The sequence below is a fragment of the Oncorhynchus mykiss genome, chromosome 29 (genome assembly GCF_057628025.1).
Source record: "Oncorhynchus mykiss isolate SJ-2025 chromosome 29, ASM5762802v1, whole genome shotgun sequence".
NCBI lineage: Eukaryota > Metazoa > Chordata > Actinopteri > Salmoniformes > Salmonidae > Oncorhynchus > Oncorhynchus mykiss.
Window position 1 is genome coordinate 15,204,243 of NC_143050.1, and position 121,896 is coordinate 15,326,138.

The 121,896-nt window shown below is 46.1% G+C and overlaps 1 protein-coding gene and 1 non-coding gene across 2 annotated transcripts; one reads left to right on the forward strand and one right to left on the reverse strand.

Annotated features, from left to right (window-relative positions):
• Nucleotides 1-38,759: 38,759 nt before the first annotated feature.
• LOC118945341 (uncharacterized) lies at nucleotides 38,760-74,303 on the forward strand. The gene is made up of 8 exons (XR_016493134.1): nucleotides 38,760-38,894; nucleotides 38,984-39,144; nucleotides 39,205-39,414; nucleotides 62,621-62,694; nucleotides 69,651-70,284; nucleotides 70,476-70,673; nucleotides 70,707-70,824; nucleotides 71,168-74,303. It is a non-coding gene; the product is annotated as an uncharacterized LOC118945341 (transcript).
• A 10,098-nt stretch (nucleotides 74,304-84,401) lies between these two features.
• LOC110510101 (GDNF family receptor alpha-4) lies at nucleotides 84,402-121,537 on the reverse strand. Its single transcript, XM_021591432.3, has 8 exons — nucleotides 120,926-121,537; nucleotides 111,763-112,026; nucleotides 111,568-111,660; nucleotides 110,993-111,344; nucleotides 102,286-102,395; nucleotides 101,845-101,979; nucleotides 90,765-90,922; nucleotides 84,402-85,537 (listed from the first exon to the last, which is right to left on the reverse strand). Exons 1-8 carry the CDS (start codon nucleotides 120,975-120,977, stop codon nucleotides 85,343-85,345), a joined length of 1,359 nt encoding a protein of 452 aa, XP_021447107.2. The 5' UTR covers nucleotides 120,978-121,537; the 3' UTR covers nucleotides 84,402-85,342.
• Nucleotides 121,538-121,896: the final 359 nt, after the last annotated feature.

Below are 121,896 nucleotides of genomic sequence, written 5' to 3' on the forward strand. Positions count from 1 at the left end.
GAGGGAAAGATGGGTAAATGATAGAATTCTGGGAGACCTTCTGACGAGACAAATGAGGCCATGATGCTCCTGAGGAGACAAATGAGGCCATGATGCTCCTGATGAGACAAATGAAGCCATGATGCTCCTGACGAGACAAATGAGGCCATGATGCTCCTGACCAGACAAATGAAGCCATGATGCTCCTGAGGAGACAAATGAGGCCATGATGCTCCTGATGAGACAAATTAAGCCATGATGCTCCTGACGAGACAAATGAAGCCATGATGCTCCTGACGAGACAAATGAAGCCATGATGCTCCTGACCAGACACATGAAGCCATGATGCTCCTGACGTGACAAATGAGGCCATGATGCTCCTGACGAGACAAATGAAGCCATGATGCTCCTGACAAGACAAATAAATAGGGTGGAATATGTTAAAATGCTGCAGTATGTGGCTCTAGTTTGCAGCCCAAGCTACAGGAAAGAGTCCGTCCTTGATTAAATAAATAAATATAAGGATCCATTTTTCATCCTTACATATCCTTTAGCATGACCACAGGCATGTATTATTTTCTCTCTGTGCCCCCCTCCCTTGTCTCCTCCTTCTCCTGTCTTTTCCCAGGATCCCTCCCTTCTCTCTCAGTGGAGTGAATTAGTAAAAAGAGTACGCTAATAAAAGTGTCCAGGGGAAGCTGGCTGATTAAATTAGTGTAGATAGGACCGTCCGTCCCCTGGCTAATCTGGAACGCTATCTGCCGGCCAATGCATTAGGACCATTAACTGTAGCGCACTGGAGTGTGTGCTGGGCTGCTACTTGCCTGCCTCCCTGTCCCATCTCCAAATCTGTCCCAACCCCCTCCCCACCAGGACCAGCTGATTTGATCCATTGCTGTCAGTCAGCCTCATATCCTCCTAATTGCTGTAGATAGGAGCTTGCTGCTGCTTGTAAAAAATAAACCTGTAGCCCCCTCCATTCATTTTAGCACGACGATATAGGGACCATACTTAGAAGGCTAGAAACAGAGCCCAGCAACAGTCTCTCTGCTTGCTTGCACCTGTACTGCAACAACATGACTCCACTAAATTGAACGGAACCAGAATGCATACATCTAGGTTATCAGGTTAAATTCAAGTGTTGAGATGATAAATCGTGACCTGAGATGACAAATCATGACTTGAGATGACAAATCATGACTTGAGATGACAAATCTTATAAGTGGAGGGAACAGCTTGTTGTAGTTAAAGGTTGTGTCATGTCTTTACTTTCATTAACTGAAGACTGATAGTTTTTATCAAAGATTCTCTGTAATTAGTTACTATGCGATCAACTGATTAATCACGTAACTAATTAACTATGAAATCGGGGCACCAAGGAAAAACATTCCGATTACAAAGTTATAATTTCCTAAAATAACTTTTCAGATATTTTATCTGATCAATTAGTCTTAATGAATGATTTACTTTACCTCACGTTACCTCACATTAGTCTCATTCCAAACCAAATTGTTGGTTATCTGCACGAACCCAGTCTTCACTATGAGTCATCCATACATCAATTGTCTTAAATCATTTATTTATTACTAACTAAGTAATTCACAGAAATGCATAAATAAACAAACAAAGGTAAATGTAATGATAGGAAAATGTGCCCTAGTGGGCTGAACCGGCATGGCGGCTTGTTAGACAAAGGGGCAATGGGGGTCGACTAAGAAGTCACTACAGAGTTAATTATAACAATTAAAATGCTAATCCTTTACACATGAATGCTCACTCATTCGGGAACAATTGCAATCAATATATATATTTACGCTCAGTGTGTCATCCTGATCGCTGGTGAAAAGTTTGTGTCTTTCGTAGAATTGTCCGTCTCTCTCCCTCTCTCCCTCTCTCTCTCTCTCTCTCTGTCTTGGTTAGAGGGGATAGTTCAAAGTGACATTCGTTATAGAGTGGATGTTTTTGGCGGATGTCATTCTTGATACCCAATTCCTAGCTGCAGACTAGTAATTAGACTTGTTCTCATTCTGTCGGTATCGATAGTCTAAGAGTTTAACCACGTGGTGTGGTTAAAAGATTCTACAACCTTTGTCCCCCTCCTAATGGAGAAAAACATGGTCTGCTGATCATTTCTCAAAGTTGGGTTTTATTCAGAATGGCAGAAAAGGGCTGTCCCAGGATGTCTGACCCTAACTGGGCTCAGGGGTGGTCCTCTGATTTAGTTCAAATCCAATTCCCTTCATTAAACAGTCCAAAATCACATTGTAAAATTGTGTAAACAGTATCATACTCACTCATTCATCTTATACAACAATTATATGTAAACCTTATATCTGGGGCTATTATATAAACAGCGTTATGGTAATGTGGCCACACAGTCTCCCATGAGCTTCCCAAGTTGTGGCAAACGGACCAGTTCGTAGCTGGATTCTTCACCGATCTTTTACACTTTCTCCTGAACATTTTGTTCAATTCAACAATTTGTTCGTACCTCAAGTTCTGTAAGGTGGAAGGATTTCCTTTGTCTCCATGAAAAACTACTCTCTATAACTGTCCATGAGGTCTTCTCAGGAATGTACGACCTCTGATCACAGCAGCCTAGTTGAAGGAGGCAAGGGGGGAGGCAGGGAGAGGGGGAAGGGGTTGCTATACTCAAAGAGGCCAACGTCATGACAGTTGGCAGGATGTGTAAATGTGGACGTGTGTGTTTAGGTGAAGGGGAATGGGCTCTGGTGACTGGTGGCCCTGGAGATTGGGGCAATGGGCTGGAGTGGGAGAGAAAGCTAGTGTTGATTCATCCCTGCTCTGACATTTTTCAGAAATAAGTGCAACATGACATCTAGAAATGTGAAGTGGAGCAAAGGTCAGAAGGATAGGTTTTTGATTTATCATGTGCTTGGAAGTCGTTTTGTTCAATCTCCCCATCCTCTATCCTGACCTCTACCCTGAACTATTCCATAGCGATCTGAAAAGCCCAGCTAATCTCCCTGGGTTTGCAGGTCAGCATACAATATGTCTGACGTTGAACAGAGAAGAGCAGGGGAGCATTGTGTATATCTGAGCCCTCGCAACACAACACTGACTCATTGACCTGCATGACATCATCCAATCCCCACTCTCTTGCCTCTGGATCTCACCTAAACTCACAAACACACACACACTCCCGTTGTCTGACATGTCTCCTTACATCATCACAGAAGCACACACGCACGCACTCTCCCTAACAAATCTGACACGAAGCCATTGTAAACTTAGCAGAAGATGGTGTGGAAGATGGCTCCAACATACATGGCAGCTCTGCTTCTAGCTCCTGAGCAACTTTGCAGTATTTTTGTGTGTGTGTGTGTTATTTTACAAGCATTTCACTACACCAGCAATCACATCTGCTAAATATGTGTATGTGAGCAGTAAAATTGGATTTGATTTGATCTTGCTCACCCCCTCGCCGTGCGTACTGATGCTGTCTGCCTTGCCCTCTCAGTGTTATTTATTCCCTGTATCAGTGTTTTATTTATTCACAGCAGCCATGTAAGTGATCAGGGAGTCTGTGGCGGCGTGCAGTGACAACCAGAGCCGGTGATATCCAGCCTATTAACTTGTTGACACTTTGGGGTCAGGCTGACGCTGGGCTAATGTCGAGTGTGACAGAGTGGAACCTCTTCATTATCCCACTGTATTGTTCTCATTGCCGAGGGCTTGCTCACTGGCTCTCCTCTCTCTCTTCTCTTTCTCTCTCTCTCCTTCTGTCTCTCTCTCTAACTCTTTTTCTCTCTCTCCATTCATCCATGCCCCTCTCATCTTGCCCATCTTGCTCCTTCATCTCTCTGACTGGATAAAAGTGAGCGTCTGCCAGGTACTCTTTTTTTTAACTCACTTTTTCCACTTTCCCTCTTTTCCATCCAACCCATCTTTTTTCCTCTCTCCATCCCTCCCTGATTATCTCTATCATTTCAGTCCCTTATTTCCTCATCTTTCGCTCGCCTAACTGCCCTCGTTTTCCTTATTCTCATTTTGCTTTTCCCGTCAGTCTGCTCTCTGCCCTGGGACGGTCCCGTCAGTCTGTTCTCTGCCCTGGGACGGTCCCGTCAGTCTGCTCTCTGCCCTGGGACGGTCCCGTCAGTCTGCTCTCTGCCCTGGGACGGACCCGTCAGTCTGTTCTCTGCCCTGGGATGGTCCCGTCAGTCTGCTCTCTGCCCTGGGAAGGTCCCGTCAGTCTGTTCACTGCCCTGGGACGGTCCCGTCAGTCTGTTCTCTGCCCTGAGACGGTCCCGTCAGTCTGCTCTCTGCCCTGGGACGGTCCCATCAGTCTGCTCTCTACCATGGGAAGGTCCCGTCAGTCTGCTCTCTGCCCTGGGACGGTCCCGTCAGTCTGCTCTCTACCATGGGAAGGTCCCGTCAGTCCCCCTCTATTATTTGTACATATTTTCCCATCTCTCCTCCTGACCTAACACTCTCTCTATTTGTCTGCAATTTTCTCTCTCTTTCTTTTTTTTCTCTTTCTCTTCCCCTCTCCGTTTGGTGCAACATAAAACACTCACTTGGAGGTCTGATAACAAACTCACCCCAGCCTGCTCTCCAAACCCCCTGTCCCAAAGCCTTCTCCAGAAGGCTTGTGACTGGTTGCATTGGCCAGCTGCTGTAGAATCTACGGCGAGAGTAAACAATAGTAGAATCATTATGCATTATAAGCAGAATGTGCTGGCAAGATAAATCTTTCACTCTCTCGCCACTTCCTCTCCTGCTCTGTCTCTCTTGTCACTTGTTCTCTCTTCCTATATCTCCAGAATGATGCAGGCATAACATTTCCACTGTATTCATTTTCAACTTTTTTTGTAAAACTGCATGTCAACGTTTTGTGCAATTTTCCTTGTGTGTGTGTGTGTGAGAGAGAGAGAATTTGTTAGGTTGCTGCAACACATCATACAAAAACATTTTTTTACGCTTTATATGTTGACAATGAGCACATGGGGTTTGAACCTATGATGTTTGGTTCCCAAGCCAGGTCTTTTATCATCTGCACCACCAGGGAAGCTCACTTACATATTCTTTTTCAGTTTATAGCCATGGCAGTATGGTCAATCAGGAAGTCCATGGTTCCTTTTCAACCTTCTTAGACATAACTAACCCTGGTATTGTCATGGAAATGTTTACACAGAGACACTCAAAGTCAATCTTAACCGAATCATTCTTTATCATCAGCACACTGGAGAGGTTCCAACCAACTCAATGCACCAATTATTATACCCCTGACTTAGAGTCTCCCTTCCCTGTACAAAGTCTCCTTACCTAGTTGGCCAGGGCACCAGTCCAGTGAGAGTACCTGCCTGGCCTCAGCAGTACCCCCCCCCCCCCCAGCAGTGGTCCAGTGTGAGGATGGGTGTGTGTGAGCTGTGCTCTCTGCTCGTTTGGGGCAGGGACAGGGCCGATGGGTTATTCATTAGCGTAATGAATTAGGTGTCAGAGTCGTTCAGCTCCGCTGTCATCCAGAATGATTTCTCTCATTCTGCCTCCACCCTGCCACACGCAGCTCTTATTGATTATGATGAGGTCATCATCTCTCCAATTATTAAAATATTGATCTCTGGAAAATGGTCGAAGAGGAGTGTGACTGGAGATGGAAGAAGTTCTGGAGGGGGAGGCGGAGCCAGGCCTACTGCGGAGGAGTTGGATAGATGGTATGGGAGGAAATCACACCATCAAAGGAGGGTAGGGTAATAATGAGTCAGTGTGTGGGGCTGGCCTGTGGTGATGTGACCAGGGAACAAAAGTGTAGATCTGAGTAACTATGGATTGCAGTACTCAGTTTCCTTCCAGTTTGCCGGTAAATACATCCTGCGTTGTATGTCGATGTGCCCTTGAACAAGGCACTTAACCTGAAGTAGAGATGGCACTGACAGAGAGGGTCGCCTCGCTTCTAGTCCTTAGGAAACTTTGCAGTATTTTGTTTTTTTATGTATTCTTTCTTACATTGTTAGCCCAGACAATCTGAAGTGTTATTACATACAGCCGGGAAGAACTATTGAATATCCGAACGACATCAACTTACCAGCACTACGACCAGGAATTTGACTTTTCTGAAGAGGATCCTTTGTCCGAACCACCCATGGCATTTGAACTGATTCCAGAGGCTGACCCAAAACAACGTCGCCGCAGAAGAGGGAGACGGAGCAGCCTTCTGGTCAGACTTTGGAGGCGCGCACACCACCCACCGCTTCCGAGTATATTACTCGCGAATGTCCAGTCTCTAGGTTACAAGGTAGACTAAATTAGGACAAGGGTTGCTTTCCAGAGAGACATCAGGGATTGTAACATACTCTGTTTCATGGAAACATGGCTCTCGGGATATGAGTCGTAAAACCCACTTCTTAGTGCGTCACTCACAGAAATAAACATCTCTCCGGGAAGAAGAAGGTCAGATGTGTGTTTCATGATTAACGACTCATGGTGTAATTGTAACAACATACAGGAACTCAAGTCCTTTTGTTCCCCTGACCTAGATTTCCTCACAATCAAATGTCGACAGTATTATCTCCCGAGAGAATTCTCGTTGGTTATTGTCACAGCCGTGTATAAGCCCCCTCAAGCCAATACCACGACGGCCCTCAAGGAACTTCACTGGACTCTATGCAAACTGGAAACCATATACCTTGAGGCTGCATTTATTGTAGCTGGGGATTTTAACAAAGCAAATTTGAGAACCATGCTACCTAAATTCTATCAGCATATTGATTGTAGCACTCGCGCTGGCAAAACACTGGATCACTGCTACTCTAACTTCCATGATGCATACAAGGCCTTCCCCCGCCCTCATTTTGACAAATCTGACCACGACTCAATTTTGCTCCTCCCTTCCTATAGGCAGAAACTCAAACAGGATGTACCCGTGACAAGGCCTATTCAACACTGGTCTGAGCAATCGGAATCAACGCTTCAAGATTGTTTTGATCACACGGACTGGGATATGTTCCAGGTAGCTTCAGAGAATAATATTGATTTATACGCTGATTCAGTGAGTGAGTTTGTAAGTAAGTGCATAGGAGATGTTGTACCCACTGTGACTATTAAAACCTACCCTAACCAGAAACCTTGGATAAGATGGCTGTTTTCGTGCAAAACTGAAAGTGTGAGCCACTGCATTTAACCATGGAAGGTGACTAGGAATATGGGCAAATACAAATATTGTAGTTATTCCCTCCGCAAGGCAATCAAACAAGCAACATGTCAGTATATGGACAAAATGGAGTTGCAATTCAACGGCTCAGACACGAGACATATGTGGCAGGGTCTACAGACAATCACGGACTACAAAAAAGAAAACCAGCCACGTCACAGACACCGACCTCTTGCTTCCAGACAAACTAAACACCTTCTTTGCCCACTTTGAGGATAATACATTGCCACCGACACAGCCCACTACCAAGGACTGTGGGCTCTCCTTCTCCATGTCCAATGTGAGTAAGACATTTAAATGTGTTAATCCTCGCAAGACTGCCAGCCCTGACGGCATCCCTAGCTGCGTCCTCAGAGCATGCGCAGACCAGCTGGCTGGTGTGTTTACAGACATATTCAATCTCTACCTATCCCAGTCTGCTGTCCCCACATGCTTCAAGATGCCCACCATTGTTCCTGTACCCAAGAAGGCAAAAGTAACTGAACTAAATGACTATTGCCACCTAGCACTCACCTCTGTCATCATGAAGTGCTTTGAGAGACTAGTCAAGGATCCTACCACCTCCACCTTACCTATCACCCTAGACCCACTACCACCCCAATAGGTCCACAGACAATTCAATCGCCATCACACTGCACACTGCCCTATCCCATCTGGACAAGAGGAATACCTATGTAAGAATGCTGCTCATTGACAACAGCTCAGCATTCAACACCATAGCTCATCATTAAGCTTGAGGCCCTGGGTCTCAACCCCGCCCTGTGCAATTGGGCCATGGACTTCCTGACGGGCTGCCCCCAGGTGGTGAAGGTAGGAAACAACCCCTCCAGTTCGCTGATCCTTAACACTGGTGCCCCACAAGTGTGCATGCTCAGCCCCCTCCTGTACTCCCTGTTCACACATGACTGCATGGCCATGCACGCCTCCAACTCAATCATCAAGTTTGCAGACGACACAACAGTTGTAGACGTGATCCTCAACAACGACGAGGGAGCCTATAGGGAGGAGGTGAGGGCACTCCGAGTGTGGTGTCTGGAAAACAAACTCTCACTCAATGTCAACAAAACAAAGGAGATGATCGTGGACTTCAGGAAACAGCAGATGGAGCACCCCCTATCCACATCAAAGGGACAGCAGTGAAGAAGGTGGACAGCAGTTCCTTGGCGTACACATCACGGACAAACTGAAATGGTACACACACACAGACAGTGTGGTGAAGAAGGCGCAACAGCGCCTCGTCAACCTCAGGAGGCTGAAGACATTTGGCTTGTCACCTAAAACCCTCACAAACTTTTACAGATGCACAATTGAGAGCATCCTGTCGGGCTGTATCACCGCCTGGTACGGAAACTGCACCGCCCACAACCGCAGGACTCTCCAGAGGGTGGTACGGTCTGCACAACGCATCACCGGGGACAAAATACCTGCCCTCCAGGACACCTAAAGCACCCAATGTCACAGGAAGGCCAAAAAGATAATCAAGGACAACAACCACCCGAGCCACTGCCTGTTTACCCCGCTACCATCCAGAAGGTGAGGTCAGTACAGGTGCATCAAAGTTGGGACCGAAAGACTGAAAATAGCATCTTATCTCAAGGCCATCAGACTGTTAAACAGACATCACTAACACAAAGAGGCTGCTGCCTACATACAGACTTGAAATAATTGACCAATTTAATAAATGGATCACTAGTCACTTTAATAATGTTTACATATCTTGCATTACTCATCCCATATGTATATAATGTATTTTATACCATCTATTGCATCTTGCCTATGCCACTCAGTCATTGCTCATCCACATGTTAATATTTAATTTTTTACCCCAATTTCATGGTATCCAATTGGTTGTTACAGGCTTGTCCCATCACTGCAACTCCCATACAGACTCAGGAGAGGTGAAGGTTGAGAGCTGTGCATCCTCCAAAACACAACCCAGCCAAGCCGCTGGCTTAAACCGGAAGCCAGCCACACCAATGTGTCAGAGGAAACACCATACACCTGGCAACTGTATCAGCATGCATTGCACCCAGCCCGCCACAGGAGTTGTTGGTGCACAATAACATCCCTGCCTGCCAAAACCTCCCCTAACCCGGACGACGCTGGGCCAATTGTGCACCGTCCCTTGGTTCTCCCGGTCGCAACAGAGCCTGGACTCGAACCAGGATCTATAGTGGCACAGCGATGCAGTGCCTTAGACCACTGCACCACTCGGGAGGCATATGTATATATTTTTATTCCATCCCTTTACTGAGATTTGTGTGTATTAGGTAGTTGTGGAATTGTTCGATAACTTGTTAGATATTGCTGCACTGTCGGAACTTGAAGCACAAGCATTTCGCTACACTCGCTTTAACATCTGCTAACCATGTGTATGTGACCAATAAGATTTGATTTGATGTCTGGGGAGGATGTCATCTTCATCTCCTTCATTCATGTGTGGCTGTTTGCTCTCACCTGAGCTCAGCGAATCAGAGAGCCTGTCTCCCTCCAAACCCAGCCTCCCCTGGAGTGCGACCTCAATTACAGAGGCGGGCAGATTAGGGGCCAGAATTAATACCACTTTTAATCTGTAAACACCCTCGTCTCGCTCTCCAGCTCCCTCTATCTCCCCTCCTCTATCGTAACTTCAATGTGAGCATGACGATCCAATGCCAGTTTCATTCAATAAACAAGAGATAGCTTGACTGCTCCATGTACTCTCCCTCCTCAGACCCTCCATCTCTCCCCACTTCCTCTACCATGTCTCTGTCTATGTCACACACACACACACACACACACACACACACACACACACACACACACACACACACACACACACACACACACACACACACACCTCCCCAAACTGTTTCTCCTCCAACCCTCTCCGCTCTCCTCCACCCCCCGCTCCTCCATAACCCCCTACCCTCTTGTCCAACCCCCTCTACTCCAACCCCCTCCGTTCTCCTTCAACCCCCTCCCCTGAGCTCAAACCCCTCCTCTCTTATCCAAACCCCTCATCTCTCCTCCAACCCCCTTCTCCCTCTCTCCAACCCCCTCCCCTCTTCTCCAACCCCTTCCAACACCCTCCCCTCTCCTCCAACCCTTTCTTCTCTCCTCCAACCCCCTCCTCTCTCCTCCAACCCCCTCCCCTCCTTTCCAACTCCCTCCTCTCTCCTCCAACCCCCTACCCTCTCCTCCAACCCCCTCCTCTCTCCTCCAACCCCCCTCTCTCCTCCAACCCCCTCGTCTCTCCTCCAACCCCCTCTTCTCCAACCCCCTCCCCTCCTCTCCAACCCTCTCTCCTCCAACCCCCTCCCCTCTCCTCCAACCCCCTACTCTCTCCTCCAACCCCCTCCCCTCCTCTCCAACCCCCACAGCTCTTCATCTTTCACTCATTTTCTCTCTCACACTCTTACACCTACAGACAAAGGTCTCCACATAGCATACACACACTGAGACACAAACAAACTCACACACACACTTTGTCCCTGGCTTTGCCTCTGACACAGGCCAGTATTGTGTGCCATGGGCACCCAGGCAGCGTGAGAGTTGAGAGTAGAGGCGAGCTATTAAAACATGACACCATCCATCAGAGACGCAATTTGTGTTCCCGACTTATCTCCCTGCTTTCATCTCTTTCCGCAAACCACATCACTATAAAACAACAACACTGGCAACCATGAATAAAGAAGAGAAATGTCACCGCTATGGGGAATGTCAAATCAAAAAATAATACAGTCAGGTTCAAACATGGAGGCGGAAAACTGAGTAAAGAGATGAAACAGGAAGGGGCAAATAGGTGTGGAATATGAAGCGACACAGAAAGGTAGAGAAAAAGAGAATGACACCATGGGATGTTCTGAGAAAAACAGAAATGGATAAATGTTTTTTATGCGTCTCCATCTTCACAGGAGAGTAATTACTTTTGATCCCCCCCACCCCACCCCCACCCCCACCCCCACCCCCACCACCACCACCACCAATACACACACACTGTCACTAGCCGTCGGCCTTCCCCCCCATCCATTCCCTTGGGCCGTGATAAAAAAAGTAAGAGCCTGGAGGGAGAGGAAGAGAGGAGGAGGAGAGGAGTGGAGGAGGCAGGGGAGATGGAGAGTAGGAAGCAATGCTCATAGTACAAATATATATACTGACAAATATTATTACTGGCAGAGACGTTATGTACAGATTTACAGGCCAGAGGGCAGGGGTGATATATTTTGATGTCACGACCCCCCAGAGAGGTGGGAATGTACGCGTGGTGACACCAGAGGCAGACACACTGGGGGGACGACAGGGTGGAGATGTAATGTAATGTAGCTTAATGGCATACAATACACTGTTGCTGACCCCAGTCACAATGATTATTACCTCTCTTCAGTCTGGACTGAATAGGAGCTCCTAACTTATTGGTTTATTCCTTGGCTCAACAAACGGTCCTTTGTCAAACCTCCAACCACAGAGGAATCCACTAACACATACATCAGATAAGCATAGCTGAACTCAAATACTCTTTGGATTAAGTCAGCACACTTGCATATTTATTTTTAATTTTTATTTTACCGTTATTTTACCAGGTAAGTTGACTGAGAACACATTCTCACTTACAGCAACTACCTGGGGAATAGTTACAGGGGAGAGGAGGGGGATGAATGAGCCAATTGTACGCTGGGGATGATTAGTTCTCAACTTGCCTACCTGGTTAAATAAAGGTAAATAAAAAATTAGGTGGCCATGATGGTTTGAGGGTCAGATTGGGAATTTAGCCAGGACACCGGAGTTAACACCCCTACTCTTACGATAAGTGCCATGGGATCTTTAATGACCTCAGAAAGTCAGGACACCCGTTTTACGTCCCATCCGAAAGACTGCACCCTACACAGAGCAGTGTCCCCAATCACTTCCCTGGGGCATTGGAATATTTTTTAGACCAGAGGATAACATTTGTATACTGTGAAAAACTCCTTTCAATCATCCTAATTACCTCTGCGACCTTGTTTGTAGATGTGGTGTGACTGCGCACATTGTTCTCATCTGTGAGCAGGTCATCATGACCAAGACAGCTCTGCTCCTCAGCCATAAAAGGCTCTGGTCTTCCTCTATGGAGACCCTAGTCTCTGTCCCAAACACCACTACCAGTCATTCACCTACCTTTACCTGGGCCTCTATCCAAACAACACTACCAGTCATTCACCTACCTTTACCTGGGCCTCTATCCAAACAACACTACCAGTCATTCACCTACCTTTACCTGGGCCTCTATCCAAACAACACTACCAGTCATTCACCTACCTTTACCTGGACCTCTATCCAAACACCACTACCAGTCATTCACCTACCTTTACCTGGGCCTCTATCCAAACACCCTTACCAGTCATTCACCTACCTTTACCTGGACCTCTATCCAAACACCACTACCAGTCATTCACCTACCTTTACCTGGGCCTCTATCCAAACACCACTACCAGTCATTCACCTACCTTTACCTGGGCCTCTATCCAAACACCCTTACCAGTCATTCACCTACCTTTACCTGGGACTCTATCCAAACAACACTACCAGTCATTCACCTACCTTTACCTGGGCCTCTATCCAAACAACACTACCAGTCATTCACCTACCTTTACCTGGGCCTCTATCCAAACAACACTACCAGTCATTCACCTACCTTTACCTGGACCTCTATCCAAACAACACTACCAGTCATTCACCTACCTTTACCTGGGCCTCTATCCAAACACCACTACCAGTCATTCACCTACCTTTACCTGGGCCTCTATCCAAACACCACTACCAGTCATTCACCTACCTTTACCTGGGCCTCTATCCAAACACCCTTACCAGTCATTCACCTACCTTTACCTGGACCTCTATCCAAACACCACTACCAGTCATTCACCTACCTTTACCTGGGCCTCTATCCAAACACCACTACCAGTCATTCACCTACCTTTACCTGGGCCTCTATCCAAACACCCTTACCAGTCATTCACCTACCTTTACCTGGGCCTCTATCCAAACAACACTACCAGTCATTCACCTACCTTTACCTGGGCCTCTATCCAAACACCCTTACCAGTCATTCACCTACCTTTACCTGGGCCTCTATCCAAACACTCTTACCAGTCATTCACCTACCTTTACCTGGGCCTCTATCCAAACAACACTACCAGTCATTCACCTACCTTTACCTGGGCCTCTATCCAAACACCCTTACCAGTCATTCACCTACCTTTACCTGGGCCTCTATCCAAACACCACTACCAGTCATTCACCTACCTTTACCTGGACCTCTATCCAAACACCACTACCAGTCATTCACCTACCTTTACCTGGGCCTCTATCCAAACAACACTACCAGTCATTGACCTACCTTTACCTGGGCCTCTATCCAAACACCCTTACCAGTCATTCACCTACCTTTACCTGGGCCTCTATCCAAACACCACTACCAGTCATTCACCTACCTTTACCTGGACCTCTATCCAAACACCACTACCAGTCATTCACCTACCTTTACCTGGGCCTCTATCCAAACAACACTTACATATGGATGATTATTGGGCATATGGAGATGAATTCTCTCTCCCTTTCCTCTGCTCTCTATAATTTTGTCAGTGTTGTTTATGTCAAGGCTATAGGAGATGAAAGGTAATGATCAACAGATGCTTCTTGGTGTTATCACTGCTTAATGTTTGCTTAATTTACTTCACACAGAATTCAAATTGAAAAACCCTGGGGTATGGTCTATATTTAATAAAGTTGCATTTGACAGTGAGTGTCTCTGTGTGCATAAGATGTGTGTGTGGGTGTGTGAGCACTGTCTGGGTAATGGAGTGACCAAGCAGGCCAAACCGGGGCAGGGATTCAATTACTTCAGTCTGGTATCCTTCATACAGCAGGCCTCCCAGCGCTACCCAGCCTCCCAGGACTACCCAGCCTTCCAGCGCTACCCAGCCTACCCAGCCTACCCAGTCTACCCAGCTTACCCAGTCTACCCAGTATACCCAGTCTACCCAGCCTACCCAGTCTACCCAGCCTACCCAGTCTACCCAGCCTACCCAGTCTACCCAGTCTACCCAGCCTCCCAGCGCTATCCAGCCTTCCAGCGCTACCCAGCCTACCCAGCTTACCCAGTCTACCCAGCCTACCCAGTCTACCCAGCCTACCCAGTCTACCCAGTCTACCCAGTCTACCCAGTCTAACAAGCTTGCCCAGCACTACCCTGCACAACCCAGCACTGCCCAGCATTACCCAGCTTGCCCAGCCAGCCCAGCGCTTTCCAGCAGTACGCAGCCTGCCCAGCACTATCCAACCTGCCCAACACTACCCAGCACTACCCAGCCTGCCCAGCCAGCACAGCACTATCCAACCTGCCCAGCACTATCCAGCACTACCCAGCACTACACAGCCTGCCCAGCACTATCCAACCTGCCCAGCACTATCCAGCACTACCCAGCACTACACAGCCTGCCCAGCACTATCCAACCTGCCCAACACTACCTAGCACTACCCAGCCTGCCCAGCACTATCCAACCTGCCCAACACTACCTAGCACTACCCAGCCTGCCCAGCACTATCCAACCTGCCCAGCACTATCCAACCTGCCCAACACTACCCAGCACTATCCAGCACTACCCAGCCTGCCCAGCACTATCCAACCTGCCCAGCACTATCCAACCTGCCCAACACTACCCAGCACTATCCAGCACTATCCAGCACTACCCAGCCTGCCCAGCACTATCCAACCTGCCCAACACTACCCAACACTACCCAGCACTACCAAGCCTGCCCAGCACTATCCAACCTGCCAAACACTACCCAGCACTATCCAGCACTAACCAGCCTGCCCAGCACTATCCAGCCTGCCCAGCACTATCCAGCCTGCCAAGCACTATCCAGCCTGCCCAGCACTATCCAGCCTGCCCAGCACTATCCAGCCTGCCCAGCACTATCCAGCCTGCCTATACTATACAGCCTGCCCAGCACAACCCAGCACAACCCAGCCTGCCCAACACTATCCAACCTGCCCAGCATTACCCAGCACTACACAGCCTGCCCAGCACTATCGAATCTACCCAACACCACCCAGCACTACCCAGCCTGCCCAGCCAGCACAGCACTATCCAACCTGCCCAGCACTATCCAGCCTACCCAGCACTATCCAGCACTACCCAGCCTACCCAGCACTATCCAGCCTGCCCAGCACTATCCAGCCTGCCCAGCACTATCCAGCCTGCCCAGCACTATCCAGCCTGCCCAGCAATATCCAGCCTGCCAAGCACTATCCAGCCTGACCTGCACTATCCAGCCTGCCTATACTATACAGCCTGCCCAGCACTATCCAGCCTGCCTATACTATACAGCCTGCCCAGCACTATACTATCCAACCTGCCCAAAACTACCCAGTACTACCAAGCACTATCCAGCCTGCCCAGCACTATCCAGCCTGCCTATACTATACAGCCTGCCCACCATCACCCAGCACAACCCAGCCTGCACAACACTATTCAACCTGCCCAGCATTACCCAGCACTACCCAGCCTGCCCAGTACTATCCAGCCTGCCCAACACTACCCAGCCTGCCCAGCATTACCCAGTACTACCAAGGACTATCCAGCCTGCCCAGCATTACCCAGTACTACCAAGCACTACCCAGCCTGCCCAGCACTATCCAACCTGCCCAACACTACCCAACACTACCCAGCACTACCAAGCCTGCCCAGCACTATCCAACCTGCCAAACACTACCCAGCACTATCCAGCACTAACCAGCCTGCCCAGCACTATCCAGCCTGCCCAGCACTATCCAGCCTGCCAAGCACTATCCAGCCTGCCCAGCACTATCCAGCCTGCCCAGCACTATCCAGCCTGCCCAGCACTATCCAGCCTGCCTATACTATACAGCCTGCCCAGCACAACCCAGCACAACCCAGCCTGCCCAACACTATCCAACCTGCCCAGCATTACCCAGCACTACACAGCCTGCCCAGCACTATCGAATCTACCCAACACCACCCAGCACTACCCAGCCTGCCCAGCCAGCACAGCACTATCCAACCTGCCCAGCACTATCCAGCCTACCCAGCACTATCCAGCCTACCCAGCACTATCCAGCCTGCCCAGCACTATCCAGCCTGCCCAGCACTATCCAGCCTGCCCAGCACTATCCAGCCTGCCCAGCAATATCCAGCCTGCCAAGCACTATCCAGCCTGACCTGCACTATCCAGCCTGCCTATACTATACAGCCTGCCCAGCACTATCCAGCCTGCCTATACTATACAGCCTGCCCAGCACTATACTATCCAACCTGCCCAAAACTACCCAGTACTACCAAGCACTATCCAGCCTGCCCAGCACTATCCAGCCTGCCTATACTATACAGCCTGCCCACCACCACCCAGCACAACCCAGCCTGCACAACACTATTCAACCTGCCCAGCATTACCCAGCACTACCCAGCCTGCCCAGTACTATCCAGCCTGCCCAACACTACCCAGCCTGCCCAGCATTACCCAGTACTACCAAGGACTATCCAGCCTGCCCAGCATTACCCAGTACTACCAAGCACTATCCAGCCTGCCCAGCACTACCCATTCGACCCAACACTACCCAGCATGCCCAGCACTATCCAGCCTGCCCAGCACTATCCATCTTGCCCAGAATTATCCATTACTAACAAGCACTACCCAGCCTGCCCAACACTACCCAGCCTACCCAACACTATCCAGCCTGCCCAGAACTATCCAGCCTGCCAAACACTATCCAGTCTGCCCAGAACTATCCAGCCTGCCAAACACTATCCAGCCTACCCAGCACTACCCAGCCGACCCAACACTACCCAGCCTGCCCAACACTACCCAGCCTGCCCAGCACTATCCAGCCTGCCCAGCACTATCCAGCCTGCCCAGCACTATCCAGCCTGCCTATACTATCCAACCTGCCAAGCACTATCCAGCCTGACCTGCACTATCCAGCCTGCCTATACTATACAGCCAGCCCAGCAATATCCAGCCTGCCTATACTATACAGCCTGCCCAGCACTATTCAGCCTGCCTATACTATCCAGCCTGCCCAGCACTATACTATCCAACCTGCCCAACACTACCCAGTACTACCAAGCACTATCCAGCCTGCCAAGCACTATCCAGCCTGCCAAGCACTATCCAGCCTGCCAAGCACTATCCAGCCTGCCCAGCACTATCCAGCCTGCCTATACTATACAGCCTGCCCACCACTACCCAGCACAACCCAGCCTGCACAACACTATTCAACCTGCCCAGCATTACCCAGCACTACCCAGCCTGCCCAGTACTATCCAGCCTGCCCAACACTACCCAGCCTGCCCAGCATTACCCAGTACTACCAAGGACTATCCAGCCTGCCCAGCATTACCCAGTACTACCAAGCACTATCCAGCCTGCCCAGCACTACCCATTCGACCCAACACTACCCAGCATGCCCAGCACTATCCAGCCTGCCCAGCACTCCCCAGCCTGCCCAACATTATCCAGTACTACCCAGCACTATCCAGCCTGCCCAGCACTATCCATCCTGCCCAGAATTATCCATTACTAACAAGCACTACCCAGCCTGCCCAACACTACCCAGCCTACCCAACACTATCCAGCCTGCCCAGAACTATCCAGCCTGCCAAACACTATCCAGCCTGCCCAGAACTATCCAGCCTGCCAAACACTACCCAGTCTACCCAACACTATCCAGCCTGCCCAGAACTATCCAGCCTGCCAAACACTACCCAGCTTGCCCGGCCTGCCCAACACTACCCAGCCTACCCAGCACTACCCAGCCGACCCAACACTACCCAGGCTGCCCAACACTACCCAGCCTACCCAACACTACCCAGCGTTACCCAACACTACCCAACACTACCCAGCCAACCCAACACTACACAGACTGCCCAGCCTGCCCAGTACTACCCGGCCTGCCCAACCTGCCCAGCACTACCCAGCCTGCCCAGCACTATCCATCCTACCCAGCACTACCCAGCCTGCCCAGCACTATCCAGCCAGCCCATCTGCCCAGCACTACCCAGCCGACCCGACACTACCCAGCCTACCCAGCACTACCCAGCCGACCCAACACTACCCAGGCTGCCCAACACTACCCAGCCTACCCAACACTACCCAGCCTGCCCAGCCTGCCAAACACTATCCAGCCTAACCAGCACTATCCAGCCTGCCCAGCACTATCCAGCCTGCCCAGCACTACCCAGCCTGCCTATACTATCCAACCTGCCAAGCACTATCCAGCCTGACCTGCACTATCCAGCCTGCCTATACTATACAGCCTGCCCAGCAATATCCAGCCTGCCTATACTATACAGCCTGCCCAGCACTATCCAGCCTGCCTATACTATCCAGCCTGCCCAGCACTATACTATCCAACCTGCCCAACACTACCCAGTACTACCAAGCACTATCCAGCCTGCAAGGCACTATCCAGCCCGCCAAGCACTATCCAGCCTGCCAAGCACTATCCAGCCTGCCTAGCACTATCCAGCCTGCCTATACTATACAGCCTGCCCACCACTACCCAGCAAACCCCCAGCCTGCACAACACTATTCAACCTGTCCAGCATTACCCAGCACTACCCAGCCTGCCCAGTACTCTCCAGCCTGCCCAACACTACCCAGCCTGCCCAGCATTACCCAGTGCTACCAAGGACTATCCAGCCTGCCCAGCATTACCCATTACTACCAAGCACTATCCAGCCTGCCCAGCACTACCCATTCGACCCAACACTACCCAGCATGCCCAGCACTATCCAGCCTGCCCAGCACTCCCCAGCCTGCCCAGCATTATCCAGTACTACCCAGCACTATCCAGCCTGCCCAGCCCTATCCATCCTGCCCAGCATTATCCATTACTAACAAGCACTACCCAGCCTGCCCAACACTACCCAGCCTGCCCAGCATTACCCAGTACTACCAAGGACTATCCAGCCTGCCCAGCATTACCCAGTACTACCAAGCACTATCCAGCCTGCCCAGCACTACCCATTCGACCCAACACTACCCAGCATGCCCAGCACTATCCAGCCTGCCCAGCACTCCCCAGCCTGCCCAACATTATCCAGTACTACCCAGCACTATCCAGCCTGCCCAGCACTATCCATCCTGCCCAGAATTATCCATTACTAACAAGCACTACCCAGCCTGCCCAACACTACCCAGCCTACCCAACACTATCCAGCCTGCCCAGAACTATCCAGCCTGCCAAACACTATCCAGCCTGCCCAGAACTATCCAGCCTGCCAAACACTACCCAGTCTACCCAACACTATCCAGCCTGCCCAGAACTATCCAGCCTGCCAAACACTACCCAGCTTGCCCGGCCTGCCCAACACTACCCAGCCTACCCAGCACTACCCAGCCGACCCAACACTACCCAGGCTGCCCAACACTACCCAGCCTACCCAACACTACCCAGCGTTACCCAACACTACCCAACACTACCCAGCCAACCCAACACTACACAGACTGCCCAGCCTGCCCAGTACTACCCGGCCTGCCCAACCTGCCCAGCACTACCCAGCCTGCCCAGCACTATCCATCCTACCCAGCACTACCCAGCCTGCCCAGCACTATCCAGCCAGCCCATCTGCCCAGCACTACCCAGCCGACCCGACACTACCCAGCCTACCCAGCACTACCCAGCCGACCCAACACTACCCAGGCTGCCCAACACTACCCAGCCTACCCAACACTACCCAGCCTGCCCAGCCTGCCAAACACTATCCAGCCTAACCAGCACTATCCAGCCTGCCCAGCACTATCCAGCCTGCCCAGCACTACCCAGCCTGCCTATACTATCCAACCTGCCAAGCACTATCCAGCCTGACCTGCACTATCCAGCCTGCCTATACTATACAGCCTGCCCAGCAATATCCAGCCTGCCTATACTATACAGCCTGCCCAGCACTATCCAGCCTGCCTATACTATCCAGCCTGCCCAGCACTATACTATCCAACCTGCCCAACACTACCCAGTACTACCAAGCACTATCCAGCCTGCAAGGCACTATCCAGCCCGCCAAGCACTATCCAGCCTGCCAAGCACTATCCAGCCTGCCTAGCACTATCCAGCCTGCCTATACTATACAGCCTGCCCACCACTACCCAGCAAACCCCCAGCCTGCACAACACTATTCAACCTGTCCAGCATTACCCAGCACTACCCAGCCTGCCCAGTACTCTCCAGCCTGCCCAACACTACCCAGCCTGCCCAGCATTACCCAGTGCTACCAAGGACTATCCAGCCTGCCCAGCATTACCCAGTACTACCAAGCACTATCCAGCCTGCCCAGCACTACCCATTCGACCCAACACTACCCAGCATGCCCAGCACTATCCAGCCTGCCCAGCACTCCCCAGCCTGCCCAGCATTATCCAGTACTACCCAGCACTATCCAGCCTGCCCAGCCCTATCCATCCTGCCCAGCATTATCCATTACTAACAAGCACTACCCAGCCTGCCCAACACTACCCAGCCTACCCAGCACTATCCAGCCTGCCCAGAACTATCCAGCCTGCCAAACACTACCCAGCATGCCCAGCACTATCCAGCCTGCCCAGCACTACCCAGCCGATCCGACACTACCAGCCAACCGAACACTACCCAGCTTGCCCGGCCTGCCCAACCTGCCCAACACTACCCAGCCTGCCCAGCACTACCCAGTACTATCCAAGCACTATCCAGCCTGCCCAGCACTACCCAGTACTACCCAGCCTGCCCAGCACTATCCAGCCTGCCCAGCAGTGTCCAGCCTGCCCAACCTGCCCAGCACTACCCAGCCTGCCAAGCACTATCCAATACTACCCAGCACTACCAGTACTACCAAGCACTATCCAGCCTGCCCAGCATTACCCAGTACTACCAAGCACTACCCAGCCTGCCCAGCGTTACCCAACACTACCCAACACTACCCAGCCGACCCAACACTACACAGACTGCCCAGCCTGCCCAGTACTACCCGGCCTGCCCAACCTGCCCAGCACTACCCAGCCTGCCCAGCACTATCCAGCCTACCCAGCACTACCCAGCCTGCCCAGCACTATCCAGCCAGCCCATCTGCCCGGCACTACCCAGCCGACCCGACACTACCCAGCACTACCCAGCCGACCCAACACTACCCAGGCTGCCCAACACTACCCAGCCTGCCCAGTACTACCCGGCATGCCCAACCTGCCCAGTACTACCCAGCCTGCCCAACCTGCCCAACACTACCCAGCCTGCCCAACACTACCCAGTACTACCAAGCACTATCCAGCCTGCCCAGCACTATCCAGCCTGCCCAGCATTACCCAGGACTACCCAGCCTGACCAGCACTATCCAGCTTGCCCAGCACTATCCAGCCTGCCCAGCACTATCCAGCCTGCCCAGCATTATCCAGTACTACCCAGCACTATCCAGCCTGCCCAGCACTATCCATCCTGCCCAGCATTATCCATTACTAACAAGCACTACCCAGCCTGCCCAACACTACCCAGCCTGCCCAGCACTATCCAGCCTACCCAGCACTATCCAGCCTGCCAAACACTACCCAGCCTGCCCAACCTGCCCAGCACTACCCAGCCTGCCAAGCACTATCCAGTACTACCCAGCACTACCAGTACTACCAAGCACTATCCAGCCTTCCCAGCATTACCCAGTACTACCAACACTACCCAGCCGATCCGACACTACCCAGCCAACCGTACACTACCCAGTTTGCCCAACCTGCCCAACACTACCCAGCCTGCCCAGCACTACCCAGTACTACCAAGCACTATCCAGCCTGCCCAGCACTAACAAGCCTGCACCGCATTACCCAGTACTACCCAGCCTGCCCAGCACTATCCAGCCTGCCCAGCACTATCCAGCCTGCCCAACCTGCCCAGCACTACCCAGCCTGCCAAGCACTATCCAGTACTACCCAGCACTACCAGTACTACCAAGCACTATCCAGCCTGCTCAGCATTACCCAGTACTACCAAGCACTACCCAGCCTGCCCAGCGTTACCCAACACTACCCAGCCTACCCAACACTACCCACACTGCCCAGCCTGCCCAGTACTACCCGGCCTGCCCAACCTGTCCAGCACTACCCAGCCTGCCCAGCACTATCCAGCCTACCCAGCACTACCCAGCCTGCCCAGCACTATCCAGCCAGCCCATCTGCCCAGCACTACCCAGCCGACCCGACACTACCCAGCCGACCCGACACTACCCAGCCAACCCAGCACTACCCAGCCGACCTAACACTACCCAGGCTGCCCAACACTACCCAGCCTACCCAGCACTACCCACCCTGCCCAGCCTGCCAAACACTATCCAGCCTGCCCAGTACTACCCGGCGTGCCCAGTACTACCCGGCCTGCCCAACCTGCCCAGTACTACCCAGCCTGCCCAGCCTGCCCAGCATTACCCAGTACTACCCAGCCTGCCCAGCACTATCCAGTACCTCCAAGCACTATCCAGCCTGTCCAGCATTACCCAGTACTACCAAGCACTATCCAGCCTGTCCAGCACTATCCAGCTGCCCAGCACTACCCAGCCGACCCGACACTACCCAGCCAACCCAACACTACCCAGCTTGCCCTGCCTGCCCAACCTGCCCATTACTATCCAGCCTGCCCAGCATTACCCAGTACTACCAAGCACTATCCAGCCTGCCCAGCACTACCCAGCCTGCCCAGCACTACCCAGCCTGCCCAGCACTACCCAGTACTACCAAGCACTATCCAGACTGACCAGCACTATCCAACCTGCCCAGCACTACCCAGCCTGCCCAGCACTACCCAGCCTGCCCAGCACTACCCAGCCTGCTCAGCACTATTCAGCCTGCCCATCTTCCCAGCACTACCCATTCCACCCAACACTACCCAGTCTACCCAACACTACCCAGCCTACCCAACACTACCCAGCCTGCCCAGCCTGCCCAGTACTACCCAGCCTGCCCAGCACTACCCAGCCTGCCCAGCACTACCCAATTTGCCCAGCACTGCGCAGGACTACCACGCCCACCCAACACTATCCAGCCTGCCCAGCACTACCCAGCCTGCCCAGTACTACCCAGCCTGCCCAGCACTACCCAGCCGACCCGACACTACCCGTCCTGCCCAGCACTGCGCAGGACTACCCAGCCCACCCAACACTATCCAGCCTGCCCAGCACTATCCAGCCTGCCCAGCACTACCCAGCACAACCCAGCCTACTGAACACTACCCACCCGACCCAGCACTACCCAGCCAGCCCAGCATACCCAGCATTACCCATTACTACCCAGCACCACCCAGCCTGCCCAGCACTACCCACCCAGCCCAGCACTACCCAGCCTGCCCAGCACTACCCAGGCTACCCAACACTACCCAGCCGACCCAACACTACCCAGGCTGCCCAGCACCACAGGAACAGGAGAGGATCTCTGCCTCATCTCAACTGCTCCAACCCTTTGTTTTAATTCAACCAACTGAAACAGAGGATGTTAGAGTGTGTGTGGGATTGTGTGTGTGTCCATTTGTGTGTGTGTGTGTGTGTGTGTGTGTGTGTGTGTGTGTGTGTGTGTGTGTGTGTGTGTGTGTGTGTGTGTGTGTGTGTGTGTGTGTGTGTGTGTGTGTGTGTGTGTGTGTGTGTGTGTGTGTGTGTGTGTGTGTGTGTTTGCATGCAACTCGTGTGTGCATATGTACAATATGTAACACTGGACTTTATGGATGGGAGTTGAAAGTATATAGAACCATCAGCAGATGGATGAAGGTGATTCCATGAGGATAAAAACATCAAACAGAGAGAGAGAGAAGGACGGTGACAACAATCAAAATTGAATGTGAGCTAAAACAAATACCAGATTTGATCATCCACCCAGGAATCAATACTTCTCGCTAGCGAGCCGGCACAGAGAAAATTAGATTTCCATTGAAGAGGAATCGTTGTTTGTTGCGTTTTCATTTATATGGTTTTAACTTCATTACTATGGGCTCTTACAATAAAAGGGCCATCGCTTCCAGTAATGTCCGTGGGAGGTACATTGTTTCAGAACATCCACCCACTCAGAGCAGTTAGGCTCAGGAATCTGTTTGAGCAACCCTGATCTGTTCTACTATGGGGACAGTGTTCTAGTAACAGGTCATCAGCTACACACTCTATAACGACCATTAAACATCTGTTAATATGTATGAACTATGGAATGTCTAGGAGCATTACATTTCAGTGATTTAGCAGCTGCTTTTATCCAGAGCAACTTACAGTAAGTAGTGTGTGCATACATTTTCATACTCATCCCTTGTGGGAATCAAACCCACAACTCTGGCGTTGCAAGTGCTATGCTCTACCAACTGAGCCACACGGGAATGCATAGCTTCAAGAAGATAGAGGATTACCCAGTGGCACAGTCCTAATCTAATGTGCCACATTTTGATCTTGTGTGCCTAAAGTTTTCAGCTGTATTTGAATGACATGCAGAAACAGCCAGGGTAGAAGTGGTTTTATCTATTTAGCCTATTTCTGGCACAAAGGCAGTAGTTAATTACTGGAGATGTACCTTAAGCAGGTTAGTCCAGGAGGACCGTGAACACCTGACCACATCTACAGGAGGCAGCCCCGGAGACATGCTGGGAGGATCTCAATGAACTTCATAATGGACATAAGTCCACCACTGGTATTGACCACTAGTCCGTTGTGTAGTTGGGTACTTCAGATGAAAGGTATAAGGTCATCAGACCTCAGATAATGACACCAGTGCTGAGCTCCACTCTCTTTTGCCATCGACTTGAGAACATTTTTCTGCTTCTCCTAATCCTTTTGTGCCCCTCCATGCGAAAGTGCAAGATGCTTATGGGCAGTGTAGCAGTGTAACGTGTGTGTATGTGTGTGTGTGAGAGAGAGACAGTGAGACAGACTTCTCGGCAGGATTACGTCTCTAAAGCCCCTGGCTCCATCTTTACCCCTGAGATACCCCATCTCCCCTCCTCCTTCCTCTCTCTCTCTCCCTTGCTTGCATCCCTTCATCCCCCTGCAACTCTCTATAATCCCCCAAAATGCGGTGCTTTCTCTCCATCTCAACAGAGAAGCACAGAGACGGGTCTATTAAATTGTTTAATTTACCCACAAAGCAAAAAGTCTCAATTCCATTCAATTGAGTGAATTTCACTACTGTAAATGTGCTTTTGTGCACCACTCACCAAGCTAGGCAGGAGGATTTTAGGTGTAGCATTAAGGCCAAACCTCAGACATGGAAGCCAAATCCCCACCCGGCCACTCACCCCATCTTCACAGAGTACGTAATGCTCACACAGAGATGAAATCACTTATGGCCCAAGTTTGCCACAAATTGATTTCACAATAGAAAATCACGGGGTGTACAATAGCAACATATCCTTAGAGCAGTATAAGGAAAGTGTGTGTGTGTGTGCGCCTGTGTGTGTGTGTAGCACATGGGGCTGTGTGAAACTCCTCAGCCTGAAATCTCCCCACTTCCGCCATCAAAAGATAGATTTTTGTGTGCTAGCAACGGTCCTGGGTTCGAGCCTTGGTGTGAGCCTTGGTGTGAGCCAAATCAGTGGTCCTCGCTAAACAAGCCATACCATGATGTCCTTTACATATGTATAGTCTAGTATAGTAGCGTGAAATCTTTGGTGACAGGATGACGCTGGCGTTCCTGTGAAACACATTCCAATAGAACCAAGTGCACCATCACACTGGCCTTTAACCATACCATCACTCACACTGGCCTTTAACCATACCATCACCCACACTGGTGTATTAACCATACCATCACTCACGCTGGTGTATTAACCATACCACCACTCACACTGGTCTTAACCATACCATCACTCACACTGGCCTTTAACCATACCATCACTCACACTGGCCTTTAACCATACCATCACTCACACTGGCCTTTAACCATGCCATCACTCACACTGGCCTTAACCATACCATCACTCACACTGGCCTTTAACCATACCATCACTCACACTGGCCTTTAACCATACCATCACTCACACTGGCGTATTAACCATACCATCACTCACACTGGCGTATTAACCATACCATCACTCACACTGGCCTTTAACCATGCCATCACTCACACTGGCCTTAACCATACCATCACTCACACTGGCCTTTAACCATGCCATCACTCACACTGGCCTTAACCATACCATCACTCACACTGGCGTATTAACCATACCATCACTCACACTGGCGTATTAACCATACCATCACTCACACTGGCCTTTAACCATACCACCACTCACACTGGTCTTAACCATACCATCACTCACACTGGCCTTTAACCATGCCATCACTCACACTGGCCTTAACCATACCATCACTCACACTGGCCTTTAACCATACCATCACTCACACTGGCGTATTAACCATACCATCACTCACACTGGAGTATTAACCATACCATCACTCACACTGGCCTTTAACCATGCCATCACTCACACTGGCCTTAACCATACCATCACTCACACTGGCCTTTAACCATGCCATCACTCACACTGGCCTTAACCGTACCATCACTCACACTGGCGTATTAACCATACCATCACTCACACTGGCCTTTAACCATGCCATCACTCACACTGGCCTTAACCATACCATCACTCACACTGGCCTTTAACCATGCCATCACTCACACTGGCCTTTAACCATACCATCACTCACACTGGCCTTTAACCATACCATCACTCACACTGGCCTTAACCATACCATCACTCACACTGGCGTATTAACCATACCATCACTCACACTGGTGTATTAACCATACCATCACTCACACTGGTGTATTAACCATGCCATCACTCACACTGGTGTATTAACCATACCATCACTCACACTGGTGTATTAACCATACCATCACTCACACTGGCCTTTAACCATACCATCACTCACACTGGCCTTTAACCATACCATCACCCACACTGGTGTATTAACCATACCATCACTCACACTGGTGTATTAACCATACCATCACTCACACTGGTGTATTAACCATACCATCACTCACACTGGTGTATTAACCATACCATCACTCACACTGGTGTATTAACCATACCATCACTCACACTGGTGTATTAACCATACCATCACTCACACTGGCCTTTAACCATACCATCACCCACATTGGTGTATTAACCATACCATCACTCACACTGGTGTATTATCCATACCATCACTCACACTGGCCTTAACTATACCATCACTCACACTGGCGTATTAACCATACCATCACTCACACTGGCGTATTAACCATACCATCACTCACACTGGTGTATTAACCATACCATCACTCACACTGGTGTATTAACCATACCATCACTCACACTGGTGTATTAACCATACCATCACTCACACTGGTGTATTAACCATACCATCACTCACACTGGCCTTAACCATACCGTCACTCACACTGGCCTTAACCATACCATCACTCACACTGGCGTATTAACCATACCATCACTCACACTGGCGTATTAACCATACCATCACCCACACTGGTGTATTAACCATACCATCACTCACACTGGTGTATTAACCATATCATCACTCACACTGGTGTATTAACCATACCATCACTCACACTGGTGTATTAACCATACCATCACTCACACTGGCCTTTAACCATACCATCACCCACACTGGTGTATTAACCATACCATCACTCACACTGGCCTTTAACCATACCATCACTCACACTGGCCTTAACCATACCATCACTCACACTGGTGTATTAACCATACCATCACTCACACTGGCCTTTAACCATACCATCGTTGTCCGTGTGTATGGGTGTTCTTGTACACGTAAGTGTTGTGAAAGTTACCATAACAACAGAAAGTGCAGTGAAGAAAAACAATGGATAGGCATGAGAAGTGATGCAATTATTAAACAGAGGAGATGAGGAAACTGGCTGATTACATCTTCATCCAGGACTCTCTACAAAAAGACTACACGCTGTTTTTCTAGTCAGGATGCGTCAAGGTGAGATCATGAATAATGTAGTTAAATTACATTTTGAATTCACATCATTAGTCTTCAACTTCGACCCAAAATAGAGTTGAAGTTGGAAGTTTACATACACCTTAGTCAAAGACGTTTTTCACAATTCCTGACATTTAATCCTAGTAAAAAAATCCCTGTCTTACGTCAGTTAGGATCACCACTTTATTTTAAGAATGTGAAATGTCAGAATAATAGTAGAGAGGATTATTTATTTCAGCTTTCATTTCTTTCATCACATTCCCAGTGGGTCAGAAGTTTACTTACACTCAATTAGTATTTGGTAGCATTGCCTTTAAATTGTGGAACTTGGGCCAAAATAAGTTGGGTGAATTTTGGCCCATTCCTCCTGACAGAGCTGGTGTAACTGAGTCAGGTTTGTAGGCCTCCTTGCTCGCACACGCTTTTTCAGTTCTTCCCAAAAATGTTCTATAGTATTGAGGTCAGGGCTTTGTGATGGCCACTCCAATACCTTGACTTTGTTGTCCTTAAGCCATTTTTCCATGACTTTGGAAGTATGCTTGTGGTCATTGTCCATTTGGAAGACCCATTTGTGACCAAGCTTTAACTTCTTTTTTTATGGCGGTTTTGGAGTAGTGGCTTCTTCCTTGCTGAGCGGCCTTTCAGGCTATGTTGATATAGGACTTGTTTTACTGTGAATATAAATACTTTTGTATCTGTTTCCTCCAGCATCTTCACAAGGTCCTTTGCTGTTGTTCTGAGATTTGCACTTTCCGCACCAAAGTATGTTCATCTCTAGGAGACAGAACACGTCTCCTTCCTGAGCGGTATGACAGCTGCATGGTCCCATGGTGTTTATACTTGCCTACTATTGTTTGTACAGATGAACGTGGTACCTTCAGGCGTTTGGAAATTGCTCCCAAGGATGATCTAGACTTGTGGAGGTCTACAATTTTTTTTTCTGAGGCCTTGGCTGATTTCTTTTGATTTTGATGTCAAGCAAAGAGGCACTGAGTTTAAAGATAGGCCTTGAAATACATTCACAGGTATACCTCCAATTGACTCAAATTATGTCAATTAGCCTATCAGAAGCTTCTAAAGCCATGACATAATTTTCTGGAATTTTCCAAGCTGTTTAAAGGCAGAGTCATCTTAGTGTATGTAAACTGCTGACCCGCTGGAATTGTGATACAGTGAATTATAAGTGAAATAATCTGTCTGTAAACAATTTTTGGAAAGATTACTTGTGTCATGCACAAAGTAGATGTCCTAACCGACTTGCCAAAATTATAGTTTGTTAACAAGACATTTGTGGAGTGGTTGAAGAACTAGTTTTAATGACGCCAACCTAAGTGTATGTAAACTTCAGACTACTATATGTCATAAATCGGCAGGATTTATTAGGCTTTATTTTGATGAAAAGAAGTGAATAATTCAAAGCAAACTTCCTATCTGAACAGGTGACATTATTCTACTGACTCGGCAGGAGACCCAGACTGCTGAAGAGGATGATAGGTAGAAGTAGAGACCCAGACCCCAACAACACTGCTGTCTGTGGTAGAAGTAGAGACCCAGACCCCAACAACACTGCTGTCTGTGGTAGAAGTAGAGACCCAGACCCCAACAACGCTGCTGTCTGTGGTAGAAGTAGAGGCCCAGACCCCAACAACACTGCTGTCTGTGGTAGAAGTAGAGACCCAGACTGCAACAACACTGCTGTCTGTGGTAGAAGTAGAGGCCCAGACTGCTGAAGAGGATGATAGGTAGAAGTAGAGACCCAGACCCCAACACCGCTGCTGTCTGTGGTAGAAGTAGAGGCCCTGACTCCAACAGCACTGCTGTCTGTGGTAGAAGTAGAGACCCAGACTGCAACAACACTGCTGTCTGTGGTAGAAGTATAGGCCCTGACTCCAACAGCACTGCTGTCTGTGGTAGAAGTAGAGGCCCTGACTGCAACAACACTGCTGTCTGTGGTAGAAGTAAAGGCCCTGACTGCAACAACACTGCTGTCTGTGGTAGAAGTAGAGGCCCTGACTCCAACAGCACTGCTGTCTGTGGTAGAAGTAGAGGCCCTGACTGCAACAACACTGCTGTCTGTGGTAGAAGTAGAGGCCCTGACTCCAACAGCACTGCTGTCTGTGGTAGAAGTAGAGGCCCTGACTGCAACAACACTGCTGTCTGTGGTAGAAGTAGAGGCCCAGACCCCAACAACGCTGCTGTCTGTGGTAGAAGTAGAGGCCCTGACTCCAACAACGCTGCTGTCTGTGGTAGAAGTAGAGGCCCAGACCCCAACAACGCTGCTGTCTGTGGTAGAAGTAGAGGCCCTGACTCCAACAACGCTGCTGTCTGTGGTAGAAGTAGAGGTCCTGACTGCAACAACACTGCTGTCTGTGGTAGAAGTAGAGGCCCTGAATGCAACAATACTGCTGTCTGTGGTATAAGTATAGGCCCTGACTGCAACAACGCTGCTGTTGTTGAAGTCACTATTGTTATTTACTGCTGCTCTTTAATTATTTGTTTTTCTTATCTCTTACTTTTTTTTGTACTTTTCTTTTGTTGGCATTTACTTAAAACTGCATTGTTGGTTTAGGGCTTGTAAGTAAGCATTTCACTGTAAGGTCTACACCTGTTGTATTCGGCACATGTGAGAAATACAATTTGATTTGTCTGTGGTAGAAGTAGAGTCCCTGACTCCAACAACACTGCTGTCTGTGGTAGAAGTCAGAGGGGTTCCAGGGTGGGGAGCCCTGGACGCAGGACAGGCACAGAGAAGCCTGCATTCCAAACGCAGCTGCCCATTGAATAAGTCAGGCCACCCAGAGGATAAGAGCAGCAAAACATTTCCACATATTATATTAAAGCAGCAGCATGAGAGAGAAAGAGGGAAATAAAAATCCTTCTCTGTTTCTCAGACATTCATCAATGCAGTACATTGCCTCTGCATATACAGGTCGCCAAAGGTACAGATGTACCTAGTGCAAGACTAGCAGGAAGAGTTAATGAGACACGAGAGAGAGAGGGAGAGAAAAAAGTGATAGCGTGAGAGGAGTGAGAGACATGAGGTGACAGATGGAGTGAAACCAGCCAGAGGGCTGACAGAGAGGTGACTCTCCAGAGAGAAAGCAAAGGAGGGAGAGAGATTAAAGGAGTGAGAGAGAAAGAGAGAAAGAGAGAGTAAAGAAGAGAGAGAGAGAGAGAGTGAGTAAAGGAGAGAGAGAGAGTGAGTAAAGGAGAGAGAGAGTAAAGGAGAGAGAGAGTAAAGGAGAGAGAGAGTAAAGGAGAGAGAGTAAAGGAGTGAGAGAGAGAGTGAGTAAAGGAGAGAGAGTAAAGGAGAGAGAGAGTAAAGAAGAGAGAGAGAGTGAGTAAAGGAGAGAGAGAGTAAAGGAGAGAGAGAGAGAGTGAGTAAAGGAGAGAGAGAGAGTGAGTAAAGGAGAGAGAGAGAGAGAGAGAGAGAGTAAAGGAGAGAGAGAGTAAAGGAGAGAGAGAGAGAGTGCGTAAAGGAGAGAGAGAGAGTGAGTAAAGGAGAGAGAGAGAGAGAGTAAAGAAGAGAGAGAGAGAGTGAGTAAAGGAGAGAGAGAGTAAAGGAGAGAGAGAGAGAGAGAGTAAAGGAGAGAGAGAGTAAATAAGAGAGAGAGAGAGAGAGAGAGAGAGAGAGTAAAGAAGAGAGAGAGTAAAGAAGAGAGAGAGAGAGAGTAAAGAAGAGAGAGAGAGTGAGTAAAGGAGAGAGAGAGAGAGAGAGTAAAGAAGAGAGCGAGAGTGAGTAAAGGAGAGAGAGAGTAAAGGAGAGAGAGAGAGTAAAGAAGAGAGAGAGAGTGAGTAAAGGAGAGAGAGAGAGTGAGTAAAGGAGAGAGAGAGAGAGTAAAGAAGAGAGAGAGAGTGAGTAAAGGAGAGAGAGTAAAGGAGAGAGAGAGAGTAAAGGAGAGAGAGAGAGTGAGTAAAGGAGAGAGAGAGAGAGAGAGAGTAAAGAAGAGAGAGAGAGAGTGAGTAAAGGAGAGAGAGTGAAAAGGAGAGAGAGAGTAAAGGAGAGAGAGAGTAAAGGAGAGAGAGAGAGAGAGAGTGAGTAAAGGAGAGAGAGCGAAAAAAGGAGAGAGAGAGTAAAGGAGAGAGAGAGTAAAGGAGAGAGAGAGAGAGAGAGTGAGTAAAGGAGAGAGAGAGTAAAGGAGAGAGAGAGAGAGAGAGTGAGTAAAGGAGAGAGAGAGTAAAGGAGAGAGAGAGTAAAGGAGAGAGAGAGTAAAGAAGAGAGAGAGAGTGAGTAAAGGAGAGAGAGAGTAAAGGAGAGAGAGAGAGAGTGAGTAAAGGAGAGAGAGAGTAAAGGAGAGAGAGAGTAAAGGAGAGAGAGAGTAAAGAAGAGAGAGAGTAAAGGAGAGAGAGAGAGAGAGAGTGAGTAAAGGAGAGAGAGAGTAAAGGAGAGAGAGAGAGTAAAGGAGAGAGAGAGAGTAAAGGAGAGAGAGAGTAAAGGAGAGAGAGAGAGAGAGTAAAGGAGAGAGAGAGTAAAGGAGAGAGAGAGAGTAAAGGAGAGAGAGAGAGTAAAGGAGAGAGAGAGTAAAGGAGAGAGAGAGCGAGAGAGTAAAGGAGAGAGAGAGTAAAGGAGAGAGTGAGAGTAAAGGAGAGAGAGAGAGTAAAGGAGAGAGAGAGTAAAGGAGAGAGAGAGTAAAGGAGAGAGAGAGTAAAGAAGAGAGAGAGTAAAGGAGAGAGAGAGTAAAGGAGAGAGTGAGTAAAGGAGAGAGAGAGTAAAGGAGAGAGAGAGTAAAGGAGAGAGAGTAAAGGAGAGAGAGAGTAAAGGAGAGAGAGAGAGAGAGAGAGAGAGAGAGAGCAAAGGAGAGAGAGAGTAAAGGAGAGAGAGTAAAGAAGAGAGAGAGAGTGAGTAAAGGAGAGAGAGAGTAAAGGAGAGGGAGAGTAAAGGAGAGAGAGAGGGTGAGTAAAGGAGAGAGAGAGTAAAGGAGAGAGAGAGAGAGTGAGTAAAGGAGAGAGAAAGTAAAGGAGAGAGAGAGAGTGAGTAAAGGAGAGAGAGAGTAAAGAAGAGAGAGAGAGAGAGTAAAGGAGAGAGAGAGAGAGTGAGTAAAGGAGAGAGAGAGTAAAGGAGAGAGAGTAAAGGAGAGAGAGAGAGAGTGAGTAAAGGAGAGAGAGAGAGAGTAAGTAAAGGAGAGAGAGAGTAAAGGAGAGAGAGTAAAGGAGAGAGAGAGAGAGTGAGTAAAGGAGAGAGAGAGTAAAGGAGAGAGAGAGAGAGAGAGAGTGAGTAAAGGAGAGAGTGAGTAAAAGAGAGAGTGAGTAAAGGAGAGAGAGAGTAAAGGAGAGAGAGAGAGAGAGAGTAAAGGAGAGAGAGAGAGAGAGTGAGTAAAGGAGAGAGAGAGTAAAGGAGAGAGAGAGTAAAGGAGAGAGAGAGTAAAGAAGAAAGAGAGAGTAAAGGAGAGAGTGAGTAAAGGAGAGAGAGAGTAAAGGAGAGAGAGAGTAAAGGAGAGAGAGAGTAAAGGAGAGAGAGTAAAGGAGAGAGAGAGTAAAGGAGAGAGAGAGAGAGAGAGAGAGTAAAGGAGAGAGAGAGTAAAGGAGAGAGAGTAAAGAAGAGAGAGAGAGTGAGTAAAGGAGAGAGAGAGTAAAGGAGAGAGAGAGAGGGTGAGTAAAGGAGAGAGAGAGTAAAGGAGTAAAGGAGAGAGAGAGAGTGAGTAAAGGAGAGAGAAAGTAAAGGAGAGAGAGAGAGAGAGTGAGTAAAGGAGAGAGAGAGTAAAGGAGAGAGAGAGAGAGTAAATGAGAGAGAGAGTAAAGGAGAGAGAGAGAGAGTGAGTAAAGGAGAGAGAGAGTAAAGGAGAGAGAGAGTAAAGGAGAGAGAGAGTAAAGGAGAGAGAGAGAGAGAGCAAAGGAGAGAGAGAGTAAAGGAGAGAGAGAGAGAGAGAGTAAAGGAGAGAGAGAGAGAGAGAGTGAGTAAAGGAGAGAGAGAGTAAAGGAGAGAGAGTAAAGGAGAGAGAGAGTGAGTAAAGGAGAGAGAGAGTAAAGGAGAGAGAGAGAGACTGAGTAAAGGAGAGAGTGAGTAAAGGAGAGAGTGAGTAAAGGAGAGAGAGAGTAAAGGAGAGAGAGCGTAAAGGAGAGAGAGAGAGAGTGAGTAAAGGAGAGAGAGAGATTGAGACCTAGATGTAGAATTATACAGAAAGGGAGAAGTCACAGCAGGTGAGGCAGTGAGACAGATCAGGTGTGTGAGTAGCGGAGAGAAAGAGACTAAATCATAAATGTCCTAAATTGTTAGAATAGATTTGTTTCACCTTATTACACACACCAGAGGAAAAGAGCTTATTAAGAGAAAACAGAGCTGGTGGAACGCGTGGGAGACGAAGTATGTTTGTTTTAGAGACGACAGATGTTATAAACAAACACTTGAGAGATAACAGGGGTTAGCAAACACTCCAGAATGTACAATCTTAATTAAAAAATACCTGTCACGATAGGTGAGTTGTAATGACGGGGAACAATCTTGTGGCTCTGCCAAAACATCTGCAAATTGACAGCTTGATCGACTCCTGTTCCTATGGAGTGACTTGCCTCTACTCTTGTGCTGATACATTTATGAGTCATATATCTAGACACCTAGCAATCGAGTTGTTTATGTTGATGCCAGTATTGCGATGATATTACTATAGCAATATCATTAGTAGCTACTCTGAGCTTGTATTAATAAACGGTTGTGGCAGTAAAGTAGTAGTACAACAATGGATGCGTTGTAATCAGATTAATAGATTCATAATAAGGTAGGCTAGTCTTTAAATTAAGCAAGTGACAGACAGCAATCGCATAGCTCTACAACTCATGTAATCAGAAAATTGCTAAAATGCAGAAAGCACCATTTGGTAAATACTGCAAGAGCAGAGCCCGGTGTAGCAGTGATGGGGTCATCTGAGTGGAGGGAACTCAGGTCTGGACACAGATTGGAGGTCATCACCCTCTAATTGAAAAATATATTCCATTCCAACCCAAGTCTTCTTTTGTGGGGGATTTGTATCTTGTCCAGGCAAAACGGCAATCTAAATGTGCAAAACATGGTTTTCTCCTGTTCACTGGTATTCACCTGTTTAATCTCCCCTGGTTGAGTTTACAACAATCCAAAATAGGAATCAATATTATGGAAGTTGGAAAAGAACTGAGTCAGAGGTAAAGAGTTCATTCCAAATAGCAAGAGGAGAAGAAACTGCTTGCTTTTCATGGTTGTAGACATGACTTTTAGCTCTTGGCCAGTGGAGAGTTATATTGAGTTTTAGTATCAGGCATCCACTCAGAAAAGCAGTAGCGGAATCAGAAATTGTCATCGCTGTAGCTGTACTCAAATTTCATAAGATGTATCAAGTGATAGACAGAAAAACTGACCAAAAGCATGGGAACCAAGTAAGTGGCTGTTACAGCCCATCAAAACAGAACTGTGCTCTGTTGGGTATTACACATCCAGAGTAATGTGTGGCTAATTCAGTGTTGCCCCCATAGGAGAACCATTTAAAGAACCCTTTTTGGTTCCAGGTAGAAAGCTTTTGGTTCCAGGTAGAACCCTTTTGGGTTCAATGTAGAACCCTTTCCAAAGAGGGTTCAACATGGAACCCAAAATGGTTCTACCTGGAACCAAAAAGGTTCTCCTATGGGGACAGTCGAAAAACCCCTTTGGAACCCTTTTTTCTAAGAGTAGCACAGCATAGGAGCCACTCGGCTACCATCAACCAGCACCCAAAGGGTTACACCTCATCCTTCATATCGCTTTCTCCAGGCCCTAGTGGCCCTCTGTACTCCCCTCACCCCTCGCCCCTCACCCAGCTCCCTCTCTGAAGTAAGTTATTCGTTCACTTATTTATCTTTTTCTGCTTGCTCCAGTAGGTACATTTAATATCTTTACATTTGAGCAATTTTGTTTTCTTCTGAGAATTTGTAAGGGTTTCACTTGGCGACTGCAAGGATAGATAACTCTCAAACCCTTTCACGTACACACATGCAGGGCACATACTCACACACGTGCCACACACACATGAACACACACACACACACACACACACACACACACACACACACACACACACACACAGTTCCCCTTGCTTTCTCCCTGGGACATGCATTTCCTGGTGGGAGTCGGTCTGTCTCTCCTGATGTGATACAAAACATGTGCAGTTAGAAAACTTCATAAGACATTCACATGGTACTACTCAATTTAAGTTAAAGTGGAAACAACCCACTGGGCACACACTGATTGAATCAATGTTCTTTCCATGTCATTTCAATGAAATTACTTTGAAACAACATGGAATAGACGTTGAATTGATGTCTGTGCCCAGTGGGAATCTTTTACACGTGTGCCTCCCAGCCATTTCTGCCTGCCGTCATGAACAAGGGCTATGATCACACTACCCTCATCCTTTAACCTTCTTCTTTTTTCCTGATTCCACTTTTAGTCTTTTCTGCATCCCGAATTAGCTTAAACAAAAATGACAATATGAGCACTCCTCCAAAAGGATACTTTGGAAGCTATGATTTGTATAGAATAGATAGGCTCACCTATATTCTCATTGAAATGGGGGGGGGGGGGGGATTGGCCTACCAACTGGGAACACCACCTCATTTAAACGTGGATAACATTTGGTTGACACGTTGATCAATGTGATTGCAACCTCTTGCAAACTCAAAATGCTGTTGAATTCCCAAATGTGTTACCACTATGATTTGAACCATCTAAAAGCAAAACCAAATTCCAATTGAAAATCTTTTTTTATGAATGCGAAAGAAGACATTTATTGTCTCAAAGGTTAGCCTTAAATGTAAGATGGCCTTAACTTTAGGCTATTTAATGTATTACAAAAGTAATATTGAATTGTGTTTGGATGACAAAGCAACCAAAAATCAACATTTAAAGGAAGTGTATCCACTGCGTGGATGGTTCCATCTGAGCCACTGGCTTAATCACATTCTTTAACTTTTATTTTTGGTTGAGATGGAGATATTGCAAAAGTTATGTTGAATTGTGTTTGGTTGTCAATGCAACAAAATATCAAGATTTGAACGAGATGTATTTTCTGTTTGGATACTTTCATCTGTGCCACTGAGTCTGGCTTTAATTCCAATTTGTCTACAAATGAATAATTGACATATTGGATACACGTCTCCATTACAACCAAAAATCAGAGTAAAATGTAAATGCAATCAAATATCAAATCCAACTTTAAATGCACTTTAAATAAAGGGAATGCTGCTGTTTTACGGGCTCCTAACCAACTGTGCTATTTTGTGTCTTATCGCATTTTTGTAACTTATTTTGTATATAATGTTGCTATGTATATAATGTTGTTCTTTTATTACCGAAAAGAGCTTCTGGATATCAGAACAGCGATTACTCACCTCGAACTGGACGAAGCAAAATATATACTTCTCCCCCGAGTCTAGGCCCAAATCCCTGTCATCGCGTGAAGAAAAGACGGAGATAAAGGGGTGGAGGTTGGGGTGTCTTGTGAGAATTCGTCGGCAAGTAGGTAAACCGCCTCTACCATCCGTCCTATTGGCCAATGTGCAATCACTGGGAAATAAACTGGATGATCTACGATCAAGACTATCCTACCAATGGTACATTAAATACTGTAATATTTTATGTTTCACCGAGTCGTGACTGAACGATGACATGGATAATATAGAGCTGGCTGGGTTTTCCTTGCATCGGCTGTCACGCCCTGACCTTAGAGAGATTTTTATGTCTCTATTTTGGGTTGGTCAGGGTGTGATTTGGGTGTTGCATTCTATGTTCTAATTTTCTATGTTTTCTATTTCTTTGTGTTTGGCCGGGTATGCTTCTCAATCAGGGACAGCTGTCTATCGTTGCCTCTGATTGGGAATCATACTTAGGTAGCCTTTTCCCCTGTTGGTTAGTGGCACTAATTCCCTGTTAAGCTTCACAGTCGTTTTGTATTGTTTATTGTTTTTGTTGGCGACATTATCAAATAAAAAGAAAATGTACGCTCACCACGCTACGATTTGGTCCGCTTCTTACGACGCCCATGACAGAACTTCCCACCACCAAGGGACCAAGCAGCATGGCCAGGAGGAGCAGGGATCCTGGGCCCGGGAGAAGAGAGAATGGAGGACATCTTGGACATGGGAGGAGGTTATGGCAGGGGACAAGACCCTGGCATGGAAACAGGCTGAAGTAGCGAGGGAGGAACGACTTGGCTACCAGGAGTCACGGCAACGGAGCAGGCACGAGAGGCAGCCCCAAATATTTTTTGGGGGGGGAACACGGGGGGTTTGGCTGAGTCAGGTTGGAGACCTGAGTCAACTCCCCGTGCTTACCGTGGCGAGCGTCGTACTGGTAAGGCACCGTGTTATGCAGTGGAGCGCAAGGTGTCTCCAGTGCGCGTTCACAGCCCGGGGCGCTACCTTCCAGCTCCCCGAATCGGCCGGGCTACAGTGGGCATCCAGCCAGGTCGGAGGGTGCCGGCTCAGCGCATCTGGCCGCCAGTACATCTCTACGGCCCAGGATATCCTGCGCCGGCTCTGCACACTGTGTCTCCGGTGCGTCTGCACAGCCCAGTGCGTCCTATGCATGCGCCCCGCACGTGCCGGTGATGATCCATGGCAAGAAGCCTCCAGTGATGAGCCATGGCACGAAGCCTCCAGTGATGATCCATGGCACGAAGCCTCCAGTGATGGTCCATGGCAAGAAACCTCTAGTGATGACCCATAGCACAAAGCCTCCAGTGAGGAGTCATGGCACGAGGCCTCCAGGGAGGATGCCCAGTCCGGTGCCTGCTCCACGGGCCAGTCCGGGGCCCGCAACGAGGGTGCCCAGTCCGGGGCCCGCAACGAGGGTTCCCAGTCTGGGGCCCGCAACGAGGGTGCCAAGTCCGGCGCCCAAAATGAGGGTGCCCAGTCCGGGGCCCGCAACGAGGGTGCCGAGTCCGGGTTCCGCAACGAGAGTGCCCAGTCCGGAGCCAGCAGCGAGGGTCCCCAGTCCGAGGCCCGCAGAGAGGGTGCCCAGTCCGGGGCCCGCAACGAGAGTGCCCAGCTCGGGATCCGCAACGAGGGTTCCCAGTCCTGGCCCCGCAACGAGGGTGCCCAGTCCGGGGCCCGCAACGAGGGTCCCCAGTCCAGGGCCCGCAACGAGGGTCCCCAGTTTGTGGCCAGCAGCGAGGGTCCCCAGTCCGGGGCCCGCAACGAGGGTCACCAGTTCGTGGCCAGCAGCGAGGGTCCCCAGTCCGGGGCCCGCAACGAGGGTCCCCAGTTTGTGGCCAGCAGCGGGGGTCCCCAGTCCGGGGCCCGCAACGAGGGTCACCAGTTCGTGGCCAGCAGCGAGGGTCCCCAGTCCGGGGCCCGCAACGAGGGTCCCCAGTCTGGGGTCGGAGGCGAGGGTCCCCACACCAGAGGCGCCACCAAAGTGGAGTGAGCCAGAGGTGGAGCGGGGTCTACGTCCTGCACCAGAGCCGCCACAGTGGATAGATGCCCACCCAGACCCTCCCCTATAGGTTCAGGTTTTGCGGCCGGAGTCCGCACCTTTGGGGGGGGGGGGGTACTGTCACGCCCTGACCTTAGAGAGCTTTTCACGTCTCTATTTTGGGTTGGTCAGGGTGTGATTTGGGTGGGCATTCTATGATCTGATTTTCTATGGGGGGGGGGGGGGGGGGTATATTCATCAATAACAGCTGGTGCGCAATGTCTAATATTAAAGAAGTCTCAAGGTATTACTTGCCTGAGGTAGAGTATATGATAATATATATGATAAGTATATCACTATTTACCACAACATACCCATGCTGGCACTAAGACCGCACTCAACAAGTTGTATAAGCCTTTAAGAAAACAAGAACATGCTCATCCAGAAGCGACGCACCTAGTGGCCGGGGATGCAGGCAAACTTAAATCCATTCTACCTAATATCTACCGGCATGTCACTTGTGCAACCAGAGGAAATTTTATTCTAGACCACCTTTACTCCACACACAGAAAAGCATACAAAGCTCTCCCTCGCCCTCCATTTGGCAAATCTCACCATGATTCTATCCTCCTGATTCCTGCTTACAAGCAAAAACTAAAGCAGGAAATACCAGTGACTTGCTTAATACGGAAGTGGTCAGATGACGTGGATGCTAAGCTACAGGACTGTTTTGCTAGCACAGACTAGAATATGTTCCGGGATTCATCCAATGGCATTGAAGAGCATACCAAGTCACTGGCTTCATCAATAAGTGCATCGACAACAACGTCCCCACAGTGACCGTACATACATATCCCAGCCAGAAGCCATGGATTACAGGCAACATCCGCACTGAGCTAAAGGCTAGAGCTGCCGCTTTCAAGGAGTGGGACACTAATCTGAACGCTTATAAGAAATCCCGCTAGGCCCTCAGACGAACCATCAAAAAGGCAAAGTGTCAATACAGAACTAAAAATGAATCCTTATACACCATCTCTGAGGCTCGTCGGATGTGGCAGGGCTTGCAAACTATTACGGACTACAAAGGGAAACCCAGGCGTGAGCTGCCCAGTGACGCAGCCCCCAGGTAGTAAGGGTAGGTAACAACACATCTGCCACACTGATCCTCAACACTGGTGCCTCGAGGGGGTGGTTGTTTAATCCCCTCCTGTACTCCCTGTTCACTCACGGCTGCATGGCCAAGCACAACTCCAACACCATCATTAAGTTTTCTGGCGACACAACAGGCCTGACCACCAACAACGATGAGACAGCCTATAGGGAGGAGGTGAGAGACCTGGCAGTGTGGTGCCAGAACAACAACCTCTCCCTCAATGTGAACAAGACAAAGGAGCTGATTGTGGACTACAGGAAAAGGAGGATCAAACAGGTCCCCATTAACATTCAAAGGGCTGTATTGGAGTGGGTCGAGAGTTTCAAGTTCCTTGGTGTCCACATCACCAACAAACTATCATGGTCCAAACACACCAAGACAGTCGTGAAGAGGGCACGACAACAACTATTCCCCCTCAGGAGACTGAAAAAATTTGCCATGGGTCCCCAGATCCTCAAAAAGTTATACAGCTGCACCATCGAGAGCATCCTGACCGGTTGCATCACTGCCAGGTTTAACAACTGCTCAGCACCCGACCATAAGGCACTTCAGAGGGTAGTGTGTACGGCCCAGTACATCACTGCGGCCAAGCTTTCTGCCATCCAGGACCTATATACTAGGCGGTGTCAGAGGAAGGCCCAAAAAATTGTCAAAGACTCCAGTCACCCAAGTCATAGACTGTTCTCTCTGCTACCCCCCTTTGTTTTTACACTGCTGCTACTCGCCGTTTTTTTTATCAATGCATAGTCACCTCATCTAACCTGTACCCCCACACACTGACTCGGTACCGGTACCCCCTGTATATAGCCTCGTTATTGTTATTTTATTGTGCTCTTTTTCTTTGACTTTAGTTTATTTATTAAATATTTTCTTAACTCTTGAACTGCATTGTTGGTTAAGGGCTTGTAAGTAAGCATTTCACGGTAAGGTCAAAGCTGACCTGTGGTATTCGGCGCATGTGATCAATCAAATTTTATTTGATTTATTAATTTTCTTAGATTTATGGTTGAGATAGAGATGTGAATCCAACATATTTATCATTAACTTGTAGATTCCATTTGAAATCATCTAAAGCTTGAAAACCTAGGCCTACAGTATATGTATTGTCTATTTTTAGATGAATCCTGAGCTGAATTTAAATAATAGCTGTTGATAACTCCCAAAATGCTATATAGGCCTAAATAGCCTTATTGATGATACATGAGTGATAAAGTATGGTTACATTTCATTTGCTCTGTTAAACCTACCCTTTGGAATTACTTTGATAGCAACAATTAATCTATTAAGTGGAGATTTCGCAACAATCATTTTCACGATAGCACATTGGTAATAGTTAGTGACAAATATAAAAGCTGAGCTTGGTTAAAACCCTGGATGGGAGACCGAAGGGATAGGTGTAGATAGATCAACTCTCCAGTAGGAGGTGCTGCCCAGCCTATTGTTTTTTTATTATAGTGGATATTACGTTGAAGATCTGATGTTTTTTCAAAGGTAAAATTTCAACATATTTTATACAGGGTTTGCCTATATTGAAAATTGGGTACCATGTTACATGATCCTGTGGTTGAAATTTCACCCTCAAAACAACAGTTGATGGCTTTCCAGTGTATTTTCCACGTAGATTCCATGTCACAATACGGTGACAAATTAAGTTGAAACAAAATTGATTTAAACAGTTTGTGCACAGTGGGTACTGTGTCTAACGTCTTCAGTGAAAGAGTCGGGTGATGCAGATGATTCTAAGTGATGTTTTCCTCCATCCACCCGTTTAATCAGGCCAACTCCAACTACAGATGTGCAGCGGGGATCATGCATGCCCCATCCTCTTGTACACACCTGGCTGGCTGGCTGGCTGGCTGGTTGGCTGGTTGGCTGGCTGTGTGCCCACCAATCCTTGGACTTTCCTCACCTCAGGCTGATAGTACAATATCTGTGCAGACAGACATAGTGTCACAATAAAACATTTTTTATGGAGTTATTCACCCAGTCTCTCACCAACATCTGAAAATCCCTACAATATTTGGGCTAGGATACTCCTTATGTGGTCACTCCCCCACCCTGCATGCATCAGAAAATGTATAGGCCCATTTGAATCCAAGAGAATGACATGCTCTTATTAAGGATATCAACCAAATAAGGGCCTATAACCTACATTAGGCATGTGATGTGGCTCTAAGGCCTACATCTAGTCTGATAATTAGTCTCACAGATGCAGGCAGCTCTGATAGAATGGTGCACATTACACAAAGCCATTAACGGATTAAAAGCTTTCCGTGGTCTTCTGGTTGAGTCACCTACCTCATGCTTTATCACAGTCAAAGTAGAAGATGGACTCCCCGGAGAGTTGAGCAAAAAGGGAATCAGAAGATATTTCACTCTGAGCGAGGAGAAGACTGTTGATGGCGGGAGTGAATCAGCTCGAAAAGGGCGGGAGAGATCCCAGGTGTGGAGGCTCCCCCGTCTAGCAAATTACCATGATAAGTACTTATCAAGCACTTTCGCAGGGTAAATCATCGTTCCCCACCATGGCAGCGATATGGACGCGAGGAGATGCTCAGTAGTTGAATTAAATCCAGCTTCTCTGCATTCTAGAGCTATGGGTTGTAGATGGGTTAGACTACTAGCAGAGTCACCACTTTGGGTACATGATTAACTTTTTCGTTTTCTACGTGGTTGCATTTGACACAAATGAACAGAGAATTTTTAGGTTGTTGTCAGTGCTGCACTGGCCAATAGTCATGGAAACAAACAGGATTTGGAAGGATGGCATTGGCCATGCGAGACTAGTTCTACACCTAGGCCTAAATAGGGTATCTTTCATTTTAGAGCTTACTAAGAACCAGTCAAGGCTTTGATTATTAACAACAAACATACTAGTCAAGGCTTTTATGTGTAACCCTCTCACCAGGCTCGAATTTGACGATATTAACTTATGTAGAATATCTCAACAGCATGGGATGTTAGGTGAGAAGGACATCTCCAATAAGAATCCCTATTGTAAACTATCTAGGGTGATGACAAATAGGGTATCAACTTCAGATAGAATGATTATAGATTTTTGTTATTGTATAAGGATATCCTTTCCAATGCATTAAATTAAATTGAAACAGTAAATGACTCCACCAAGGCAACATACATAAGGTTCAAGATGTGTGTTATTACATTTTCAAAGCACCATATAAAAAAATAAATAATAATAAACCCCAATGAGTCGTGCACAACCCATGTCCAAATTATTTCAAGCTTGCTCAACATGTTGGAGCGCTTTGGAGCTAAAAAAAAAAAAAGACGACACATAAAGTCCCGAAGCACCCCACCGTTGTGGTTACTCACCACTGTCATGACGTTGGCCTGAGGGTAGGTTTATGACAGTCATAAATACCTCTCCCCCCTTTTTCCTCTCTCTCTCTACCCTACTGGTGTTACATTTGCAAAACCCCTGGTTAATATAGAGATTCTGGGAACATCAGAAGGTGGGGGGAAATGAACTATATTCTGGATATCCGACCAATTGAACATATGCGGTGGTACTTAATTAATATGATGTCAGTTCGGTTGTCATCTGAGACATTCTCATCAATGATAAGATAACATAAACCCTACAGTGGAAAGTCTACACATCAGAGTTATCGGATTCACATGGAATTGTTGTTCAATTTAAATGTTTGAATATGAAATTATTCGTGATGGGATGAAATGTGATTTTAGCTTCCAAAATGTGAGATTTGGGTTTTCATAAGTTAGGGCTATGCTCAATCACTGGCCAGTCCCTGTGAAGGGACATGGGCTATAAAACCTTTCAAACACGCCCTCCTCTCCCTTCCTATATAAAGCATTGACGACAATATAACCTCCTGTTCCGAGGATGTGAGGACGACGGTCCGATGTCAGAATGGTTCAGATAATAACTACAGAACGAAGACAACATCAGCGTGAGCTTTGGTTGCGAATGGTATGAACTTTGAACTCTTATTCACTACAGAAGTGATACCTCCTAGCTGTTGAGTTAGCAACAGCTGCTGCAAACGAGGGTTAGGAAGGAACAGACAGAGTATCCCGTCTATCACACAACGACGTTACTACAACTTATCCAATTGACCACCAGAGACATTCTTCAATGGACAAAGGACTCGGTTTAGCAGCACGGTCTTTCATCTACCACCAACCTACTGAAGCGCAGCTCAGAGTAAATATTTATTGTACTTTCCTTTTCCAAATGGGCGGTAATTTAGAATGCATAAGATACTGTATTTGCGATAGCACAGCTTCGCCCTTTGTTCCTCAATCTTCTCGCTGGTTTCACTCAAACCCAGCCCTTTTCTTTTGTGTAACAAGCTGTCATATCTGTCCCGCCCGCTAGGGATGTTTTCCTTTATGACGTAATTTGTAATCAAGTTATGATTTAATTATGTGTATGTGTAATTTTGTGTGATTAGTTAGGTATTTAGTAAATAAATAATTAAACCCAATTTTGTATTGCTGATTCAACTTGTTAGCCAGGGTTCGTGCAGATAACCAAGAATTTACAACTTTCAGATGAGACTGAATTAAGATGACGATTAATATTGACTGCTATTGATGTCAAATATTACTAGGTCTTTAAGAGTTTATTCGGAAGATAACAGCTCTATAAATATTATTTTGTGGTGCCCCGACTCTCTAGTTAATTACATTTACATGATTAACTCAATCAGGTGATATTAATTACAGAGAAATTATTTGATAGAACAGCATGTCATATCACTTAATCCGGCATAGCCAAAGACACGACACTCCTTATAGATATTCCTTCAGCGAAGTTTGGCAGTTCCTTGCAGGTTTCCTCACAAGATCCACAGCAAGCACAGCTATCATTGCAGACAGTACTCTTTAGGAGTAACCAAAATCCCATGGGAACATGAACTCGTTAATCTTTCCCAAGCAACTCTCTCTCGGGTTTCACATGATGCTAGGCTAACCTCAAGGTTGTCAAATACCTCCACGATGAGACGGTAGCTTCAGTCTTTACTAAGTCCTTCTTAACTAAAATAAAATCAGCATTACCCTTCAAAACTCGGTAGGCATGGGTTTTGTTCTATTTTTATCGTCTTCTTTTATAATGTTTCTTCACCATCGGTCATAATGTAACGTCCATCCTTTATTTATTTATTTATTTATCACATTTTTTACATTTTTATATCCATCCTTTTTCTCAATGTCTCCCTCCCTCTCTTTTTTTCCCAGGCCTCCCTTTAACCAGGTCAACTCCCATTGGCCACAGCTTAACAAGCAACCTTATTTGTCAAAACTTAAACTTAAAAATAAACCAACCTATTCACTTATACATTAAAGAAACATTTCTTCAAAAGAAATGCATTAACATTAACATTACAATTCAGAGCAATTCAATCACCTTTTAAATCTAATACCAATTAATTATAACAAACACAATCAATACTTGGTTCTAAGAAGAATAAACTCAATACTTGGTTCTAACAAGGGTATTACATATGATTAACAATAAACATACTAGTCAAGGCCTTGATAATTAACAACAAGAATACTAGTCAAGGCCTTGATGATTAACAGCAAAAATACTAGTCAAGCCTTGATGAATAATAGCAAACATACTAGTCAAGCCTTGATGAATAATAGCAAACATACTAGTCAAGGCCTTGCTGATTAACAGCAAACATACAAGTCAAGGCCTTGATGAATAATAGCAAATATACTAGTCAAGGCCTTGTTGATTAACAGCAAACATACAAGTCAAGGCCTTGATGAATAATAGCAAACATACTAGTCAAGGCCTTGCTGATTAACAACAAGAATACTAGTCAAGTCCTTGGTGAACAAACACACAAACAACCATTTGCAGGGAGTTGATTCTCTGTATAAGTAAGTGTTTACTTCAACAAACCACTTTTACTTTCACTCTCTAGTACTGGAAGCTTACCTAAACATTTCCAGTTGTTTTCTGTTTTTGTTACCACAGGATATCTACATTATAAGATTCCCTGATCAGCAACAGTATGTTTCCCTTGCAAAACAATAATTCTATAGGGCCCTCAAACTCAACTGGACCTCGAAGCCAGTTCCACTGCGTTTTTTCATTGTTGCTTTCTAATCAGGGACTGGTTTAGACCTGGGAAGGGATAGGGGGTTAACTTTTTGGGCAAAAACAACAGGCTACAAACCATAGACAACAGAATATGAGCTATATGTACCACTCTGGTCTGGCTGTATCTCCTGGTGACCAGGCCAGATTAAAACTGGGTGTCAGTGAGGGACCATATCTCCTGGTGACCAAGCCAGACAAACGCCAACAATATCCAACGTATTACAAGGAATGTGCACGGGCTTCATGATGGCAAAAAAAAGCATAAGGTTCTTGAACATTTAAAGACATTGTCAGCAGATGTGGTTTGCCTGAAAGCACAACACTTTCCTGCAAGAACTACAATAACTAAATGAGACATGTAATAGTTAAAGAGGAGCTGGGTTGGAGAGGCCTATGCTGCCACATACTGTAGTAACAGCAGAGATATAGGCATCCTGATAAATAACAATACGCCCTTTTCCCTTATATCCCAGCACACGGAACAAGAAGGATGTTTTCAAATGTTTTATTGTACCTTACATGGAGGAAAATGCATATTGATTTCATTGTATATCCCCCCAGGGGCAAACCTGGTGTTTTTAGATAGAATTCAAGCTATATTAGATAAAACCCAGACAATAACTATTATTTTGGCAGGTGACCTGAATCAAGCGTTCTGCAAGTTAGACAGACATAGTAATGAAAAAAGGGAAATTCAAGGAGGCTCCAAAGAGGCTGAATATTTTCATCTCTACATATAATTTACAGGACATCTGGAGATTATCATTCCCAACTACAAAAGACTATTCCCTTTTTTCTCAAAGTATGAAAAGCTATTCAAGAATTGACTACATTTTTATTTTTAAAAATGCACTCAACAATATACTGGATCTAAAATCCATGATATAGTGATATCGGATCATTCTCCTGTATCATGCTTAATTATACCAACAGAGAATACACTTATTGACAGAATATGGAGAATGAACAGAGCGCATTTTCAAGACCCAAAATGTATTAAATACTATACGTAAACAAGAAATTAAGACCTTTACCTTTACAAATATAGACATAGAGGCCAGCGAAAAGCTGTGTCCGACATAATCTGAGATGCTTTTAAGGCGTACATCAGGGGAATGATAATCCCATACTTGGCTAAAGTTAAATCTGAGTTAGAAATTAAAATGAAATAAAAAATAAATCACTATCTTAGAAAAAGCCCACAAAAAAGGTAAAGAAGAAAATAAAATATCTGAATTGAATACAGGTTAAACTCAAATAAAGCATACTATTTAAAGGCAAATAAACTTGGTAAACACATTGCAGCCCTCACAAAACAAATACACGCCAAACCAGTTATAATTGTAAAAGATAAGGATGCAAATGCTTTAAATAGTAATAACAACGCTATTAATAAAAATTGTAAAAGCTTCTATGAAAATCTCTATAAATCAGAATGAAATAACAGTTGGACTGATCCTACAACCTACTTAGACTCAATGACCCTGAAGCAACCATCAGCAGATAAAAGATAATCACTAAAAATGGAAATGACCCAAAACTAAATATTAGACACTGTTAAGACATTTGCGAAGAGAAAAATACCAGGGATGGATGGCTTTCCCATACAATTTCATTTGGTATTCTGGGATGAAGTAGCCCCCCTATTTACAAAAATGAAAACACACGTCATTCAATTCAGTGCTTCAGGGTTCAATGTATCAAACAGTTATTTCAGTTATATTAAAACCAGGAAAATCTGGAGAGTCCCCTGCAGATTACAGACCCATACATTTAATACATTGCGACAATAAAATAATAACAAAACTCATAAGCAACAGAATTGCAAAAATCTTACCAGACATGATACATATTAATCAAACAAGATTTATAAAAAATAATAGACACAAACAAATACAAGAATATGTTTCAGTATAATTGACCGCTTGAAGAAAGAATTAGACAGGACTCAAACTAACAGGTATCAGTATTGTTAAACATTAATATAAACTAAACTTATTTGCAGACGATCTCCTTGTCATGTTGTCTTGTCTCTGTCCTTTCCCTTCACCCTGTCTCCCTCTGCTGGTCGTGTCAGGTTACCTTTTCTCCCCTTCTTTCCCCCAGCTGTTCCCTGTCTCCTCCTAACTACCCATTCACCCCGTTCCCCACCTGTTCCTTTTTTCCCTCTGATTAGGTCCCTATATCTCCCTCTGTTTCTGCTCCTGTCCTTGTCGGATTCTTGTTTGTTTGTGTTTCATGCCTGAGCCAGACTATCGTCATGTTTGCTGTAACCTTGTCCTGTCCTGTCGGAATCTGCCGGTCTATCTGAGCCTACCTATGTTTTGTTATTAAAGAAGCTCTGTTTAAGTTAGTTCGCTTTTGGGTCCTCATTCACTCACCATAACAGAAGAATCCGACCAAGAATGGACCCAGCGACTTCGGATCCTCTCCACTCAGCCGTCGGGATCCAGGGAGCGATGCTAGGCAGACACGAGCAGGAAGTGTCTGCTGCTCGACATGCCGTTGAGACCCTGGCCACCCAAGTCTCCAACCTCACAGAACAGGTTCACCATCTCCGCCTCGATCCACCGGCCACTTCCAGGGCTTTCGAATCTCCGGAGCCCAGAATCAATAACCCGCCGTGTTACTCTGGGGAGCCCACTGAATGCCGCTCGTTCCTCACCCAGTGTGATATTGTGTTTTCTCTCCAGCCCAACACTTACTCCAGGAGCACTGCTCGTGTCGCCTACGTCATATCTCTCCTTATTGGACGGGCTCGTGAGTGGGGCACGGCAATCTGGGAGGCAAGGGCTGAGTGTACTAACCAGTATCAGGACTTTAAGGAGGAGATGATACGGGTTTTTGATCGATCTGTTTTTGGGGAGGAGGCTTCCAGGGCCCTGTCTTCCCTATGTCAAGGTAATCGATCCATAACAGACTACTCTATTGAGTTTCGCACTCTTGCTGCCTCCAGTGGCTGGAACGAGCCGGCTTTGCTCGCTCGTTTTCTGGAGGGTCTCCGCGCAGAGGTAAAGGATGAGATTCTCTCCCGGGAGGTCCCTTCCAGCGTGGATTCCCTGATTGAACTCGCTATTCGCATTGAGCGACGGGTTGATCTGCGTCACCGAGCTCGTGGAAAGGAGCTCGCGTTCTCCGTTGCCCCCCTCTCCGCATCACTACCATCTTCCTCTGCCGGCTCGGGAGCTGAGCCTATGCAGCTGGGAGGTATCCACATCTCGACTAAGGAGAGGGAACGGAGAATCACCAACCGCCTCTGTCTCTATTGCGGTTCTGCTGGTCATTTTGTCACTTCATGTCCAGTAAAAGCCAGAGCTCATCAGTAAGCGGAGGGCTACTGGTGAGCGCTACTACTCCTGTCTCTCCTTCAAGATCCTGCACTACCTTGTCGGTCCATCTACGCTGGACCGGTTCGTCAGCTTCCTGCAGTGCCTTAATAGACTCTGGGGCGGAGGGCTGTTTTATGGACGAGACCTGGGCTCGGGAACATGACATTCCTCTCAGACAGTTAAGGGAGTCCACGGCCTTGTTCGCCCTGGATGGTAGTCCTCTCCCCAGGATTCAGCGTGAGACGCTACCTTTAACCCTCACTGTTTCTGGTAATCATAGCGAAACCATTTCTTTTTTGATTTTTCGTTCACCTTTTACACCTGTTGTTTTGGGCCATCCCTGGCTAGTTTGTCATAATCCTTCCATTAATTGGTCTAGTAATTCTATCCTCTCCTGGAACGTCTCTTGTCATGTGAAATGTTTAATGTCTGCTATCCCTCCTGTTTCCTCTGTCTCTTCTTCACAGGAGGAGCCTGGTGATTTGACAGGGGTGCCGGAGGAATATCACGATCTGCGCACGGTGTTCAGTCGGTCCAGGGCCACCTCTCTTCCTCCACACCGGTCGTATGATTGTAGTATTGATCTCCTTCCGGGAACCACTCCCCCCCGGGGTAGACTATACTCTCTGTCGGCTCCCGAACGTAAGGCTCTCGAGGATTATTTGTCTGTAGCTCTTGACGCCGGTACCATAGTCCCCTCCTCCTCTCCCGCCGGAGCGGGGTTTTTTTTTGTCAAGAAGAAGGACGGGTCTCTGCGCCCCTGCATAGATTATCGAGGGCTGAATGACATAACAGTTAAGAATCGTTATCCGCTTCCTCTTATGTCTTCAGCCTTCGAGATCCTGCAGGGAGCCAGGTTTTTCACTAAGTTGGACCTTCGTAACGCTTACCATCTCGTGCGCATCAGGGAGGGGGACGAGTGGAAGACGGCGTTTAACACTCCGTTAGGGCACTTTGAATACCGGGTTCTTCCTTTCGGCCTCGCTAACGCTCCAGCTGTCTTTCAGGCATTAGTCAATGATGTCCTGAGAGACATGCTGAACATCTTTGTTTTCGTTTACCTTGACGATATCCTGATTTTTTCACCGTCACTCCAGATTCATGTTCAGCACGTTCGACGTGTCCTCCAGCGCCTTTTAGAGAATTGTCTTTTTGTGAAGGCTGAGAAGTGCACTTTTCATGCCTCCTCCGTCACATTTCTCGGTTCTGTTATTTCCGCTGAAGGCATTAAGATGGATCCCGCTAAAGTCCAAGCTGTCATTGATTGGCCCGTCCCTAAGTCACGCGTCGAGCTGCAGCGCTTTCTCGGCTTCGCGAACTTCTATCGTCGTTTCATCCGTAATTTCGGTCAGGTGGCCGCTCCTCTCACAGCCCTTACTTCTGTCAAGACGTGCTTTAAGTGGTCCGTTTCCGCCCAGGGAGCTTTTGATCTCCTCAAGAATCGTTTTACATCCGCTCCTATCCTTGTTACACCTGACGTCTCTAGACAGTTCGTTGTCGAGGTTGACGCGTCAGAGGTGGGCGTGGGAGCCATTCTTTCTCAGCGCTCCCTCTCTGACGACAAGGTCCACCCATGCGCGTATTTTTCTCATCGCCTGTCGCCGTCGGAACGTAACTATGATGTGGGTAACCGCGAACTGCTCGCCATCCGGTTAGCCCTAGGCGAATGGCGACAGTGGTTGGAGGGGGCGACCGTTCCTTTTGTCGTTTGGACTGACCATAGGAACCTTGAGTACATCCGTTCTGCCAAACGACTTAATGCGCGTCAGGCGCGTTGGGCGCTGTTTTTCGCTCGTTTCGAGTTCGTGATTTCTTATCGTCCGGGCTCTAAGAACACCAAGCCTGATGCTTTGTCTCGTCTCTTCAGTTCTTCAGTAGCCTCCACTGACCCCGAGGGGATTCTCCCTGAGGGGCGTGTTGTCGGGTTGACTGTCTGGGGAATTGAGAGGCAGGTAAAACAAGCGCTCACTCACACTCCGTCGCCGCGCGCTTGTCCTAGGAACCTTCTTTTCGTTCCCGTTCCTACTCGTCTGGCCGTTCTTCAGTGGGCTCACGCTGCCAAGTTAGCCGGCCACCCTGGCGTTCGGGGTACGCTTGCTTCCATTCGCCAGCGTTTTTGGTGGCCCACCCGGGAGCATGACACGCGTCGTTTCGTGGCTGCTTGTTCGGTCTGCGCGCAGACTAAGTCCGGTAACTCTCCTCCTGCCGGCCGTCTCAGGCCGCTTCCTATTCCCTCTCGACCGTGGTCTCACATCGCCTTAGATTTTGTCACCGGACTGCCTTCGTCAGCGGGGAAGACTGTTATTCTTACGGTTGTCGATAGGTTCTCTAAGGCGGCCCATTTCATTCCCCTTGCTAAGCTTCCTTCTGCTAAAGAGACGGCACAAATCATCATCGAGAATGTTTTCAGAATTCATGGCCTTCCGTCAGACGTCGTTTCGGACAGAGGTCCGCAATTCACGTCTCAATTTTGGAGGGAGTTTTGCCGTTTGATTGGGGCTTCCGTCAGTCTCTCTTCCGGCTTTCACCCCCAGTCTAACGGTCAAGCAGAACGGGCCAATCAGACTATTGGTCGCATCTTACGCAGTCTTTCTTTTCGCAACCCTGCGTCTTGGTCAGAACAGCTCCCCTGGGCAGAATACGCCCACAACTCGCTTCCTTCGTCTGCGACCGGGCTATCTCCTTTTCAGAGTAGCCTCGGGTACCAGCCTCCGCTGTTCTCATCTCAGTTCGCCGAGTCCAGCGTCCCCTCCGCTCAGGCTTTTGTCCAACGTTGCGAGCGCACCTGGAAGAGGGTCAGGTCTGCACTTTGCCGTTATAGGACGCAGACTGTGAGGGCTGCTAATAAGCGTAGAACTAAGAGTCCTAGATATTGTCGCGGTCAGAGAGTTTGGCTCTCCACTCAGAACCTTCCCCTTAAGACGGCTTCTCGCAAGTTGACCCCGCGGTTCATTGGTCCGTTCCGTATTTCTCGGGTCATTAATCCTGTCGCAGTTCGACTTCTTCTTCCGCGATACCTTCGTCGCGTCCACCCGGTCTTCCACGTCTCCTGCATTAAGCCCGTTCTTCGCGCCCCCGCTCGTCTTCCCCCCCCCCCCCCCCATCCTTGTCGAGGGCGCACCCATCTACAGGGTCCGCAGGATTTTGGACATGCGTCCTCGGGGCCGTGGTCACCAGTACCTTGTCGATTGGGAGGGGTACGGTCCTGAGGAGAGGAGTTGGGTTCCCTCTCGGGACGTGCTGGACCGTGCGCTGATCGAGGATTTCCTCCGTTGCCGCCAGGTTTCCTCCTCGAGTGCGCCAGGAGGCGCTCGGTGAGTGGGGGGGTACTGTCATGTTGTCTTGTCTCTGTCCTTTCCCTTCACCCTGTCTCCCTCTGCTGGTCGTGTCAGGTTACCTTTTCTCCCCTTCTTTCCCCCAGCTGTTCCCTGTCTCCTCCTAACTACCCATTCACCCCGTTCCCCACCTGTTCCTTTTTTCCCTCTGATTAGGTCCCTATATCTCCCTCTGTTTCTGCTCCTGTCCTTGTCGGATTCTTGTTTGTTTGTGTTTCATGCCTGAGCCAGACTATCGTCATGTTTGCTGTAACCTTGTCCTGTCCTGTCGGAATCTGCCGGTCTATCTGAGCCTACCTATGTTTTGTTATTAAAGAAGCTCTGTTTAAGTTAGTTCGCTTTTGGGTCCTCATTCACTCACCATAACACTCCTGATATATCTGACTGATACTGAAAACTCAATGCACCCTTTGTTAAAAATATTTTCACAATACTCAAAAATCTCAGGATATAAAATCAGCTTGGACAAAATTGAAATAATTGCAATAGGAATAAGAAAAATAATAACTCATGATCTACAGCAATTCTTTAAGTGGACCACAAAACAATATTAAAGGATGCTTACTAAGTGACAACAAACAACTACTATATAAAGATAACTTTGTCCCATTGCTCAACAACATGAAATCAGATCTAATTAAATGGAACAATCTCCCATAAATCTTACAGGTAGAATTAACCTCTTTAGAATGGCATGGCTCCCACATTTTTTTTAAATGTATTTTCGGCAATACCAATTACCCCACTAAAGACATTCTTTTAAAAAGTATACTCGACCATAACAGACTTCATATGGGAAAATAAAACTCATAGAATACATATGCCATGTTTTAAATCCCTAAGGAGACTGTTCAATCCCTAAGGAGACTGTTCTGAGGTCAAAAGTGGGTGCAACTAAATATTAGGAAGGTGTTTTTTACACTCAGTGTAAATGCTTCTTATGTCATCATATAAAGTGTGCATGTTCAAGATAGCATGCATAGGTCATTGCAGGTCTGTGGAGATCTTCACAATATATGTAATAATCTGTGCAGGATCTCGAACAGAATTAATTACTTGCACTATGTACTTTTAATATCAACCATGTGCATTTAAATAGTTGAAAGCACAGTGATAGACATTTGGGTGAGAAAGCACAGTGATAGACATTTGGGTGAGAAAGCACAGTGATAGACATTTGGGTGAGAAAGCAGTGATAGACATTTGAGTGAGAAAGCACAGTGATAGACATTTGGGTGAGAAAGCACAGTGATAGACATTTGGGTGAGAAAGCACAGTGATAGACATTTGGGTGACAAAGCACAGTGATAGACATTTGGGTGAGAAAGCACAGTGATAGACGTTTGGGTGAGAAAGCACAGTGATAGACGTTTGGGTGAGAAAGCACAGTGATAGACATTTGGGTGAGAAAGCACAGTGATAGACATTTGGGCGAGAAAGCACAGTGATAGACATGTGGGTGAGAAAGCACAGTGATAGACATTTGGGTGAGAAAGCACAGTGATAGACATTTGGGTGAGAAAGCACAGTGATAGACATTTGGGTGAGAAAGCAGTGATAGACATTTGAGTGAGAAAGCACAGTGATAGACATTTGGGTGAGAAAGCACAGTGATAGACATTTGGGTGAGAAAGCACAGTGATAGACATTTGGGTGACAAAGCACAGTGATAGACATTTGGGTGAGAAAGCACAGTGATAGACGTTTGGGTGAGAAAGCACAGTGATAGACGTTTGGGTGAGAAAGCACAGTGATAGACATTTGGGTGAGAAAGCACAGTGATAGACATTTGGGCGAGAAAGCACAGTGATAGACATGTGGGTGAGAAAGCACAGTGATAGACATTTGGGTGAGAAAGCACAGTGATAGACATTTGGGTGAGAAAGCACAGTGATAGACATTTGGGTGAGAACTAAACCATTGGAAGTCAGTTGTGCTTTTAGATAGTTGAAAGCATGGTGATAACACATTGGAAATTCAACTAACTTTTGGCTTTCTTTTTGAGTGGGTAAATGTACTGTAGGTTGTAATCTCATGGATCAACGTCTCAACCACATATTACCCAACTATCCACGTTGAAATTATGAAAGTTTTTGTTACCACGGGAGTTATAACGTCCTGATTGGCACGATCACGTTTACCTTGTTATGAAATGGTCCCCTCGGATGGCGTGGTGTGCCCAGTGGGTAGTGTTTACTTCAACAAACCCCTTTCATTTTCACTGAAGGGAGTGGCCAGCAGAGACACGACAGCCCTCTGTAGAGTACATAGAGAGACTCACTAGCTGGTCACCTCATTTGATATCTGGCTTCTGACTTAAACAAGGTAAGAGTTTCATGGTAACCTACCTACCAGTGGAGGCTGGTGAGGGAGAGCTATAAGAGGACGGGTTCATTGTTATGACTGGATGAAATACATTGAACGGAATCAAACACATCAACATATGGACACCACATGTTTGACTCCGTTCCATTGATTCCATTCCAGCCATTACATTAAGCCCATCCTCCTATAGCTCTCCCTCACCAGCCTCCACTGCTACCTACCTACATGTATTATACCTGTATTGTACATGTATTGTACCTGTATTGTACCTGTATTATAACTGTATTTTACATGTATTGTACCTGTATTGTACCTGTATTGTACCTGCATTGTACATGTATTGTACCTGTATTGTACATGTATTGTACATGTATTGTACCTGTATTGTACATGTATTGTACCTGTATTGTACAAGTATTGTACAAGTATTGTACATGTATTGTACAAGTATTGTACCTGTATTGTACATGTATTGTACCTGTATTGTGCATGTATTGTACATGTATTGTACATGTATTCTACCTGTATTGTGCATGTATTGTACAAGTATTGTACATGTATTGTACAAGTATTGTACCTGTATTGTACATGTACTGTACATGTTTTGTACATGTACTGTACATGTTTTGTACATGTACTGTACATGTTTTGTACATGTATTATACCTGTATTGTACATGTATTGTATGTAGACGTATGCTGTAGTTGTTCATGCTCATAGATACATTGAGTTTAGAAATCATTAGGAACACCTGCTCTTTCCATTAATAAAAAAAAAAAAATTTTAATAATAATTTAACCTTTTATTTAACTAGGAAAGTCAGTAAGAACAAATTCTTATTTACAATGACGGCCTAGGAACAGTTCAGGGGCATAATAACAGATTTTTACCTTGTCAGCTTGGGGATTCAATCTAGCAACCTTTCGGTTACTGGCCCAATGCTCTAACCACTAGGCTACCTGTCGCCCCTGACCAGGTTAATTCAGGTGAAGGCTAGGATCCCTTATTGATGTCACTTGTTAAATCCACTTCAATCCGTGCAGATGAAGGGGAGGACACAGGTTAAAGAAGGATTATTAACCCTTGACACAATTGAGAAATGGGTTGTGTTTGTGTGACATTCTGAGGACAATTGAGAAATGGGTTGTGTATGTGTGCCATTCTGAGGACAATTGAGAAATGGGTTGTGTATGTGTGACATTCTGAAGACAATTGAGAAATGGGTTGTGTATGTGTGCCATTCTGAGGACAATTGAGAAATGGGTTGTGTGTGTGTGCCATTCTGTGGGTGAATGGGCAAGACAAAACAGTGTATTTGAACGGGGTATGCTGGGTTTTTCACACTCAACAGCTTCCCGTGTGTATCAAGATTTGTCCCCCACCCAATGGACATCCAGCCAACTTGACACAACTGTGGAATACTTTCGGCCCCTTGTAGAGTCCATCCCCCTGACAAATGGAGGCTGTTATGAAGGGGGGGGGGTTCTTAATGTTTGGTACACTCAGTGTATATTACATACAATGTAGACACAGCTTTAAAATAAGTTAAAGGTCCAATGCAGCTATTTTTATCTCAATAAAATGTTGGGGTAACAATTAAGTACCTTACTGTGATTGCTTTCATTTAAAATTGTCACAAATAAACAAAATAGCTTCTTAGCAAAGAGTAATTTCTCAAGCAAGAATTTTTGTTAAGACTGGGAGTGGTCTGAGTGGGGAGGACTAAACTGAAAACTAGCTCTTATTGGCAGAGAGGTTTGGAACTCTTTCTTATTGGTCTGCTGATGATGTCACCAGGCAGGCCAAAACTCCACCCCACAAAACAGGCTAAAGGTTTTAGGCTTTTCAAATAGCTCTTAGACTAAAACAATTTCAATTTGACAGTATTATTTCAACCTCATACTGAGGAAATATTTAATAAAATCTCATTTTACAGCACTGTGCCTTTAACATTTATTTTATCTATCATCATGCCAATACTGGTCCTATTCATTAGGGCACACTATAGCAAAACATTATACAACGGGAAACAAAAATGAGCATTTCTTATTGGACATGTTCAGGTAGTCCCTCCCTGTTTCTGTCACGGTTCTCTGTATGTGAAGGAGAGTCGGACCAAAATGCAGCGTGTAGATTGCGATCCATGTTGAACAAACGTAAAACACGAATCAATTATAAACACTACAAAACAAAGAACGTAACGAAAACCGAAACAGCCTATACTAGTGTAATCTAACACAGGAACAACGACACTAAGGACAATCACCCACGACAAACTCAAAGAATATGGCTGCCTAAATATGGTTCCCAATCAGAGACAACGATAAACACCTGCCTCTGATTGAGAACCACTCCAGACAGCCATAGACTTTGCTAGATCACCCCACTAGCTACAATCCCAATACATACACACCAAAACCCCAAGACAAAACACACCACAATACAAAAACCCCATGCCACACCCTGGCCTGACCCAATACATGAAGATAAACACAAAATACTTCGACCAGGGCGTGACAGAACCCCCCCCCTGAGGTGCGGACTCCCGAACGCACCTCAAAACAATAGGGAGGGTCCGGGTGGGCGTCTGTCCATGGTGGCGGCTCCGGCGCGGGACGTGGACCCCACTCAGTCAATGTCTTAGTCCCCTCTCCTCGCGTCCCTGGATAGTCCACCCTCGCCGCCGACCATGGCCTTGTAGTCCTCACCCAGGACCCCACTGGACTGAGGAGCAGCTCGGGAGTGAGGGGAAGCTCGGGAGTGAGAGAAAGCTCGGGAGTGAGAGAAAGCTCGGGAGTGAGAGAAAGCTCGGGAGTGAGAGAAAGCTCAGGAGTGAGAGAAAGCTCGGGAGTGAGAGAAAGCTCGGGAGTGAGAGAAAGCTCGGGAGTGAGAGAAAGCTCGGGAGTGAGAGAAAGCTCGGGAGTGAGAGAAAGCTCGGGAGTGAGAGAAAGCTCGGGAGTGAGAGAAAGCTCGGGAGTGAGAGGAAGCTCAGGCAGGTTGATGGATCTACCAGATCCTGGCTGACTGGCAGATCCTGGCTGACTGGCGGATCTGGCGGATCCTGGCCGACTGGCGGATCCTGGCCGACTGGCGGATCCTGGCCGACTGGCGGATCCTGGCCGACTGGCGGATCCTGGCCGACTGGCGGATCCTGGCCGACTGGCGGATCCTGGCCGACTGGCGGATCCTGGCGGATCTAACTGATCCTGGCAGATTGGCGGCACTGGAAGAGTCTGGTTGACTAGCAGATCTGGAAGAGTCTGGTTGACTGGCAGATCTGGAAGAGTCTGGCTGACTGGCAGATCTGGAAGAGTCTGGCTGACTGGCAGATCTGGAAGAGTCTGGCTGACTGGCGGATCTGGAAGAGTCTGGCTGACTGGCGGATCTGGAAGAGTCTGGCTGACTGGCGGATCTGGAAGAGTCTGGCGGATCTGGAAGAGTCTGGCTGACTGGCGGATCTGGAAGAGTCTGGCTGACTGGCGGATCTGGAAGAGTCTGGCTGACTGGCGGATCTGGAAGAGTCTGGCTGACTGGCAGATCTGGAAGAGTCTGGCTGACTGGCAGATCTGGAAGAGTCTGGCTGACTGGCAGATCTGGAAGAGTCTGGTTGACTGGCAGATCTGGAAGAGTCTGGTTGACTGGCGGATCTGGAAGAGTCTGGCTGACCGGCGGATCCTGGCAGACTGACAGCTCTGGCTGCTTCATGCAGACTGACAGCTCTGGCTGCTCCATGCAGACTGACAGCTCTGGCTGCTCCATGCAGACTGACAGCTCTGGCTGCTCCATGCAGGCTGGCAGCTCTGGCTGCTCCATGCAGGCTGGCAGCTCTGGCTGCTCCATGCAGGCTGGCAGCTCTGGCTGCTCCATGCAGGCTGGCAGCTCTGGCTGCGCTGAACAGGCGGGAGACTCCGGCAGCGCAGGAGAGGAGAAAGGCTCTGGCTGCGCTGAACAGGCGGGAGACTCCAGCAGCGCTGTAGAGGAGAAAGGCTCTGGCTGCGCTGAACAGGCGGGAGACTCCGGCAGCGCTGAAGAGGAGAGAGGCTCCGGCAGCGCTGTAGAGGTGGAAGGCTCTGGCAGCGCTAAACAGGCGACGCGCACTGTAGGCCTGATGCGTGGTGCTGGCACTGGTGGTACTGGGCCGAGGACAGCACAGAAAGCCTGGTGCGGAGAGCTGCTTCCGGAGGGCTGGGGTGTGGAGGTGGCACAGGATGGGCTAGACCGTGAAAGCGTACTGGAGATCTTGAGAGCAGTGCTGGCACAGGACATGCAAGGTTAGGGATGTGCACAGGAGGCCTGGTGCGTGAGGCTGGAACCAACTTCACCAGCCGACTAACACGCACCTCAGGACGAGTATGGAGCACTAACCCAGGTGCCATCAAATCCCCGACACGTTCCGTCGGGCGAATTCCATGCAAAAAGCACCAACACAGCAACTCCCTCATTTCTCTCTCCTCCAATTTCCCCATTAACTCCTTCACAGTCTCTGCTTCACTCACCTCCAACACCGGCTCTGGTTCTGGTCTCCTCCTTGGCTCCTCACCATAAACAGGGGGAGTTGGCTCAGGTCTGAACCCTGACTCTGCCACACTCTCCCTGAGCCCCCCCCCCCCCCCCCCCAATACATTTTTGGGGCTGACTCTCGGGCCTCCGTCCGCGCCGCCTTGCGCCGCCTTCCATTCTCCTTTATCCTTCCGCGCACTGCTCCATCGAATCCCAGGCGGGCTCCGGCACTCTCCCTGGGTCGACCGCCCACCTGTCTATCTCCTCCCAAGAAGTGTAGTCCATACTGTACTCCTCTTTGGGCTGCTCCTGTTGCCTCTTCTCCTGCTGCACCTTTGGGCGGCTACACTCCCCTGGTTTAGCCCAGGGTCCTCTCCCGTCGAGGATTTCCTCCCATGTCCAGAAATCCTTATTGCGCATCTCCTCTTTGGGCTGCTCCTGCCTGTTGACACGCTGCTTGGTCCTTTTGTGGTGGGTGATTCTGTCACGGTTTTCTGTATGTGAAGGAGAGTCAGACCAAAATGCAGCGTGTAGATTGCGATCCATGTTTAATGAACAAACGTAAAAACACGAATCAATTATAAACACTACAAAATAAAGAACGTAACGAAAACCGAAACAGCATATACTGGTGTAATCTAACACAGGAACAACGACACTAAGGACAATCACCCACGACAAACTCAAAGAATATGGCTGCCTAAATATGGTTCCCAATCAGAGACAACGATAAACACCTGCCTCTGATTGAGAACCACTCCAGACAGCCATAGACTTTGCTAGATCACCCCACTAGCTACAATCCCAATACATACACACCAAAACCCCAAGACAAAACACACCACAATACAAAAACCCCATGCCACACCCTGGCCTGACCCAATACATGAAGATAAACACAAAATACTTCGACCAGGGCGTGACAGTTTCTGTCAGTTTCGTTTTGTTTGGTGCCTGTTCGCTATTCACTGATGTCATCACCAGGCAGGCCAAAACTCCATTCCACCAAAACAGACAGAAATTGCAGGTGGTCATTTCAAACAGCTCTTACATTAAAAGGGCATTATCATAATTTTCACAATTTCACAGTATTATTTCAACCTGATACTGTGGAAATATATAAAACACAGGGGAAATCATGTCAAGGCTTTTACATATCAATTAGATTTTTTTCATGCATTGACAGGGGGTAATAATGTGAATGAAAACAGTGATTTTCCTGGAGGTCCTAAGATCATTCCCAAAACCAAAATAATTTTCTTAAAAAAATGTTGGGTCCTTACTGCTATTAGCCCATACAAACATGGAACAACAGATAGTCCCCCACAAAATCTAAAGGAAGTTTGTCTGAAGTGTCTGTCCTATTTTTACATGTATTTAACCCCTTATTTGTGTCACTAAGCAGTCTCCATATACAGTATACCTCCATTCATTTTTCAACTGGTACCGGGGGACATTCAGACTAGTCTTGTGAGCCCTGTGGGCATCCTAGAGCAAAACAACTGACATGTACGTGTTTGTGAGAGTCTCACCTTTCCACAAAGGGGTGTTTGTTTGTAGCCAAAACTGTTCGGACGCTACATACAGAAGTTGGCAGATCTGCTGTACCAACTTCAGACGAGTCCCAAGATGCTTGTGTTCGATCGTAGAGCAATAATAATAGTTTGAAGGCCAAACCGTTCGGACTCTACAGATGATTTTGTGAGAAGACCAATTTCGGGATGTCTTATGGTCTGACAAACATCGCTCTAGCTCTGTCATCTTTCACCGCAGATATGGAGGTGCATCCAATGCAAAAAATATAAGATATCTCTAGCTTAAACTGATGTATTTTAAATGGGGATTTTTTATTATTATGCTAATGACATTTCCGTGGGGGCGGGGACATCGAGTCTAGGGGGTTCTAATAAATGTTTCTTTGTGCGTTAGACCATGAGTTCGTTCAACCAGTTATATAACAGTCACCATCTGGAAACCATGAATAATGGAAACAGCCCTAGAGGAAAAGCATAGTTAGGATTTCTAAGCAGATATTATTGTTGGAATGACATTTATAACCATCGTTGACTGACTCCAGAGGAATCTGATAATTATAACCAGAAGAATAACTTTCAGTGTACTGTAATTCATTACAGCCATTTCCTGTTTTTTCCCCCATATCAGTCATGAATGGTATGATAATGTCTCCCAAGCAGAACAACCAAACAGGCCATGACAATATTAGAGCATAGAACAGCACAACGACTTGCTAAATGAAGTGCATTGAAAACCAGATAAATTGGTTAGCTGCAGCATCCTCTTCACAATCGGAGGAAACATAAACATATGTGCTAAAGTCAACTGGCAAAAACTATTCTCCGGTTTGTGGTCTTTGTCATGGCATTGTCATGACAGATGCACCATTGAGAGCATCTTGACTGGCTGCATCACTGCACGGTATGGCATCTGCAACGCCATCGATCGCGTTGGCAAGCAAGCGGTACCAGAGCAACCAGTCTGACACCAACAGGCTCCTGAACAGCTTCTGTCTCCAAGCCATAACAAGCCATGACTTTTTGTGCTGACTCTATGCACACTAACAGGACTCTAAACACTCACTCACACTGACACTCCAACACACTGACACTCCAACACACACACACACACACACACACACACACACACACACACACACACACACACACACACACATTTTCATACTGACTCTACACACATGCACACACACTCACATGCAATTATCATATACGCATGCTGCTACCCTGTTTATCATATATCCTGATGCCTAGTCACCTTACCCCTATACATATCTAACCCTACCACTCTAGTATCCCTGCACATTGTAAATATGGTATTAGCACTGACTCTGGTACTGACCCTGTATTTAAATTTTTTTACAATCACTTTGGCACTAATTTCGGAACCTTGGTGTAATTTTTCAAAACTCTAACCACAAAACTCACAACCAATGATCAAAATGCAAATTTTTCAAAATTCTAACAGTTTTTTCCAATTGCTTGGATACAATACACATAAAGCTAAGATCATTTGTTCATTGAACTACAATCACCTGTTCAAAATGACACAACATAACATCAAAGTATTACCATTTCAAAATGCAATTCACACATTACATCTGAAATGACTGTCTACTCATTTCATTACAATGATCTAACTATCAATTGATACAACTGCTCAAAATGATAAGTGACTATTGCATTACTCTTAATGCATAGTTTTGTGGAAACTGACAAACAATATTCCATGTTTAGATCATGAAAGTTTCAGGATAACGAGATCCATTGACACCAATTACCGTGGAGCATGAACCAATTGGACTACATTATCTATGGATGTAATATTTCATCATCATTCTTCCTCACTGTCTCTATGGTCCCATGTACTACTTATCCAGACCATGTTTTCAGATTTGACATTATTGTTAGGTACACCTATCTAGTACTGGGTAGGACCCCCTTTTGCCTCCACAACAGCCTGAATTATTCACGGTGTTGTACGTTAAGAGATGCCCTTCTCCACACCACTGTTTTAAACAGCTGTTATTTGATCATTTGTGGCCTTTCTGTTAGCTTGAATGAGTCTGGACATTCTCCTCTGACCTCTCTCATTAACAAGTTGTTTTTGCCCACAGAACTGCCGCTCACTGAATGTGTTTTGTTTATCGCACCATTCTCTGTAAACTCTAGAGACTGTAGTGCATAAAAATCCCAGGAGGGCAGCTGTTTCTGAGATGCTGGAATCACCATGTGTGGCATCAACATTCATACCACGGTCAAAGTTGCTTAGATAACGCATCTTGCCCATTCTAATGTTTGGTCAAACAACATCAAAAGCTCTCTACTCTATATACTCTATATATTGAGTTGCAGGCAGCCACATGATTCGCTGTTTGAATGTAACCTTCCTTGATGAGCTAAAAAGAAAAAGAGGGAAAAAGAGGGAAACGAGGCGGTCTTCTGGTCAGACTCCGGAGACGGGCACACCGTGCACCATTCCCTAGCATTCTTCTTGCCAATGTCCAGTCTCTTGACAACAAGGTTGATGAAATCCGAGCAAGGGTAGCATTCCAGAGGGACATCAGAGATTGTAACGTTCTTTGCTTCACGGAAACGTGGCTTACTGGAGAGACGCTATCCGAGGCGGTGCAGCCAACAGGTTTCTCCACGCATCGCGCAGACAGAAACAAACATCTTTCTGGTAAGAAGAGGGGCGGGGGCGTATGCCTTATGACTAACGTGACATGGTGTGATGAAAGAAACATACAGGAACTCAAATCCTTCTGTTCACCTGATTTAGAATTCCTCACAATCAAATGTAGACCGCATTATCTACCAAGAGAATTCTCTTCGATTATAATCACAGCCGTATATATCCCCCCCCAAGCAGACACATCGTTGGCTCTGAATGAACTTTATTTGACTCTTTGCAAACTGGAAACCATTTATCCGGAGGCTGCATTCATTGTAGCTGGGGATTTTAACAAGGCTAATCTGAAAACAAGACTCCCTAAATTTTATCAGCATATCGATTGCGCAACCAGGGGTGGAAAGACCTTGGATCATTGTTACTCTAACTTCCGCGACGCATATAAGGCCCTGCCCCGCCCCCCTTTCGGAAAAGCTGACCACGACTCCATTTTGTTGATCCCTGCCTACAGACAGAAACTAAAACAAGAGGCTCCCACGCTGAGGTCTGTCCAACGTTGGTCCGACCAAGCTGACTCCACACTCCAAGACTGCTTCCATCACGTGGACTGGGACATGTTTCGTATTGCGTCAGACAACAACATTGACGAATACGCTGATTCGGTGTGCGAGTTCATTAGAACGTGCGTTGAAGATGTCGTTCCCATAGCAACGATTAAAACATTCCCTAACCAGAAACCGTGGATTGATGGCAGCATTCGCGTGAAACTGAAAGCGCGAACCACTGCTTTTAATCAGGGCAAGGTGTCTGGTAACATGACCGAATACAAACAATGCAGCTATTCCCTCCGCAAGGCTATCAAACAAGCTAAGTGTCAGTACAGAGACAAAGTAGAATCTCAATTCAACGGCTCAGACACAAGAGGCATGTGGCAGGGTCTACAGTCAATCACGGACTACAGGAAGAAATCCAGCCCAGTCACGGACCAGGATGTCCTGCTCCCAGGCAGACTAAATAACTTTTTTGCCCGCTTTGAGGACAATACAGTGCCACTGACACGGCCTGCAACGAAAACATGCGGTCTCTCCTTCACTGCAGCCGAGGTGAGTAAGACATTTAAACGTGTTAACCCTCGCAGGGCTGCAGGCCCAGACGGCATCCCCAGCCGCGCCCTCAGAGCATGCGCAGACCAGCTGGCCGGTGTGTTTACGGACATATTCAATCAATCCCTATACCAGTCTGCTGTTCCCACATGCTTCAAGAGGGCCACCATTGTTCCTGTTCCCAAGAAAGCTAAGGTAACTGAGCTAAACGACTACCACTACCACTTCCGTCATCATGAAGTGCTTTGAGAGACTAGTCAAGGACCATATCACCTCCACCCTACCTGACACCCTAGACCCACTCCAATTTGCTTACCGCCCAAATAGGTCCACAGACGATGCAATCTCAACCACACTGCACACTGCCCTAACCCATCTGGACAAGAGGAATACCTATGTGAGAATGCTGTTCATCGACTACAGCTCGGCATTCAACACCATAGTACCCTCCAAGCTCGTCATTAAGCTCGAGACCCTGGGTCTCGACCCCGCCCTGTGCAACTGGGTACTGGACTTCCTGACGGGCCGCCCCCAGGTGGTGAGGGTAGGCAACAACATCTCCTCCCCGCTGATCCTCAACACTGGGGCCCCACAAGGGTGCGTTCTGAGCCCTCTCCTGTACTCCCTGTTCACCCACGACTGCGTGGCCACGCACGCCTCCAACTCAATCATCAAGTTTGCGGACGACACAACAGTGGTAGGCTTGATTACCAACAACGACGAGACGGCCTACAGGGAGGAGGTGAGGGCCCTCGGAGTGTGGTGTCAGGAAAATAACCTCACACTCAACGTCAACAAAACTAAGGAGATGATTGTGGACTTCAGGAAACAGCAGAGGGAACACCCCCCTATCCACATCGATGGAACAGTAGTGGAGAGGGTAGCAAGTTTTAAGTTCCTCGGCATACACATCACAGACAAACTGAATTGGTCCACTCACACAGACAGCATTGTGAAGAAGGCGCAGCAGCGCCTCTTCAACCTCAGGAGGCTGAAGAAATTTGGCTTGTCACCAAAAGCACTCACAAACTTCTACAGATGCACAATCGAGAGCATCCTGGCGGGCTGTATCACCGCCTGGTACGGCAACTGCTCCGCCCTCAACCGTAAGGCTCTCCAGAGGGTGATGAGGTCTGCACAACGCATCACCGGGGGCAAACTACCTGCCCTCCAGGACACCTACACCACCCGATGTCACAGGAAGGCCATAAAGATCATCAAGGACATCAACCACCCAAGCCACTGCCTGTTCACCCCGCTATCATCCAGAAGGCGAGGTCAGTAAAGGTGCATCAAAGCTGGGACCGAGAGACTGAAAAACAGCTTCTATCTCAAGGCCATCAGACTGTTAAATAGCCACCACTAACATTGAGTGGCTGCTGCCAACACACTGACACTGACTCAACTCCAGCCACTATAATAATGGGAATTGATGGGAAATTATGTAAATATATCACTAGCCACTTTAAACAATGCTACCTTATATAATGTTACTTACCCTACATTATTCATCTCATATGCATACGTATATACTGTACTCTATATCATCGACTGTATCCTTATGTAATACATGTATCACTAGCCACTTTACCTATGCCACTTTGTTTACATACTCATCTCATATGTATATACTGTACTCGATACCATCTACTGTATCTTGCCTATGCTGCTCTGTACCATCACTCATTCATATATCCTTATGTACATATTCTTTATCCCCTCACACTGTGTACAAGACAGTAGTTTTGGAATTGTTAGTTAGATTACTTGTTGGTTATTACTGCATTGTCGGAACTAGAAGCACAAGCATTTCGCTACACTCGCATTAACATCTGCTAACCATGTGTATGTGACAAATAAAATTTGATTTGATTTGATTTGATTTAATTCAAGTCTGTAGAGCTGATGGCATGACCTATGTCATTGTGTGGGATAATGTCAGGTTCCACCATGCTCAAATGGTGCAAGCATGGTTTCAGGCCCATCCACAATTTTACCACCCTGTACTTACCCCCAAACTCTCCTTTCTCCACATGGAGGTGGAAGATAGGCGCCCTCACGGACAAGCCGCCCTTCTCCAGGCAATGGATGACGCATGCAATGACATCACGGCAGACCCGTGTCAGGCCTGGATTCGCCATGCCCGAAGATTATTCCCAAGATGTTTGGCTAATGAAAACATCCATTGTGATGTGGATGAGAACCTGTGATCAAATCCACAAGACAGGGTTGATGGAAATATAGAAGTACAGTAATCAATCTTTTGATTTTCTTTTTACAGTAAACCAGGTGAGGAACACTGTAGTGACGTTTTACAGTAAGCCAGGTGAGGAACACTGCAGTGATGTTTTACAGTAAGCCAGGTGAGGAACACTGCAGTGATGTTTTACAGTAAGCCAGGTGAGGAACACTGCAGTGATGATTTACAGTAAGCCAGGTGAGGAACACTGCAGTGATGTTTTACAGTAAGCCAGGTGAGGAACACTGCAGTGATGTTTTACAGTAAGCCAGGTGAGGAACACTGCAGTGATGTTTTACAGTAAGCCAGGTGAGGAACACTGCAGTGATGATTTACAGTAAGCCAGGTGAGGAACACTGCAGTGATGTTTTACAGTAAGCCAGGTGAGGAACACTGCAGTGATGTTTTACAGTAAGCCAGGTGAGGAACACTGCAGTGATGATTTACAGTAAGCCAGGTGAGGAACACTGCAGTGATGTTTTACAGTAAGCCAGGTGAGGAACACTGCAGTGATGATTTACAGTAAGCCAGGTGAGGAACACTGCAGTGATGTTTTACAGTAAGCCAGGTGAGGAACACTGCAGTGATGATTTACAGTAAGCCAGGTGAGGAACACTGCAGTGATGATTTACAGTAAGCCAGGTGAGGAACACTGCAGTGATGATTTACAGTAAGCCAGGTGAGGAACACTGCAGTGATGATTTACAGTAAGCCAGGTGAGGAACACTGCAGTGATGTTTTACAGTAAGCCAGGTGAGGAACACTGCAGTGATGATTTACAGTAAGCCAGGTGAGGAACACTGCAGTGATGATTTACAGAAAGCCAGGTGAGGAACACTGCAGTGATGTTTTACAGTAAGCCAGGTGAGGAACACTGCAGTGATGATTTACAGTAAGCCGGGTGAGGAACACTCCAGTGATGTTTTACAGTAAGCCAGGTGAGGAACACTGCAGTTGACCTTCAACTGTTTTTCTTTTTTTGTTGCTAATTATTTTTGCTTTGATTCAAAGAAACCTATGTTGTGATTTTATTGTATTTCATCAATACATGTCATATCTTGTTCAATGATTCCACTGTGCCTATAGTATTATCTTTACTAGTTATTTTACAGTGATGTATTTACGTGTAGTAGCATAATGAAACATGTATCACATATGTTGTACTACAATATTTAATGATTGTACGAACAACTACACAGTGAAACTATCGGTATCTTGTGTGTGGGTGATCTAAATGAATGTTCCTATGGTATTTCATGACAAATGAGTTATTAGAACCAATGACTCTGCAAGTGCAAGGTTTCTTTAAAGATATGAATGCACAATACAATGTTTTGAACATTGGACAGCCTGTATGACAAGTGATGACCGTTTTGAGTTTTGTGTCTGAAATTAGTGCCAAGTCATTGTTAAAAACTGTAACTACTGACCCTGGAACTGACCCTGCATATAGCTTACTTACTTTCTCGTGTTCTTCTTATTTCTATTTCTCGTGTGTTTTTGTTCTCCTTTACTTTATTTTATAGTATAATATATTTAATACTGATATGGATTACTGCATTGGTTGGGAAGAAGCTTGCAAGAAAGGCACTTCACAGTTCTTGTGCACATGACAATAAAACTTGAAACTTGAAACTTTGTCCAAAGTTTCCTGTCAATCTCATTCAATCTTCTTCAACAACATACAGTACATATACAGTACATGTCTGATTAATTATTTTTGGGTCATAATTTCTCACTGTTTCAATATTCATAATGTAAAAAATAATGAAAATATTTGTTATATCAAAGGCATCCATCAGAATTCAGTAGTCAACTGCTACCTACAAATTAAGAAAGAGTCAACTTCAAATGTTAACATTTTCAGACACAATGAGAGATAACACTTGACTTAATTTTTTGTTCTTATTTTCTTTAGGTTTCACCATGGAGAGCGGAATCCTTATCTGGTCTCTCCTGTTGTTCTTTACCCTGACTACCCTCTATTCATACCCTAATAAAACCCTCAACTCAATCCAAGATCTAAAGGACTTAGATTTTGATTATCCCATCCCCCCACCTTGGCTCAGTTTGCTCAACTGGCTCACCAGCAACATCAACTACATAGACAACAACAACTACATAGACAACAACAACATCAACTACATAGACAACAACGACATCATGAATCTCAATTTTGATCCAACCAGAGGAGACTATGGCTCTCCTTATTATGGAAACATAGAAGAGGTGTTTCCTTCTCTTTCTAAGAACACCGGACCATACTACTCCCTGAGAAATTTCAAATTTGAAAACTCCCAGATTATGTCACTATAACATTTTACCATTCAGAGGGACCTGCTGAGAGGTTACATAACAAATGATGCAGGCTCATCCTCAGAGTCAGAGAAAGAGTGATCAGAATACATTGATGTTCATCACAGTAGATCAGGTCTACCTCACTCGGCACTATCCACCCAACTGGGGGAGAGGTTCTGCGTACAACCCAGATAACACCTACCGCATCACCCCCCAACCTCCTGAGAGAGATCCAGAAGTTCCAGACCCTCTCAGCGACTGATATCCAAAACTAATACGGCATACATATAGACCCAACATATCAAATCCAAGACCCCTTGAAGAGATTAATATTGTTTCTCAATATTATTTATCATTTAAAAAATATATTGTCAGTAAGTGCTATTTTAATCCTGGGCAATGCCGTCGCCGTGCAGTGAGTAATGAAGAGTGTGATGATTTGAAGATTAAGCTGGAGGTAAAGACCACAAGTGAAGGGACAGCCAGGATCAGCTGGGATGACATCCCTAAGAAGCACTTGAACCGGGATGTGTTTGTGGTGATTTATCAGAACAAGGACAGTGAGATCCAGCTAGCCAACACCAAGATAATCGAGGCCTCTGGGAACTTCAACACCACTGAAGCGCTGAACCCCGGCCTGCAGGTCAGGCTTCACAAGAGCAAAACCAACTGGTAGAGACTGCAAATTGCCGGGGAGGAGCTCTGGAGAGGTCTTGAGTTTCACGACACCAACAGGGAGATTCCTGTTGACATAAGAGGTTATGACGCAAGTCTGCAGCTCTATGTTAAAGACAGCAAGGCCAGCGCTCGACTGTACGTCAGGAACTCTTTCACTGACTAGATGGATGTGTTTAAGAGCTCCTGGGTTGGTTTCTACTCCAATGGAAACACAGGCACCTCAAGTGTTATACGAAGCAGTGTATTTCTCCAAGGAAACCCGCTCGGACATACCAGAGTATGATGTGTATGTGTATCAGTCTAGTATGGCCATATCTCCTGGTGTCCATGCTAGATTCATACTCTGGAGAAAATCTGGAGGAAAAGCCCGTACCTCAGACTGGGAAATACAGAGACCTGCCATTATAAATGTTAATATAAACGGTTACGACGCCAGTCTGCAACTATTTGTTAGAGAAGGCTATGCCTGCGCTCGCCTGTACATCAAGAAGTCCTTCAGTGATTGGATGGATGTGTTTCAGAACTCCTGGGCTGGCTTCTACTCCAACGAAAATAAAGCCACCCGGGATACCAAGCAGTGGCAATGTACCGAGTATTTCTCCAAGGAAATTCAGTCTGACATACCAGACTATGATGCTTATGTATACCAGTCTCATCGAGCCATGTCTCCTGGTGTCCAGGCTAGATTCATACTGGATGACAATGAAATGGCCCGTACTCTACCCCGGGAAATACAGAGACCTGCTGATAGTAAGTCTCCTGTTGATATAAACGGTTAGGATGCCCTTCTGCAGCTCTTCGTTAAAGACAACAAGGCCAGTGCTCGCCTGTACATCAAGAAGTCCTTCTCTGACTGGGAGAGTAAGTTTTACTACCCCTGGGTTGGTTTCTACTCCAACGAAAATAAAGCCAACACGGAGTATGATAACAATAGGTGGCAATGTACCAATATATTCTTCAAGGAAATTCAGTCTGACATACCAGACTATGATGCTTATGTATACCAGTTTGGTAGGACCATGTCTCCTGGTGTCCAGGCCAGATTCCTACTGTCTAACAAGATTAAAAAGGCCCGTACTCTACCTTGGAAGAATTAGGACTCGATTCAATCTGTATAGCTGAAGTTCAGCGCTAATGCGCAATATATACTCAAAGGTAATTTGCGATTGAGCCCACATATGCAGCATTTACCGTGAATGCCGTCTCCGCGAACAGAACGTTGCTTTAAAATGTTTTTTTTTGCGCATTAGCGCTTACTTCAGTGATACATGATTGAATAGAATTTACAGTGCATCCGGAAAGTATTCAGAACCCTTGACTTTTTCAACATTTTGTTACGTTACATTCTTATTCTAAATTGGATTCAATCGTTTTTTCCCCCCATCAGTCTACACACAATACCCCATAATGACAAGGCAAAAACAGGTCTTTAGGCATTTTTGCAAATGTATTAAAAATAAAAAACTGAAATATAACATTTACATAAGTATTCAGACCTTTTACTCAAATCAAATCAAACTTGATTTGCCACATGCACCGAATACAACAAGTGTAGACTTTACCGTGAAATGCTTACTTACCTTAACCAACAGTGCAGTTCAAGAAGAACAAAATATTTACCAAGTAGGCTAAAAGAAAAAGTAATAATAAAAAGTAACAATAAGAATAACAATAATGAGGCTATATACAGGGGGCTCCAGTACCGAGTCAGTGTGCAGGGGTACAGGCTAGTTGAAGTAATCTGTACATGAAGGTGGGGGCGAAGTGACTATGCATAGGTAAAAAAGAAACAGCGAGTAGCAGCATTGTACAAGGGGGGTGTCAATGTAAATTGTCTGGAGGTGATTTTTATGAATTGTTCAGCAGACTAATGGCTTGGGGGTAGAAGCTATTGAGGAGCCTTTTGGTCCTAGACTTGGCACTCCAGGACCGCTTGCCGTGCGGTAGCAGAGAAAACAGTCTATAACTTGGGTGACTGGAGTCTCTGACAATTTTCTGGGCTTTCTTCTAAGTACTTTGTTCTAGCACCTTTAGCAGCAATTACAGTCTTCTTGGGTATGACGCTATAAGTTTGGCACACCTGTATTTGGGGAGTTTCTCCCATTCGTCTTTGCAGATCCTCTCAAGCTCTGTCAGGTTGGATGAGGAGTATCGACTGCACAGCTATTTTCAGGTCTCTCCAGAGATGTTTGATCGGGTTCAAGTTTACTCCTGTGTTGTCTTGGCTATATGCTTAGGGTAGTTGTCCTGTTGGAAGGTGAATCTTAGCCCCAGTCCGAGGTCCTGAGTGCTCTGGAGCAGGTTTTCATCAAGGATCTTTCTGTACTTTGCTCTGTTCATCTTTCCCTCAATGCTGATTAGTCTCCCAGTCCCTGTCACTGAAAAACAGTCATGCCCACAGCATGATGTTGCCATCACCATGCTTCACTGTAGGGATAGTATCAGGTTTCCTCCAGACGTGACACTTGGCCTTCAGGCCAAAGAGTTCAATCTTGGTTTCATCAGACCAGAGAAGCTTGTTTCTCATGGTCTGAGAGTCCTTTAGGTGCATGTTCCTTTTACTGATAAATGGCTTCCATTTGGCCACTCTACCATAAAGACCTGATTGGTGGAGTGCTGCAGTAATGGTTGTCCTTCTGGAAGGTTCTCCCATCTCCACAGAGGAATTCTGCAGCTCTGTCAGAGTGACTATCGGGTTCTTGGCCACATCCCTGACCAAGGCCCTTCTCCCCCGATTGCTCAGTTTGGCCAGGCGGCCAGCTCTAGGAAGAGTCTTGGTGGTACCAAACTTCTTCTATTTGAGAATGATAGAAGCCACTGTGTTCTTTGGTACCTTCAATGCTGCAGACATTTTTGGGTACCCTTCACCAGATCTGTGCCTCGAAACAATCCTGTCTCGGAGCTCACCGGACAATTCCTTCAACCTCATGACTTGGTTTTTGCTCTGACATGCACTGTTTTTAAAAACATGTTTTCACTTTGTCATTATGGGGTATTGTGTATAGATTGAAGAGGGAAAAAAACATATTTAGTCCATTTTAGAATAAGGCTGTAACGTAAAAAAAATGTGGGAAAAGTCAAGGGGTCTGAATACTTTCTGAATGCACTGTATATTGTGCATTAGCTTTTACTTCAGCGATACATGATTGAATAAAGCTCTTAGAGGAGTAGCTTAGTGAGAGAGTTGAGCTGTAGACAGAGAATCAACAGATCTCTAAACCAGTTCCCAACTGGCTCGTTCAAACCCTCTCCTCTTTCCTGTAACGTTTTCATTTCTACATTTTCAACAACAACAAACATTTAAGCATTAGAATGATTAGAACTTGGTCTTTTTTTAAAGTAACTTATCTATTCAGAATGTGCAAGTGTGTGAGAAATGTATGCTTGCTACAAGGACAATAAGTCCTTTGCAGTAATCGCAGATTATCCTTGTATAACTTTTTAAAATCCTTTAATAGATTTATTTAATTTTTTATGTTTTTCAATCTCAGCACTACATGTGTTTTACCCTCATTATAATCATATTGCAATAACTGTTTATCTGATGTTAATTTGAATTTGGAGCATATTTGTATTAAATCTTAATATCACTTCAGTATCATTTGTGGTTGATGTGTTATTAATCTGTTCATTATTCAACAGATCAGTATAATTTATATTCATTTTATTTAAAAAAGTATAAAATGTTTAATGGATTTCATCCTTTGAAAAGTGAGGCGAGCGAGTGAATACAAAATTATAAGTAGACCCTCTTGTTAAAATAGTATAACAACCTTAGTTCAGCACCGAGACATTAATCAAGAGATTTTAGCCACCTGGGAAAGCATAGTTCAGCAATAATCAAGAGGTCGTTTTTTTGCAATTATCATTACATTTTCATGTACAACTTTTCAGATGTTTTTTGTAAAGTGAAGAATGGCTTCCATTTAAAAAAAATGCAATAACATTTCACCTTATCAACCTTTGCTTCACTTTCTCATTCAAACTGGGGAATCAGGACCAAATATCTCTTTTCGCATATAGCTAGAAAGAAGTAAAGAAGTCAATTGTCCTTTAACATACAGCGTAAAAGCATGTGCATGCATTTCTTTGCCTTGCCCGATGTTATCTCAGTTATGTAGAATACAATAAAAATAATAAAATATTAAAGACAATAAACTAGAACCTTATAAATCCTTATATGTCCCCCACCTGCTTCTCCTACTCCAGCTTCACAGAGGAGATGAAGAAAGTCTTCGACCCCAGAGGAGAGGCAGCTGCGAATTAGCGTTAAGAGCTGCCTATACTGTGGCCAGGTTGGTCACTTTGTATCCACTTGTTCCCTTCGTCCAGCAAAAGAGGATGCTCAGCAGCAGTGGGGGATATACAGTTGAGCCAAATCGCCTGCCAATCTTCCCCCAGACCCCTGTTTGAAGGAAACCTTGTGTGGCAGAGCCAGGCTTTTCCTCTGTCTGCTCTCATCAAGTCGGGCGCCGACGAGGGCTTCCTGGAGCGCGATGTTATTACTCAGTTGGGCCTGGACACCGTCCCAGTCAATTCACACCCCGATGCCAATGCTCTCAACGGACAACTCCTTGCCTGTGTCTGTGAGAGAACCGTCCGTGTCATCCTGCTTCTCTCTGAAAACCACCAGGAAAAAATCAGTTTCCACATAATCGTCCTCACTCTCCCCTGGTTCTTGGCCATCCATGGTTAAAAATACAACCCACAGACTGATAGGACCGCCGGAAAGGCTCATTTTGTCACTCTAATTGTCTAAATTCTGCCTGGCCCCTGCCTTGTCTGTGCCCCAGTTCATTCCAGAACCTCCGGACCTGTCATCAGTTCCTCCCGAGTATCACGATCTAGCTCCTGTGTTCAGCAAGCACCACGCCCTGTCACTGCCGCCTCATCGGCTGTGCGTCTGCACCATTGACCTCCAGCCTGGAGCTCTCTCCCCTGTAGCCGGTTATTTAACCTCTCTCACCCCGAGAAGGAGGCTATGGAGAGGTATATCCACAATTCTCTGGCTACAGGACTTATCAAGCCTTCTTCCTCCCCGGTGGGTGCTGGGTTTTTCTTTGTGAAGAAGGATGGGTCACTGAGGCCGTGCATAGACTTCCGTGGGCTGCATAATATCACAGTAAAGAACAAGTACCCCTTGCCACTCATCAGCACTGCTTTTTCCCCCCTCCATGGTGCCAAACTCAAGCTCCGGAATGCCTACCATATTGTCCGCATCAGAGAGGGTGACAAGAGGAAGACAGCGTTCAACACACCACTTGGTCACTTTGAGTATTTGGTCATGCCTTGTTGTCTTACTAACACCCCTGCTGTTTTCCAGAATCTAGTCAATGATGTGCTGAGGGATGTGATTGGATGCTTCGTTTTTGTCTATTTAGATGACATCCTGATTTTTTTTCCAAAGACCCTGAGGCTCACCAGCAACAATTTTGCCAAGTTCTTCAATGGCTGTTGGAGAATAAGCTTTTTGTTAAAGTTGAAAAATGTGAGTTCCATGCTACCTCTGTGTCTTTCCTGGGTTATATTATTGTACAGGGACAGTTACGTATGGACGACGCCAAGGTCATGGCAGTCACAGAGTGGCCTGCTCCCTCCAACTTGAAGCAGCTACACCGTTTCTTGGGGTTTGCACATTTTTACAGACGTTTCATTCACAACTACAGCTGTCTGGCAGCACCTCTAACCACTCTCACCTCCACCTCCAATCCGTTCCACTGGACCCCTGAGGGAGAGGCAGCATTCCTGGATCTCAAGCGTCACTTCACTTCCACCCGGTCCTCACTCAGCCCGACCCAGAACTCCAGTTCATTGTGGAGGTGGAAGCCTCTGACACCGGGGTAGGTGATGTTCTGTCTCAACATTCCCTCTCTGATCAGAAGGTCCACCCATGTGCATTCTTTTCCCGTAAGCTCTCACCTGCAGAAAGGAATTCTGACATTGGAAACCGGGAACTCCTGGCAGTTAAGCTGGCTCTTGAGGAATGGTATCACTGGCTGGATGGCTCTGTACCCCCCTTCATCGTGTGGACTGACATCCAGACTGTACATCCAGACTGAACTCCTGGCAAGCCAGGTGGGCCTTGTTCTTCGGAAGATTCAATTTCATACTCACTTAGTGCTCCGGTTCGAGGAATACCAAGCCTGATGCCCTCTCCCGCCAGTTCACCACCGGCAACATGGGTACCGAGCCAGAATCCATTGTGCCATCCACGTGCATCGCTTTCGCCTGAGAGATCGCGTCCCATATCGGCCAGGCTCAGCAGAACCAGCCTGACCCGGGTAACAGTCCTAGTAATGCTCTGTTTGTTCCAGATTGTGTTCGCTCTGATGTTCTTCACCTCACCTGTCACCCTGGTATGAACCGGATCCTCGCCTTCCTGCGTCAGCGCTTTTGGTGACCCACAATGGTGAGATGTCCGGGAGTTTGTCTCAGCCTACTCGGTATGTGCCCGGAACAAAACCTTCACTAAACCCCTTCCGTGCTGCTTCGCCCTCTTCCCATACCCAGTCGCCCCTGGTCACACAGAGCTCTGGACTTCATCACTGGCCTTCCCCATCTAACAGTAACCCTGTCATCCTTACCATTATTGACAGATTTTCCAAAGCGGCTCACTTAATTCCCCTCTCCAAGCTCCCGTCCTCCAGGGAAACTGCGGACCTGCTAGTATCCCATGTGTTTCGTCTGCATGGCATTCCCACTGACATCGTTTCCGACAGGGGACCCCAGTTTACCTTCCAGGTATGGAGATCCTTCTGTTCAGCTCTTGGTATCAATGTCAGTCTTTCTTCTGGATATCACCCCCAGACCAACGGCCAGACCGAACGGGCCAACCAGGAGATGGAGACTGCCCTACGCTGCGTGAGTTCTGCTAACCCATCCTCCTGGAGTGCTCAGCTACCCTGGGTTAAACATGCCCACAACACCCTCACCAACGCCTCGTCAGGTATGTCACCTTTCGAATGTGCTCTGGGTTACCAACCCTCCTTGTTCCCTGCTGAAGAGGTCGAGGTTACGGTCCCCTCTGTCCAGGACCATCTGCGCCATTGTCATCGTACCTGGAGGAAGGCCCGGGCTGCCCTTCTTCATGCCCCCGACAGGACCCAGTCCAAAACCAATTGTCACCGGGCCTCAGCTCCAGTCTACACCCCAGGTCAAAAGGTATGGCTCTCTTCGAAGGGCCTTTTTCGAACTTTCACTCCCGATTCATTGGTCCCTTTGAAATTGACCATGTTATTAACCCCTCTGCTTTGCGCCTGAAAACCCCAGCCTCTCTCAGGATCCACCTTACCTTCCATGAATCCCTGATGAAACCTGTCTGCTCCAGCCCCGTCTCCTCCTGCAGCAGCTCCGCCACCCCCCGGATCGTCGATAACCATCCTGCATACACCGCCCAGCAGCTTCTGGACGTGCGCCATTAGGTTATGGCTGGCAGTACCTGGTGGACTGGGAGGGATACAGGCCTGAGAGCGCTGCTGCGTGCCCCGCTGTCACATTCTGGAGCCTTACGTGATTTCCATACCCTACTGCCCCCACTCCCCCAGTGCTCTCATTTTCTCTCTCCCCCTCTCTCTCTGTGCATGTGATTGTGTGAGGAGTCTGCATTTCTAGCTGTTTGTTCCTGCATAGATTTGGTTATCCTGTTGTGCCCGTTTTCCCTGGCCTCACGCTGCTTTTTCTCTCCGCTACAGTCTGTTCTGACTCTGGTCACTGTCTCCAGTCACTCATCTCCTCAGGCCTGCTTCCCTGCCCTGGATCCCCGCTCTACTCCTTCATTGAATTCCGCTCCAGACCTGCTTACCCGGTTCCTAATCTCATTGCCCCCAGCCTCAGCCTCAGTCCGGATTCCCTACTACAAAAAGTTTCATGACATTCAGAGATTGTCAAGCCAAGCCTTTGATACTGGAGAAATCTGTAAGGTAGGGAGGGATGCATTTTCTGTTTGTCATGAGCTCGTCTATGGTGGCCGGCAAACCCTCAACCTTCTGGGCCGTAGCCCTGCGTGGCATCGACTGTGCCACAAAAGCATGCTGAAGTGGCAAAGTAAATCTCAATGTTTATAAAAACAGGGTCACCACAGTTATTGTTATGATCGTAAACATTATTTTTAGTTAATTCTATGAGGGGGAGGGTGTTCCATGTATTTTACAGTACAAGGGGAGGGTCATGTGAAAATATTTGTAACCTTGGGGAGGGGGTATCTCAAATGAGTGGGTAATTATTTAATGCATGAATCTAAGCTGATGTCCTCGAGATTTGTCCTTAAAGCTTTTCGAAATATGATATTTCTCAATTCATAGATTTTGGGGTTTGGCAAGGTCCGTCCCCTGCCTTTGTCCTGAATAGTGTACTTAATGCACCTGCAATAAAACTGCATCACCCAGTCATCAAACCCATCAATTCGTCTAACATTTCATCTGCTCAGATAAAGCTGCAGATCAGTGTTGATCTATGTTCCAGAGAAATGGGTAGGAATTTTGGTAAAAACATGAGCTTCAGATCCCCCAAAAAGGCTAGACATGCAAACAAATGCACATAGAAAACATGAATTGATGATTTTTTTATTATTGTATGTAGTTGTTTTTTCACACAGCATTGTACATTTCTCACTCTTAATGAAGAACCACACAGAGCTCACACCTGATTGTAAACCAATTTCACCAGCTAGGAATCGGGCCAGACTGAACTCATGGCCAAGGAGGTGGATGGATGGTGACACAGGTAGGGGTGATCAGTGCACTGTGTGGCTTAAAACAGCGCTGATGGCTGGGACATTTTGGCATTCCTGAACTCTCTGAAGTTCTAGAAAAACTCGTTATTAAAACAAGGATTAATGTTTCTGCTAATCCAGTGGCTGTTTCATGTTCAACTCAGACCACCTAGAGTCCTTCGTTCCTCGCTCCAACTGAAGTATTCATAGGCACTTCAGTGCAATGCGCTTTACTATGTTACATGTATAATTTCTAAGTCTTTCACTGGCCTCAGCCATAAATAACGGGTCCATTTTCTAAATGTCAACCATTTTGATACTAATGGACAGAGCCCAAAACTGTTCTAGAAGGCTGGCAGAGAGGCAGGCAACTGCTCAAGTTGAATGTATTAACCAGCCTGCCAACTGAGGATCACGTTCAAGAAGTGGTCTTACACCGTTTCCACAGAGTGCAACAACTCTCAGGAGTGGTGTGATTCAGACCGCTAATCCTATTTCACACGACTGAGATGGGCTTGGTGGCATTGGCTGAGTAAATGAGCAGTTTGATTCTAATGTGGAACATGATGATCATCATATACCCGACTTAAAATGACCATCAACATGGACATCAAGGTCAAGCTATGGAGGTGCTGTGTCGTTACTGTTTTATACCTGTGCCAACGCCAGCAACACAAACAGAACACTGCAGAACAACAGGGTTACACTGTTACAGACACAGAGACTGACAGATGCTTGACCATAATCAATGCATATAAACAGTTACAAGAGGAATTACATAAGATCCAATATGGGGTGTAACAGGGAAGACACAACCCTATATGGCACAGTCCAATCTCAAGGATTATAACGACAACAAGAGAAAACAAAACCACACAAATGTATATACATTTTTGGTTTAAAGTATACATACCAACAATAACAAAGACAATCTTTGCACGTATTTGATGGTGCAGTGTTTGTTGTTTCCACATGAAATGAAAAGATGGGCAGAAGTAGTAGTAGACGTAGAGGCATGTTGTCTGTGAGGGGTAGCAGTTGATCGTAACATGGACCTGAGGACAGACAGTGATGGGAATGTACAGTATGTATGGGAGAGTGGCGCTGTCTGTCTGTGAGGAGAAACTGAGGTGAAGGCACATTAAAGCACAGAGGTAGTGCAGTGGAACAGACACTCGCCTCGTAGCCACAGGCACCAAAATACATCTCAGAGGCTTGACGACAACACTAATGCTACTGAGAGCCTTTAGGAGCCATTGCCGTCTTTCTCTCTCTCTCTAAGTCTCTCTGCATCTATGTCGGTCATTCTCCCAAATCCCCCACTCTCTCACTTTCTCATTCCCTCCCTCCCTACCTCTCCCTTTATCCGTGGATTTATTTTAGTACGAAAAAAATATATCAACTCTACATTGGGTATGGTAATAGAACGCAAAATCAGACATCTTTGGATATTATTTAAAGCATTTGGGCCGGGGAGGGAAATATGTGTACAGCTGTACAAACGTTAAAAATTCAGAGTTGGCACGCTCGATAACTCTTGCTGTTTGCTTGTATGGCTTATGCTCATATTTACTTAGGATGTTTCAGTGTGTAAATCAAGGCTTGCCGCTCTCGTATCCTCTCTGGTGCTGTCACTCACTTTGACGATCACTAGCATAATGATCCATTGCCAAGCAGTGAGAAATGACTGCCTATTAAAAAACAACAACAGTCATCATGAACGTCACTGTCCAGATTGGAGAGGGTGTTGGGCTCCACTTATGCCATCTTGCCTGCTTAATTAACACTCAGAATGAAGTCACAGCTACTCCCCCTCACCCTGGTCCCATCCATTCTTAGACACTGGTGGCAGATGATGCAATTATTTATTTATTGACCCTTATTTTACCAGGTAAGGTGGCTCTCCGTAGCCGATGTGAGTAAGACCTTTAAACAGGTCAACATTCACAAGGGTGCAGGGCCAGATGGATTACCAGGACGTGTACTCCCGAGCATACGCTAACCAACTGGCAAGTGTCTTCACTGACATTTTCAATCTATCCCTGTCTGAGTCTGTAATACCAACATGTTTCAAGCAGACCACCACAGTCCTTGTGCCAAAGAACACTAAGGTAACCTGCCTAAATGACTACCGACCCATAGCACTCAAGTCTGTAGCCATGAAGTGCTTTGAAAGGGTGGTCATGGCTCACAAAAGCATTTTCCCAGTGACCCTAGACCCACTCCAATTTGCATACCGCCCCAACAGATGATGCAATCTCTATTGCACTCCATACTACCCTTTCCCACCTGGACAAAAGGAACACCTATGTGAGAATGCTATTCAGTGACTACAGATCAGCGTTCAACACCATAGTACCCTCAAAGCTCCTCACTAATCTTAGGATCCTGGGAATAAACACCTCCCTCTGCAACTGGATCCTGGACTTCCTGACGGGCCGCCCCCGGGTGGTAAGGGTAGGTAACAACACGTCCGCCACGCTGATCCTCAACACGGGGGCCCCTCGGGCGTGGGTGCTCAGTCGCCTCCTGTACTTCCTGTTCACTCATGACTGCACGGCCAGGCACGACTCCAACACCATCATTAAGTTTGCTAATGACACAACTGTGGTAGGCCTGATCACCGACAACGATGAGACAGCCTATAGGGAGGAGGTCAGAGACCTGGCTGTGTGGTGCCAGGACAACAACCTCTCCCTCAACGTGATCAAGACAAAGGAGAGGATTGTGGACTACAGGAAAAGGAGGACCGAGCCCCCATTCTCATTGAAGGGGCTGTAGTGAAGCAGGTTGAGAGCTTCAAGTTCCTTGGTGTCCACATCACTAACAAACTATGATGGTCCAAGCACACCAAGACAGTCGTGAAGAGGGCACTACAAAACCTAATCCCCCTCAGGAGACTGAAAAGATTTGGCATGGGTCCTCAGATCCTCAAAAGGTTCTACAGCTGCACCATCGAGAGCATCCTGACTGGTTGCATCACTGCCTGGTATGGCAACTGCTTGGCCTCTGTCTGCAAGGCACCACAGAGGGTAGTGCTTACGGCCCAGTACATCACTGTGGCCAAGCTACCTGCCATCCAGGACCTCTACATGTATACCAGGCAGTGTCAGAGGAAGGCCCTAAATATTGTCAAAAATTCCAGCCGCCCTAGTCATAGACTGTTCTCTCTGCTACCACACGGCAAGCAGTACCGGAGTGTCAAGTCTAGGTCCAAAAGGCTTATTTACTCATCTAATTTTTACTTAACATATATTTTTATTTAAACTGCATTGCTGGTTATGGGCTTGTAAGTAAGCATTTCACTGTAAGGTTACATTCGGCACGTGACAAATACAATTTGATTTGATGGCATGACATTGGGAATTTAGCCAGGAGACCAGGGTCACACCCCTCCTCTTACAATAAGTGCCATGGGATCTTTATTGACCACAGAGAGTCAGACGTTTTAAAGTCCCATCCAAAAGACAGCACCATATGCAGGGCAGTGTCCCCTTCACAGCCATGGGATATCCTTAGAGGGAAGAGCACCCCCTACTGGTACTTCAACACCTCTTCCAGCAGTATCTTGTCTCCCATCCAGGACCAACCCTGCTTAGTTTCAGAGGCATGCCAGCAGTGGGATGCAGGGTGGTATGCTGTTGGCAGAGGCATCTGTAGCACTGATATGCCCAGTAAATATTTATCTCTTTTAAGCATAATGTATTATCTGTGAGAACATGAGTCTTATCTAACATCTCCCTCATCTCCCTCAATTCCACAGTAAAGTAGGTCCCCCTTTAACCAGCACCAACAGTATTGTACCTACTTCCACTCAGGTGGGAGCTAATTCTCCAAGTTCACAAGAAAATTAGTGATGCAAGAAAAAAAAACATTGACATCAGCAAAAGATTTATCAGGCAGAGAAAGAGAGAGACAGAGAGAGAGAGAGAGAGAGGGAGAGAGAGAGAGAGAGAGAGAGAGAGAGAGAGAGAGAGAGAGAGAGAGAGAGAGAGAGAGAGAGGGAGAGGGAGAGGGAGAGGGAGAGGGAGAGAAAGAGAAAGAGAGAGAGAGAGAGAGAGAGAGAGAGAGAGAGAGAGAGAGAGAGAGAGAGAGAGAGAGAGAGAGAGAGGGAGAGGGAGAGGGAGAGGGAGAGGGAGAGGGAGAGGGAGAGGGAGAGGGAGAGAGAGAGAGAGAGAGAGAGAAAGGCTCAATGTGATGCTCAATGATCAGAGTTGCCAGAGGCTCTATAGTACCCCATCTCCCCACTTTCTCCCTGATCAAACACAGTCAGGAAAAGCATGGCTAAGTGTGATATTGTCTCTCCAAAACTATAACAACACCTAGGGACAGAAAGCATTTGTGAACCTCAGACAGCAGTAAATTGGTTCCTCTCTCCCCTGAGCCCAAACCCAGACGGCCTCAGCACCTGCCTGCTGAGCTATCTGATTTCATGTTTTATTGCTTATTCCGCTTTCCTCGACCGTTGTCATTACTAGAATTTTGTCTCATTGTGCCTGTGGTGGATTTTTCAGACCTCAACTAAGCGGAGAATAAGTGGTGTATGAACTAGAGAGGGGAAACAACGGGCCAGTGGCATCTAGTCTGAAGTGATGAAGAAGGAAGCAAACAAAGGGAGCAACATAGAGATAGGAGGAAGAACTACAAAACAACATCATCCCTCAATCTATCTTTTCTTTAGTTATTGGCTTATGGCAAAGACAACATAGACAAAGTGGCTTACCCAACAACCCTGCTATCCAAGGGAACATAGCATGATGAAATAAGGGAAGATAGCAAAGGAGAGAGAAGATATGAAGATATATCAAAAGGAATGAACTATCATGGTTCCACCAATCATTGGTCATGTTTTCTTTGAGATAGGTGTTGTTACTGGCCTTGGGCGATGTGGGTTCCTCATGAAGAGGGAGAGTGGAGCTGGATGCCCAATCTTGAGGCAGGCACTGGACAGACAGCCACATCGATTCATCCAGACAGACCTTATTAATTCATCCATTTATTTATTTATCTGCACAGCTTGTTCAACTCCATGTGTACTGATGTGAGAGAGAAGAGCTAAGAGATGGGCAGCTAGGACTACTAAAGACCATGAGCAGTCGGAGCAGGAGAGATAGAGATGGGCAGCTAGGACTACTAAAGACCATGAGCAGTCGGAGCAGGAGAGATAGAGATGGGCAGCTAGGACTACTAAAGACCATGAGCAGTCGGAGCAGGAGAGATAGAGATGGGCAGCTAGGACTACTAAAGACCATGAGCAGTCGGAGCAGGAGAGATAGAGATGGGCAGCTAGGACTACTAAAGACCATGAGCAGTCGGAGCAGGAGAGATAGAGATGGGCAGCTAGGACTACTAAAGACCATGAGCAGTCGGAGCAGGAGAGATAGAGATGGGCAGCTAGGACTACTAAAGACCATGAGCAGTCGGAGCAGGAGATATAGAGATGGGCAGCTAGGACTACTAAAGACCATGAGCAGTCGGAGCAGGAGAGATAGAGATGGGCAGCTAGGACTACTAAAGACCATGAGCAGTCGGAGCAGGAGAGATAGAGATGGGCAGCTAGGACTACTAAAGACCATGAGCAGTCGGAGCAGGAGAGATAGATATTGCAGAAAAATAATGATGGAAAGTAACAAAGGAAAACAGAAAGCATGAAATGAATGTCAGACAGAGTGCCATAGGAGAAAGGTGTGAATGTCAGACAGAGTGCCATAGGAGAAAGGTGTGAATGTCAGACAGAGTGCCATAGGAGAAAGGTGTGAATGTCAGACAGAGTGCCATAGGAGAAAGGTGTGAATGTCCATTTCCTCATTGTGGTTGTTCTTCCCTCAGCCTTAAGTCTCCTCATCAGTCTCAGTGCCATAGTGGAGGTGACCCAGTGAATGTGATACTGTAGCTGATCGTAAAAGGGGTAGTAGGGGGGCTCGTTATACCGGACACCACCAGCCCAGCATAGCAGCAGGCAGCAGCAGGGGCAGCATGGGTGCTGTCTGGCTTGCCGCTCCTCTACGGCCTCCTCGGGTCCCGGAGCCCACACTAGACTTCTCCTTCTCAGAATACAGTGGGATAAGATTGAATTCCTGGCTTTCCTCCTCTACCTCCTCTTCCTCGCTGTCCTCCACCTGAAAGACAGAGGGGATGTAATATAATAAGTCATTTGTTATTAAAGTAACTGCCCAGGGAAAATCTGACTTTTAATAGTTCATATTCTGTTAATTCATTTCAAAATAATGCTCATCCTATACTCGTATTTGTGGCCAAAGCATAAATTGGAGAAAAACCACATAAAAAAAACAACAACTCAAACATGTATCTCAAACTAACCATTTAACTAAATGTTTGCTATTTCCTCATAGAACATGTCATCTCCCTGAGGAGGATGAGCTGGCCAATCAGCGCTCTAGAGGATGAGCTGGCCAATCACTAGTCTACTCGCGTTAATATTTTTAACGACCGGTATACGTAGACAACATTCCAACACAGAAAAGCTGCGTTTTAATTCATGGAAATCTGGAAACACTGGGCAGTTAGTTTCAAATAAAGGGAGCAGAACTTGCAGGTAACTACCACATATTGTGCATGCTGTATCTGCTTGGTAGAACTAAATAGTGATAGAAAATTGGATTAGAAAATCAAGCTTGGAAGAAAATAAGATCCATTATTTGCAGTGAGTAGTCATGAGCTTCCTAAAAGACACGAATGGCAACTCAGCATCAAACGAAACATGTTGTACTTAGGTGTTGAATTCAGAATTTAAAAGGTGTCAGCATCTTTTTTTATTAGAAAGAAAGGTGAGAATCTTGGTCATGGTATTGGATCAACCGAGTGAGAAGTGTATTACAAAGGAACATCTTGAACCTGCACTCAGGGGGAGGGAGGCTTACAGCCTCTTCACACTTAATACACTAGTAGAGTAAAAATACCATCGGCTACACATATTACTCAAATGTAAACTTGCGTACTTGCTATGTCTTGAACGCTACCGCCGGAGGACAGTTGCCCCCAATGTCTCATTGAGCCAACACTCCTACAGTATAAATGGTAAAAGCAGAGCAATGTTTTTGAAACAGCAGCAATGTTTAGACAATTTCCTTATTTTTGAGACTTTCATTTGTAACATTGTGTGGTGATTTCAGAGGTGGCAGGTCCTGGAGCGAGCGGTAGGGGGGAAATTGTTTTCCTGGGACCTAGACATTTTCCTGCTCTGTTACTAGGCTAACCTAACTCCGGACCCTAGTTGCAGCATAGGTCATAGTAATAAATCAGCTGTAAAAAAAAAAAAAATTATATGGGCTATGATACGGGCTATGATGGGACCAGATTACTTTTCTAATCAGGTTATATGGTTTTTAATAAACTCCTGGAAAAACTCCTCGTCCAAGAGAGGATGAAAACATTAAAACCCTTTACACAGACAAAAAGACAACAATTGCGATCGGACAAAAACAATCAAAAAACTAACAGGGCTGAGCTGGCTGTATGCAGGGTTGCATCGTTAGGTCTTTGATGGGTAATTAAAAAGACACTCATACAGTATGTCATCACTATTGTGTTGATTGAATTAATCAATCTAATAATTATGACACACCCCTCACTATTGTCATTGGTTGCACAAGCACTCATGACATCACCCTGAAGAAGGCACAGTGATGCCGAAACGTTGGTGATTTACCCAATAAATTACTGGGAGTTTATATATATATATATATGGAGTGTGCGACTCTCTTTGTTTTTTATAGCTTACGATTGATTCATTACAGTCAATAACTTTGAATTAAAAAGGCCTAGGTCACCTAGCCCCCCGAAGTGTGAATATAAACCACATTTGATCAAAATTACGTGGATATATTGAAGCAACATCTCAAGACATCAGTCAGAAAGTTAAAGCTTTGTCGCGAATGGGTCTTACAAATGGGCAATGACCCCAAGCATACTTCCAAAGTTGTGGCAAAATGGCTTAATTTCACTAGGGTAGGGGGCAGCATTTGGAATTTTGGATGAAAAGCATGCCCAAATTAAACTGCCTGCTACTCAGGCCCAGAAGATAGGATATGCATATAAGTAGATTAGTAGATTTATTAGTAGAGTTGGATAGAAAACACTCTAAAGTTTCCAAAACTGTTAATGTCTATGAGTATAACAGAACTGATATGGCAGGCGAAAACCAGAGGAAAATACAACCAGGATGTAACGATCATCGTATAAAGGAGTGGACCAAAACGCAGCGTGGTAAGTGTTCATGATAAATGTAATACTCAAAACACTCAAACAAAATAACAAAGAAGGAAAACCGAAACAGTCCTGTCAGGTGCAGACACTAAACAGAAAACAACTACCCACAAAACCCAAACGAAACAGGACAACTTATATATGATCCCCAATCAGAGTCAACGATAGACAGCTGCCTCTGAGTGGGAACCACACCAACATAGAAATAAAGAACCTAGAATGCCCACCCTAGTCACACCCTGGCCTAACCAAAATAGAGAATAAAAACCTCTCTATGGCCAGGGCGTGACACTGGAAGTACTATTATTTTGAAAGGCTGTTTTTCCATTGAAAGCCTATCCACCATACAAAGACTTAGGATCCAGTTCACGAGCTCTATGGCTTCTTCTACATGTGACCAGTCTTTAGGCATTGTTTCAGGCTTTTACTCTATAAATATTAGGGAGATACAGCACTTTCAATCAGTGGCCAGTGGAAATTTCCAGACATCAGCCATGCGCCTGATCGGGAATGTGCCTTTATTGTTTATCTTTTTCTATTGACAAAGCTTTTGTCTAGTTGAAATATTATTGATTATTTATGACAAAAACAACCGGAGGATTGATTTTAAACACCACTTAGCATGTTTCTACTAACTTTTATTGTACTTTTTAAAAACTTTTCGTCTGGACTTAGTGCACGCGCCTTGAGCATTCAGATTACTGGACAAAACGCGCAAACAAAAAGGAGGTTTTTGGTCCTAAAGAGGGACATTATCGAACAAAACAAACATTTATTGTCGAACATGGAGACCTGGGAGTGCTACCAGATGAAGATCATCAAAGGTAAGTGATTAATTTTCATGCTATTTCTGACTTTTGTGAGCCCTCTCCTTGGCTGGAAAATGGCTGTATGGTTTTCTGTGACTAGGTGCTGACCTAACATAATCGCATGGTGTGCTTTCGCAGTAGAGCCCTTTTGAAATCGGACACTGTGGTTGGATTCACAAGAAGTTTATCTTTAAAATGGTGCATAATACTTGTATGTTTGAGGAATTTTAATTATGGGATCTCTGTTTTGAATTTGGCGCCCTGCAATTTCACTGGCTGTTGTCAAGGTGGGACGCTAGCATCCCACTTGTACCAGAGAGGTTAAGGACAACAAATTCAAGGTATTGGAGTGCCAATCACAAAGCCCTGACCTCAATCCTATAGAAAATTTGTGGCCAGAACTGAAAAAACGTGTGCGAGCAAGGAGGCCTACCAACCTGACTCAGTTATTCCTCTGTCAGGAGGAATGGGCCAAAATTCACCCAACTTATTGTGGGAAGCTTGTGGAAGGCTACCCGAAACGTTTGACCCAAGTTAAACAATTTAAAGACAATGCTAACAAATACTAATTGAGTGTATGCAAACTTCTGACCCACTGGGAAAGTGATGAAAGAAATAAAAGCTGAAATAAATCACTCTACTATTATTCTGACATTTCACATTCTTAAAATAAAGTGGTGATCCTAACTGACCTAAGACAGGGATTTTTTACAAGGATTAAATGTCAGGAATTGTGAAAAACTGAGTTTGAACACCTCGAGGTTAAGGTGTGTGTAAACTTCAGACTTCAACTGTAGCTTAGGCTATAAAAACATCACATTACGTTTCCCTTGGCCAGGCCCAGATAGGATCAGAGTGCCTTGGCTTCTCTCAGCTGCCTGCAGCTGTAGTTGTTAACAGTAGACTACAGTTGATCAGACTGAATCACAGACTAATTGTGCAAGTTGGCAAATCATGAGGTATTTTCTTTTATTTATATTTTTGGTGGCAGGTATGGGCTTCCATATAAAAGAGCTTGTCGTGGTGAATTCACTTATACCCATGTTTTCAGTCAGTTAAGAACAAATTATTTTTTACAATGACGGCCTACCCCGGCCAAACCGTAACCCGGATGTCGCTGGGCCAATTGTGCGCCGCCCTATGGGACTCCCAATCATGGCCGGTTGTGATACAGCCTGGAATCAAACCAGGGTCTGTAGTGACACCTTTAGCAATGAGATGCAGTGCCTTAGACCACTGCACCACTCGAGAGACCCATATTAATCTAAATGAAGCCTGGTTTGTTGTAAGGTAGGCCTACTGTACTTTTCTATTTGTGTGATCAGTCATAATCAATCAATCATTCATTTTTGATAGGCTAACCGTACTTGATGAAGGCTGTCATAGTAACTCTGTGCTTTTGTCTTGAAGTTAAAATGTAAAGAGTGTAGCCTACAGACAACAAAAATAAACCCTTTAATTGTCTGCACATACATGCTTTGAATTGGTGCATTATTGAAGAGTGTATTATGGTTTGGTTGCATTATTCAATAGTGTAATATGTTTTACAAGATAAGTTTCTGTCATTGTTGAATAGTTTGTGCTTACTGGCTAGTGGCTACTGTGATGTTTACAGTCAATTTGAGCTGAATACCAAGAATGTTGTGTTGTCAGCGACAACGAAAGGTAAGGCAAGGATGTAATGTGAATTGAAAAGTAGAATTCTCTTTCGCCACTCCGCTCCTCAGATGCTCCTTCATATCTTGTTGTGGGAATAGAGACTTAGAGGTTAGCAGTAGAGAAGAGAGGGAGGGATTGGAACTGTGTAAAGGAGAGGAGAAAGGGAGTGAGGAGGATTAGGATGGCAAGAGAAAGGAAGATAGGAGACAGATGGGTGTGAATAAATGAATATCAACAACTCAAGAGGATTGATGCTCCCTCCTGCAAACACCTCTGCCTAATCCTCACACACTGTGAGAGAGGGAGTGAGAGGAAGCTAGGGACAGAGAGATAGTGAGAAAAAAAGCTAAGGAGGAAATCCTGGGTCTCTGTTCAATGCGTCAGTAATGTGTTGACTGTGAGCCTTGTGTTGAGACAGATGTGTTGGGAGTGTATCTCAGGTCAGGTCTGTAAGTGAGCTTTGACACTCAGGCAGCTCCGTTGGCGCTCATGTCACACCATAGGTCATCATGCAGTTCACAGAGCATCCCTGACCCAGTGAGAATAAACTTTAGAAAAACCCACGGAACAAGCTTTTTGTCCACCATTGTTTTTAAGTTAGTGTACAGCCTTTATGCAGACTGGGTTTGGTAAGGCAGTGAAGAGTACTTACACTGTTGCGTTCTGATAAAATGTTGACGTTGACATTGATCTTGTCCTTGTCCTGAAAGATGTGTGGAGAGGGGGTGGCTGATGCGTGGTGACGAGGGGGCAGGGTGGTGCTCTCCACAGGGCGAGGGGAAGAGCCTCCTAAATAACTGATAGCATTACCTGAGAATACAACAGACATCATCATTATCATCATCACCATCCATCATCATCACAATCCATCATCATCACCATCCATCATCATCATCCATTATCACATCCATCATCACCATATCTCATCACCATATCATCATCACCATATCATCACCATCCATTATCACATCCATCATCACATCTCCATCACCATATCATCACCATCCATTATCACATCCATCATCACCATATCATCATCACCACAATCCATCATCATCACCATATCATCACCATCCATTATCACATCCATCATCACCATATCATCATCACCATATCATCATCACCATATCATCACCATCCATTATCACATCCATCATCACCATATCATCATCACCACAATCCATCATCATCACCATATCATCACCATCCATTATCACATCTCCATCACCATATCATCATCACCATATCATCACCATCCATTATCACATCCATCATCATCATATCATCATCACCATATCATCATCACCATATCATCACCATCCATTATCACATCCATCATCACCATATCATCACCATCCATTATCACATCCATCATCATCACCATCCATCATCACCATATCATCATCATCATCACCATCATCACCATATCATCATCATCATCATCACCATATCATCATCATCATCACCATCCATCATCATCACCATCCAACCATTATCACCATCCATCATCATCATCACCATCCATTATCACCATTGTCACCATCATCATCACCATCATCATCATCATCACCATCCATTATCACCATATCATCATCATCATCACCATCATCACCATATCATCATCACCATCCATCATCACCATATCATCATCATCATCACCATATCATCATCATCATCACCATCCATCATCATCACAATCCATCATCACCATCCATCCATTATCACCATCCATCATCATCATCACCATCCATTATCACCATTGTCACCATCATCACATCATCGTCATCGTCACCACCATCATTGTCACATCACCATCATCACCACCAGGCCACCCTGGGGCGGCAGGGTAGCCTAGTGGTTAGAGCTTTGTACTAATAACTGGAAGGTTGCAAGTTCAAATCCCTGAGCTTACAAGGTACAAATTGTTCCCACTGTTCCTAGGCCGTCATTGAAAATAGGAATTTGTTCTTAAATGACTTGCCAAGTTAAAGAAAGGTAAAATAAAAAATAAATGAATAAATTGTCAGCATCCATTATCACCATCCATCTACATCATCATCATCGCAAAGCATCATCATGATCATCAACACCTCTAGTTTACCCACTGCTGATGATGCAAATGTACTCAGAATTATTCATAGTAGTCATGAATTCATTAATCAACTGGGCATTGAAGTATTGTCCCATGTACATTGTGTAATTTACTTATGGTCCCTTACGAGCCCCATAAGGATATCTTATGTCAAACCAAATTGACCATGGGCATTATGTTCCAGTCGTGTACAGCTGCACAATGACAAGACGGCCTACAGGGAGGAGGTGAGGGCCCTCGGAGTGTGGTGTCAGGAAAATAACCTCACACTCAACGTCAACAAAACAAAGGAGATGATTGTGGACTTCAGGAAACAGCAGAGGGAGCACCCCCCTATCCACATCGACAGGACAGTAGTGCAGAGGGTAGTAAGTTTTAAGTTCCTCGGCGTACACATCACGGACAAACTGAATTGGTCCACCCACACAGACAGCGTCGTGAAGAAGGCGCTGCAGCGCCTCTTCAACCTCAGGAGGCTGAAGAAATTTGGCTTGTCACCAAAAGCACTCAAACTTCTACAGATGCACAATCGAGAGCATTCTGTCGGGCTTTATCACCGCCTGTTATGGCAACTGATCCGCCCACAACCGTAAGGCTCTCCAGAGGGTAGTGAGGTCTGCACAACGCATCACCGGGGGCAAACTACCTGCCCTCCAGGACACCTACACCACCCGATGTCACAGGAAGGCCATAAAGATCATCAAAGACAACAACCATCCGAGCCACTGCCTGTTCACCCTGCTATCATCCAGAAGGTGAGGTCAGTACAGGTGTATCAAAGCAGAGACTGAGAGACTGAAAAACAGCTTCAAGGCCATCAGACTGTTAAACAGCCACCACCAACATTGAGTGGCTGCTGCCAACACACTGACTCAACTCCAGCCACTTTAATAATGGAAATTGATGGAAATTGATGTAGAAATATAGCACTAGCCACTTTAAACAATGCTACTTAATATCATGTTTACATACCCTGCATTACTAATGTATACTATGTATATACTGTACTCTATATCATCTACTGCATCTTTATGTAATACATGTATCACTAGCCACTTAACTATGCCACTTTGTTTACATACCCAACATTACTCATCTCATATGTATATACTGTACTCGATACCATCTCCTGCATCTTGCCTATGCAGTTCTGTACCATCACTCATTCATATATCTTTATGTACATATTCTTTATCCCTTTACACTTGTGTGAATAAGGTAGTAGTTTTGGAATTGTTAGGTTAGATTACTCGTTGGTTATTACTGCATTGTCGGGACTAGAAGCACAAGCATTTCGCTACACTCACATTAACATCTGCTAACCATGTGTATGTGACAAATAAATTGATTTGATTCTGCTACGGTACCCTTCATTCTGTTACGGTACCCTTCATTCTGCTACGGTACCCTTCATTCTATTACAGTACCCTTCATTCTGTTACAGTACCCTTCATTCTGCTACGGTACCCTTCATTCTGCTACGGTACCATTCATTCTGTTACAGTACCCTTCATTCTGCTACGGTACCCTTCATTCTGCTACGGTACCCTTCATTCTGCTACGGTACCCTTCATTCTATTACAGTACCCTTCATTCTGTTACAGTACCCTTCATTCTGCTACGGTACCCTTCATTCTGTTACGGTACCCTTCATTCTGCTACGGTACCCTTCATTCTATTACAGTACCCTTCATTCTGTTACAGTACCCTTCATTCTGCTACGGTACCCTTCATTCTGCTACGGTACCCTTCATTCTGTTACAGTACCCTTCATTCTGCTACGGTACCCTTCATTCTGCTACGGTACCCTTCATTCTGCTACGGTACCCTTCATTCTATTACGGTACCCTTCATTCTGTTACAGTACCCTTCATTCTGCTACGGTACCCTTCATTCTGTTACGGTACCCTTTATTCTGCTACGGTGCCTTTCATTCTATTACAGTACCCTTCATTCTGTTACAGTACCCTTCATTCTGCTACGGTACCCTTCATTCTGCTACGGTACCCTTCATTCTGTTACAGTACCCTTCATTCTGTTACGGTACCCTTCATTCTGTTACGGTACCCTTCATTCTGCTACGGTACCCTTCATTCTATTACAGTACCCTTCATTCTGTTACGGTACCCTTCATTCTGCTACGGTACCCTTCATTCTGTTACGGTACCCTTCATTCTGCTACGGTACCCTTCATTCTATTACGGTACCCTTCATTCTGTTACTGTACCCTTCATTCTGCTACGGTACCCTTCATTCTGTTACGGTACCCTTCATTCTGTTACGGTACCCTTCATTCTGTTACGGTACCCTTCATTCTGCTACGGTACCCTTCATTCTGTTACGGTACCCTTCATTCTGTTACAGTACCCTTCATTCTGTTACAGTGCCCTTCATTCTGTTACAGTACCCTTCATTCTGCTACGGTACCCTTCATTCTGCTACAGTACCCTTCATTCTGTTACAGTACCCTTCATTCTGTTACGGTACCCTTCATTCTGTTACGGTACCCTTCATTCTGTTACGGTACCCTTCATTATGTTACGGTACCCTTCATTCTGCTACGGTACCCTTCATTCTGCTACGGTACCCTTCATTCTGCTACGGTACCCTTCATTCTGCTACGGTACCCTTCATTCTGTTACGGTACCCTTCATTCTGCTACGGTACCCTTCATTCTGTTACAGTACCCTTCATTCTGCTACGGTACCCTTCATTCTGCTACGGTACCCTTCATTCTGCTACGGTACCCTTCATTCTATTACAGTACCCTTCATTCTGTTACAGTACCCTTCATTCTGCTACGGTACCCTTCATTCTGTTACGGTACCCTTCATTCTGCTACGGTACCCTTCATTCTATTACAGTACCCTTCATTCTGTTACAGTACCCTTCATTCTGCTACGGTACCCTTCATTCTGCTACGGTACCCTTCATTCTGTTACAGTACCCTTCATTCTGCTACGGTACCCTTCATTCTGCTACGGTACCCTTCATTCTGCTACGGTACCCTTCATTCTATTACAGTACCCTTCATTCTGTTACAGTACCCTTCATTCTGCTACGGTACCCTTCATTCTGTTACGGTACCCTTCATTCTGCTACGGTGCCCTTCATTCTATTACAGTACCCTTCATTCTGTTACAGTACCCTTCATTCTGCTACGGTACCCTTCATTCTGCTACGGTACCCTTCATTCTGTTACAGTACCCTTCATTCTGTTACAGTACCCTTCATTCTGCTACGGTACCCTTCATTCTATTACAGTACCCTTCATTCTGTTACGGTACCCTTCATTCTGCTACGGTACCCTTCATTCTGTTACGGTACCCTTCATTCTGCTACGGTACCCTTCATTCTATTACGGTACCCTTCATTCTGTTACTGTACCCTTCATTCTGCTACGGTACCCTTCATTCTGTTACGGTACCCTTCATTCTGTTACGGTACCCTTCATTCTGTTACGGTACCCTTCATTCTGCTACGGTACCCTTCATTCTGTTACGGTACCCTTCATTCTGTTACAGTACCCTTCATTCTGTTACAGTGCCCTTCATTCTGTTACAGTACCCTTCATTCTGCTACGGTACCCTTCATTCTGCTACAGTACCCTTCATTCTGTTACAGTACCCTTCATTCTGTTACGGTACCCTTCATTCTGTTACGGTACCCTTCATTCTGTTACGGTACCCTTCATTCTGTTACGGTACCCTTCATTCTGCTACGGTACCCTTCATTCTGCTACGGTACCCTTCATTCTGCTACGGTACCCTTCATTCTGCTACGGTACCCTTCATTCTGTTACGGTACCCTTCATTCTGCTACGGTACCCTTCATTCTGCTACGGTACCCTTCATTCTGTTACTGTACCCTTCATTCTGTTACGGTACCCTTCATTCTGCTACGGTACCCTTCATTCTGTTACGGTACCCTTCATTCTGTTACGGTTCCCTTCATTCTGTTACGGTACCCTTCATTCTGTTACGGTACCCTTCATTCTGTTACGGTACCCTTCATTCTGTTACGGTACCCTTCATTCTGTTATGGTACCCTTCATTCTTCTACGGTACCCTTCATTCTGTTACAGTACCCTTCATTCTGCTACAGTACCCTTCATTCTGTTACAGTACACTTCATTCTGTTACGGTACCCTTCATTCTGTTACGGTACCCTTCATTCTGTTACGGTACCCTTCATTCTGTTACGGTACCCTTCATTCTGTTACTGTACCCTTCATTCTGCTACGGTACCCTTCATTCTGTTACGGTACCCTTCATTCTGTTACGGTACCCTTCATTCTGTTACGGTACCCTTCATTCTGTTACGGTACCCTTCATTCTGTTACGGTACCCTTCATTCTGCTACAGTACCCTTCATTCTGTTACGGTACCCTTCATTCTGCTACTGTACCCTTCATTCTGTGAAATACCATTTCTTTCTATCATCTTATACATCTCAGTTTTGGACGAGACTGACTTTATGACCAAATTGAACCCAATTACTACTTGTAGTACATTTTGACACTAGAATACTGCTATTCTGCTACGGTACCCTTCATTCTGCTACGGTACCCTTCATTCTGCTACGGTACCCTTCATTCTATTACAGTACCCTTCATTCTGTTACAGTACCCTTCATTCTGCTACGGTACCCTTCATTCTGTTACGGTACCCTTCATTCTGCTACGGTGCCCTTCATTCTATTACAGTACCCTTCATTCTGTTACAGTACCCTTCATTCTGCTACGGTACCCTTCATTCTGCTACGGTACCCTTCATTCTGTTACAGTACCCTTCATTCTGTTACAGTACCCTTCATTCTGCTACGGTACCCTTCATTCTATTACGGTACCCTTCATTCTGTTACGGTACCCTTCATTCTGCTACGGTACCCTTCATTCTGTTACGGTACCCTTCATTCTGCTACGGTACCCTTCATTCTATTACGGTACCCTTCATTCTGTTACTGTACCCTTCATTCTGCTACGGTACCCTTCATTCTGTTACGGTACCCTTCATTCTGTTACGGTACCCTTCATTCTGTTACGGTACCCTTCATTCTGTTACGGTACCCTTCATTCTGCTACGGTACCCTTCATTCTGTTACGGTACCCTTCATTCTGTTACAGTACCCTTCATTCTGTTACAGTGCCCTTCATTCTGTTACAGTACCCTTCATTCTGCTACGGTACCCTTCATTCTGCTACAGTACCCTTCATTCTGTTACAGTACCCTTCATTCTGTTACGGTACCCTTCATTCTGTTACGGTACCCTTCATTCTGTTACGGTACCCTTCATTCTGTTACTGTACCCTTCATTCTGCTACGGTACCCTTCATTCTGCTACGGTACCCTTCATTCTGTTACAGTACCCTTCATTCTGTTACAGTACCCTTCATTCTGCTACGGTACCCTTCATTCTATTACAGTACCCTTCATTCTGTTACGGTACCCTTCATTCTGCTATGGTACCCTTCATTCTGTTACGGTACCCTTCATTCTGCTACGGTACTCTTCATTCTATTACGGTACCCTTCATTCTGTTACTGTACCCTTCATTCTGCTACGGTACCCTTCATTCTGTTACGGTACCCTTCATTCTGTTACGGTACCCTTCATTCTGTTACGGTACCCTTCATTCTGCTACGGTACCCTTCATTCTGTTACGGTACCCTTCATTCTGTTACAGTACCCTTCATTCTGTTACAGTGCCCTTCATTCTGTTACAGTACCCTTCATTCTGCTACGGTACCCTTCATTCTGCTACAGTACCCTTCATTCTGTTACGGTACCCTTCATTCTGTTACGGTACCCTTCATTCTGTTACGGTACCCTTCATTCTGTTACGGTACCCTTCATTCTGTTACGGTACCCTTCATTCTGTTACGGTACCCTTCATTCTGCTACGGTACCCTTCATTCTGCTACGGTACCCTTCATTCTGCTACGGTACCCTTCATTCTGCTACGGTACCCTTCATTCTGTTACGGTACCCTTCATTCTGCTACGGTACCCTTCATTCTGCTACGGTACCCTTCATTCTGTTACTGTACCCTTCATTCTGTTACGGTACCCTTCATTCTGCTACGGTACCCTTCATTCTGTTACGGTACCCTTCATTCTGTTACGGTACCCTTCATTCTGTTACGGTTCCCTTCATTCTGTTACGGTACCCTTCATTCTGTTACGGTACCCTTCATTCTGTTACGGTACCCTTCATTCTGTTACGGTACCCTTCATTCTGTTACGGTACCCTTCATTCTGTTACGGTACCCTTCATTCTGTTACGGTACCCTTCATTCTGCTACGGTACCCTTCATTCTGTTACGGTACCCTTCATTCTGTTACGGTACCCTTCATTCTGTTACGGTTCCCTTCATTCTGTTACGGTACCCTTCATTCTGTTACGGTACCCTTCATTCTGTTACGGTACCCTTCATTCTGTTACGGTACCCTTCATTCTGTTACGGTACCCTTCATTCTGTTACGGTACCCTTCATTCTGTTACGGTACCCTTCATTCTGCTACGGTACCCTTCATTCTGTTACGGTACCCTTCATTCTGTTACGGTACCCTTCATTCTGTTACGGTACCCTTCATTCTGTTATGGTACCCTTCATTCTTCTACGGTACCCTTCATTCTGTTACAGTACCCTTCATTCTGCTACAGTACCCTTCATTCTGTTACAGTACACTTCATTCTGTTACGGTACCCTTCATTCTGTTACGGTACCCTTCATTCTGTTACGGTACCCTTCATTCTGTTACGGTACCCTTCATTCTGTTACTGTACCCTTCATTCTGCTACGGTACCCTTCATTCTGTTACGGTACCCTTCATTCTGTTACGGTACCCTTCATTCTGTTACGGTACCCTTCATTCTGTTACGGTACCCTTCATTCTGTTACGGTACCCTTCATTCTGCTACAGTACCCTTCATTCTGTTACGGTACCCTTCATTCTGCTACTGTACCCTTCATTCTGTGAAATACCATTTCTTTCTATCATCTTATACATCTCAGTTTTGGACGAGACTGACTTTATGACCAAATTGAACCCAATTACTACTTGTAGTACATTTTGACACTAGAATACTGCTATTCTGCTACGGTACCCTTCATTCTGCTACGGTACCCTTCATTCTGCTACGGTACCCTTCATTCTATTACAGTACCCTTCATTCTGTTACAGTACCCTTCATTCTGCTACGGTACCCTTCATTCTGTTACGGTACCCTTCATTCTGCTACGGTGCCCTTCATTCTATTACAGTACCCTTCATTCTGTTACAGTACCCTTCATTCTGCTACGGTACCCTTCATTCTGCTACGGTACCCTTCATTCTGTTACAGTACCCTTCATTCTGTTACAGTACCCTTCATTCTGCTACGGTACCCTTCATTCTATTACAGTACCCTTCATTCTGTTACGGTACCCTTCATTCTGCTACGGTACCCTTCATTCTGTTACGGTACCCTTCATTCTGCTACGGTACCCTTCATTCTATTACGGTACCCTTCATTCTGTTACTGTACCCTTCATTCTGCTACGGTACCCTTCATTCTGTTACGGTACCCTTCATTCTGTTACGGTACCCTTCATTCTGTTACGGTACCCTTCATTCTGCTACGGTACCCTTCATTCTGTTACGGTACCCTTCATTCTGTTACAGTACCCTTCATTCTGTTACAGTGCCCTTCATTCTGTTACAGTACCCTTCATTCTGCTACGGTACCCTTCATTCTGCTACAGTACCCTTCATTCTGTTACAGTACCCTTCATTCTGTTACGGTACCCTTCATTCTGTTACGGTACCCTTCATTCTGTTACGGTACCCTTCATTCTGTTACTGTACCCTTCATTCTGCTACGGTACCCTTCATTCTGCTACGGTACCCTTCATTCTGTTACAGTACCCTTCATTCTGTTACAGTACCCTTCATTCTGCTACGGTACCCTTCATTCTATTACAGTACCCTTCATTCTGTTACGGTACCCTTCATTCTGCTATGGTACCCTTCATTCTGTTACGGTACCCTTCATTCTGCTACGGTACTCTTCATTCTATTACGGTACCCTTCATTCTGTTACTGTACCCTTCATTCTGCTACGGTACCCTTCATTCTGTTACGGTACCCTTCATTCTGTTACGGTACCCTTCATTCTGTTACGGTACCCTTCATTCTGCTACGGTACCCTTCATTCTGTTACGGTACCCTTCATTCTGTTACAGTACCCTTCATTCTGTTACAGTGCCCTTCATTCTGTTACAGTACCCTTCATTCTGCTACGGTACCCTTCATTCTGCTACAGTACCCTTCATTCTGTTACGGTACCCTTCATTCTGTTACGGTACCCTTCATTCTGTTACGGTACCCTTCATTCTGTTACGGTACCCTTCATTCTGTTACGGTACCCTTCATTCTGTTACGGTACCCTTCATTCTGCTACGGTACCCTTCATTCTGCTACGGTACCCTTCATTCTGCTACGGTACCCTTCATTCTGCTACGGTACCCTTCATTCTGTTACGGTACCCTTCATTCTGCTACGGTACCCTTCATTCTGCTACGGTACCCTTCATTCTGTTACTGTACCCTTCATTCTGTTACGGTACCCTTCATTCTGCTACGGTACCCTTCATTCTGTTACGGTACCCTTCATTCTGTTACGGTACCCTTCATTCTGTTACGGTTCCCTTCATTCTGTTACGGTACCCTTCATTCTGTTACGGTACCCTTCATTCTGTTACGGTACCCTTCATTCTGTTACGGTACCCTTCATTCTGTTACGGTACCCTTCATTCTGTTACAGTACCCTTCATTCTGCTACGGTACCCTTCATTCTGTTACAGTACACTTCATTCTGTTACGGTACCCTTCATTCTGTTACGGTACCCTTCATTCTGTTACGATACCCTTCATTCTGTTACGGTACCCTTCATTCTGTTACTGTACCCTTCATTCTGCTACGGTACCCTTCATTCTGTTACGGTACCCTTCATTCTGTTACGGTACCCTTCATTCTGTTACGGTACCCTTCATTCTGTTACGGTACCCTTCATTCTGTTACGGTACCCTTCATTCTGCTACAGTACCCTTCATTCTGTTACGGTACCCTTCATTCTGCTACTGTACCCTTCATTCTGTGACATACCATTTCTTTCTATCATCTTATACATCTCAGTTTTGGACGAGACTGACTTTATGACCAAATTGAACCCAATTACTACTTGTAGTACATTTTGACACTAGAATAAATACTTCTGGCTCATATCGATGCCACATAGGCCGTTTTTCAATACGAGAAGTTGTTTTTTAGGGGCAGTCGCTCTTTAATAAGGCTTGGCAATAATTCAGTTATTTAGTTATTTACCTCAGTTGCAAGCTCAATGTGTAAAATCATATGTGAATAAAACGTTTTCATTTAACAACGCTGTCCATCAACATTTGTAATTAAGCGCTGTGCTACAGTATACCATACAGAAAAAGTAAGCAGCTCTCTAGGGCTACTGGGCTACAGACCGCCCGCTAATGTATTTGTGTAATCTGCTGATTTCAAGTAGGCTCACAGGACCAGTGCTCTTGCTGCAGCAGCAGCCTGTAGGGGGTGTCATTGTGGGTGGGTGAGGGAGGGAGTATGACTCACGCAGACAGACGTTTCTGTGGAACATGTTCATGATGCGCAGACAGTCCTGCCATTGGTTCCCACTTCCCTCACAGGTGCACCACTGGGACACGTCCATACTGAGATTGTTGGCATAGTTGGGGGTCATGATGGTGCCTGGTTGACAAAGACACACACAGGAGCAGGTTGGGTTCACAGAGATGTGTCAGCAGACCTGACTTCCATACAAACTTGGAGCGTATGATGAAAAGCCAAACAAGCCAATTGGCAATGAAATGAGTGCCTGCCTACACCTTAAGGTTAGCAAAAGCTAACAACAATGACCTGATTAAAAGGCCCTTGAAGCCAACTCAGCACTTCTTCTCTAACATTGTTCCTTCCTTGTGTTGTTAATCCCTCTTCCATCCTCTCCCTCCATCTCCTTTCTGCCTCCCCCTCAATCCCTTTCTCTCTCCAGCTCACCTATGAGCCCGGCGTAGGCCTTAAGGCAGACGGCTCCACTCTCTCTCATGCAGCCAGAGGGAGAATGTGACGAGGGCTGGCAGTTGTGCTGGAAATCAGCCAGACGAGATCTGATAGACACACACACACCAACACACACATTCACACAAACACACACCCATACACAAACACACAAAAAGAGAAAAACATATTTGTACACGGGTGCCAATACTGGGTTGGCAACTTGGCAGTGTAATTTTCTGAGGGCGTCTTTACAATTATGGTTTTTGGATGCAGTACCTAGCGAAAGGCAGAATCTGAAGCACAGGAAAACATAGAGGAGGAGAACGTTCAAGCTTGGAATCATGTGAGCACCCGCAATGTTTCTTAATACACATTTTTCAAAACATTGACCTGAAGACTCGAGGTGCTGCAATATTATTCTGAATATTCGATTTGTCCTGTATGTATGTATGTATATATATATACAGTATATATATATATATATATTCAGTGGGGAGAACAAGTATTTGATACATTGCCGATTTTGCAGGTTTTCCGACTTACAAAGCATGTAGAGGTCTGTAATTTTTATCATAGGTACACTTCAACTGTGAGAGACAGAATCTAAAACAAAAATCCAGAAAATCACATTGTATGATTTTTAAGTAATTAATTTGCATTTTATTGCATGACGTAAGTACAGTGCCTTGCGAAAGTATTCGGCCCCCTTGAACTTTGCGACCTTTTGCCACATTTCAGGCTTCAAACATAAAGATATAAAACTGTATTTTTTTGTGAAGAATCAACAACAAGTGGGACACAATCATGAAGTGGAACGACATTTATTGGATATTTCAAACTTTTTTAACAAATCAAAAACTGAAAAATTGGGCGTGCTGTTACGGTGCGTGAATGAGGACCCAAAAGCGAATTAACGTAAACAGAGCTTCTTTAATAAGAAAACAAACGTAGGCTCAGATGGACCGGCAGGTTCCGACAGGACAGGACAAGGTTGCAGCAAACATGACGATAGTCTGGTTCAGGCATGAACAACACAAACAAGAATCCGACAAGGACAGGAACAAAAACAGAGAGAGATATAGAGGACTAATCAGAGGGAAAAAGGGAACAGGTGGGAAAAGGGGTGACGAGGTAGTTAGGAGGAGACAAGGAACAGCTGGGGGAAGGAGGGGGAGAAAAGGTAACCTAAAACGACCAGCAGGGGGAGACAGGGTGAAGAGAAAGGACAGAAACAAGACACAACATGACAATACATGACAGTACCCCCCCACTCACCGAGCGCCTCCTGGCGCACTCGAGGAGGAAACCTGGCGGCAACGGAGGAAATCCTCGATCAGCGCACGGTCCAGCACGTCCCGAGAGGGAACCCAACTCCTCTCCTCAGGACCGTACCCCTCCCAATCTACTAGGTATTGATGACCACGGCCCCGAGGACGCATGTCCAAAATCCTACGGACCCTGTAGATGGGTGCGCCCTCGACAAGGATGGGGGGGGGGGGGGGAAGACGAGCGGGGGCGCGAAGAACGGGCTTGATACAGGAGACATGGAAGACCGGGTGGACGCGACGAAGGTATCGCGGAAGAAGAAGTCGAACTGCGACAGGATTAATGACCTGAGAAATACGGAACGGACCAATGAACCGCGGGGTCAACTTGCGAGAAGCCGTCTTAAGGGGAAGGTTCTGAGTGGAGAGCCAAACTCTCTGACCGCGACAATATCTAGGACTCTTAGTTCTACGCTTATTAGCAGCCCTCACAGTCTGCGCCCTATAACGGCAAAGTGCAGACCTGACCCTCTTCCAGGTGCGCTCGCAACGTTGGACAAAAGCCTGAGCGGAGGGGACGCTGGACTCGGCGAACTGAGATGAGAACAGCGGAGGCTGGTACCCGAGGCTACTCTGAAAAGGAGATAGCCCGGTCGCAGACGAAGGAAGCGAGTTGTGGGCGTATTCTGCCCAGGGGAGCTGTTCTGACCAAGACGCAGGGTTGCGAAAAGAAAGACTGCGTAAGATGCGACCAATAGTCTGATTGGCCCGTTCTGCTTGACCGTTAGACTGGGGGTGAAAGCCGGAAGAGAGACTGACGGAAGCCCCAATCAAACGGCAAAACTCCCTCCAAAATTGAGACGTGAATTGCGGACCTCTGTCCGAAACGACGTCTGACGGAAGGCCATGAATTCTGAAAACATTCTCGATGATGATTTGTGCCGTCTCTTTAGCAGAAGGAAGCTTAGCAAGGGGAATAAAATGAGCCGCCTTAGAGAACCTGTCGACAACCGTAAGAATAACAGTCTTCCCCGCTGACGAAGGCAGTCCGGTGACAAAATCTAAGGCGATGTGAGACCACGGTCGAGAGGGAATGGGAAGCGGCCTGAGACGGCCGGCAGGAGGGGAGTTACCGGACTTAGTCTGCGCGCAGACCGAACAAGCAGCCACGAAGCGACGCGTGTCATGCTCCCGGGTGGGCCACCAAAAACGCTGGCGAATGGAAGCAAGCGTACCCCGAACGCCAGGGTGGCCGGCTAACTTGGCAGAGTGAGCCCACTGAAGAACGGCCAGACGAGTAGGAACGGGAACGAAAAGAAGGTTCCTAGGACAAGCGCGCGGCGACGGAGTTTGAGTGAGTGCTTGCTTTACCTGCCTCTCAATTCCCCAGACAGTCAACCCGACAACACGCCCCTCAGGGAGAATCCCCTCGGGGTCAGTGGAGGCTACTGAAGAACTGAAGAGACGAGATAAAGCATCAGGCTTGGTGTTCTTAGAGCCCGGACGATAAGAAATCACGAACTCGAAACGAGCGAAAAACAGCGCCCAGCGCGCCTGACGCGCATTAAGTCGTTTGGCAGAACGGATGTACTCAAGGTTCCTATGGTCAGTCCAAACGACAAAAGGAACGGTCGCCCCCTCCAACCACTGTCGCCATTCGCCTAGGGCTAAGCGGATGGCGAGCAGTTCGCGGTTTCCCACATCATAGTTACGTTCCGACGGCGACAGGCGATGAGAAAAATACGCGCAAGGGTGGACCTTGTCGTCAGAGAGGGAGCGCTGAGAAAGAATGGCTCCCACGCCCACCTCTGACGCGTCAACCTCGACAACGAACTGTCTAGAGACGTCAGGTGTAACAAGGATAGGTGCGGATGTAAAACGATTCTTGAGGAGATCAAAAGCTCCCTGGGCGGAAACGGACCACTTAAAGCACGTCTTGACAGAAGTAAGGGCTGTGAGAGGGGCTGCCACCTGACCGAAATTACGGATGAAACGACGATAGAAATTCGCGAAGCCGAGAAAGCGCTGCAACTCGACGCGTGACTTAGGGACGGGCCAATCAATGACAGCTTGGACCTTAGCGGGATCCATCTTAATGCCTTCAGCGGAAATAACAGAACCGAGAAATGTGACGGAGGAGGCATGAAAAGAGCACTTCTCAGCCTTCACAAAAAGACAATTCTCTAAAAGGCGCTGGAGGACACGTCGAACGTGCTGAACATGAATCTGGAGTGACGGTGAAAAAATCAGGATATCGTCAAGGTAAACGAAAACAAAGATGTTCAGCATGTCTCTCAGGACATCATTGACTAATGCCTGAAAGACAGCTGGAGCGTTAGCGAGGCCGAAAGGAAGAACCCGGTATTCAAAGTGCCCTAACGGAGTGTTAAACGCCGTCTTCCACTCGTCCCCCTCCCTGATGCGCACGAGATGGTAAGCGTTACGAAGGTCCAACTTAGTGAAAAACCTGGCTCCCTGCAGGATCTCGAAGGCTGAAGACATAAGAGGAAGCGGATAACGATTCTTCACTGTTATGTCATTCAGCCCTCGATAATCTATGCAGGGGCGCAGGGACCCGTCCTTCTTCTTAACAAAAAAAACCCCCGCTCCGGCGGGAGAGGAGGAGGGGACTATGGTACCGGCGGCAAGAGCTACAGACAAATAATCTTCGAGAGCCTTACGTTCGGGAGCCGACAGAGAGTATAGTCTACCCCGGGGGGGAGTGGTTCCCGGAAGGAGATCAATACTACAATCATACGACCGGTGTGGAGGAAGAGAGGTGGCCCTGGACCGACTGAACACCGTGCGCAGATCGTGATATTCCTCCGGCACCCCTGTCAAATCACCAGGCTCCTCCTGTGAAGAAGAGACAGAGGAAACAGGAGGGATAGCAGACATTAAACATTTCACATGACAAGAGACGTTCCAGGAGAGGATAGAATTACTAGACCAATTAATGGAAGGATTATGACAAACTAGCCAGGGATGGCCCAAAACAACAGGTGTAAAAGGTGAACGAAAAATTAAAAAAGAAATGGTTTCGCTATGATTACCAGAAACAGTGAGGGTTAAAGGTAGCGTCTCACGCTGAATCCTGGGGAGAGGACTACCATCCAGGGCGAACAAGGCCGTGGACTCCCTTAACTGTCTGAGAGGAATGTCATGTTCCCGAGCCCAGGTCTCGTCCATAAAACAGCCCTCCGCCCCAGAGTCTATTAAGGCACTGCAGGAAGCTGACGAACCGGTCCAGCGTAGATGGACCGACAAGGTAGTGCAGGATCTTGAAGGAGAGACAGGAGTAGTAGCGCTCACCAGTAGCCCTCCGCTTACTGATGAGCTCTGGCTTTTACTGGACATGAAGTGACAAAATGACCAGCAGAACCGCAATAGAGACAGAGGCGGTTGGTGATTCTCCGTTCCCTCTCCTTAGTCGAGATGCGGATACCTCCCAGCTGCATAGGCTCAGCACCCGAGCCGGCAGAGGAAGATGGTAGTGATGCGGAGAGGGGGGCAACGGAGAACGCGAGCTCCTTTCCACGAGCTCGGTGACGAAGATCAGCCCGTCGCTCAATGCGAATAGCGAGTTCAATCAAGGAATCCACGCTGGAAGGAACCTCCCGGGAGAGAATCTCATCCTTTACCTCTGCGCGGAGACCCTCCAGAAAACGAGCGAGCAAAGCCGGCTCGTTCCAGCCACTGGAGGCAGCAAGAGTGCGAAACTCAATAGAGTAGTCTGTTATGGATCGATTACCTTGACATAGGGAAGACAGGACCCTGGAAGCCTCCTCCCCAAAAACAGATCGATCAAAAACCCGTATCATCTCCTCCTTAAAGTCCTGATACTGGCTAGTACACTCAGTCCTTGCCTCCCAGATTGCCGTGCCCCACTCACGAGCCCGTCCAATAAGGAGAGATATGACGTAGGCGACACGAGCAGTGCTCCTGGAGTAAGTGTTGGGCTGGAGAGAAAACACAATATCACACTGGGTGAGGAACGAGCGGCATTCAGTGGGCTCCCCAGAGTAACACGGCGGGTTATTGATTCTGGGCTCCGGAGATTCGAAAGCCCTGGAAGTGGCCGGTGGATCGAGGCGGAGATGGTGAACCTGTTCTGTGAGGTTGGAGACTTGGGTGGCCAGGGTCTCAACGGCATGTCGAGCAGCAGACAATTCCTGCTCGTGTCTGCCTAGCATCGCTCCCTGGATCTCGACGGCTGAGTGGAGAGGATCCGAAGTCGCTGGGTCCATTCTTGGTCGGATTCTTCTGTTACGGTGCGTGAATGAGGACCCAAAAGCGAATTAACGTAAACAGAGCTTCTTTAATAAGAAAACAAACGTAGGCTCAGATGGACCGGCAGGTTCCGACAGGACAGGACAAGGTTGCAGCAAACATGACGATAGTCTGGTTCAGGCATGAACAACACAAACAAGAATCCGACAAGGACAGGAACAAAAACAGAGAGAGATATAGAGGACTAATCAGAGGGAAAAAGGGAACAGGTGGGAAAAGGGGTGACGAGGTAGTTAGGAGGAGACAAGGAACAGCTGGGGGAAGGAGGGGGAGAAAAGGTAACCTAAAACGACCAGCAGGGGGAGACAGGGTGAAGAGAAAGGACAGAAACAAGACACAACATGACAATACATGACACGTGCAAAATTATGCAGCTGTAGATCTCTGCAGTTCATCCAGAGTGATCATGGCCTCTTGGCTGCATCTCTGATCAGTCTTCTCCTTGTATGAGCTGAAAGTTTAGAGGGACGGCCAGGTCTTGGTAGATTTGCAGTGGTCTGATACTCCTTCCATTTCAATATTATCGCTTGCACAGTGCTCCTTGGGATGTTTAAAGCTTGGGAAATCTTTTTGTATCCAAATCCGGCTTTAAACTTCTTCACAACAGTATCTCGGACCTGCCTGGTGTGTTCCTTGTTCTTCATGATGCTCTCTGCGCTTTTAACGGACCTCTGAGACTATCACAGTGCAGGTGCATTTATACGGAGACTTGATTACACACAGGTGGATTGTATTTATCCTCATTAGTCATTTAGGTCAACATTGGATCATTCAGAGATCCTCACTGAACTTCTGGAGAGAGTTTGCTGCACTGAAAGTAAAGGGGCTGAATAATTTTGCACGCCCAATTTTTCAGTTTTTGATTTGTTAAAAAAGTTTGAAATATCCAATAAATGTCGTTCCACTTCATGATTGTGTCGCACTTGTTGTTGATTCTTCACAAAAAAATACAGTTTTATATCTTTATGTTTGAAGCCTGAAATGTGGCAAAAGGTCGCAAAGTTCAAGGGGGCCGAATACTTTCGCAAGGCACTGTATTTGATCACCTACCAACCAGTAAGAATTCCGGCTCTCACAGATCTGTTAGTTTTCTTTAAAAAGCCCTCCTGTTCTCCACTCATTACCTGTATTAACTGCACCTGTTTGAACTCGTTACCTGTATAAAAGACACCTGTCCACACACTCAATCAAACAGACTCCAACCTCTCCACAATGGCCAAGACTAGAGAGCTGTGTAAGGTCATCAGGGATAAAATTGTAGACCTGCACAAGGCTGGGATGGGCTACAGGACAATAGGCAAGCAGCTTGGTGAGAAGGCAACAACTGTTGGCGCAATTATTAGAAAATGGAAGAAGTTCAAGATGACGGTCAATCACCCTCGGCCTGGGGCTCCATGCAAGATCTCACCTCGTGGGGCATCAATGATCATGAGGAAGGTGAGAGATCAGCCCAGAACTACACGGCAGGACCTGGTCAATGACCTGAAGAGACCTGGGACCACAGTCTCAAAGAAAACCATTAGTATCACACTATGCCGTCATGGATTAAAATCCTGCAGCGCACGCAAGGTCCCCCTGCTCAAGCCAGCGCATGTCCAGAACCGTCTGAAGTTTGCCAATGACTATCTGGATGATCCAGAGGGGGAATGGGAGAAGGTCATGTGGTCTGATGAGACAAAAATAGAGCTTTTTGGTCTAAACTCCACTCGCCGTGTTTGGAGGAAGAAGAAGGATGAGTACAACCCCAAGAACACCATCCCAACCGTGAAGCATGGAGGTGGAAACATCATTCTTTGGGGATGCTTTTCTGCAAAGGGGACAGGACGACTGCACCATATTGAGGGGAGGATGGATGGGGCCATGTATCGCAAGATCTTGGCCAACAACCTCCTTCCCTCAGTAAGAGCATTGAAGATGGGTCGTGGCTGGGTCTTCCAGCATGACAACGACCCGAAACACACAGCCAGGGCAACTAAGGAGTGGCTCCGTAAGAAGCATCTCAAGGTCCTGGAGTGGCCTAACCAGTCTCCAGACCTGAACCCAATAGAAAATCTTTGGAGGGAGCTGAAAGTCCGTATTGCCCAGCGACAGCCCCGAAACCTGAAGGATCTGGAGAAGGTCTATATGGAGGAGTGGGCCAAAATCCCTGCTGCAGTGTGTGCAAACCTGGTCAAAAACTACAGGAAACGTATGATCTCTGTAATTGCAAACAAAGGTTTCTGTACCAAATATTACGTTCTGCTTTTCTGATGTATCAAATACTTATGTCATACAATAAAATGCAAATGAATTACTTAAAAATCATACAATGTGATTTTCTGGATTTTTGTTTTAGATTCCGTCTCTCACAGTTGAAGTGTACCTATGGTAAAAATTACAGACCTCTACATGCTTTGTAAGTAGCAAAACCTGCAAAATCTGCAGTGTTTCAAATACTCCCCACTGTATATGTATATGTATCATATTTTCTGAATATAGACTTGCTTTTAATTATTTGTTACTTTTATTTCTTATTTTGTAGGTATTTTTCTTAACTTAATTGTTGGTTAAGGGCTTGTAAGTAAGCATTTCGCTGTAAGGGCTACACCTGTTGTATTCGGCGCATGTGACAAATTTAATTTGATTTGATTTGACTTGATAAGCACACTTGGACTTAAGAGTCTGCTAGTCAAACCCAGTTGTGTATTCATAATTCTCATCTAGGTCACATTAACACCTCTCACCTGCTCCACAGGCATACTCAACCATACAAAACACCACTGAGTAGCCAGTGGAATAAAAACACTGCAGCCTGAGTCATCGCAGAGCCTTATCGACGTATCATTGGTCCTTATTATTCTGGATGTTATCAATGATGAAGATTAGTGAACAACCTCTTCCCTGTAGGGAACTCAAACCTTGGAACTGTTTGTACTGTAACTATTTGTCTGAACCTCTTGCGCTGAGAGGATTGCAAACATTCAAATGGTTGATGAAATAGATACATCCAGTCCTCTCCGCCTCTGTCTAACCTCACACTCTATAACCTATTTGCATTGTGATTATAACTGTTAATGTGCCTCGATTCAGGACTTAATGTGGAGTGGAAAAGTTTAGCCTGATGTCACACACCTCCCAGAAACCATGTTTCCCCAACCAGCTCAGCTCACCTACACAGCTCATCCCTGGCACAGTAGCCCTGCAGGCTGAGGCAGTTGGGTTTGCTGTCTCTCTCCTCATAGGAACACGACGGTACGATGGTCTTCCGCCGGCGCTCCCCACAGAGGGCATCAGAGCAGGGACAGAATAGCAGGGCGAAGCTGTACTCCTCTGGTACCCGCTCCAGGAAGCGTCGCAGTGCCCGGTGGCACTTCTGTCTGTTACAGCTGCCGTCGGAGCCCAGAGCCCGCTTGGTGCACGCTACAACATACTCCGACCTCAGAGAACCACACTTCTCATACAGACCACAGTCCTGGGCTGCTTTCAGACACTGGTTCTGCCCATCCAGAGGAAAAGAGGAGGCTGGGTGGAGGGAGGAGTGGTAGGGTGAGGAGAGGAAGAAAACAGAGAGGAGAATGGAGGAAGGTGGGGGTTTGGAAAAAGGGGCAATGAATAAGAGAGAAAGGAAGACAAAAATCATGAAATAAATGATTCTGGACATCCCAGACTGTCCTAGTCATTCTTCAGCGAGGAGGCAGATGTTCCAATAAGAGCAAGCTGTGTAGTGACGGGTGTGAAGCAGTACCTGCCATGATGGAGGCCATGCGTGACATCTCTATGTGCCTCACAAACTCCACCTCCAGATCTTCATACGGAGACACCTCGTACTCATTATACACTGCAGCAACAACACAAAGACATTCAAGAGAAAAACATCTCACATACACAGAGATACAATGAAACACATAAAAATACAAAAAACACACACAGTGAAACTCACCAGCAAATCTGACGGTCCAGTAGACCCTGAGGCACAGCTCCTCCCGGCGGGAGCCGCGCTGGCACTTGCAGGCCTGGAGGGGGCGGTACTGCTGCAGGGTGCTCTGGGCCTCCAGACACTCTCCCCGGGCGTCTGGGCCCAGGGGCGACACGGCCTCCTCAGCAGCACAGTACTCCAGCACCCTGTACACTGCTGTACAGTCCTGATCCTGTACACAGCCTCGCTCAGCCTCCTGACAGTCTATGGAGCCTGACAGCACGCTGCCTGGAAGAGGTGGAGGATGGGGAACATGATTATAGTTGGTCACCGGTGGTCCTGACCAGCTATTTTTACAGTTTCGTTCTGTGAGTTAGCACCTGTTTGACAAAGAGCTTCAGTGCTTATTTGGTGAAAAGCAAGAGCCTCACGTCAGAGATGGAGTCGAGTGACAGTGTACAAAACACTAGAGTATTGATTATGTTCTGTGAAGAACTGACAGCCCCATCAGTTGTCAGGATAAAGGTCAGGCAGAGTCACAGACTGAAGAGGTTAAGTAAAAGAGTGGATAGCAACATTGTTTAATTCACAACTGTCCATTTTCAGTTAAGGGGAACTTCAATTCAGCTCATTCATAGTAGTGATGAAATAGTTTTTGCCAGGTGGCAAATGCAGCTTTTTCCCAGATGGTTTTATAGGTCCGACTACAAATGGATCCGGATTTGCAGCTATATCCTCATTCAACATGTTATTCAGACTCTTTCTCTCTCTCGCTCACACCCACACATACCTGCAAACAAACAAACCATGTATATAGCTATAGGCCCACACACACACGCTCCTACACACACACACACACACACACACACACACACACACACTAAGGGGCATCCTGATTAAATGGTCACACGCTTCAATTAAGCCCATGCTGGCTGGGAGCGCACAGTACAGCTGAAATCAGATTCCAGTGGCGTGTGGTTACAATCACAGACGCCCCATGAGGTCCACATCTCAATCGGGCAGGAGACACATCAAAACCAGAGGGATACGGTCCGTCATTGCAGGCAGGGGACCCTTGCAGACGAGACTGGCAAGGCAAGCGCTTAAACTCTGGATCTCCCACCAAGATACAGGACCACGAGCCATGTAACATTATATGGTAATGAGATCCAGAATGTAAGTGTAACGGATCATATTAAGGACACCAAGCACTTAAATACATTAATATTAAACTAACTGGAAAATGCGCATTTTTATGAACATCTAAAATGCCATATATGTCCTAATGAAGCACAGTCAGTGGAATAAATCACATGCATTCTAAGCTCATTTGATAGGTTGGGGAATATGGAGTCCTGTGGGGCAGCCAGCATGTTCATACAGATGAGAGCGCTGCCCTTTTCAAAGTCTTCTGGTTACAGAGAGAAGTTATTGAATAAATTGAAACGTGAAGAACATTAATTCCCAAAGAGTTTAACTCGTCAATTTGGAGAAGACATTGTTATTGTTGTCTTTTAGCTACTGCCATGTTCATGTCCCCGTGAAAAATGTGGTGGATGAGGAGTATTAGGAGATGTGGCACACACACCTCATAATAAAGTAGAATCACAGAAAAGCAGGCATTGCCCCCGGCTTAGGTTGTGCAATTAAACAGCCTGCCAGTAATCTCCATTATGGACAGTGGTTTGTTCATTACTCTCCACTCCAGCATGTACGCTCCCTAAGGCTGACCAGGCCCAAGATAGACACCATCAGCAACTTTTGTTTCAGAGGGCCTATCTTAATACACAAACACATCATTACAACCCATATCAGGTACAGACCAGCTCGGTTAAATCTTGTCAGGCAGAGAAGTGATCATTATGATAATGACTTGAGCGTTCTTTATTGACACAATGATGAACAGTCGCCACGCTACATTGGGCAGTTTCACTGACGACAAAATGGGTGGAGGGAGGGAGGGGTGTGATGGGGGAAAGGTAAGGCGTAAGAGGAAAGGACTGAAAATCTTAAGAGTGAGGAGGAGAGATGAATACCTGTGATAAGTAAGGCTTAATGCACTCTATTGATTTCTCAGTGGGGCGAGTTATAGAATTTGTGAGGCAAAGCTGATGGCTTTCTAGCTCAGTGACCCGCTTGAGGTTAATGTCATAAGAGCAGCCACAAACCACATATCAACACATACACTGTTCCACATCATTTGAAGTTCACACACATGTATTTATTCATCCATTCTTACCCATACACAGTAAGTTAAACACACAAAAAAAACCTACACTGACTAGTCACAGCGGGATCCTACTCCTCCTCTGTTCCTCTGGTGATGTAGAGGTTAATCCAGGCCCTGCAGTGTCTACCTCCACTCCCATCCCCCAGGCTCTCTCATTTGTTGACTTCTGCAACCGTAAAAGCCTTGGTTTCATGCATGTTAACATCAGAAGCCTCCTCCCTAAGTTTGTTTTATTCACTGCCCTAGCACACTCCACCAATCCGGATGTCCTAGCAATGTCTGAATCCTGGCTTAGGAAGACCACCAAAAACCTTGACATTTCCATTCCTAACTATAAAATTTTCCGACAAGATAGAACTGCCAAAGGGGGCGGTGTTGCAATTTGCTGCAAAGATAACCTGCAGAGTTCTGTCTTACTATCCAGGTCTGTACCGAAACAATTTGAGCTTCTACTTCTAAAAATCCACCTTTCCAGAAACAAGTCTCTCACCGTTGCTGCTTGCTATAGACCTCCCTCTGCCCCCAGCTGTGCCCTCGACACCATATGTGAATTGATTGCCCCCCATCTATCTTCTGAGCTTGTGCTGCTAGTTGACCTAAACTGGGACATGCTTAACACCCCAGCTATCCTACAATCTAAGCTTGATGCCCTCAATCTCACACAACTTATCAATGAACCTACCAGATATAACCCCAAATCCGTAAACACGGGCACCCTCATAGATATCATCCTAACTAACTCACCCTCCTAATACACCTCTGCTGTTTTCAACCAAGATCTCAGCGATCACTGCCTCATTGCCTGCATCCGTAATGGGTCTGCGAGCAAACGACCACCCCTCATCACTGTCAAACGCTTCCTAAAAAACTTCTGCGAGCAGGCCTTTCTAATCAACCTGGCCGGGGTATTCTGGAATGACATTGACCTCATCCCGACAGTAGAGGATGCCTGGTTATTCTTTAAAAGTGCCTTCTTCACCATCTTAAATAGGCATGCTTAAGTCCCTTATTTGACCTAATTTGCACTCACTGTATATATACTTTGTTTTATTTTTCTACTGTATTATTGACTGTATGTTTTGTTCATTCCCTGTGTAACTCTGTGTTGTTGTATGTGTCGAACTGCTATGCTTTATCTTGGCCAGTTCACAGTTGTAAATGAGAACTTGTTCTCAACTAGCCTACCTGGTTAAATAAAGGTGTTCTCAAATAGCCTACCTGGTTAAATAAAGGTGTTCTCAACTAGCCTACCTGGTTAAATAAAGGTGAAATAAATTAAATAAAAATTGAAAAGGGGAGTAGTTCTGCAACCTGTGGATTCCACCATCTAGCTTCTCTCGTCTACAACAATTCCTTAGGAGGCATTTTGGTAACCATTTTGGTAACATGGAAACACTGGAGGAGTTTCAGGATCTAATATTCTCAGTGCACATCAGCCTTGTTGTTCTGGGGTAATTGAGGGTTGACTATTGGATAATAACAGCTACAAACACACGGTGAAAGAAAAACAAAATGAAAGAAATTCGCCCAACTTTAGTGAACTCTGTAAAGTGGTGATGATGACAAACATGTTGGGAGGGTTCACTTCAGAGGTTCCCACTCCCGGGTTGACATATCACAGGGCTACAAGGTCGGCCCAGTATGAGGTTTCAATAACAACTCTTTGTCGTGGGGAAAGACATAGATATACAATAATGAGCAGAACAAGCAGTCCTTCCTCTTATAGCAAGCCTTCAAATACCTAGGGTGAGTTGAGTTAGTTTGTTTCAAAAAGAAAAGCAAAGTAAAGTCATTAAACCTGCAGACATATACACAAAGGTAGATCATTTATTTTGTCATTTTGACCTGAACCATAAGGACGTTGAAAGATGATTGAATGAAAAAGAAAACAGCATCTTGAAATCACTGATCATTCATTTTATTTTACAGGCAAAGCCAAGATGGCCTGTTTGCTTATTCATACCGACAAACAAAGACGGAAGGATGAAGATAAGAGGAAGGGTAAAAAGATAATTACTCCTTTACTTTGTGTTCCTAACGGCCTTTAAAAAAAGGGGAGGAAATATGCAATGATTAGTCAGATGAAAAGAAACATGAAAATACATCTACTGGGATTTGTGGAAGTTGGTCTTGTGCTCTTGTAAGTGTTATACATACAAGACTTGTGGTTTTAATAAGACTGGCCAAGACATTACAGCAAACCTTGATAGGGCAGGGAATGTAGGGTGCATCTTGTGGGGGGGGGGGGGGGGGGTCATACATAGCCAAATACTGGCACACACTCACAAGAGCGCAAAAATACTCACCTAGGCCAAAACTGTGAGCAGTGTGTGATGTGCACAAATACATACACGCAAAGATGGCAAAACATCTCTCAGAAAACACCTGACGCACAAACACATACAAATGCAAGACACACACACAAGGTACACACACACACACACAGCCACTCTGGGCTACCCTCCCAACCATGGATAGAGCTCTGTGCCATCTGCTCCTGGAGTTCCAAATCAAGGTTATCAACAAAATGCACACGCAAACGTTCCCTCTATCGACTGAATGCCTGACTGACTGTATGTCTTTTTCTCTCTACTGGTTAACTCATTTTCAAACATCTGCATTTATTGGTTTACACATCATGTCAACATTACTGCCAGCTGCCACCCAGTTTGTGACTCAGTGGTGTCCAAGAAGTCTTTGATGGCACTCTTTAAAGGTGACATCATTCTGTGTATCAATCTCCAGAGATTAGTGCATATTGTACATGGCTCCTGGTAGCGTGCAGTGAAGTAATCGTATCACAGTGTGTGTGTGTGCGCGCCCCACCAAACCAAGATTTGACATGTCCTGTCTGCGATAGACAAAGGGGTTTACGGATGGGATTTTTAGTCACTACGGCTGCGTTTAGACCGGCAGCCCAATTCAGATGTTTTTTTAAACAAATTGGTCTTTTGATCAATCAGATCAGCTCAGAAAAATATATCATCTTTAAAGATCTGATGTGATTGGTCAAAAGACCAATTAGTGGGAAAAAAAGATCAGAATTGGCCTGCCTGTATGAATGCAGTCAGATCACTGTTTAACAACACCAACAAATAGACACAAAGGAAGTCCTCATCGGATACGATGGACACACTGCTGCTGCTGCTTATGTTAGTCTACTTTTCTGTAACAGGTTTGACTTTAAGAGATATTGACAAGACACACTTACAGTATGTTGTTGTGGTGTTATTCTGATGGTGTACTGAGGTGTTAGTGTTGTTGTGGTGTTATTCTGACTGTACTGAGGTGGTAGTGTTGCTGTGGTGTTATTCTGATGGTGTACTGAGGTGGTAGTGTTGCTGTGGTGTTATTCTGACAGTGTACTGAGGTGGTAGTGTTGTTGTGTTGTTGTTCTGACAGTGTACTGAGGTGGTAGTGTTGTTGTGGTGTTATTCTGACTGTGTACTGAGGTGGTAGTGTTGTTGTGGTGTTATTCTGATGGTGTACTGAGGTGGTAGTGTTGTTGTGGTGTTATTCTGACTGTGTACTGAGGTGGTAGTGTTGTTGTGTTGTTGTTCTGACTGTACTGAGGTGGTAGTGTTGGTGTGATGTTATTCTGATGGTGTACCGAGGTGGTAGTGTTGTTGTGGTGTTATTCTGACTGTACTGAGGTGGTAGTGTTGCTGTGGTGTTATTCTGATGGTGTACTGAGGTGGTAGTGTTCTTGTGGTGTTATTCTGACTGTACTGAGGTGGTAGTGTTGTTGTGGTGTTATTCTGACTGTGTACTGAGGTGGTAGTGTTGGTGTGGTGTTATTCTGATGGTGTACTGAGGTGGTAGTGTTGTTGTGTTGTTATTCTGATGGTGTACTGAGGTGGTAGTGTTGTTCTGACCGTACTGTATTTTTATTTAACCTTTCATTTTGACAGGGAGTCGTTGCTGAGACCAAGATCTCTTTTCCAGATAAGGTCTCTTTTCCAGATAAGCCCTATACAGCACCACAATACACATCAAAATACAATATACTCATTAAAACTACACATTCATATACACAATAAAATCAACATTATTATACACAAGAAAAGCAAACATAATCATAAAAAACTGACTCATATTTCAGTAAAAATATCCCCTAAGTGTATTGTCGATCATTCCAAACATAAGGTGCAAGGAAGATACCTTCCTCTCCAGACACCAAAGGAGTCTCCAAAGTTAACCAACCCTGTGAACGGGTCATTTCAAATCTTAACAGTGATGTTAGGGAAGTTTGTGGAGCAGGACTTTGTTAACAAAGGTGGTAGTGTTGTGAGGTTATTCTTTATTTTAATTTTTGTTCTTTTTACTTTTGACCCTTTTTCGTGGTATCCAAATTGGTAGTTACAGTCTTGTCTCATCACAGCAACTCCCGTACGGACTAAGGAGAGGCGAAGGTTGAGAGCCGTGCGTCATCCGAAACACAACCCAACCAAGCCGCACTGCTTCTTGACACAATGCCCACTTTACTCGGAAGCCAGCCGCACCAATGTGTCAGAGGAAACACCGTGCACCTGGCGACCAAGTCAGCGTGCACTGCGCCCGGCCCGCCACAGGAGTTGCTGGTGCGCGATGGGACAAGGACATCCCTGCCGGTCAAACCCTCCCCTAACCCGGACGATGCTGGGCCAATTGTGCGCCGCCCCATGGGTCTCCCGGTCGCGGCCGGCTGCGACAGAGCCTGGACTCAAACCAGGATCTCTCGTATTATTGACTGTATGTTTGTTTTACTCCATGTGTAACTCTGTTGTTGTATGTGTGGAACTGCTTTGCTTTATCTTGGCCAGGTCGCAATTGTAAATGAGAACTTGTTCTCAACTTGCCTACCTGGTTAAATAAAGGTGAAATAAAAAAGAAATATTGGCATCAGAAGTGGGATGGTGGCCATGGCCAATGGGAATGCACAGCCCGGGATGTATGTGGGGGCTGAGTTTAGTCGAAGCACGGTGACGTGCCTTCCCGTTTGGAGGGATTCTAACTTTGATTCAAGCATACTTCTAACTTTATTATATTGATCTCAGAGTAGGGTAGTGACTGATGACCAGATCAAAGAACAATGACAACATGGTTTATTGTTCAAGACAAATTGTAATCATTCCAAGAGAAACGTCCTGAACAAACACAGCAATTTGAATACTCTGATTGAAATATGTGAATGTTGAAGGGATGTGATTTATGATGATTTATTGGGTCATTATAATGCATTCTTCACAGGGCTGTATTTATAGCCACAATCTAAACGATCAGTCTGGCAAGCACCTGATAGCAGTGCTACCAAGTAAGTTTGTTTTGGGGTGGCAGGTAGCTTAGTGGTTAAGCGCATTGGGCCAGTAACCAAAAGGTTGCTGGTTCAAATCCACAAGGTGGACAAATCTGTCATTCTGCCCTTAGCAAGGCAGTTAACCCCAACAACTGCTCTCTGATTCAGAGGGGTTGAGTTAAATGCGGAAGACACATTTCGGTTGAATGCATTAGGTTGTGCAACTGACTAAGTCACAATACAATAAGAGCAGGCAGAATGCAGTTTTATAAACTGGGTGGTTCGAGCCCTGAATGCTGATTGGCTCAAAGTCGTGGTATATCAGACCATATACCATGTGTATGACAAAACATTTATTTTTACTAATCTAATTATGTTGGTAACAGGGTTATAATATAGCAATAAGGCACCTCTGGGTTTGAGATATATGGCCAATATACCACGGCTAAGGGCAGTGTCCTAGCACTCTGCGTTGCTTCATACATAACATATTTGCCATATACCACACCCACTCGGGCCTTATTGCTTAATTATACCAGCCTTCTGGCTCACACCTTTGTGAGAATTTGTCTTGGAAGAGCAAGCCAGTGTTTTTTTTCCAATAAATCACAATTAACTAAGGTAGGTGTATAATGTTGATATCTATCTGGTATCTATCTAGATCAGTAAAACAACGCCATGAAAACAAGACAGAAAAGCAGTGTAAAACGGTTAAAGGATGAGACAGAACACTTGTTCCTGTGTGGTTGTTTAAGGATAAGGGCAGGATAAACCTTCAAAATGATGTCATCGAGCTATGGTCATAACTATATCTATAACCATAGATCACCCCATCTCGCTCTCTCGCATGCCTTGATTTAAGTGCTTCCGTTTCAGGTACAGAGTCTTGGTATGAAAGATGACGTTTTATAGGACCAGCAATTAAATATATAGCTCATTTGTCACCAATAGAAAGAGGGGACACATACATGAGTTTCCTAGACATGGAATATGCTAAATTAAAATGAGCACAATAGTGAATGGAATTTTGTATAGGCATCATGAACTTGAAACTAAGGACAACACTTTATGCAATTCTTAAGTGACTTGCAATAAAAAAAATAAAGAAACATGTAACACTTATCCATATTGTTCCTAAAAAGAGTACAAATTATAAAGCTTATTGATAAACTGGGCTTAAATTAAATTGATGGGCTTAAATTAAATTGATATTGGTTTAGCTAAGACTAATAATCGGCCTAGCCTACTGTAAATTATTAATATCGTCTTACTATAAAGGATTGTCAATACTCTAGCCAGGCCTGCATTGTTAAAAAGTCAAGTAAAACCATTGTAGCCCATTTAACTTTTTGTCTCATCCAATGAGTGCTTTCTGAACCATTGACCTGCTATATTTGGAAATAGAAGCACCGCAATTATGATCTCTGGAGATCCCTTAGAAAAAAGAAGTCCCCTGACCGACTGTCCGTCGGTTGAACCCCTATATTCGAAAGTGACAGACAAACAGAAATGGTGTTAAAGGCTTTTACAGCGTAACAGTTTAGGAGAGACTGGATTTTCTCAACGAGGTGCACATTGAAGTGCAAAATGCGCTGGGTAATTTTTAATCAATTCAGAATACACAAGTGCAAGATCGAAAAAAAATATACTATTTGTGGATGAGTGTGTCGAATTTCGCTTACCATGACTGAGGACATTCATAAGTATTCCAAGGACAATCATCATGCACGGCATCAGGTAAGATAGGTCGGGAGTTGGGGACTTCGTAGAGGTACTTGGTCCTCGCGCTCACTGACCCACCGCCTGCAACATCCAGCCACACCGCGTTTGTCCCAGGATCGACTGAAACAAGGTAGCCGATACTTGCAAATGTGTGACAATTCCTAAACCTGGACTCGCAGGAATGCAGTGATTGCAGTTGTCACGTGTTTTTTTTAAGAGAGGGTGGCAGTAAAATAAATTACATGTATATTTTGATTAGCCTGCAGTGGTCAAGAATACTCAAAAACCCGTGCAAGCGTTCCGTGGTCTTGTGTCTCCACCAATTTAGAAAAATGTCCCTCCAAAGTTTCTAGAAGCTGTCAAGCGACACAGAGGCCAGTCCACTTGAATTCGTTTTGAATAATTATCAATTGCACTTATGTCGCCTTGCGTCGTCCGTCCGTAGTTGCAAGAGTTGAAAATAGATCAGTCAGACTGCATGGCGCATCTCAAACATCAAGCAGTGTTGTGATTGGCCCCCAAGTAAATGTAATACACAGACAGAAAAAGTGTGAATAGCCATACCCCGATGTGCAGCTTGGTCTCATAGACTAGACGTAATATAGTAAATGTAAATCCGGGACAATCAAATTTGTATGATATGTTACATTTGGTATGGTTGCATGAGACAGATGGTCACTTAAGGCAAAAACTAAAGTAGGGTGGTTGGTCAAGGTGGGCGTATAACAGGGACATCTAGCAACCCAAAGGTTGGGAGTTTGAATCTCACCAGACAACTTTAGCATTTTATCAACTACTTCTACTTTGTAGCTACTTTTCAACTACTTAGCATGTTAGCTAACCCTTCCCCTAATCCCAACTATTTTGGCCAATGGTGAAAAGGACTTAAGTAAAAAATACTTTAAAGTAGTACTTAAGTCATTTTTTTGGG

Excerpts from the sequence above, each read along its gene's own strand:
- LOC110510101 (XM_021591432.3), bottom strand. The coding sequence starts at position 120,977 with ATGCCGTGCATGATGATTGTCCTTGGAATACTTATGAATGTCCTCAGT. Across the intron at positions 112,027-120,925 it reads TATGAATGTCCTCAGTCATG|GCAGCGTGCTGTCAGGCTCC; the intron begins GTAAGCGAAATT and ends CACCTCTTCCAG. Across the intron at positions 102,396-110,992 it reads GCCAGGGATGAGCTGTGTAG|ATCTCGTCTGGCTGATTTCC; the intron begins GTGAGCTGAGCT and ends TGTGTCTATCAG.